The sequence below is a fragment of the Miscanthus floridulus genome, chromosome 8, assembly GCF_019320115.1.
Source record: "Miscanthus floridulus cultivar M001 chromosome 8, ASM1932011v1, whole genome shotgun sequence".
Taxonomy (NCBI): domain Eukaryota; kingdom Viridiplantae; phylum Streptophyta; class Magnoliopsida; order Poales; family Poaceae; genus Miscanthus; species Miscanthus floridulus.
In genome coordinates, this window is record NC_089587.1 from 179,737,231 (window position 1) to 179,881,409 (window position 144,179).

The following is a 144,179-nucleotide window of genomic DNA, read 5'->3' on the forward strand; positions in this document are numbered from 1 at the left end:
GAGTCCCTCGTCCATCAGGGTTTGAATAGGGGCTCAGTTGGAGAGCTTTTTCATGAGTTTGCGCTCTCAAAATAGGATGAGGGCTCAAGTAGGAGTTTGGTTGAAGTTGCCCTCATGCACCTATGAGGGAGGTGAGAGAAAGAAGACGAGGACAATTTGGTCCAGAAATTATGATAAACAGGTCGAAGGGGTAAGTAGTGGTATACTTCAAAGATATACAAAATTATAATGGCATACTTCCGATATCGTGAATAGTAATGATATATATCGATATTTGTAATGACATGTATCCAATTAACCCTAATATTTTAATCCACCATTCAAACGAAAATAAAAAGTGTATCATTACCTTGAACGAGGCCGAGAAGGGAGGGAGACGGCCGGGGAATGGAAGGGAAGGGAGGCGGCAATGGAGGGCCGGACGCCGACAACACTTGGGAGTGGCGGGAGGGCGTGGTGCAGCAGGCAGGCGGGTGGACGCGGCGGGCAGACAGAGCGAAGACGCGGCGGGCAGGCTTGTGGATGCGGCGGGCGCGGCAGGTAGGCGGGACTGGGCCGCGAGCCTTTTAGCCGGGTCTGCCGCGCCACCGATCAGGGCGTGTCACTGCCGCGCCAAGATCGGTGGCGCGACAGACCCTGCCACGTCATCGGTCAGCGAACCCGGTCTTCGCCACGTCATACTCCCACCGCGTCACCATGCATGACGCGGCACATGCGTTTCGTCGTGCCATGGCAATAGGCGTGACAAAAAATATCAGTTTTGAAATAAACAAACAAACAACGTTAGATTTAAAATTAGTTTAAAAAAGTGTTAAAAAAATTCTAGCTGGGTCGAGCAGTCTGCAGGTGCCGTCGGCGATGCTCCTGACGCAGGCGAGGTTGAGGGGCATGCTCATGACCCTGTGCCCGTCCATGCGCACCTGCTTCACGATGTGCCCGGATAGATCCATGATGTTGGCGACGCTGCCTGCCGGGACATGGCGGCCCTCGGCTTCGGAGGCGTTGGAGTAGAAGCCGGCGATGATAAGCGGCGGCTCCCGGCGGTCCCGGCCGCGGGCGGCGTGCGCGGCCGCGAACTGCGGGTCCGAGAGGACGGACCGCCAGAACCGGCACACGGTGCGCAGGCGGCACAGCGCCTTGGCCGGAAGGCGCAGCAGGATCTCGTACAAGGCATCCAGTGGCAGATCGCCGGCGTTGGACGCGGCGACAACGGCCACGTCGCAGCTCCCGTTCAGCCCCCCAGTGCACGGCTTCGGCGGCGACATGCTTGTCCCAGTGCTTACTCTCTGTGAACGGACAGGTATTTTGACTATTTTCTTGTCAAATTTCTTGCTGGTACCTAATTTAGCATTCTCTTTTGTCATAACAAATGCACACAAGTGGAGCCTAAAATATTGCTTATTTCCATTGTATCCGAAGACAATGGTGTTGACCCACAGTCATGTACCACGTGATGCGGATGAAAGTGAGAGGATTCAGTTCAATGATTGGTGGAAGATCAGAAATCCTGAGCATAGGGCAGGAGGACTAGTAGCACTGAACAACCCTCCTTTTGTGACATTACCTATATCAAGATCAATCGGTATATTTTTGTCTGAGTTCTTTCTGGATGATTGCACACAATTTTTTGCACTATAATTGGCTGTGTCGCACATTATTTTTAGGTGATTATGTGTTTAAGCAGAACAAAAGTTTGCTTCCTAAGGATCAAGTGGTGACTTGTGAACCTAGGATGAAAACTATAAGTGTAACTGAGTTTTATTGTGGAAGTCATTTGCTGTTTATGTATTGTGATATGATTGAATATGACCTTGTTGGCAGGTGGAGATAACTGAGGATACTGAATTTCTTGTTATAGCAAGTAATGGGATATGGTAAGTTCTCCCGTAAAAATAACAGAGATGTTTCCTTGTATTATTATACTTGCTCCCTTGTCCAAAATTCCATGCAGAATTCATCTTCTCCATATGACAGTTATTTTGTTTGCTCTTGTGTTTTGCTTTACCTGCAGGAAGTGGTTGACACATATAGATGGGCAACAGGCCGGCTCGGCCCGACACGGCATGGGCCCATGCCAGGCATGGCACGATGCCATCAGGGCCGGCACGGCACGCCGTGCCCTGCGGGCCGTGCCTCTCAGGCACGTGGGCCTGGCCTTCGGCCCAGGCACGGCACTATGGGCCACTTTTCGTGCCGGGCCGGCCCGATGAGCACGACCTTTTTAGCAGGACGGGCCGGCCTGAGGCCTACCAAATGCCAGCAGAGAGAGAGAGAGGGGGGGCGGGGAGGGGGCGCTCGCAGCTCACCCCAAGGTGCTCGGTGCCAAATCCGCGGCGACGAACAGCGAGCTCGAGGATGCCGCAGTCGCCGGAGATCTGCCTGTAGGGGGCGGAATGGAGCGTTGAGGAGGTGGAGGTCAACGCCGCCGTGGAGGAGGTCGGGCGCGCGGGGGGCGTGGAGTCGAGAGGGGCGCCGCCACCTTCCACGGCGAGGCAGGACCGCAGGAGGGGAGCCGCTGCCGTCGTGCTCGCCAAGGCTTGAGGGAGAAGGAGGCTCGAGGGAGGAGGGGAGCCTCCATCGTGATGCTCAGCCCGGGAGAGAGAGGGGGAATCGAGGGAGGAGGAGGCGGCGCGGTGCTCGCGACTGGGGGAGGCGTGGGGAACGAAAGGCGAGCGAGGCGCGCGTTGCGAGTGCAGCGCAGCCGCACGATGGGGAGGGAGGGGGTGTGCTGGGGAAGTTAGGGTTAGGAATAATATTGGGCTGGGAAGTGGGGATTCTTAACAGGCCAGGCACCGGGCTGCCACCGGGCTTCCCCTAAATTGCGGGTCGTGCCGTGTCAGCCCACGTGCCTGGGGTAAGGCACAGGCACGGCCTGCTCCCTCGGGCCGTGCCAGCCCGAGTCCGCTGGTCACTGGACCGGGCCGTGCTTGGGTCGGGCCAAAAAAAGCGGGCCTCGTGCCGGGCTGACGGGCTCGGGCTGCATGCCCATATATATTGACACATGAGCGCATCGCCCTGAAGATTCGCCCATATCTCTTAGAAGTGAGTTTCCTGCTTCTTGTTTTCAATTTGGGTTGTCGCCCATTTCATTGACATATGGCACGATTGTGTATAGGGGGAGACTGATTTGCGCTTTATCTGCAAGCAAGTTTGCATTGCTGCTGCTAAGGCCGTCTGTAGTGTGGGAGCGGTGCCCCAAAATAAATGGGCCCGTTGTACAGTAATAGGCACCGCTGCCCACTCAGCTGTAGTGTGGAAAATTTTTGGGAGCGATGCCGTCTGCTACGGTTGGGACCCAGTTCCAATAAAATACTCTCGTTGCCTTCTTCGTTCGCGCGATGGAAAATTCCCCTTTCTGACAGCGCTACAGTGAACAATTATTGTTTATGTTTTGGCACCGGGTGAATGAAGATTCACCGCTTCCAACTTTTCTGGCCCCAATCAAAACAAGCACCACTTGTTGCAGTGTTGGGAGTGATGCCCAAACACTCTCTCTCCTCTTTTGGGCATCACTCTCTGACCACACTGCAGAAGGCCTAATAGTTGTGTAATGAGGGACGACATGACCATTATTCTGGTTCAGTTTAAGAAGGATGCCAAGTCAACCGAGAACAAGGATCATCACAAGAACGATTTGGAGGCCGAGGATCCCAACCCCGACATGCAGGGAGCGCCAGATGACATGTGTTTTGTTTTTCAGCACTGGGAGCTACTAGACATGACAATATAGCAAAAAAAATTGGATGCTACCTTGTACTGAAAACCACAGGGATGATTCACTTGCATTCTAGTCCTGCCTCTGCTGCTCGCCGGGGCTTGTTTTTCCGCCGGCTCCCAATCTGCCTGAATCCATTGGTCCTTGTTGATTCATCACTGCTTGATCGAACAATAGAGTTACTATCTTCTATGACAATATTAGAGCCCTCTTTCAACGGCCTGCCTCTCTTGTTACCACCGGCTGCAGCGCTGTTCTTCAGCTTGGCATCATCAACTTCTTCTTGGTCGCCATCGACCTTTTCTACAAAATTTTCAACATCTGCTTGATCGATCTTATTGGCGAAGCGCTTTTGGGGCCTTCCCCTCCTCTTTTTTGCAGGCACAACTTCTTCACCACTGCTACCTTTGTCTTCATGGCTCCTGACAGTGGTTAGCTTCTTCCCTCTCCCTCTTCCTCTACCCATGGATTCAATTTCAGCAGTGCAAATATTGGTCAGTCCAATCACTGGAGCTGCAGGCTCTGTTGAAGGCTTGAAGCTGCTCCTTTTGTTTTATCTGATTGCTTGTTGGAAATGAAGTACTTCGTCAAGACAACTGGTCCTTTGAAAGTCTAGTAAAAAAAGATATACTAGAAATCTGCATAAACAGAATCAAGGGCATGCTCAGAAATCTGGGTAGTTAAGGACCAAAAATCGTAATGGAGATCGGAGTGTGTATGTAACAATGAACTTCTTTATCCTTCAAAAGAAAAGAAAAGAGAGAGAATGGACTACGAGGTCTATTGAGATCCATGTTAATCGAAAATCGATTCATTCAAATCAAAAGGCACACAGTATACCCAAATGAAAGCTATATAAAATAGAAAGAAATACGCATCTAATCAAATAAAGTAAAACGAAAAGGAGAGATTTTTTTTAAAAAAAATATATGAACGAAACTAAGAATAAGAAACAGAAACAAGGATGTCTATCGAGAATCGACGAATTCAAATCAAACAACATGCATATACCCAATTGGAAGTTACACAAATAGGAAGCAATACGCATCTAATAACTAGATAAAGTAAAAAGAAAGAGAGATTTTTAACTTATATATGAACGAAAATGAAACAGAAACAGGGCCCGATTCAACAGCCGATCCGCTCCATACATTAATGGATTGATGAAAAACAAGAATCTGACCTTCCATAAAGCTTGCGTCTACTCCAAGGAGCGTCATGCACCCCATTTCTCAAGTCCGTTGGCGAAAAGATGGAAACTTTGCCGGCGCTGGAGGAAAAGGAATGCAAAGGACCTAATGGATCGGTGGCAAACTTCGGCTCGCGATGCCGGAAGTACCGCAGATCGGGAAGTCGCGGCAAAGATTGAGATGTGGTGTGCAGGAAGGGAAGCAGGAGGGTTTCTATCAACGAACCGCTAGCGCCCTGGAGTTTGCAGGTTGTTCGGTTGGCTGGTTTATATTGTTGTTGGTTTATGAACAAGTACTGTTGGCTGATTTGTACGAGAGAAAAATATTGTTTTAATTAAAAATTTATAATTATTTACCATAAGCCATAGCCAAACGAAAAGACTGCTGGATGGTTGAGCTCCAGTAGCTGCTGGGGCAACCGCAGCAGCACACCGGCTGGGGTTAGGGAGGAGAGAGAGGTTTGGTTCTGCTCCAGGATTTTTTAAATATCTAGCTTGTTGAGGGGCCATTAGCTATTTGTTTATGCTTTTATTTACAGTCTACCAACCGTTGAAAAATGGGGGAGGGGGAGAGTGCTTCGACTGTTTGATTAATTAAAGAAATGGGTGAGCAAGATGGATCCTAGGGACGCGGTTAACTTTTACCATAATGGGATTTTTGTTCCATGTTGGTGGAAGTTATTTTTACCAATACTCCTACGAGGTTAGTTGCCTTAATACCTGACAACCTGACAACCTAGGCCACGGCTTTGTTCCAAGAGAAGATGCCAGCCACAGTTCTCTCCGATGCGCTGGTTCCAGCTCCAGGTGGAGGAGTGAACCATGCTCCTGTATGAGTGTATGACACCTGGTTTGGGTGAGCCATTTTTTTTTGTGTGTGTGGTAATTTTGCTACCAAGCAGTAATTTTGTTTAGGGCATTATTATTCTTTTCAACAGCTGAATAGTGCTAAGCTTTTGTCTTTCCAAAATTACCACTGGATGCTTTTCGGTGTTTATTGTTTCAACTATACCTGTAATATGAACTGTTACAATCACAGCATTGCTAGCTGTAACTGACTTTAACAGTATCAACAGGTTATAGGGATTAGACAAAGCAAAGCCGACTTCAGCAATTTGCGGCAAGTGGCCGTATTAAATTGGAGTGAATCCTGACACTATGATTATTTTTCTGCCCTTTACTTTGAATCTGAATTCATCTTCTATCTTTCTTTGTCTGAACAATTTCGTCTTCTACCTTTCACAGCTGCCAACTCCGCGGATTTTTACAGTAATGTAGGGTATCCAAATCAAGTGTCCCAACCGGGACGAGGTCTGTGCCTGTAGTCCCGTACGCCTGCAACTGCAATGGCACTGTCGTATTCCTGAATGAATATACTGTATCACACACTGTATATATCGACACGCTGTTTAAAGTGTCGCAGAAAATCTACTCTCTGCCCTTGATGTCAGGTCCTTTTACTGAGCTACGGAGTATGTTCCCGTTTCTCAAAGCTTGTTTGTAATCTGTTTTTGGGCGCGTTTAGTTCCCAAAATTTTTTGGGTTTGGTACAGTTGGCCTACTGTAGCACTTTCGTTTGTATTTGGTAATTAATATCTAATTATTGACTAATTAGGTTCGAAAGTTTCGTCTCGCGATTTCTCACCTAACTGTGCAATTAGTTTTGTTTTTCATCTATATTTAGTACTTCATGCATATGCCGCAAGATTCGATGTGACATTTGGCATTTTGGATCGAAAATTTTTAGAATCCAAACAGGGCCTTTGTTGTTTTGCCCATGCTTGTTTGGACTTTGGACAGCTGTAGGTTGACCCAACCAAATTTTTATGAACGTTTGTACATCCTGCAATAATTCACAGTACTTATACGAAATTCAACAGTGCTTTCTGCCCTGTTCTTCCAGAGAATTTTATTTCCAGATGCTTCCCAAAGAAAAGCCTCTCCAGTTGGACAAGTTCTACAGCTGGACGACTACCGCTGCATCAGGGATTCAGGATACATGGGATGAACGAGGAAAAGCCTGCGTGTCTCATCACTTTCTTTGTGTCTGCATGTGCGTTTCATCAGATGGATGCAGATTACGCTCAGCCTGGGCAACAGATTTTGCAAATAAAGTGAAACAGATTTGGACCACACCCTTGAAGGCACTGCACTGCATTTTTCATCAGCGTGCCATCTGCCGACAGACAGAGGGGGAAAATGATCTAGGCACGGACGTATTTACAGAAGGGCCAATTATGAAAGCCAGATTTCAGCAAACCAGATTCTGTTTGACAGCCTCTGCTCAATTTAAATTCAGTAGACACCCCTTTAGATTTGAATCGTGTAATAGACAGAGTCTGTGAATCACCTATTTTTTGAACGTGTGGTGGCCAAGCAGCTTTGGCTTGACATTTCTGAAGTAATAGGCAGGAGAGTAGGGACTGACTTTCTATCTTTAGGTCTAATGTGGATTAGCAATAAAAGATTTGCAGTAGACAATATGATTTGTGCTGCTGCCCTGTGGGGGCTTTGGAAATTAAGAAATGATACTCATTTTCAGGGTGTAGTCTGGAGGAGTGTACTCTCCCTCCTGCGCTCGATCTTAGCTATGATCACAAGCTGGACGTTGCTGTGCCCGATGGAGAAAAGACCAGAACTAAGTTTGATGCTGGAAAAACTCAGGAAGCTGGCTTTCAGCTGCCCAAGGTTGACTGGTTGAACCAGGTGAAGAACGACTGGGATAAACTTCTATACAAATCAGCTTTGGACTGGAAGGAGAAGAAGTTTCCAGAGGAGGTGGAGAAGATACTGGTGGATGCCTCAGATCAGAGTCTGGATGCTACTGCTGGGAATTGGATCAGTTTTCTGAACTTCGAAAAGGAGTGGAATATGTAATCCTCTCAGTGTTATCGGTTCTATCTTGTGGCGAAAGGGTGGAGTGAGTTGAGTTGGAGTTGATTGTAATAATCTGTTGGGTGAGGATCATCGAATGCTTAAACCTGTTAACTCTGGTCCTTGTGATAATGCAATGGCCGGGGTTTTTTGGCCCTGAAATTCTAAAAAAAATATTATTCAGGTGCTCATCATGCATTTTCCCGCACCTGAAGAAGGTATCCTTGAAAACCAACATTGTACCTGAGTCTATAGCTGTCCGCCAAAGACGATACAGAATAATATATTTTTGATTTATTTACAGGGTTATGTACATCTCAGTTATTCAGTCATCATTGGTCATGAAGGTCACTTCTCACCAGCTTGACAATAAAGGAACAAATCATGAAAAGACATTAGTACAATCTATAATAAAAAGATCTCAAGTAATTTAAGTTTCAGATTTCAGAGTGACAGATGCCATACCTGAAACACATAACATGCTTGGATCGGTAAGTATAGTGACTGCTTACAGGTAGAGCATAAGATGACGAGCTGCAGCCGCTCTTACCTGCATCGTAGATCTTAGCTCCCAGATTGATGGGCCGTGGAGGGGGCGGATGATGGGAGGTCACTTTCATTTTGTTGGGAGGATTGAACACAACTCAAGTATTCTTGGAACTATGGTCTGGAATGATGCCCGTGTTCTGTAGACGAGGATGTTTGTAGTTTTTGAACCCTGAGATGATCTGAGCATTGAACTTACTTGAATTGACCTGTTTTGGACCGTGGTATGGCGCATTCAACACCTTGAATTCACCACCTATCACGACGGCTGCAAATAAAGCTGGGGTTCTGTACTTCTGTGCTGTGTATCTCCACTCGTTTCTCTCTGCTCCTGAACACGCGCCGCCCACCGGCAACAGATACGTCGAGAACTGCGGTGGCACGCGTAGCGAATGTGTGTGTTTCCTCTTTCGTGCACTTTGATGACAAGGTGGCTGGTTCGGACCGCAACCTCGTCAACGCGTTGTACAAATCCCGCCTTTTGAAGGGAATTCAGCTGCAACTCCATATACAAATCTCATAACCATGTTGTACAGGCACTCTCTTTCAAACTTGAAAGAAATGAAATCGAATATACAGCTGTAACCTCACCCGATTTTTTTGATTTAGTGAGAAGGAACCAGACACATCAGATGCAAGGAGGTTACACACTGTCCCTTAATAAAAAATGAAAACAATCCTGAGACATCAAATTACAGAGCAACTCTGGCACTTGGCAAAATGGTGCTTCACTTATTTGACGACCCCAGCTATTTGCTGAGGAACACAATGACTTCTCCGTCTCTGCACCGATGTAAACCAGAATCCATCGTGATCAGATCAGAAGTTCGATGACTACAGGGAGTCAGGGAGAGTGAGATATAAGCGTTACACAAATAAGTAATGCTGTATTGGTGAAAGTCAAAGCAGGGCTTCAGTAAGTCAAAGCAGTCTTACTGATGCCCAAGAGTTTATAGAATGTGCTACATAATGTACAACTGAACTTCATTATCCTTAAGTTACTAGTTTGACAGTCCGGTGCCCTTTTGATCTACATAATGTGCTTTGATACACAACACGTACAGAGAGTTCAGTTGAATATGATGCAATCCATATCAGCACTGTACAACCACACACACTTTCAAACCTCCCAGAGTTCAAATTAACATACAGGTGTAATCCCTCTATTTCAAATTATAATTTGCTTTAGCTTTTCTAGGTACGTAGATTTTATTATATAGGTAAACAATGTATATCTAAATGCATAGCAAAATCTATATATTAAAAAAACAAAGAGTAACCTTCATCCCTTCACCGAATTTTGTGAAATTTAGTGAGAAGGCAGGCAAAACATATTAGTCGCAAGAAAGCTACACGCTGTACGTAGATTCTCAAAAGAAAAGTTACACGTTGTCTCTTTGCAAAAATTTGGAAGCTGGAGAAATTACAGAGCAGCTCTAGGACATGGATAGCGAAACTGCAGCCGATGCTTTACTTGTCTGACAATGTGCTGAGTGACTGAATCATTTCTCCGTCTCTGAAAGATGTAAACGGGAGATCACGTGATTAGATCACTAGCTACAAGAAGGATGGAGATAGGGTTTAAACAAGTGACACTGCAATAGTGAAGCAGTTTCAGCGTACTTACTGAGGCCCTCCTTTGATTTCCGCTGCTTCTTTCGTCTCTTGGAGCGGAACTTCTGTTTGCTTTCTGCTTCCTCTTCCTCTTTGCTGACAGCAGACCCTGTTATCTGTGCAAAGGATTCTTTGGCACCAGCAGTTACATCGCCGAAGAAATCCTTCACCTTGTCAACCACAGTTTTGAGCTCGTCTTTCTTTGGAAGCTGAGATAAGTAATCTTACTGTTAAGGACTAGCCAGGAATCCAGGATGTTCAACATGCAAATGCAAACATTTGCTACCACCTCCGTATAAAAGCATATGTCGTTTTAGTTTTGTCTATGGAATTGTGACAGAACTCGAGAAAAAAAATAAGGAAACATACTTCAATCACATTGCTTGTCGTCAGAGCAGACCTTAGGTTCCCTTTCTCCTGTTCATGTAAATAACAAGTAAATCAAATTGGCCAATACAAAACTTACTCAAACAACTAAGGCTTCTGCGATTAAGTTTTGAGAAACTACCACAACTTTGTAGCCATACCGAAACTCATTTTCGGTCTTCAGCACACGGTACTGCTCTTTCGCTGTGTCTATAATCTCATCCTCATCCTTTCCATACATACATTGGAATACACAGCAAAACAATTCAGATGTTAATTACTAGCACCAGTAAAACAATTCAGTTGTTAATTATTAGCACCAGTAAGATTTTCTGCAAGAACAAGTGTGTGGCCAACTGGCCATGTGGATGCCTACATATGGTCTATGCAAATACTAGTAAGATTGGATGGCCATTAAGAATGTGTGAACTATGAAGCAAAGAGCTCGCGCTTGATCGTTGATTACTTTGTAAATGACGGCAGCGAGGTTCCTGGCGAGCGTGTCCTTGTAGATGTACTTGCCGAGGAAGTTGTCCTTGGCGGCGAGCATGATCTTCGCCGTCGTCCCGCCCGTGATGATGTTGAGCGGGTACCAGAAGTAGACCTGCGCTAAACCAAAAAAAAAAAAATCACAAATCCTGGTCGTGCGCCATCGAGAATTTGCAGAATGGAACCAAATGGGTAGCAGCAATAATCCAATCCAATCGAGCGATGGAACAGCAGCTAGAGCTAGCCACGGACATTGGCGGTGCGGATGAAGATGACGAATCGCGGGTTGCCGTCGTCCTCGATTTTCGGCAGCTGCGGCATGCGCCGCTGCTGCTGCATCTGCCGTTCCGACCAGCTCCTCCCCCGGGCCTCCACTACCAGCGCGCGCCTCGCCGGCAGCAGCTGGCTCCGCGGCGCTGCGGCCCTGAGAGCGAGGCGTCCGCCTACGTCGACGGGTGATAGGGTGGCCCGGATACGCGCCGGCCGGCCTCAGCGACACGCCGCCCACCACCTCCATGGATGCGGGATCCCCTCTCCTCTGTTTGGCTGGCGCGGGCGTGTTCCTTCCAGTTGTAGGGGACGGGAGAAGATAAGCAGCTTGCAGCTTATCTGGTGGTCGGGACTCGGGAGCTGCTGAGTGATGTGTGGGTCCACGGAACAGAAGTGGGCCCTTAGTGTCAGTGTAAGCTCTGGTGTTTCTGCATCTCTCTGTTCTTGGACTGGGGAGGTTTCCGATCCTAGCGTACGTGGACAGGTTCTGAGCAGCTGACCTGCCTGGATTTCCTGTGTCCAAGAATGTACGCGTGCGAGCCTTCACGACCGGCTGCCCCGTAGCTCACGCATGACCTTTCACTGTACTCCCTTCGTAACACAAAGAACGCAATTATATAAGACCAGGCGTAACTACCAAGGATGGATGGAAATTACTATAATGCCTTTGTTCAATCCGATCACAATCCTCTCTTTCGTTCAGTCGCTTTCGGTCGCAAAAGAGAGTTGTGATCCTTAAACTTTAAGGGGTACTATAGTAATTTTCTATCCACCTTTATTTTTTTTTCTGACACCTATCGATCCATGGTAGTTGCAACTCGTTAGAATTGTGTTTTTGTGGGACCGAGAGAGTAGAAGTTTAAGAACCTTGCGCAAAGGAACCGGTAATCATGACTTCACACACCTCCGTCTTCTCTCAATTCGCTTAATTACGGATAAACCAAAAACTTGACTAGAAGCTTGGCAGAGAAGGTCGGACCTCAATGAGATCTAATGGACATGGAGATGCGTAGAATAGACGTAAAACGGGGTTACAGCCTTACGGGAAAGAAATAATACTTTTTAATTGTTTATTTATTTATAGGAGTATTATTTTGTGGTGTGGGTCTCAGCATATATAATTCTCTACGCTCTCCTAGGAGAAGCCAAACAAGAGAAACGGATAAGATTTCGTGTTCTCATCACTAATCCACGCCATCTTATCCATATGGAGGAGCACTTTCAAGAGATGAAAACAAAGAATACAAAATCGTGGTTTATTTATTTATTTTTGTTTATGTTGCGATGCACGAGTATAATCATCATTTTAGTGTAACATATGGTCATAATCCCATATTATAATAAAAGAAACAATACTTTGCACTCTAGCTAGGAGCTATTTTATCGCTTTTAGAAATGAACTAAGAGCCGATAAAATTACTACTCCATCCATTCCAGATTATAAGTAACTTTGATTTGTTTTGTTTCATTCATTTTGCTATATATCTAGACATATTATTATTTTATATATATATGTATAGTAAAATATATGTACTAAAAAAATAAAGCGACTTGTAATTTGGGACGGAGGTAATTTTTTTTTTTATTTCATCCTCTGGGATTGGACTCCTCCCAACAAGAGCAACGGTGCCAAACAGATCTAAATCGCTACGCACAGCAAAAGGCAACACTCTTTCCTGAATGTCGCAGGGGCCGGCCGGTGTGAATTGTGTGATGACTTCGACGTGCCGACTTGCCTGCCAGGTACAATCTGCGGCCCAGCACCTGTGGGAACCCGACGCTCCTATCGTTTGTCGCCGACGAGACCGCGGCCCAGAAGTCCCTGCGCGTGGGCTAGGCCGCTAGCGCTAACGGCATCGGCAAGCGCTGCGCCTGCAGGGGCATGGGATTCATGGCCTCGTTGGCCGATTGTGGAGGGACATTGGGGACAGGAGGCAGGGGTTGGAGGTTGTGTTTGGCTTAATTTTTTTTATAATTTAGCTTTTTTTTAAAGAAAATTTACTTTTGACCTTTTAAAAGACTTAAACTTATATTTGGACCCTAGAGATCGGCGCCAGGACTCATGTCGTCGAGGTAACAAGTCTCGGCACCACAGATCCTTAGCTCCAAAGTGTCTGGCCGTGCACAGTAGGATATCCTAGGTGGTGTTGATGTGGCCGGTACCTTGACGCCAGAATACATGCCGCCGAGCTCGGAGCCACAGATGTTGATGCTGACCTCAGCGCCACAGAATACATGGCACCCGCGCGACGGAATGGGTGCGGGAGACACGACCGCGAGGCGGAGTGCGGACTGCGGCGTGTGGCTGCTGCATGTGGCCGATGAATCAGAAGTATCCTGTAGCCTGTAGACAAAAGCGCAAGTCAAGTAGTAGTAAGTTTGGCACCTGTAGCCTATAGATAGACAGCATGTTCGATGGGTCGTATTTGGCTTATAAGCCATGACTTATCAGCCAACGAACAATATTTTTCTCTCACACCAAATCAGCCAACTGTACTTTCAGTCATGGCTTAAAGCCAAACCAGTCTAAACGAACAGGGCGAGATAGGCTAGTGAAAGCATTGACACACATTCATGTACTCCAATCAGGCCCGTTCGCTTGGATGAATCTGTGAGAGGAAAACATAGTTCCGGATAAAAAAAAGAAGCGGATCAAGCCGGGTCTAAGGACACGCGAACAGGGCCTCAATCACAGTACACTGTACACTGTACACCAATGTAGTTTGTATCTATTAGTATTAATGGTGTAGCTTTGTATAAGAGAAAGGAATTAAAAGTAACCATTGATTTTGGCATTAAAAATACTCATATTAATAGCTCCCTCATCATATAAAGCCAAAAGAAAAGCTTTCATGACATACAGAAGAATCAAATTGGCAGCTACCACAAGAAACAAGTGGTGCAATCAATAAGCTATACGACAACTTTACAAGTTTTGGGGACTATTAGTCTACTCTTACAGATTTAGCAGATCAGCATACAATTGATGTAACAAATTCAGACAAGTCAACTTATGCCTTGGTAAAACAGGACACAAGCCTAAAAGATGGCTCCATGTAACCATTTATACGAATCGGAGGCAGACCTTCCACAACTGCAATATGTGAACAGGATTACTTTGCCCAGAAACTACTTGATATTGTTAGCAGTGAACTAACAGCTAAGTAGCACACATATATCTATAAGGAATAACAGTGAAAATATCACCCAGTGTACAGACCACCATGTCTATATAACAAGTTATCAAATATAGAATAATAATCTCAACTTCTCAAGAAATAGTACAGACTACATACAGGCACACATTGATATTCTCCATGCTTATCTGTTGCCCCAGAAGCCACATTGAATGTGTGTTAATGCTTTCACATAGGGCGCTTTTAGTTGATAAAAAATTTTGGTTTTGGCTATTGTAGCACTTTCGTTTGTATTTGGTAATTAGTGTCTAATTATGGACTAATTAGATTTAAAAGTTTCATCTCGCGATTTCTCATCCACCTGCGCAATTAGTTTTGTTTTTCGTCTACATTTAGTACTCCATGCATGTGTCACAAGATTCAATGTAACACTTTAGGGCACTCCCAATGCAGAAACCACTATAGTTTCTATGGGCATTAATTGTACTGCCACCTAAGCATTTTGCTGATGTGGCAAGGTAGTTATTGAAGAGAGAGAACAAAAATCATAGAAACCGGGTCTAAGTTAGAAACCATGTCTACACGAGAACCAAGACACGAAGGGATGTGATTGGTAGCGAATGGAGAAAGAGTGTATATGATTGGATAAAAAATTGTTCTGTAGAAACTATCCATTAGAACCATGGTTTCTATACATAGTGTCTATGAAAATTAATAGGTATAGAAACTATACATAGTTTCTAGCATTGGGACTGCCCTTAGAGTAAAAATTTTTGGAATCTAAACATAGCCTAACTATCTACAGGCTACAGGTGCCAAACCTACTACTACTTGATTTGCGCTTTTGTCTACAGGCTACAGGATACTTCTGATTCATCGGCTGTAGAGTAAATAATTACAAAAAGATCTGCGGCGCATGCAGCAGCCACGCGTCCCGAGGGACGGGGGCGCATGCAGCAGCTGCTCGCCACAGTCCGCACTCCGCCTCGTGGCCGTGTCTCCGTGTACCCATCCCGTCGCGCGGGTGCGTGCCCAGGTTCGACGCCAAGATATGAGACGCCGCGGCGCCAAGATGTATGGCTTTGAGCTAGGCATCATGTATTCTGACATCGAGGTACCAGTCATATCAATGTCATCTAGGATGATGCTTGTTGTGTACGGTCAGGCACCCCGAAATCAAAATCTGTGGCGCCGAAACGTATTACCTCGACGCCATGAGTCCTGGCGTCGACCCCCATGATCCAAAGATGAGATTACGTCTTCTTGAAAGCCAAACGTAAATTTTCTTTAAAAAAGAGTCAAATTATAAAAAAAATTGGGGTTGTGGAGCATACCATCGGCTCCATATAACCACATGATGAGCCACGTTGCTTCAGGGCATCGTGTATTTCGAGCCTCTTCTATTTCTCGAGTAACAAGATATCTTTTTCAGCCCTTTTATTCTATTCATTCAATATTCAGGCCCATGCCGTGTATATGATCGGAGCATTCATCCGTGCCTTTCTGCGTGCCAGGTGAAACTCTGCTACGGGGCACTGCTACCCATCAGATGTGACTTGAACCACGATAAGATTTGCAAGACCTGAGATGAATACATGCGTGGTGGTGGGATTGGATCTGGATCAATTATGGTTTTGGCTGTCTTGTTTTGTCTCTGAAAATGTAAAGAGGAAGAGTCTTTTACTTGTATGCCATTAAAAAAGATGGTTTAATCGTCTATGTCCCTAAAAAGTTCGATCTATCGTCAGTGTCCAAGCTCGAAAAACTTTTCTTTCTCACACCATTGTGTCTATTTGCAGCACTAACGGTGTGAAATATGAGTGGCAAAGGACTTAATGCCCCTGGAACTTTTGTTTCTCATGTGACACTCAACTGAGGTCATTTTCCAAAGTGAAGAGCGGCTACCAGTACCAGGAGGGTACGGTGCTCACTACGGTGGTGGCGCAGGAGGGTACGGTGCTCACTACGGTGGTGGCGCCGCCGCCGTTCAGAAGCACGGCTACATGCAGGACGTGTACGATAGCGAGACTGAGAGCGAGAGCGACGAGAGCGACTGCGAGGAGGCCCATCGCTTGGTAACCAGGTATGCCAGACTATTAATATCATCTCATTTTGTGCATGGTCCTGTAGCATCGGTGAATTCTGATCCTGTAGCATCCATTCCTGTCAGGGCAAGGCACAGAATGGAAAAGCGCCATGGGAAGGGGTAAGCTAACTAACAATTACTAATTTTACATATTTTGCACTTCTCGTACTGTTTGCCGTGAGAATGCATAAATGATTTTATCTTTCTGTTTTGTCTGTTCCAGGTTAGAGCACGCTGTCGTAAAGAATGGGGGATATTTCAAACAAGGTTAACAGATGCTGAGAAAGCATATTACTTGGCGCATGGGATCACACCACCAAAATTTGTACAGGATCAATCTCCTTTCTACTCTTCTTAGTTTTTCACTTGTTTTTTTTTTCTCTGTACGAGAGTAGCTCTTATGTAAGTAGCCTAGCACGATTTCGGAGATACTCTCTTTTGTCGTATTGGCCAAATGCAGTATCGATACTGTCATTTCTTTTTCTTGTTTTAACATACAAATGATTGCGTTGGAACAGCTCTTGTGCATTCAGTTCCTTATTTTCATGCTCTAGCCAGATATCTGAATGACAGACCCCTGAATCATTGCTTAGCCAGATATGTTTGTCCCGCCAAGGCAAGCCATGTTGGATTGTTTAAATTGTGTTGTATGTAGTATTGTAGTCATCTCTGTGATCTAGTAGAGGTTTTATGTTTCTAGTAGAAAGTAGTAGAGTTGAGAATATTTTATTTTTGTGGCCATTGGTTTGTGCAAATTTACATTATCTAATATGATTAAATCTAGTGTGCTAGCTAATGCTGTATTATGCTTGCTTTGAGCAGTGTGCAGGACTGATCTATGCGGACAACTAAACATGGATAAACTGCACAAGTCTGAATATATATAGGATAATATAAGTTTAGTCTGAATACATATTAATATAGACAGCTAAACATGCTCACAACAAAAGTACAAAACAGCTATCAGTGTTTCATCATCATACATTATTATCCCAAGGTGGCATTAAGTACTACATCTTATTTTTAGATATTTGGATTGTTGCATCAGCAACCACAAGATCCACCAAGTAGCGGCATAGGCCTCTCTCTCTCTCTCTCTCTCTCTCTCTCTCTCTCTCTCTCTCTCTCTCTAGACACACACACACACACCACACGGCATACGAATATAGGAAGACGTAGGTATAGGTACGTGCATCTGGTACAACTGTATCAGAGCGTTACGCGCCGTAGCGAAGGAGGTGGCGATTCTTGAACGGGGAGCACGTAGCGTAGCCGCCGCGGCCGCCGGTGTACTGGACGGTGCTCTGGTAGGACTCATAGCGGCGCCCGCCGTCCTCGCGGGTCTCGTACGACTCGTAGCGGCGCACGCCCCCGAGGTTGCCAGCCCCGTGCTTCTCCTGCTTGTACGCCCCGTAGCTGTGCTGCACACCGCCGCGCGGCGGGAACGCCTCCTCGCAGTCGCTCTCGTCGCTCTTGCTCTCAGTCTCGCTATCGTACACGTCCTGCATGTAGCCGTGCTTCTGAACGGCGGCGGCGCCACCACCGTAGTGAGCGTCGTACCCTCCTACGCCAGTTCCGCCGTACGCCTCCTGGTACTGGTAGCCGCTCTTCACTTTGGAAAATGACCTCAGTTGAGTGGCAGACGAGAAACAAAAGTTCCAGGGGCATTCAAGTCCTTTGTCACCCACATTTCACACCGTTAGTGCTGCAAATAGACAGAATGGCGTGAGAGAAAAAAGTTTTTCGAGCTTGGACACTGACCATAGATCGAACTTTTTAGGGACATAGACGATTAGACCATCTTTTTTAATGACATAGACTCAAAGAGGAAACATCAACCGAGTATAAACACCCTTTCGCCACATAAATACAAGTTTGGTTGCGGTAGCTGAAAAGAGCAAATGAGAGTTTAGAGCTAGAAGTTTTAGTATTCCCTCTTTCTTGAAAAGAATATATTTCTCACTTCTCGCGAAGTTCAACAATTTTAACTATAATCATGTCTATACGAAAATGTACTACCATTTTTTATATAAAAAATATTATTAGATTAATTATAAAATGTATTTTTATAGTAAATCTATTTGGAGACATAAATGTTGATATATTTTTCCTTTAAAGTACATCAAACTAGAATTAAACCTAGAATTTCTTTTTTTAAGGGATGGATGGAACAATATTTATTTGTTTTCTTGGGAGCAGGAGAGTTTTGGTGAGAAAGAGAATACAAATTTAGAGTACAAACTACCACAAACACTTTCAGGGGTGGTATTTGAGTGGAAGCTATGCTTTTAGTAATGCATTGCCATCGTCAATCATTACTCGTCATATAATTTTCACCTAAAACCCCCGCACTAAATAAAAATAGGAATTTCCTCTTAAACTTCCCACTTATTTCCTCTTTATACGAATGAAAGAGATTATGATAAAATGAAAGCAGGGTTGGTGGATGGTAGCCGTCGGGGGGGGGGGGGGGGGGGGGGGGGGGGGGCAGGTCAACCGCCCTGTTTGTTTGGACTGATCAGGTTATAAGCTATGGCTAAAGACATTATTAATGAATTTGAAATAAAAATACTGTTCATTAGCCTATAAGCCGTAGCTTACTCGCCAAATACAACCCAGCCAACAGGAAAAGCGGACCGGGGACTGGAGCGGAGACGGACGGAGGCCGCCGGGGGGCCGACGCGAGTCGGCGGGTATAAAAGCGGCGGAGGGAAAGGGAAGGCAGTGGCGCAGCGCAGTTGGATCCCTCCCTCCATCCATCCATCCTTACAAATCCCTCCTCCCCTCTTCCCCCTCCCTTCGTCAATCGCAAAGTCAAATCTCACCTCGCCAGAGGCTGCCGCCTACTCCGCTCCGCGCTGCGCCTCTCCACAGCCTCAGTGGCTGCTGCGACCCTTCTGTTCTGCGTTCTTGGGTGATCGCCGGACAGGGAGCCTCGTCTCTGTCAGTTCTCCTTCATTCCCGTGCGTTTATGTTTCTGTGGATCTGCCCGTCGTAGAGTCTTCTCTCGATGCCTACTTGTTCGTGGGTTATGATTTTAGTTTACTTTTCATTATTCGGAGTACCTTTCTGGGAAAAGAACTGCGTGCAGTAGAAATCGTTTAGTTCATCTTCAGGGATCGTGTGATTGTTGGTTGTTGCGGCTGCTCTGTTCCTAGGAGTCGTTGGGGACGATACTTTTTTTTAATATAAATAAATAAAAATCAGCTACTTTAATCTTGTATTGTAGTCTGCGAGATCTCTTCATCCTCTCGTCTCCTTTTCTACCGTAACTTTCTGATGTATAAGAGATCATTAATGATACATGTTTGTTAATTTGTTCTTTTATAGCGACTTAATATATTCTTTGTACCTCTGATCGGCAGAAACATTTTCTCACACGTCGTAGTCATTAGTTACTCATGCAATCCTCTCATTGTTTTTCCTTCTCTTAGAATTCACTGCCAAAATATGGGTAACAAACAAATCCGTTAATGTTTATTAAAAATAAGTTGTACTCATAAAGTTGTGCATTTTGGCTTCAGATAGAACTTTTTGTAATGGCGTCAAAGTTTGTTTCCTTACTGTTCACAGGCTACTTGAGTGCCACATTGTATATTTTGTCTCGAATACAGGTGTCACATTGTAATGCTTTCAGTTTTCCTAACATAACAAAAACTTTACAAGCAAATTGCTTACTGCAAAAAAAGCAAGATATTTTATAATCTTGAAGGTTGAGATTTGAATACATGCGTAATTTGAACTCGCTTGCACTTAGCATATTTAAAGGTATATATGGAGAATTTTTCTTTCTGAGGGAGCACAAAGTGTCAGTTCCTACTTAGTATGATTCAATGTATCCATTTTTCAGCTATGCAGCATGAACTGTAGTTTTACTGTAGGATAATTACCATGCTCAACATAGTAACTTTAGGTTTCTATGATATATGTACAATCCTTTTTATTGATTTCACTTCCCCTAAATATGATGGAGGCCAGTCTGACTGATTCTTTTTTTATAGAGATAATTTTCCTACCTAGAATATAAACTTATAGTTGTGAGTTAGTCAATTCCTCCCCGTTGCAGTTGTTATGTTTGGTTATTCTTGTTTAGTTTGTGTTCTTTTGAGTGAATGGTCTAGTGTTTTGGTTAGCATGTGTTTAGTTTTCCTCAGTGCGGCAAGCTTGTTGAGTTGTCAACAACAAAGCTTTTGCTGTCCTTTTAAAAAAAAGGGAATATAAACTCATAGGGGCATATATTGATAATTAATAGCCCATCCAGTGTTAATTACTCTCTAGTATATTTGGGGACAACTTCTCTAGAATTTCATTTTTAACAAAAAATCTAGAATTCAGATTTTTTTTTTTGACTTTAAAAGTAGTATCTTCAGTATAAACTGACTATCAACTTATCAATCACAAGAGCTCCATGGTCTTTTTCAGCAATGTTGATTTAGGATCGCCTTGCCGTCATGACCAAACTGTACTCCTTTTATTATCCTTTTTTCTGTTCTGTTCTTTGTAACAAATTTTCCTGTTAGGGTGTCTTCTGCAGTGATTTTCTTCATTAGCATTGTATATACCAAATTTGTTGGATAGATTCTAAATTAGTTAGTTGATCATATAAAATGTGTGATTAATAGTACCTTCTCAGCTTTTGTAGGTTTTTATCTGAGGGGAGAAGAAAACTATACAATTCATCATGTCGGGAGGGTCGTCTGAATCTTCCCCATTATCTGGACGAAATAGCTTTAGTTCTCCCCTGTCAAGTTTCAAGGACCTTGAACTGTCTTCAGAGTCTGGTTGCTTGTCCATTATTGTATTAGGTGCTTCTGGAGACCTTGCTAAGAAGAAAACTTTCCCAGCACTCTTTCACCTTTTCCAGCAGGTAAGTTAATCATCACTAGCAGTATAATCGAAAATTTCAAGAGAATTACAAACTTCTAATGCAACAGTAGGAAACAAGTGCAAAGTTTGATCCATCTTTTTTTGGTTATATCAGTAGTACACAGTATAACTGAAAATATTAGAACATGAGAGTATAAATGTATTTGCATTTGTAAAGTGTAATATGTGCATATAAGCGTCTTAGGTTGGCGCATGTACAAACTTGTGAAACTTACTCGCTGCCTTGTTCATATCTACAGGGATTTCTGCAATCTGGAGAAGTCCATATATTTGGGTACGCAAGATCAAATCTTTCTGATGATGGATTAAGAGAACGCATCCGTGGGTAAGATCTATGTTCCTTGAATGATACAAGAATTCATGTACAGAATCGTTACCTCTATATAAATTGTTTGCCCTGTTTACTCCTATTTTGGTACAGTGGAAATATTCCATCATTCTTTCTCTATTTGAATATATAAATGCTCTATTGCTGCAGATACCTCAAGGGAGCTTCAGATGAACATCTTTCTCAATTTTTGCAGCTAGTAAGTTTCTAATATTTTGTATAGCTCCTGAATTCTGATAACTCTTGACTGCTGTAATCATGTTAAATTTTCTTACAGGTTAAATATGTTAGTGGCTCCTATGACAGTGGGGAAGGATTTGAGTTATTAAACAAGGCAATCTCTGAGTATGAAACATCAAAAAACAATGAATCAGGAAGCTATCGCAGATTATTTTATTTGGCATTGCCTCCATCAGTCTACCCATCAGTATGCAAAATGATAAGATCGTATTGCATGAATCCATGTAAGTTACTGAACTTTCCTGAAATTAATGAAGCTGTCCAGTAAAAAAATAGCTTTAAATGTAGGAAGTAGTTGGCTTTGTTGAGAAATAAAGAACCAATAGTTGATAAGATGCATTTTTATATTCTTATATAAGTTTTCTCCCTTGTTGGTGGTAGGTTTCATTTGTATCTATTCCAATTTGCTTGTGACTAAAAAGCTTAGTTGTGTTTTTTTGGAAATAAAGAACTAATCTTCTGTATCTTCTTCATAAGTCCAAGTTTTTCATCTCAAGTATTTCTCAACTTTTCAGCACAATAGTTCTCTACATTGCTCAGCGAGGCTGATGAAAAGTAAAGCAAATGCTAATATGCTATTCATGTAGATCTTTCCTTTGAAAGTTCATGTTGCCTGTAGTTTTTTTTTGGGGGCCTTTTCTGGAAACACTCAATGTTCTGGCATCAAAATTTCACACATAATTAAGAAAGATAACTATTTTCTGAAGTTCACATAATTTTGGAGTTTTTTCATACTAGCTTTTTCCCCCATTCTTTTATTGGCAGTTGTGCTAAAAATCTGTGATACGAATTATCCATTCATGTTGTACTTTCAGCTTCACACACCGGTTGGACAAGGGTTATTGTTGAAAAGCCCTTTGGAAAGGATTTGGACTCTGCAGAGGAACTGAGTGCTGAACTTGGCCAGCTGTTTGAAGAAGAACAACTCTATAGAATTGACCACTATTTGGGAAAAGAGCTTGTCCAAAACTTGGTAATATGTGTGACCCACAGTGAACGGTATATGCTTTGTATATGCAACTGTTTCTCATATTGTCATGTTTGCAGCTCGTGCTTCGTTTTGCAAACCGCTTATTTTTGCCTCTTTGGAATCGTGATAACATAGCTAACGTACAGGTAAGATCCTTACCTAGGTGGTTACAGCAATTTATTTCTTTATATATCATGGTTGGATGTTATAAGTTGATACCACATCTTTGTCAGTTTGTCTGAAGAATTGAATAAAATTGATGTCAGAAAGCTGGAATTTTCTGTGATTATTTTGTGCATAACCTGTGTGCTTGCATGTAATGAATCAATTCTGCAGATTGTATTTAAGGAGGACTTTGGAACCGATGGACGTGGAGGATATTTTGATCAATATGGGTACGTTGGAAGTGGCTACATTCTTGCATGGTTGTTCTTTGCATAAAAAATTGTTGTAAGCACATATGGTTAGGTTATAAAGCATCTGTTCTATACTTTTATTGTATAAATGGTGCGCCACTGCCCCTAATAGGTCCTCTGATCATGTGCCCTTTATAGTTTTTTTTTTTTTGGGGGGGGGGGGGGGGGGGGAGCACGAACTGCTTGGTTTATATTGTTTTTTTCCTTGGAAGACAATTTCTTTTTACTTATTTCCAATTGTTTTTCTGAATTTAAAATGTTGCTCCTATACTTGTGCGGTTTAGTTTTGACTTTTGAGAGGGCATGCAATCATTATCATTATTTTTTGTCACTTGGAGGGCCTCCATGTGTTGCTTTTTATCTTATTGCAAAATACTCGAATCTGACTCCACTTTTGTTGATACAGAATCATTCGTGATATCATTCAGAACCACTTGTTGCAGGTAAATATATCCTTATGAACTTCTTTTGTCTTTGGTTTATGAGTGATTTTTCAAACATTTACTTTTTTATTTCAATCTAGAGTAGCACTTGTTTAGTGTGGGGATTGGGGACAACCCAATATTTTGTATCATCACCAATAGTGCTAATCTTCTGAACAGACACAGCAGATACCTGTAATTACATTCATCATAGATATAGCAATGTTATATTCTGGAGAGAGCTCTGGTATGACTCACTCTAATTTGCAGGTCTTCTGTTTGGTGGCTATGGAAAAGCCTGTCTCTCTTAAACCTGAGCACATTAGAGATGAAAAAGTCAAGGTTCTTACTTCTTGCATCTTTTTATTCTATCAACTGACAGGAAACCAGCCTCTAAACTTTCTTGATGTGATACTAGATTATGAATCCTGTGTTATCTGTCATTTTTTGTTGCTTACGAGTTAACTTTTTATAACCAATGCTAGGTTCTGCAATCGGTGGAGCCTATAAAGCATGAAGAGGTAGTCATCGGACAATATGATGGCTACAAGGATGACCCTACTGTGCCAGATGACTCCAACACCCCTACTTATGCATCTGTTGTACTGAGGGTGCACAATGAAAGATGGGAGGGTAAATATTACTTGATGAGTTATTGTTCCCATTGTCAAGCTATGCAGTCTTCCTTAATCGAACCTCCATGTTGTTTTATAACCTGATAATTCCCACTTGCGTCATATGCCAGTGTCATACCTCTGAATGTTGCAATTTTTATTTTTGTACTTATATGCAAATGACTGTCATACAGGAGTTCCATTCATTCTCAAGGCTGGTAAAGCACTAAATTCTAGGAAAGCAGAGATACGTGTGCAATTCAAGGATGCTCCTGGTGACATTTTTAGATGTACGCACCCTATGTGTTTTCACATTTTAAATGTATTATCATTAAGTCTGTTCCTGCAAGTGCTTCTGACTGTTATTTACCAATGTCCTCCTGAGAACTTGATTTGTCTTGTTATTACTACCTTGAATGATTTTGTTTTAATCACCAAATTTCCATTTAAAATTGTCTGTTTGTACTGAACACGACTAATGCTTTGTGCTCTCTTTTATAGGCAAGAAACAGGGAAGGAATGAGTTTGTCATACGCCTGCAGCCATCAGAAGCCATGTATATGAAATTAACGGTACATACATTTACTTCTGTAAACTCTAGCTGTTGAACTTTCCACTTTGGTCAAAGGAAAAAGGCACAGCAGAATTGTCGGTCAAAAATGTCTAAAGAATGAACTTTTGTAGGTCAAAAAACCCGGACTGGAAATGGCAACTGAACAAAGCGAACTGGATCTATCCTATGGGTTGCGGTACAATGACGTAAAAATCCCAGAAGCATATGAGCGTCTCATCTTGGACACGTATGTGATGTTCCATCCTAGTGCTAAATTTGTTTCCAGCACATTCAGTTCCCTGAAACTTTCTGGATAAAATAATTCTTCTTCAGTCATGGTATACTTACCGATAGCTATGTTTTCACAGGATAAGAGGAGACCAGCAGCACTTTGTTCGCCGAGATGAACTGAGGGTTTGTGATTGACCATGCATACGTACTTCCTTTGCAATGGGCATCCTTGTGGATTACTTATTCTGACAGTGTGTTTGTTGGTCTCAGGCTGCATGGGAAATCTTCACTCCTTTGCTTCACGACGTCGATGGCGGCAAGCTGAAGTCCGTTCCATACAAGCCGGGAACCCGAGGACCACAGGAAGCCGACGAGTTGAGCAAGAGGATGGGGTATGTGCAGACCCATGGCTACATATGGGTTGCGCCAACCCTTTCTAAGGTTTAGTTGTTTTATTATCAGTTGCTGTGTAACCGCAAAATAACAGAACACGGGGAAGAGCCCTTGTAATACATGGGTCATGTAATAATAAGAGAAACTTCTCTTGTTGAGAGAGTGACCGTTCATGATATCGGAATAAAAAAGAACTAGTCCATCATGCGCCCGTCGACGAATCACCTGTTAAGGCGCTGGTAAAAAATATATGTTCAATCTTTACATGAAAATAATATTAGGGGAAGCCCTCGCGTGCGTCGGCGAATCACCTTGGTTAAGGTGTTGGTAAAAAAATATATGTTTAATTTTTGCATGAAAATAATATTAGGAGAAGGAGTTTAATGTAGATATGTCATGCACAGAAACCGAAAGATTTAAGTTCTTTTTATATGGTGCAGGACACATCTACTCTACATACTTTTCAGATCATGAAATTTTCTGTGCGTAGTAATCATAGACACGACATTTCTAGATCATACACATATTTGAATTTCGCACTGGGATGAAGTCTATTATGAATTTCTGAAATCTTGGAGAGTAACAATGCTCATACATTTAAGCAAATTTGAGTTCCGTTCCAAAGGAAAACAAATCATAGCAGTGCAAAACATAGAAAATAAAAACTCCATTACAACCCAAGGGAAATAATCTTTGCTCTCACTCTTGCTATGCTTGCTCAGATTCCTGTATCTTCTCTCAACCATTCCAAACATCTGTGTTTTAGAATCTATAGTTTTTCACTAGCCACTTTATCCTATTTTAGTTTTTTTTCCAATTCGTCTATTTTGCATTCCTTTGTTCCAGACAAGCCCTTGCTGTCAGCAAAGAATTGTTAGATAGTTGACATAGATGTACTTCGTAGTGGGCTTCTACTGGCGTTTTACGCGAAGCTTCTCAGGCGTCTCTTGTTTTTCCCAGCAGCATGTGCCTCACCTGCTCCTTCGATGGTCGTTGCACCTTCATTTCCCACTTCAGCAATGACAGGGTTAGTGGTACTGACAGTATAGTGTGACATTACCATACCACCCAAGAGCCCTGAGAATGGCAATTGTGGGGGTATGCCCCTCCCCCCGGTATCCTCATGACAAGACATGGGCCGCATCATCGGAGGTGGCCCGGCCTACAGGATCAAGACGTACACGGTGCTGCTCGGCGTGCACCGCAAGCTATTGTATAGTACCAAATAGGCTACTTTATTTGTAACCCTGTCCCTCCAGACTATATAAGGAGAGGCAGGGGTTCCCTAGCGGACAGATCCATCAGATCGGATCTACATACAGATCAATACAATACACCAAAGACACAGGACGTACGATATTACGTCGACCAGACGGCCTGAACCTATCTAAATCGCTGTCTCTGCGCCTTGTGTCACCATCCGATTCCTGATTACGCGTACCCCCACCGACAAATCTACCATCGCGGGATACCCCTCGGTGGACTGCCGAGCATATTCTGTTGATAGTTGGCGCGCCAGGTAGGGGTGTGTGCTTGATCCATGGTGAGCCAGATGGACCTCAAATCAACAGCACGTTCTCGTCATCAATCTCGTGGAGATCCATGCCGGTCCACGGCGACGATTCATCGCTTGATACACCAGCCACCACGACAGCAGATCCGATCTCGGAACCACCTCCGAGGTCGCCTTCACCAACAACTCACCGCCCGCTAGGAGCTCGCCGTCAACGCCGACCAGATAACGACGTACGCCGCCGATCAGACGCTCCGTCCAAAGCTAAGTCACGCTTTAATATTCTTCTAAATATTCTCCAATCTTCGTATATCGCTATAATGTTTCTCCGAACTGTTTTCTCCATGTTTGCTCTCCAAACGATTTTCTGAACCCCCGAACAGTCGCGTTGATGCTCGGACGCCTCCAGAGATAGCCCTATCTCCGGCTCCTCCCTACACGTGCTACGGGCTCCGCGCTCTGCGTTATGGGTGGTCGGCAGCGGCTCCTTGGTCACGCCTGTTCCTCCTACACGTGTATGGGCTCCGCGCTCGATGTTATAGACTATAGGCTAGCTAGGGCTAGAGACTCAGCTACACACTAACTGTTCGGGCGGTTTATATTAAACATAAATATATTTTCACGCCAACTGATCGCCGAACTGCATACGCTGTTTCATCACCATTGCTGATTTTTCTCTGGAGTTTATTTATTTGTGTGTCATGTACTACCAGTTCTACATGTTTGTATTGCAGGATCATCGTCAGGTGATCGAATCACCTGGTGCTTGGACTTCTCCACCAATCAACTGGTCAGACCGCTTGGTTCATGGACTCCATCGCCGATCAGTTGATCGGACTATTCGCCGATCGTTTCTACTCAATGCTCACTTCGTCGCCGACCAGTTGACCAGACTGTTCGCCGCTCGTGCTTCATCGCCAGCTACGTCGGTTACTCCTCAGCGCTCGGATTCTTCGTGCTCGAGGACTAAGTGGGCATACTTCACTGCACGGACGTCGTCAGCTACGTCGGTGCTCGAACCTCGCCGCCTACGTCGGGGACTCCTCGGTGCTTGGACATCGCCGCCTACGTCGGGGACTCCTCGGTGCTCGATCATTGCCAGCGACGCCGGGGACTCCTCGCTCCTCAGTGCTCTATCATCGCCAGCGACACTGGGGACTCCTCGCTCCTCGGTGCTCGGACATCGCCGCCTACGTCAGGGACTCCTTGCTCCTCGGTGCTCGGTCATCGCCAGCGACGCCGGGGACTCCTCGCTCCTCGGTGCTCGGACATTGTCGCCTACGCCAGGGACTCCTTGGTGCTCCTCGATCCTCACTCCTCGGTGCTCGGACATCGCCGCCTACGTCGGGGACTCCTCGGTGCCCAGTCATCGCCAGCAACGCCAGGGACTCCTCGCTTCTTGGTGCTCGGTCATCGCCAGCGACGCCGGGGACTCCTCGCTCCTCGGTGCTCGGACATCGCCGTCTATGTCGGGGACTCCTCGCTCCTCGGTCATCGCTAGCGACGTCGAGGACTCCTTGCTCCTCAGTGCTCGGTCATTGCCAGCGACGTCAGGGACTCCTCGCTCCTCGGTGCTCGGACATCACCGTCTATGTTAGGACTCCTCGCTCCTTGGTGCTCGGTCATCGCCAGCGACACCGGGGACTCCTCGCTCCTTAGTGCTCGGTCATCGCCAGCGACGCCGGGGACTCCTCGCTCCTCGGTGCTCGGACATCGCCGCTTACATCGGGGACTCCTCGCTCCTCGGTGCTCGGACATCGCCAGCGACGCTGGGAACTCCTCGCTCCTTGGTGCTCGGTCATTGCCAGCTTCATCGGGGACTTCTCGTTGCTCAGACATCGCCGCCTATGCCGGGGACTCCTCAGTGCTCAGTCATCGCCAGCGATGCTGGGAACTCCTCGCTCCTCGGTGCTCGGACATCACTAGTGACGCTGGGGACTCCTCCCTCCTCGGTGCTCGGACATCGCCAGTGACGCCGGGGACTCCTCGCTCCTCAGTGCTCGGTCATCACCAGCGACGCCGGGGACTCCTCGCTCCTCGATGCTCGGTCATCGCTAGTGACATCGGGACTCCTCACTCCTCGGTGCTCGGATATCGCCAGCGACGCTGGGGACTCCCCGCTCCTCGGTGCTCGGACATCACCAGCAACGCCGGGGACTCCTTGCTCCTTGGTGCTCGGTCATAGCCAGCGACGCCTAGGACTCCTCGCTCCTTGGTGCTCGGTCATCGCCGGGGACTCCTCGGTGCTCCCTTGGTGGTCGGATCTTGCTATGTCGCATTGGTGTGCTATCAAGCTGCTCCATGCTATTCGGATCAGGGTACTGATCTTGAGCAGCACATCCAGGGTCTTGATATGCGCATGTCAGACGACATCGGCAAGCTTTCAGACTTCATTGACCCTGCTACAAGATTCATTCTTCATCTTCCAGCAGGCTCAGGAACTAAGTGGGCACACTTCACCTTGCGGTGAATGTGCTTGTTCTCATCTCGAGGCTACGCCCAGGGACTGGTTGCCTGCTTGGCTGGTCTTCTACTTTCTGACCCTGGCATCACGTGACTACGTCACCTACTATCAGGCTCGGGGACTAGCTGTGGGGGTATGCCCCCTCGGTATCCTTATGACAAGACATGAGCCGCACCATCGGAGGTGGCCCAGCCCACAAGATCAAGACGTGCACGACGTTGCTCGGCGTGCACCGCAAGCTATTGTATAGTACCAAATAGGCTACTTTACTTGTAACCCTATCCCTCCAAACTATATAAGGAGAGGCAGGGGTCCCCTAGCGGACACGATCCATCAGATCGGATCTACATACAGATCAATATAATACACCAAAGACACAGGACGTAGGGTATTACGTCGATCAGACAGCCCGAACCTGTCTAAATCGCTGTCTCTGCGCCTTGTGTCACCATCCGGTTCCTGATTACGCGCACCCCCACCGACAAATCTACCATTGCGGGATACCTCTCGGTGGACTGCCGAGCATATTCTGTCGACAGCAATCAAATTAGGCAACTGCCATAAAAAACAACCAGTAAATATCAATTGCACCTGCATTTATGTTTTTTTCCAAAAAAAATATCTACATGGGGTTCATAGTAGATTTTTTTTAATTTTAACACTTTTTGAAAACTAATTTTAAATCTAACATGGTCGGTTTTTTTAAACTAACACTTTTGGCCGCCCCTATTGCCCTGGCACGGCCAAATGCCTATGCCGCGCCATGCATGGTGGCGTGGCAGAGTTCTAACATGGCGACGACCAAAATCGCGATCGTTGACATGGTAGGGCTCTACCACGCCACCAATCTTGGCATGGCAGTGCCGCGCCATGGAGCATGGCACGGCTAGGCCAAATAAATATTGTGAGCGAGCCCCCCCCCCCCACCTGCACGCACCCTTGCCCGCCCACTCGTCGCCGTGCATCGCCCGCCACCAGCCGCACGCGCCCCGCCGCCACGCAGCACCCGCCGCCAGCGGCCGTGCCCGCCCACGCCGTGCCCTCCCGCACCCGGCCATTCCCGCCGTGCAACGCCCGCGCCGGCCACGCCACGAATGCTGGCGCATCAAGGCCGCCCGCTCCTATGGTACCTCCCTCTCGATTTCATGTTATTTTGATTATTATTATTTTAGGATAATTAGTGATTTAGGATAATTAGTAATATAGGATAGTTAGGGTTTTATGATTGTTATTGCTTTATGATAGTTAGGTTAGTGAATTTGTTTGTGATTTACGTAGGTAGTTTTTATTTTTGAGGTTAGGATTTTGGGTTTAGTGATTGATTAGGTATTTATTATTTAGTTTATAGTTAGTTATTTAGTTAGGGATTTTGGGTATAGATACTAGTTTATAAATGTCGGTACTTCCTAGTGCGTGATGCGTTGATTTTGATGACTTCATGAAGTTTCATCAAATGCTTCCAAGTGAAGTGGTTTATGTTACTAGTGCGTGATATGTCTGTTAATTTTACTTTGAATATACACATGTGCTTTCATATTGCATAATAAGTAGTTCAAATTTTGCAATGCTACATAATGTTAATTTGAATACTCTAACGCTTTGTTTATCAATTTGTAATAGGATGGCCCATCCCACGCAGCATCCGTTGTACCCTATTATTGAGGTAGAGTACGATGACCAGCACCGAGCACATATCTTGAGTGACAATGACACAGAGGTGGCCCTGCCTACTTTGAGGCCCCACACGCACACCAGTGGGACGAGCATTATGCGCCGTACATACGGCGTGCCAGCTTCCTCGAGCTTGTCCGTGTTGTCAACCATGGTCTTCCGTCCTTTGACCCAGCACTACTTACTGCAGTTGTAGACAGGTGCGAGTGCATTCTTTGTACGTAAACTTTCTTGTAACAAATTTGAGGCAACTAACAGTCGTTCTATTCTTATAATAGGTGGAGGCCTGAGACCCACACATTCCACCTATCTTGTGGCGAGATGACCTTGACCATGCAGGACGTGAAGGCTATTTTTGGCCTTCGGTTGAGGGGACTTCCAGTGACAGGGATAGTTGACAACGATCACTAGAGGGAGCTGGTGGCTTAGTTTATTGGCTTTCTTCCACCGGACGACGAAACTTCCAAGAAAAATAAGTGAAAAATTGAAGCCTATTTAATACTTGCATTGCTTTCCTACATCCATTGGGTCTTATTTTCTTTGGTAAATTTCAGGAAAACTTCCGATGTTTCGTCATCCTAGATCACGGAGCGCTTTGATTACTTGGACCCACAGGCTGAGGAGGCTCAGATCGATAGGTTCGCTCGAGTGTGGCTCTAGCACTTTCTTGGTGCTTTCCTCTTCCCAGACGCCTCGGGCAACACCATCAGCTGGATCTTCCTTGACATACTACGCCAGCCGTGGGAGAACATAGCGGCGTACAGCTAGGGCAGCGCAGTCCTGGCATGGACGTATCGACAGCTATGTGTTGCCTGCCGTCGCACCTCAGGGTATGCGAACCTTGGAGGTTGCTCGTACCTACTCCAGGTTTGGTGTTGGGAACAATGGCCCATTGGGAGGCCCCTTAGTACTGGTTTACTGGTAAGTACTTTGGTTCATTATATTCTTCGATATGGTTACATATGATGAGTTTATTAATGGCTAATTCATTATTGTGTTCAATGCAGCAATGGAACGGGCAGGATACACTCCCTATTGCTCTGTTTATCTGGACGGAATCAGAGTTAGTTAGAGGGAATACGAGGCACAAGTATAGGGAGTACACAGATGGTCTCAACGTCCTAACACAGCACCAGGTTACGCTCTCTTTACTATCATACCTGTGTCTTGTTCAATCTACACTATATTACAGCCTAACTCAATTATGAAATGTTCAGGTGCATTGGTGTCCTTAGGATGCTCTCGAGCTCCAGTACTATCTCAGTCCTATCACTAGGGATGAGTCAGAGGAGTATCGCTACAACGTCCCTCTTATTTTCTTTCACGTGGTTGAGATTCACTTGCCCATCAGGGTCTGCAGATAGTTTGGAAGAATGACAGGCTACCCACCATCGCTTTACTCCACCAACCAAGGATTGCACAGGTGCATTATCGATTAATAACAAAGCTACAATTTAGAGGTGTGTGTGGTACAACTAACATCGTTTTGTTGCAGGTATGACCACAAGAAGAGGTACAAGACCAAGGATTGGTGCGTGACACACAATGCGCACATCCACTTGTGGGAGACCAGGGAACGGCAGCTAGTCCATGTGGGTCCACCACATGACCAGCACACCTTCGATGAGTACCTACGCTGGCTTCGTAGGTCTACAAGGACACATATCAAGCCCCCGTACACTAAGGAGGCGATTGACAAGGACTCAGAGAAAGATGTGATCGAAGATGTGCACAACGTTGCCACTAGAGAGGACACACACAGCTACAGAGAGCCCCGCTAAAAAGATACGTGGTAAGATACTTCAATGGTATAATTTATTATCCATTTGGTATTAAGTATGTATACTAAAACTGTTCAACCGCGTTTCTGTACCCAGGCGACACAATTGTTGAGGCTGTCCAATGAAACAGCGTTCTAGCTTCACGAGTCTAGAGGGCAGGGGCCAGGCATTCTCGAGGCTTTTGTGGAGGTAAACATAAACTAGTCCGTTCTGAAATTGCTTCTTTAGTATATATGCGTTTGGAAAATGCACTAACTTTAACGTCTATTTATGCAGAAGGTGAAGAAAAGCTGCAGGAAGCTAGCTCAAAAGTTGAACTGCATGGACACTCCTTATGAGGAATCGCCACTCCTAGCACGGTCGGGTGGCATGTCTTCGGCCTCTTTGAGGACACCAGCCTGCTCTTCTCAGCCGATGATAGGTGCCACTTCCGCGGTGCGCACACCACCACATCATAGCGCTGGGAAGGACCCTACAACCGAGGACGACGATGACGACGACGACGACCCCCCGGGCTTCCACAGACAACACGACTAGTGGGATGATTGGCCGCAGGATGAGATCAGCATGTCTCAGCTAGGTGGTGCCCCGCTTGGTACCCAAGGAGCCTCACAGGTACTAACAAAGGTAGTTTCTTTAAATATGTAGGCTACATGTGTCGGTGTATTGGACCGGCGGGCCTTGAACCAACTAGTAAAAACGTACTGCGTGCCCCTAATCCCGGATGGCAATGCAAAGAGACATAAGGTTTATACTGGTTCAGGCAACGGGTGCCCTACGTCCAGTCTGAGAGATCGATCTTGTATTCCTTACACCAAAATGCTCGTAGTAGGGGGTTACAAGCAGGGTGAGAGAGGGAGCTAGCCCCAGGTCTCTGCATGGAGCGGCATGGATTGCTTGAGATGTTGATCTCAGGCAGTGGAGAAGTGCACGTGTTATAGAATGTTGAGTGTGTGTTTGTCTACCTCGTGAACCTGTCCGCTTCCCTCGCCCCCCTTAGAAATGGCCCAAATCCCTCCCTTTTATAGTTGAAGGGGGGACAGGGGTGATACATGTGTTAGCTATGCGGCGTTGTGCGAATAGAGGCACCATGTTCGAGCCCTATAGCCTATTACTATGGCGGCATGGTTGATGGAGTGTCCTGCCCTTGAAGTGCTAGAGCAACGCGCCGGTCACATCCGAACCTGTGCGACGTGGGAGCTCAAGTTATTGCTGGACACAGGGCCTGGCGAGTGACATGCTGGATGCTGTTCGTTGACTGTGTGAGGAGCCGAGGCCCAACTGGTGCTGAGGCCGAGCCATCGTGGGGGGCTCGGGAGGCACGAATCCCAAGGTTGCTGAGACCCTGAAGTATATTACTGAGGCTCAGGGGGAGCAGTTGGTCCCGTGTGCTGATTCTGAGGCTATGGTGGCTCGGACTTGACTCCTCATGCTGCGTTGTTCCTAGGGCAGGGGTTAGGTGGCACAGTGTAGTGCGGGCGCTAATTGTGGGCACATCACTAGAGCACAGTGGCCAGTAACCCCTACCCCGTCCTGTCCTGGACGATATGGCATTGATGCGACTTCTCATCTCGTCGGTCGCTCCGCAGTGTTGAGCCATCGTCCAGCTGATATCGCAAGAGTGGTTGGCGCATTAATGGGACGTGATGCTCGGTCAGGGAGACTGGTCGAGGCAGAAGCAACGGGTTGTTGCCGAGTCAAACTCGAGGGATACGGAGAATCGACATCTTGTCTGAGGCTTCATGCGTAGGGCCTCGGGCGAGACAGAGAATTGGTTCCCCGTCCGAGGCCTCCCGTGCGAGGCCTCGAGTGAGGTGGAGATTTGGCAGGCCATCGAGACCTCCTGTGCGAGGCCTTGAGCGAGACGGAGAGCCGGTGGGCTCAGATAAGGCCGGGGTTAACCAACGATTTGCCTTTTGGCTTTGTTTTTTATGGGGTCTAAGTGATTCTTTCGGTATACGCTCAGGGTACCCCATTTTATGGTACCCGATAGTAGCCCCCGAGCCTCAGGGAGAGCGTGAGCGCTCTTCTTGAGGTTTTGACGAGACTTGACTTGCGGTAGCTCCTGATAGGATAGTGTTTCGTACTTCGAGGTCTTGGTGGGTGCGCACGAGCGCACCCGCCGGGTGTAGCCCCTGAGGCCCTGGGGGAGTGGATTTATTCCTCTAGGGTCTTTTCTCACATTGAGCGAGGGATTTTATCATATTTGCCGAGCCCACGAGTGCGAGTTCGGGTCACAGGGTCTTGGCACGGTCGTAGGAAGAGCCCCCGAGCCTCTACATGGAGCAAGAGGGCGATCGGGAGTTCCCCTGACTTTTTGTGCAACCCTCGCGCTTCCTTTTTGCTCAGAAGGAGGGGTGGAATATGCCAGGCTACCCTCGGTGGGCGCAAGCGGTGACACTTCTGGTGAGCTGTTATTGGGTAAGTCCGAGTGGAGGCCTATGCCTCATTCGATAGGGGTCGGCTAGCGGTCCAAAGACGCACTCCAAAAATACTAGAGGGCTTCTCTAGTGGGTGCCGGGGCCGTTCACTAGGCCCCGGTGGCTCGATGCCTCCCTACGATGGGATCCCATTCAGAGACCTCCCTACCGGTCTCGGACACGACTTAGGACATCTCGAGCAATCATTTGCTCGGGCCTTGGCCATGCGTGGGCTTGCCCATAGTCGTCCCTGACTCTGTTGCCCTAGGGCGACTGTCGATACCCTCGGGGGCCCAGCCTTCGAACCTGTGGACCGTAACGGGCTAGATGCCCTTTATCGTGTTTTTTCGAGTCTTCAAGTGCGAGCTTGGGTCGCTTGTCCTTGTCTTGGGTGCAGGAGGAGCCCCTAGGCCTTCGCACAGAGCGAGAGAGCAGTCAGGGGTCCCCCTGACTTTTTTGTTCAACCCTCGCACATCCTTTTCAGTCGGACGGAGGGGTTGTTTGCTGAGCCCCCTCGAGTGCGAGCCTAGGTCGCTGGGTCTCGGCAAAGTTGCAGGAAGAGCCCCCGAGCCTCTGCATGGAGCGAGAGGGCGATCAGGAGTTCTCCTGGCTTTTTGTACGCCCCTCGCGCATGAGGGTTTGTTTGTCGAGCCCCCCTCGGGTGTGAGCCTAGGTCACGGGGTCTTGGCATATCTGTAGGAAGAGCCTCCTAGCCTCTGCACGGAGCGAGAGGGCCGTCAGGAGTTCCCCTGGCTTTTTGTACATCCCTCGCGTGTCCTTTTTGCTCGGAAGGAGGGGTTGTTTTGCCGAGCCCCCTTGAGTGTGAGCCTAGGTCGCTGAGTCTCGGCAAGATTTGCAGGAAGAGCCCCTGAGCCTCTGCACGGAGCGAGAGGGCGATTTGAGGTTCCCCTGGCTTTTTATGCGACCCTCGCGCTTACTTTTCAATCGGAAGGAGGGGGGAATGTGCCAGGCTACCCTCGGTGGGCGCGAGCAGTGACACTTTCGGTGAGCTATTATCGGGTAAGTCCGAGTGGAGGCCCATGCCCCATTCAATAGGGGTCGGCTAGCGGTCCAGAGACGCACTCTAAAAGTACCAGAGGGCTTCTCTAGTGGGTGCCGGGGCCATTCGCTGGGCCCGGTGGCTCGATGCCTCCCTACGGTGGGATCCCATTTGGAGACCTCCCTACCAGTCTCGGACACGACTTAGGATGTCCTAAGTGTTTCGCTTGCTTGGGCCTCGGCCCCATACAGGCTCGCCCATAGTCGTCCATGACTCTGTTGTCTTGGGGCGGCTATCAAAACCCTCAGGGGCCCAGCCTTCGAACCCCTGGACCATAACAGGCTCGGTGCCTAGTTCCTTTGTCTGAAAGGAATAGGGTGGGGGGGATATCTCCCCCATTGGCTTGACAGCAATAGGTGCGCCTTTTGAGGTGATTTTCTCGGGGAGGCAGAACGGCGCCTGCCGCTGCAGCGGTAGGACGTGATGTTGTGTCAGCGGGTGGAACATAACTGTTCACGCGATTAATGAGGAAAAGGTGGGCATGCGGGTGGTAAAATCAGATCTGGATTAACTGTGCCAGATCTAAGGGAAACTTCCCCGATTTTGTCGCCCGTCCGTTTTGCCTTCTTCCTGCATAAATACGCAACGACCCTCGCCCCTCCCCTCTTTACCTTGCCTGCATTAGCCTTTGCCGCCCTTGAGCCGTCGCTAGAGCAGAGAGCACTAGGAAGAAGAAGGGAGATGGGTGAGGCAGAGAGAGATGGAGAGAGAGAGACTCACCGCCGTAGTCGAATTCTCCACCGCACTCATGGCCGGCAACGTTGTTGTCATTGAGGTGGACCCTTGGGGTCCATCCAACATATCCGCAGAGACGCTCTAGTCTCTTGTCGATGACGGTCTTCTCTATCCGGTTACCAACTCCAACAGGCCAGAGTGGATTGCTCCGTCGGGCGAGCCGGAGCCGAGGCCCTGTGTGGCTACGTCATGAGCTTTGTGTCTTTTCATGAGCGCGTCCTCGGCCTTCCGACAGACCGGTTCATGTGGGCGCTCCCACACTACTATGGTGTGGAGCTCCACAACTTCAACCCCAATTCCATCGTGCAGGCGGCCATCTTCGTCGCTGTCTGCGAGGGGTATCTGGGGATTGCTCCCCGTTGGGAGCTGTGGCTCCACCTCTTCCGGGCGGGGCATACCACCAAGCCGACGGGTACATCAGGCACAAGGAAGGTGGTGAGGGCTGGCAGCTGCACTCTCCAAGTGCGCCAGGACCATCAGCACCTTTACATCTCAGCCCAGCTCACGTCAACCAATCGCCGCTGGTACACCAGTTGGTTCTACCTTCACAACAACGACGGCGGACTCCCCCCCTACACCGGGTAGATCGTGGAGGGCTGTCTAGAGAAGTGGAAGTATGGCATCCTGAGGGAAGATCAGCCCAAGCTGCAGCCGCTCCTAGAGGGGCTGGAGAGGCTGCGGGGCCACGGCCTTACTACGGCTATGGTCATGGCCGCCTTCCACCGCCAGAGGGTGCTGCCGCTGATGGCTCAGCGGCAGCGCCTGTTCGAGATGAGGTCGGATGAGCCAATTGAGGGCATCCGGATGTCTGCCTCTGCCCTCTTCGATGAGGAAATTCTTTGCCAGGTGAGGGAGATGGTGGAGGCGAAGCTGAGGAGTGGTGGCCTGACCCCATTCGCGATGTGCCCATCGCGAGGGTTCCTCTCGCTGGTAAGTCACGCGCCGTTGTAGCCCCTGAGGCCTCCCTATCTCTCACCATTTCTTGTTCACTTATCCATGTTCGTCGTTCCTGCAGGGGATGAGGGACGTGCGAGACTCCCCGCCGCCCGTTCCTAAGGACGCGCGGCGGCGGGCGGCCAACCGAGTGCACGCCGAGGCATAGAAGAGGTGGAAGGACACTGAGGTGGTGAAGCGCACAAGGAAGATCCTTGTGCATGAGGAACTAGAGAAGCGTCGCCGGTAGCAGAGGCAGGACAGTCTCTCGGTGGAGGCGTCCCTGTCGCCTTCACTATCGGAGGACTCTTCGGACAGAGATGACGAGAGCGAGAGGGGGCGGGGTCCCCTGGACCATCTCCCCGACATCGGGGAGATGGCGCCCGGGGTGTCGGCAAGTGGCCTAGTGCTCCTAGGAGGAGGAGGAGGAGACGCCTCGGGGCCAGCGATCGCTTGCCCCGGGGCCATGGCCGACACGCCTGGCATGGCGTTGGCCAAGCTATTCAAAGAGGAGGTGGTCCCTCATACGCCGTCCGCCGATGCTGGAGACCCTAAGGCTTAACCTAGGCCCAAGAGGACATGTAATTAGATTAGGGATTATGTTACCCTACCATAACGCTGGTGGCCATCGAGGCCTTTTTAAAGTAATCGTGCATCTACGCTTCTTTAATCATTTTTATTGTGTTTTCGAGCCTCTGTCCTCTATCTCGTTTCTGAACAAGTCTCTTGCAAAAAACTTCCTCAGAGCACAAGCTGCCCCTTGGGCAAAAGGTGGTGAGGGAGTGCCATAGCCTAGAGGCGTAGGCCATCTCATGACTCAGCCGGCCTTTTGGCCTTGAGATAGTTTTTTCATAATCAACTTGTCAGAGCACGCTAGAGAGGTTGTCGTAGGAGTTTTTTTTTGAAAAATGACTAAAAATGGTGCATGGGACTTAGGGGGGGAGTCCCCCCTTCTAGCCCTCGAGGGAGGCTTGGTTCTGTAGAGGCAGAGCTGAGTCTCCCTTACGGTGTTATCATAATGCCAAGGCCCGTGATGGGCTCGACGGGTTTCTCGAAAAATTAGAACAACTAAAGAATGCTTCTTAATTTTATTCCGAGAAACAATATATACAATGCTTGGAAATTCTAAGGGTAAAAGCGACGTAGCTGTTCTATGTTCCAAGCGTTGGTGAGGATTTCGCCCTTCTCATTGGCTAGCTTGTAGGTCCCAGACTTCAGCACTTGGGCGACGATGTATGGTCCTTCCCACGGTGGGGTTAGCTTGTGGCGGCCCTTGTTGCTCTGCCTCAGCCTCAACACCAGGTCGCCTACCTTCATGTCTCGGCTTTGAATGTGCTAGGCCTGATAGCGCTATAGGGCTTGCTGGTACTTGGCCGAATGTAGTAGCACAACATCTCGGGCTTCCTCCAGTTGGTCGAGGGCGTCCTCACGGGTGGTGTGGTTGCTTTTCTCGTTGTAGGCCTGTAGCCTCGGGGAACCATATTCCAAGTTAGTGGGGAGGATAGCCTTGGCTCCATAGACCAGGAAGAAAGGTGTGAACCCCATGGCTTAGCTTAGAGTGTTCCTCAGGCTCCAGATGACCGATGGGAGTTTGGCGAGCCATTTCTTGCCAAACTTCTTCAACCGGTTGTAAATTCTTGGCTTGAGGCCTTGTAGGATCATGCCATTGGCATGTTCTACTTGGCCATTTGTCCTTGGGTGTCCTACGGCCGACTAGGCCACACGGATGTGGTGGTCGTTGCAGAATGTCAGGAATTTTTGGCCAGTGAACTGTGTCCCGTTGTTGGTGATGATGGTGTTTGGAACTCCAAACCTATGGATGATGTCCATGAAGAATAGCACTGCTTGCTCGGATTTGATTTGATTAATCGGGCGAGCCTCGATCCATTTGGAGAACTTATCGATTGCTACCAGCAGATGGGTGTAGCCCTTAGGGGCCTTCTACAGAGGCCCAACCATGTCGAGCCCCCACATGGCAAACGGCCATGTAATGGGGATGGTTTGGAGGGCCTAGGCCAGGAGGTGCATCTGCCACGCGTAGTACTGGCATCCCTGCAGGAGCGTACTAACTTGGTGGCATCAGCAACCGCCGTCGGCCAATAGAACCCATAGCGGATGGTGTTTCCGACGAGCGTCCGAGGCACCACATGGTGCCCGCAGGCCCCCGCGTGCAAGTCCCAAAGTAGGGCCTGGCCTGCCTCGGTGGTGATGCATCGTTGGAGAACGCCAGATGGACTTCGCCTATACAACTCGCCGTTATAGAGGACGTAAGTCTTGACTCGTTGCACAAGCCATCTGGCCTCGGTCTTGTCTGCAGGGAGCTCTCCTCGGATGAGGCAATCAAGGAACGAGACCCACCAGTCCATGCCCTAGTTGGCCTCGGGAGGCTCTACGTCTACTTCCATAACCTCAGGCTTGGCCGAAAGGGTCTCGGTAACAGAGGGGGCCTCGAGCCCTGCGGTGAGCTCGACCGGTGGGCCCTCTCCTACTGCCGAGATGTTGTCAATGGAAGGCTTATGGAGGTCTCTAGCAAAGACGTTTGGGGGGACCAAAGCCCGTGCCGACGCCATCTTTACCAGTTCATCTGTGGCCTCGTTGAATTTACGCGCAATGTGGTTGAGTTTGAGACCGTTGAACTTGTCTTCGAGGTGACGTACCAGCTTGTAGTATGCCTCCATCTTGGGGTCATGGTAGTTCAACTCCTTCATCACCTGATCAACGACAAGCTGCGAGTTGCCCCGCACATCGAGGAACCGTACTCTGAGTTCGACGGCGATCTGCAAGCCGTTGATGAGGGCTTTGTATTCGGCTGCGTTGTTGGAAGTGGTAAAGTGGAGCCGAATCATGTAGCGCATGTGTACTCCAAGGAGCGAGATGAAGAGCAGACCCATGCCTACCTTGGTCTTCATCAGGGACCCGTCGAAGTACATGGTCCAACATTTCACCTGGACTTGAGCAGGTGGTAGTTGGGTGTCGGTCCACTCTGCCACGAAATTAGCCAAGACCTGAGATTTGATTGCTTTCTGAGGCACAAAGGACAGAGCCTCCCCCATGAGTTCGACGGCCCACTTGGCTATCCTACCCGAGGCCTCCTGGTTATGGATTATCTCCTCGAGGGGGAAAGATGACACCACGGTTACCGGGTGGGATTCGAAGTAGTGATGCAGCTTGCGTCGAGCCAAGACTATGACGTAGATCAGTTTCTGGATGTGGGGGTAGCACGTTTTGGTCTTGGAGAGTACTTCGCTGATGAAGTAGACAGGTCATTGGGTGGGCAGAGCATGCCCCTCTTCCTACCTCTCGACTACTACAACCGCACTGACCACTTGGGTCATTACGGCGATGTAAAGTAAGAGAGCCTCGCCCTTGGCCAGTGGTACCAGGATGGGAGGATTGGTGAGAAATACCTTGAGTTTGGCGAGGGCTTCTTCGGCCTCGGGGGTCCACAAAAAGCATTCCGATTTCCTCAAGAGGCGGTACAGAGGTAAGCCTTTTTTGCCAAGGCACGAGATGAAGCGGCTCAGAGCCGCAAGGCATCCCATAACCTTCTGTACTCCCTTGAGGTCTTAGATTGGTGCCATGTTGGTCATGGCTGAGACCTTCTCCGGGTTGGCCTCGATGTCGCGTTCCGAGACTATGAATCCCAAGAGCATGCCTCGGGGAACCCCGAACACACACTTCTCGGGGTTGAGCTTGATGCCCTTTTCTCTAAGGCACTTGAAGGCTATCTCTAGGTCGTCGATGAGATCCTCAACCTTTCTAGACTTGACCACGATGTTGTCCACATAGGCCTCAATGGTTCACCCGATGTGCTCACTAAAGACCTGGGTCATGCACCGCTGGTATGTGGCCCCTACGTTTCTGAAGCCGAATGACATAGTTACATAGTAGTACATGCCGAACGGCGTGATAAAAGAAGTCGCGAGCTGGTCGGACTCTTTCATCTTGATTTGATGGTAACCAAAATATGCATCAAGGAAAGATAGGGTTTTGCATCCTGCAGTGGAGTCAATGATTTGGTCGATCTGAGGTAATGGGAAAGGGACTTTTGGGCAGGCTTTATTCAAACTGGTGTAGTCTACGCACATCCTCCACTTCCCATTTTTCTTTTTGACTAACATAGGGTTAGCTAACCACTCCGGATGGGACACTTCCTTGATGAATCTGACCACCAAAAGCTTCTGCACCTCCTCGCCGATGGCTCTGCGCTTTTCCTCATCGAATCGATGTAGGCACTGCTTCACCGGCCTGGAGCTAGCTCAGATGTCTAAGGCATGCTCGGCGACCTCCCTCGGTATGCCTGGCATGTCTGAGGGACTCCATGCGAACATATCAGCATTCACGTGGAGAAAGTCGACGAGCATGGCTTCCTATTTGATGTCGAGGGTGGCACTGATCCTCAGCGCTCGGTCATCGAGGCAAGTGGGGTTGACCAGGACGAGTTTGATGGCCTCCGCGGGCTTGAAAGTCCCGACGTGACGCTTGGAGTCAGGCACTTCGCTGCTGAGCTGGTCGAGGTTGACGATGAGGGTCTCGGCCTCCATGATAGCCTCGACGTACTTGATGCACTCGACGTCATAGTCATATGCATGCTCGTACGCCGACTCGATAGTGATGACGCCATTGGGGCCTAGCATCTTGAGCTTGAGGTACATGTAGTTGGGGACCACCATGAACTTGGTGTAGCACGGCCACCCCAGGATGGCATGGTAGGTTCCCTTGAACCCAACCACCTCAAAGGTGAGGACCTCCTTGTGGTAGTTGGAGGGAGTACCGAAGTAGACGGGCATGTCAATGCGCCTGAGGGGCCGTGTGTGTTTTCCTAGCATAATGCTATGGAAAGGTGCGGCGCCTCCCTGGAGCTACGACTGGTCGAGCTCTAGGAGCTCTAGGGTGTTGGCGTAGAGGATGTTGAGGCCGCTGCCTCTGTCCATCAATACCTTAGTGAGCCCGGTGTTGTCGATGATGGGGTCAACAACAAGTGGGTACTGCCCGGGTTTTGGGACATAATCGGGATGGTCATCCTAGTCAAAGGTGATTGCTTCTCGAGACCAGTTGAGGTACCAGGGAGCGTCCACCTTCACCAAGAAGACCTCCCGGCATTCCCTCTTCCGCTGGCATGCCGTGAGGCTCACTAAAGGCCCATCGAAGATCATGAAGGCGTTGTGTACTTTGGGGAATCTGTTGTCCTTGTTGTCGTCCTTGTCGCCGGTGCCCTTCCTCTTGGCATCATCGTTGGGGAGCCCAAGCTTAGCGTAGTAGCACCAGAGCATGGTGCACTCTTCGAGGGCATGCTTCACTGGACCCTAGTGGTAAGGGCAGGGTTTCTTGAGCATGTCATCGAAGAGCCTAGGGCCTCTAGGGCCTTGGGGATTTTTGCACTCTATGATCGCAACTAGGCTGGCTTTGAGGACCTCCTGCTTCCCCTAGCGACCCTTTTTCTTTTTCTTGTGGAGGTGGGGAGCCAAGGCCCCAGGGGCCTCATCCCTCTGCTTCCCCTTGGCATCGTTGTCGGGGAAGATGGCCCCGATGGCCTCTTCACCCGAGGCAAAGTTGGTGGTGATGTCGAGGAGTGTAGCCGCCGAGGTTGGTACGGTTCGGCCCAATTCTCGGACTAGGTCTTGGCAGGTGGTGTCGGAAAGGAAAGCTTGGATGATTTCCGAGTCGCCAACGCTTGGCAACTCAGTGCATTTCTTGGAGAAGCGCCGAATGAAGTCTAAGAGAGACTCGTCTAGGCCCTGGCGACAACTTTTGAGGTCCTAGGAGTTCCTAGGGCGCACATATGTGCCCTGAAAGTTCTCGACGAAGACCCTTACTAAGTCATGCCAGTCATGGATCTGTGAGGGAGGGAGGTGTTCAAGCCAGGCTCATGTCGAGTCTAACAGGAACAACGGGAGGTTGCGGATGATGAGCAGGTCATTGTCCGCGCCACCTAGTTGACAAGCCAGGTGGTAGTCGGCCAGCCAAAGTTCAGGATTGGTTTCGCTGCTGTACTTTGTGAGGTTGGCTGGTTGCCAAAACTGGGCCAGAAAATGAGCAACGCGGATGGCTCTGCTAAAAACTCGAGGGCCAGGTGGCTTAGGGGAAGGACTACGGTCTTCCCTGCTATCGTAGTGGCCACCTCGATGCGGATGATAGCCCTGGGCGGGCCTTTCATTGTCATGTCGCCGTCGCCTGCTGATCACTTCATGGTCACCCTATGCCTCACACTGGTTACCGAGGCGGTCATGTAGCAGGGGGACCCTGTTGATCGTTGATACGCTAGCTGGCTCGGGATGAGCCGAGGCATCCCTATCCTACCGAGGTAGTGCTATGGGAAGGTCCAAGGCGCCCCCACGTTGTTGGGAGGTGGAACTCTCAGCCTGTTGTACCATGGCAGTCTCAAGGAGGTCCCAGAGCTCACCACGGACCTATCGCCCCTCCATAGTAGAGGGTTCGGGCATCGTTCGGACTAGCATTGCTGCAGCCACGATGTTCTGGCTAGTGTGATTTAAGATCAGGGGTTGCTCACTCCCTTCATCGTCGTTGATGCAGTGGTGGACATCATGGGCCCACTGTTGGGCTCCTCTGCCATCACCGTGACCCTACTGCTCCTGCTCGAGAGTGTCTCAGAGCTATTGTAGAAGGAGTCGATCTTGCTCGACCTTGGCCTGAAGCGCATAGAGCTACTCCAGGTCCAGGCGTTGAAGTTGTCCGAGGGCAAAGTTCTCATTCTGTGCTGCTGGTGGGACAATGCGTGAGGGTGTGGCATCGCCCGCTCCCTGGCAAAGCAGGGAATGGTTGCCTGCCCCCTCGTCCTTATCGCCCATGCTTGGCATCCCGAGTCCGACGTGGAAGCACTCACGAGTGGGATCGTAAGTGCCTTCATCATCAGAGTCAGAGTAGCCAAAGCAATAGACGCTCATGACCAGGAAGCGGCGCATGGCTTCAGGGTCGCAAAGTCTAGAGAAGTCCGCTTTGGCCCACGCTTCGTCCTCCTATGAGGAGTTGGCGTGGGGTGAGTCGAAGTCATGGTACCAAAGTTGAGGGTGAAGTGTTGGTGGCGTCCTGAGGGCTCTGTGTGAGCAGAAGCGTAGGTGGAAGCATAGGTGGCGACGACATTTCTCAACCCGAAGGGATACGGGGATGGTGCCATCACTGAGCCTTGCTCCACCGAAGTCGACTCCTCAGGACGTGGCGGGGTAGAGCTTGATGCTAAGGCATCGTCGTGCGCCACCAGCATCTTTCCCCTATCCAGGCTTAGGCTAGATAGGTCCCCAACTAGGGACCTTGTGCCAACAGCTGGGCGTGAGATACCGGTGGAGAGCGGCGTGTCGCCCTGAGTTCGCATGGTGTCGGGGTGGCCCCACTCGTGTCGTGCCTAGCGAGCGTGACGAGAGCGGCCGCCCGAGCGTCGCCTATGCCTAGGCTACGGGTGTGTGACGTCGTCATCGGTCGGTGGGGCTTGGGGTGTGAGAAGTACCATATCGTACTCACATCCTAGAGACATGAACTCTAGGCTTCCGAACCAGATCACCGTGCTGAGACACAGTGGACGTATGGGATCTGCCATCTGGAACTTGTTAGGGAGATGAAGCTGACACACAGAGCCCCTACCTAGCACGCCAACTGTCGGTGTATTGGACCGGCGGGCCCTCAACCAACTAGTAAAAACGTACTGCGTGCCCCTAATCCCAGATGGCGATGCAAAGAGACACAAGGTTTATACTGGTTCGGGCAACGGGTGCCCTACGTCTAGTCTAAGAGATCGATCTTGTATTCCTTGCACCAAAATGCTCGTAGTAGGGGGTTACAAGTAGGGTGAGAGAGGGAGCTAGCCCTAGGTCTCTACGTGGAGCGGCGTGGATTGTTTGAGATGTTGATCTCAGGCATCAGAGAAGTGCGCGTGTTATAGAATGTTGAGTGTGTGTTCGTCTACCTCGTGAACCTGTTCGCTTCCCTCGTCCCCCTTAGAAACGGCCCAAATCCCTCCCTTTTATAGTTGAAGGGGGGACAGGGGTGATACATGTGTTAGCTATGTGGCGTCATGCGAACAGAGGTGGCATGTCCGAGCCCTATAGCCTATTACTATGGCGGCATGGTTGATGGAGTGTCCTGCCCTTGAAGTGCTGGAGCAACGCACCGGTCACATCCAAACCTGTGCGACGTGGGAGCTCCAGTGATTGCTGGATGTAGGGCCTGGCGAGTGATGTGCTAGATGCTGTTCATTGACTGCGTGCGGAGCCGAGGCCCAACTAGTGCCAAGGACAAGCCATCGTGGGGGGCTCGGTAGGCATGAATCCCAAGGTTGCTGAGACCCTAAAGTATATTGCCGAGGCTCGGGGGGAGCAGTTGGTCCCATGCGCTGATTCCGAGGCTATGGTGACCCAGACTTGACTCCCCACACCACATTGTTCTTGGGGTAGGGGTTAGGTGGCACAGTGTAGTGCAGGCGCTGATCATGGGCACAACACCAGAGCACAGTGGCTGATAACCCCTACCCCATCTTGTCCTAGACGGTATGGCGTTGATGCGACTTCCCGTCTCATCAGTCGCTTCACAGTGTCGAGCCATCATCTGGCTGATATTGTGGGAGTGGTTGGCGCATTAATGGGACGTGACACTCGATCGGGGAGACTGGTTGAGGCAGAAGCGACAGGTTGTTGCCAAGCCAGCCTCGAGCGATACGAAGAATCGACATCTCGTCTGAGGCTTCACGCGCGGGGCCTCGGGCGAGACAGAGAATTGGTTCCCCATCCGAGGCCTCCCGTGCGAGGCCTCGAGCGAGGCGGAGATTTGGCAGGCCATCGAGATCTCCCGTGCGAGGCCTCGAGCGAGGCGGAGAGCCGGTGGGCTCGGACAAGGCCAGGGGTTAACCAACGGTTTGCCTTTTGGCTTTGTTTTTTATGGGGTCTAAGTGATTCTTTTGGTATACGCTCAGGGTACCCTGTTTTATGGTACCCGACAACATGAACTAACGATCATAAAGAATTCTAAGTAATCGTCCATATCATATACTTGCAGGTACGAGCAGTACGCACTGGCAACGCGACCACACCGAGGTTGGCTACACTCCCAATGTGTTGTCAATAAATCCAAAGAGACATAGGCATCCGAGGGATCCTTACACTCCTGGGTCTTAGTTTGTTAGGTCAAACTATTATTGGCATCTGAAACTTGCAGGCTTAGTTGGTTATGTTATGTCGAACTTATGTCAAACCAATGAGAATGTTATGTGGCAGCTTGTCAACTTGCGCACGGACTTCATTTATTTGCTTCATATTCGTTTCAATGCGTCGCGGCATCACTGCATGCGAGATTAAGTAGCAACTAGTTCAGAAACCGGTAGTACCGGGGTATCTTGACGCCGGTGGCCGGCGTCTTGCACGAGGGGTCGAGGAAGCCGGGGTCCATGGTCATGTCGCCGCCGATCCGACAATATGGGGCCAAAAAGCCCAAGAAATAAGTCCCCTTAAAAAATATTTGTTTCAACCCGATCCAATTTTTCGTAATCGATTTGTTAACATGGTGGTTAACCGTATTATGAAAGATGGAAAAAATCATTGCCTTATCAAATTCTCTATTCGGTCGTGAAACTAATTCAACAAAAGACAGAAACAAATCCACCATTGATTTTACGTCATGCAATACTTAGAATAACTCCCACTATCGGCGCGACGCATTCCGATTAAACCGTCCAGGTACCGCCGAGCGGGCGGCGGGCGCGGCGGCTAGGCGGGCTTGCTGGTCGGGCAGGCGGGACTAGCTGTGGGGTTTTATTTGGCTCTGTCGCGCCATGGATCAAGGCGCGTCACTGCCGCGCCAAGGTCGATGGCGCGGCAGGCCCTGCCCTGTCAGCGGTCAGCGATTCTGGTCACCGCCACGTCAGCCCTCTACTATGCCACCATGCATGGCATGGCACAGGCATTTGGCCACGCCAGGGCAATAGGCGCGGCCAAAAGTGTTAGTTTAAAAAAACGATCGTGTTAGATTTAAAATTAGTTTCCAAAAAGTGTTAAAATTAAAAAAAAATCTCATAGTACAGGGTGGTCATTTTGGCCAGCTTGTAAGACAGAGAAGCCATTACCATCATGTAATGAAAACATCACGATCAATTGAAGAAAGAAACCAAGGCAATAGTTAAAGGAGGAAGCAGTAGACAACCTAGGGCTACTCCAAAAATGGTGCCAGTCATGAACAGATAAGGGATGGCAATAAATTCTAGTAATTCGGCCCTACTGATATCGCCAAATTCATAACAGAAGTTCTTATACTTCAAAAATGGCAAAAAAAAGAAAGAAAAAAAGGTTTGGCATGCTGCTAAAGCACATTCATTCTGTATTTTGTTATTTTAATGTACACTTGTATATTTTCGTATATTAAGGATTTTATTATGGATCTGGTACATTTAACTTCATGGAGGTCTAAATCTAAAAAACAATCCCATGACCTTTAGTTGTTAGGAGCATTCATGCATACATCCTATGAATATGCTGCTAGGACATGTACCTTTGCAGTCAATATAGGCCACACAGAAGGTTGACGAAGTCGGCCATGTAGGATTCAGTACATGTGGCCAATAGATGTAGACATAGAGAACATTGACATATAAGAAGGTTGTCATTGCATCTTTGACACCATGGCATGCGCCACCACCAACAACCTCCTCCCTGCCATGGCTAGGTCTTGTTGTTGCTACAAAGAACTACAGTGAGCTTACTCTATTTTAGATTATAGAATTATATATGCGTGCTAAAGAACATAACTATGATAACAATATCTGTGCAAAGCCAAGGGTGCTATACAGTTATTCCATGGTGATGCACATATCTGGGATATGGTAATATATTGATAAAAGATTGGGGTATTCATGGAACTCTGTCAGTGTCATGTTATTGACAACTAAAAACCAAAAAGTTAGTTAAATTAAATCTATGAAGCAAATAGCAAGTCATTATTATACATGTAATAAATGTGGATAGAAACTAAGCACAGTTGTCCCCTACCGGACATCTTCTGTATATGGCAATGACAATGTAGTTGATAAAAGAAAAGGCCTATGTATGAAACCCTCTCTCAACAAACATGTATTTAAGAATCAAAACCAAAACACAGAATAATACTACAATTTTCATTTTAGGAATGGACAGCTATCGCGGACTGCACATTTCCTATATATGCCAATTCTATAAATCTCACCTACAAAATGGGAGTGAAGGAAGGGCCCAAGGAGCCAGCCCTAGGCCAGTGGTAGAGGATTCTTCGAACGACTCATGTTCGGTACACTAAAACCTACTATGTCAGACCTCTCATTTCCACTGAACTAATTGTCACCACCGCTACCTATCACTGAACTAATGGGTTAACTATATATGAAAATATCAACTATCACTCTACTAATTTTCATTATATAGCACATAAATGGCATTTCCTCTCACTAAACTAATAAATCCATATTAAATCAATTTATCCCTCAAGATAAGGCTTAGGACCAGCCTTACCTTGTGATTAGAAGAGGGCGAAGGCAATCAGCAATGCGCTTCTTGAGCATGTGCACAAGCTTGATAATGGGCTAGGCATAAAACTAGCATGGGATATGCATTTCCTCACACTGGCTTGTGTATGTGGACTATTAGGCGAATAGTTTAAGCCTGACAAATAGGTTATGTAGAGATATAGGTGACCAAGTAATAATTAGAACGTGCTGCAATGTTATGGGTGTAATCAGTAAGCTAAGGTGGTAACAATTATTCCATAATTATGAACCATACTTTCAAAAGCAATCATGCAAGGTAAGAGTCCATGTAGGTTCTTGTTAATAGAACACATGTGAACCCAAAAAAACAGCAAGAGCTGCATAGGAAATTCACTAGGTTCGTATCCTGTGATATCCACGATTTTGTGTTGAACACCAACAGCGGGGAAACCCTTACAAATAATGTGATTCAAGGGAAGATAGTGATATGATAAACAAGGAATGAAGAATGGAAAAATAATAAAAGTTCCCTACGAAACTCACGCAAATGCCATAGGATGGGTTTAGACTATTTTTGCCAGTATCACTCACAACAGGCTAGCCAACCTATGTGGGAATTTTTTTTCTTTAATCAATCAGCAAAGTACTGAAGGGCAAAGCAAGAAAAAGGAAATACGGAAAATAGATGTTAAAATGCAGAAATAATAATAAATCAAAGGAACATACAGGAACAAGGCTTGCTGCAACCGGGAGATTGTCAGAACCACAAGCGCCTCACGAAAAGGACATGAACTGAACATGTGAATTAATGAAAAGCATGAACACCAACGCAAAGAGATGAATCAGGTCAAGCAGACCACACCACGGATAGCTAATAATTCAGTAGCAGACGATACATGGTTATGAAATCTAATACCTTCAATAGTTGGGATACCCATGTTCCATGTATGATTACGGAAATAGCTATAACTCTTTGTTTGTTAATAGCCAAGAAAACAGAGCCAGATAGTAAGGTTGCTAAGCAAGGATTTTTGTAACTATGATTGAGCAAACAAATATTAACTCTATTTGTTCCCCTTGTCTATAGCAAATAACAGAGGTATATGACGAATTTAACATTTAATAAATCCCAAATCTGTACTGCCTAGGCAGCAAAGGTCACAGCACCTGAAAAGCATTTTCACATATGTAGTTTACTTTATAAATAGCAAAAGAATATAAGTAGTTGCAAGGCTATTTTCTGTTTGTATGTATTCACACAAAATAGAATCTGACATTCGTGGAATATAAAGTGATGGCCATAGTGATGCCTATCTATTATGTCTGCATTTGTTTTTGATAAGTCGATGGGGGGAGGGGGGAGAGAATCCCCGACCTGGATTATATTAATGTGGTTGTCGGCATTATGTTAGAAGACTGTGAATTCATGTTTATAGAGAGAGGTGGCTAAAAAATGCATATATGTACCTAATTGGGAGGCTGCTTTTGTGTAGATCCTGGAGAATTAGGGATGTTGCTTTGCTTGTCATCCTAGTACTGCACCCTATACAGTTTGGAAAATGAAGCCTCTACCATTTTCTGCAACAAAGTAGCACCACCCTTGCTAAACCTACAAATGCATAGCTACAGAGACCTTTTCCAAGATTCATATATGGCTTCTTTTGGTTTCTGTGTGAAATAGGAGCAGAAATGTTTATGAACATTTAGGTAACTATCATATTAGTCTACAGTGATATGGAGCTCATAAAAGTTTAGGTATAGATAATTGTTGCTGTAAGGAAAATGGACCCAAGACCCATTTACTTTGGATTTTGGTGTTTGATGACCAACATAACCAAATTGGACTAATGAATTTGCAAGTGGTTGTTTTGTAGTTCAATAGGGTGCAAGACGTGACTTGGACGAAGGCGACGTGATGATCCGATGATTATCATCATAAGCAAGACCCTAGGAGCACAAGAGAAGACCCAAGATATCAAGCAAAGTCTAAGCACGAAGAGAGGAACCAAGCCATATGAAAGATCATGAAGAAATAAGCTCATAGAGGTGACCGGACGCTGGTGGAAAGTGACCGGACGCTCCGATCAAGAGGCTCAGCAATAGCAGGCATCAGCAGCAGTGTCCGGACGCTAGACCAGACGCTGGCGAAAAGTGACTGGATGCTCCGATCAAGAGGCTCGGCAACAGCAGGCGTCGGCAGCAGCGACTAAACACTAGACCGGACGCTGAGCAGTAAAGTGACCGAACGCTAGGTGCCAGAGTCCGATCAACATCAGTAAGGTTCTAGATAGTAGTTTTCATGACCGAAGCATCTGGTCAGTGCTGACCGGACGCTGGTCAGAGTTCGGTCAGTAGCAGAAAAGCAGGATTTCGTCCCTAACGACTACTTTCTCAGTGGGGCTTATAAATAAACCTCAACCGGCTATTTGAGAAGTGTGGAGCTGAGGAAACATATCAAGGGTGTTGATAGACCATTTTAGTGATCTCCACTTGCATATTGCTTAGTGATTCATTAGGTGATTAGCGTAGGTGCTTTGCGAAGTGTTTAGGTTGATTAGACCACCGCTTATGCGCTTGCTCTAGGTTTAGGCCTAGTGTTTAGTGAGGTTTGCATACCTCTTACCACTCGGTGCTTGTGTGCACCATTGTTGTACATCGGAGGGGCTTGCTTGCGAGATCACACCAACCGTGGTTGTGGTGTGGCCGCCACCGTGTACCGGAGGGAACAAGGCCCACGGCGTTTCGGCCAAAAGCTTGATAGTGAAGACGGCAGCTAGCGTCCGGGAGAGGCTTGCCAGAAGGCATGTTGGAGACCCACTTGTGCATGGAGAAGGCCCAAGGCTATCCACGGAGTAACCCAACTAGGAGCTTGGCCCGTGCGAGGGTGCTCCAACGAGGACTAGGGGGAAGCTTGCGCGCTTCTCGATACCTGCGTAAAAATACCAAAGTTGTCGATGGGAGTTTGCATATCTCTACCTTGCTCTTTAGCTTCCGCATTTACATTGATTGTATTACTCCTTTTGTGATAGAGATAGCAACACACTAGCAAAACCGTAGTTGCACATTTAGATAGTTTATCTTTTGCATAAGTTTTGCTAAGGTTAGAAAAGAGGCCATAGTTTAGAAGTAGATTTTTAAGTTGTCTAATTCACGCCCCTCTTAGGTGTCACGGTCCCCTATGAGTGGTATCAGAGCTGGTTGACTCAATTTGAACTTTTGGCTTAACCGCCGTTGAGCCGACGCTATTTAGAGTGGTTGGGATGGATACCTCTAGGCCTCCACACTTTGATGGCACTAACTTCCCCTATTATAAATCTAGAATGGCTTGCTACGTTGAGGCGGTTAATTTAGGAGTTTGGAGAGTCACTCGTGATAGGTTAAAACCCATTAAGAATCCTGATAAACCCACAAAAGAGTGAAGAAAATGAAATACATTTCAATGCTAGAGCTAAGAATTGCTTGTTTGAATCTTTTAGCATGGATGTGTTTAACCAAGTGTTCACTTTAAATACGACACATGAAATTTGGTTAAAACTCCAAGAGCTCCATGATAGCACGTCTAATGTTCGTGAGTAAAAACATTGTCTAGCTAAACAAAATTTTGATTCCTTTACAATGAATGATGATGAGCTTGTTCGTGATATGTATTCTTATTTGAATCTAATTGTCAATGAGCTTCATTCAATAGGATTAACAAAGCTAGATGATGCAGACATTGTGAGGAAGATCATCTCCATGCTACCACAAAAGAAATATGCAAGCATCATCACCATCCTTCACAACATGGAGGACTTAAGCACCATGACCTCGGGCATAGTCATTGGCAAGACAGTGGCATTTGAAATGTCACGTAAGATGGGTCAAGAAGAAGCCTCTTCATCAAGCAAAGGCAAAGCTCTCGCATGTAGCGAGAAAAAGAAGATGAACGGCAAGCAAGTTGAGACAAGCTCAAGCTCAAGCTCCTCAAGTGAAGATGAAGAAGAAGATGAGGACGATGATGATGATGAAGAAGATTCAAGTGAAGATGATCAATCTTCCTCCTCCACCTTCGACCTTGATGAAGAATCAATCAAACTAATCAACAAGGTGGAGAAGATGATCCAAAGGCTTAATGTCAAGGGTGTGCCCATCCAAATCCAAGATCTCATTTTTACCAATCAAAGAAATGAGTAAAGAAAAAGAGGATGCTATGGATGCGGCGAGTTGGGGCACTTTGTGGAAGTTTATCCAAACAAGCCCACACCCAAGACAAAGAAGAAGGCATGCACGAACCAAGCCCTCACGTCAATAAGGTCATGGAATGATTCTTCAAGTGAAGAAGAAAACCATCACAAGAGGCGAGGGCGCAAGCACTCATCATCAAGCTCTTCTCGTATGTGCCTTATGGCATGAGGTAATGAAAGCTCATTCTCTAGTGAGAGTGATAGTAATGATGAAATGCCTTCTTATGATGAAATTGTGCAACAAAATCTTAATTATGCTAAAGTTTGCACTAGTCAACAAAAGAAGCTCGAAAAATTAAAAGAAAAGCTAGATAGTTCACAATAAGCATACAAAACTTTGCTTGAACAATATGAGAACTTTGCTAATCTCAATGTTGAACTATCTACTAAAATTGAGCAACTTGAGGCTAGTGCAACAACAAATGCATGCACAATCAATAATGAGCAACTTGTAAAGAAAAATGAAAAATTAAAAGAAAAGTTAGCTAGCTCACAAGATGCTTATAAATGTTTGCTTGCTAAAATAGAAACCATGTGCAAACATTGTGATGAGCTAACTAATAAAGTTGCTAATCTTGAAGCCATTAGTACAACCCCCACCAAGGCATCTAAAAAGAAAAGTTCTATCTTTAACATGTCTAAAAAGGATGCCTCTAATTCTTGTAATGATTTATGTTTAGACTCATCTTTGTGCAACCAAGTTTATGTTGAGAAAGTTGTTGTAGATACATGCACACAAGCGGTTGCAAAGGAAAATGAGCAACTCAAGCAGGAAGTAGCTCGCCTCACCAAGGACTTGACTCAAGTAAAAGGCAAGGCAAAGCAAGCCCAACTTCATCAAGATAACACCATCATGGAAGTGAAGAAGCTTGATGAAGGACATACCAGTGGTGTGCTACGTGTGCCATAAGGAAGGTCACAAGTCCTATGAGTGCAAGGTGAAGAATGGGGGAGGAGCAAAGAAGGAAGAGAAGAAGCAAACAAGCAAGCTCTCCGACACCTACACCTAGCAAGGTGGACAAGAAGGCCTCCACACCATACTTGTTAAAGAAGAAGAAAAATGATAAGGTGGTGGTCATCAAGGTGAACAAGCAAGCCAACAATGGGGTCAAACGCTTTTGGGTGCCAAAGGAAATCATTTCCAACATGAAGAGCACCAAAAAGGTTTGGATCCCGAAAGGGAAGAAGTCCGATGGACTTTGGGGAATTTAGAGACTTGGCAAAGTATGGGTGCATTTCATGGGGTGCATCGTGATGGACAAGATCATTGCCAAGTGGGTTAGTGAATACTATGGACCCAAATTCCCCTTCCCATGTTAGATAACTAGATTCAATTTTCTTCAAGTGTTACTAGATTTAATTTTCTAACTAGTGGCATCTTTAAGCATCTAGTTACTCTTCATGCCTAGGTTTGCATTTGCATGCTTATATCTTTTGTCATGCATACACTAGGTATATCTTATGGTAGGCTTGCTCGATTTCATTCTTATTCCTTGGAGCAATTCTACATGGCTTAAAATTGTTTAGGAGCACTGACATATAGCTTGTCTTTCGATTGTTCATCTAATATGTGCCAAAGTCCTAAATTGTAGATAATTTCTCCTGAATATCGTCTTCGAAAATGACTCTCACACTCATGTGATGTCATCTTTCAAGTGGTATTTTTTATTCCAAAATCAATGTGCTATGTTTCCTACAAGTATTCCTATACTTGTGTGCACAAATTTAGGGGGAGGTTACTCTACTAAGCTGGATGGCTTTGAGACTAACATCTTTTCAAGCTTATCATGTGTACAATAGTCTCATTGCAAGGAAAATGGAAGTCCCTAGAGTTAAGCATCATACTTCAAATATCCACCACCAATTGCAAGTGGTAGAAATCAAATTGATTTCCACATGTAGTATTTCTAAACCGATATCATCATGTTGATTTCATTTTGATATTTATATGCTTTCTCCATGCATTATATAGATTAAATTCCCTTGAGCAAAAATTTACCAATTATGCCATATGCTTTGCCTTCTACCATATGTATGCATATATTTAGGGGGAGCTTAGTCTATATAATGTGAGAGTCCAAATTTTGTGACCTATTCCACTCTACATACAAAGGATCATAAATTTTGACCCTCCCTTGTGCTACTAATGTCTTCCTTTTCGATGCTTGATTCCAAAGGGGGAGAATTTAGAGGACCAAAAAATAAGCATTAATTTGTAGGACCAAAAGCTAGATCATAATAATCTACAAGTAGTAATGGTCTACAAGTGGTAATGGTCCGAGAAAGGGAGGATAGTGGATTATGGATTAGTCTATGTAATGGGGAGAATTTGTAGGAAGCAAGGCTTAAATTCATAATACCACATGGGGATTTTTGCAAGGGCAAGATAAGTTTTCAGGTGGTATCTTCTAGTCTTACTGTAGTATCTTTTAGCATCATATAACCTTGTCCCTTGCATTGCATCCTAGCAAGTAGAGAGTTTTTAAAATTCCAAATTTTTATTATTTGCTTGCTTTGGTCGTGTTGTCATCAATCACCAAAAAGGGGAGATTGTAAGGAAAATGGACCCTAGGCCCATTTACTTTGGATTTTGGTGTTTGATGACCAACACAACCAAATTGAACTAATGAATTTACAAGTGATTATTTTGTAGTTCAATAGGGTGCAAGACATGACTGGGATGAAGGCGATGTGATGATCCGATGATCAACACCATAAGCAAGACCCTAGGAGCATAAGAGAAGATCCAAGATATCAAGCAAAGTCTAAGCACGAAGATAGGAACCAAGCCGTATGTAAGATCACGAAGAAATGCGCTCATAGAGGTGACCGGACACTAGATCGGACGCTGGTGGAAAGTGACCGGACGCTCCGATCAAGAGGGTCGGCAACAATAGGTGTCAGCAGCAGCGACCGGACGCTGGCGGAAAGTGACCGGACGCTCCGATCAAGAGGCTCAGCAACAGCAGGCATCAGCAACAGCGACCGGACGCTAGACCGGACATTGAGCAGCAAAGTGACTGGATGCTGGGTGCCAGAGTCCAATCAACATCAGTAAGGTTCCAGAGAGCAGTTTTTGTGACCGGACGCGTCCGGTCAGTGCTGACCGGACGCTGGTCAGAGTCCGGTCAGTAGCAGAAAAAGTGGGATTTCGTCCCCAATGGCTACTTTCTCAGTGGGGCTTATAAATCGACCCCCCAATCAGCCATTTGAGAAGTGTGGAGCTGAGAAAACATATCATGGGTGTTGATACACCATTTTAGTGATCTCTACTTGTATAGTGCTTAGTGATTCATTAGGTGATTAGCGTAGGTGCTTTGCGAAGTGCTTAGGTTGATTAGACCACCACTTATGCGCTTGCTCTAGGTTTAGGCCTAGTGTTTAGTGAGATTTGCATACCTCTTACCACTCAGTGCTTGCGCGCACCATTATTGTACATCGGAGGGGCTTATAGTCTTGCGAGATCACACCAACCGCGGTTGTGGTGTGGCCGCCACCGTGTACCGGAGGGAACAAGGCCCACGACGTTTCGGCTGGAAGCTTGATAGTGAAGACGACGGGGAGCATCCGGGAGAGGCTTGCCGGAAGGTACATCGGAGACCCACTTGCACGTGGGGAAGGCCCGAGGCTATCCACGGAGTTATTCGACCGGGAGCTTGGCCCTTGCGAGGGGCTCCAACGAGGACTAGGGTGAAGCTTGCGCGCTTCTCGATACCTCGGTAAAAATACCGGAGTCATCGATGGGAGTTTGCATATCTCTACCTTGCTCTTTAGCTTCCGCATTTTCATTGATTGTATTACTCCTTTTGCGGTAGAGATAGCAACACACTAGTAAAACCGTAGTTGCACATTTAGATAGTTTATCTTTTGCATATGTTTTGCTAAGGTTAGAAAAGAGGCCATAATTTAGAAGTAGATTTTTAAGTTGCCTAATTCACCCCCCTCTTAGGCGTCACGGTCCCCTACAATTGCTACATAATTGTAGGCACTATGCTGAGGCATAAAATAGAGATTAGAAGAGAACCTGTCACTATGAAGGAATCTCAAGTAGGCATGTACTATAAAGATAATATAATGGGAGGCCGTACATTTTTGTTAACTGATATTGTAAAGATGATACATATGGGATGTATGCAGGCAAGGAAAACAGCACAATGAAAAAAGTAGAAGATAGTTTTGCAAATGGTCGTGCAAAACAACACCTTTTAAAATTTTTTTTGAAGCAATCCGATCTTTTGATGTTAAATAGTGACGACAATTACCATTATGTGGTGTCTATGGACAATAAAACTGATGGAGAGAGAATTTTTATATAGATTCATAATTTAAACCAACATGGCTGTGCATTCTCATTGGTGTCTCATTGTTGCCATTCTACTGAATCATTGAAAGGGTCCAACTAAAATAGACTTTACTAAACTGATATATTAAAATCAACATCCACATTGGCGCCAACAATAACACAAAAGAATGCAAAAAACACAAGAGGTACCATAGACCAAATCTAGAGGTATATTTCCATGTATATGGATACAATTTTATTATAACGTTGAGTTAGATTACCACCTTTTTTACTTGTAGTACCTCTGTCAAAGGAGGAGATATTATGGTTTCAAGGTTAAAGTGTAGTGCCACGATAGAAAAAGGATGCCACAAAAATTTTAGAAAATATAATACTATGATAGGGGAAGAAAGCATCATAAATGATGGCACCTTCCTTTCCCCAATATGTGCAAACAACTGGTACATGGTAGCAACATGTATAATAATTACCTTAGAAGATTGGCATGTATGTATAGATGATTGCAGGACCATCGATAGCAAAGGCAACTAGAGTTGTGCCTAATAGGAAGCATTGAACCACAAATCAGCCACTGTGATGGACTGGCAACAAAATATCTCATCAGTGAAATTAATTTTTTTTACTGAGACTATTCTATTCTTGCATTTTAATTTTACAAAATAGAAGAGACATGTTGTAAGCATCACCAAAGCATGGCAAGGTAACACATGGTAATATGATGAAATATGTTAGATCAATCTATAACATAAACAACTATACTGATACTTTTTAATCTTACACTTTAATTCTACTAATATGACGGCATCAGCAATGAGAGCCCAAAAGAGAAATCAGCAGCCAGTCATGATCAAGGCATGAGCAATGAGAGGCAAAAAGAGAAACCAGCAGGCAGTTAGCTTTCATCACCTAGAATGTAGCTTGCAAAAAGATCATCAGATATTCAGATATCACTTTCAAACTGGTTGTCCATAAACATCTTCTATGGTCTTCTCATACTACAACTAAAAAATTGGCAGGAAACATCTTTTATGATTTTAATTTAGGCCCTCTGAACCACCAAGCAACATAAAAATCAGAAGAGAAAATATGTCAATTTTAATTTCAGGTTGGAACATGACAACTAAGATGGTGTTGACAAAACAGAACCTATAAATGATTTTACAACCCTAAAAAGGAATTTCATATATCCATCTACCCCTCGGCACCCTAACTGCCACAAGATGCGTAATTGTTCAAAAGATGCTTCTATCAATTCCTAAGCATTACCTAAAATCATTAATCAAACAGAAAGGCTCAAAAAAATAGATACCGCATTATTATGTGTTATTATCCATGAGGTGATCATGCAGCCAACTGCTTGCTCAACAATTTTTAGATGGTTGATGTTGTTGTTCATCTACCTTTTTCTATCTGATGGATCATCCCCACCAAATAGGGTGAAAGTGTGAAATTAATTCTTACATCTTGAACTTGGCAACGATCAAACTAGACAAAGGAAGAAATCATCACAGGCAATAAACAGTACCTCTCTTTGGTGATTGGAAACTACACAAAGCAGAAGAGGTAGGAAGAAATGCAAGAAAACAGATTCAACCATTGAGCATTGCTTTAAATGTCATTGAACATGTACAAAGATAGTGTCAACTTTGGGCATGATGGTTGGTTCAGTTGTGAGCATTGCCTCGATCATCAAAAAGAAAGAAAGAAAGAGATGTAATGTGGAAAGGTAGACCATGATAATTGCATGAAACATCAAACATAATTTATGCTACAATCACCACAACACTAGCAATTTGTCTCAAAGCAAAACATAACAGGAATAGGAAACCATATTCATCACTGTACATGACCAAAATGGAAACAATAAATAAAAAACCATCGGTACATGGTCTCAATCTTTATCCTACACTAAGAAATCAAACAAATATCACATACATGGTCATGTGCTCAGGTCTATTGCATAATACCTGCCTGCTCTCAAAATCCAGTAGAACCCAGCAGGTCGTAGCCTACAAAACCAAAAAAATCACAGTTAGATTGGTAAGAGAAAAGGGGGAGAATAGTAGACCTAGGGGGAATTGGTCTTAGAACAATAGATGTAGGATAAAATCAAATAGAGTAAGCATAGAGAGGGGGGAGTAAACCAGCGAGCGAATGGATCGAGGGAAAGCAGAGCCGCTCCAACCGTCTAAAGGAGCTCGCGCGGAGGGGGCCCAGTGGCCGCGGCCGCCGGCGCTGCTCACCCATGCGGCGTGGCGCCGCACTGTGCCAATGCCACCCGCGTCGTGGGCCCAACTCGCACGAGGGGTGGGGGGGCTGCCCGCACAGGCGCCGTCGCCTCGCGCCGCTACCTCAGGAGGGAAGGAGAGAGAGATAAACGGAGGGGGAGGCAGGTGAGGGAGATATTTTCCCCTCCAACCAATCACACGTGGACACATGGTATGCTATAGTAAAGCACGGTGGGGTAAAGGTTATCCACAGATCGGGAAATCAACGCTGTAAATTTTTTTTCTATCGTGGACCATCTGGTTGGTGGCCAAACTAACCTGCTTTGATAAGAGTAGACTAGTCCATCATGCGCGCCCTCGCGCGCAGTCGGTAGTCAGTTGGAAATGCAATCACAGATCTAAACGTGTCTATATATTTTTTCAAGATCGGAGCATGGAATTAGGTAGTATAGAGAAGCTGAAATATTACCTTTTTTGTACATATAGGCACATATTTGACATTATACTACAAGCAGGATGGGTATATATATTACATAAAGTGATCAGATGGGTTTAGTAATGTTCTTAGGTCATGACATGGGATGGTACTTAACACATTGCATAACATAGAGTAGCACAGAGTGGCTTTGTACATTGAGCAGCCAGCATGATTAGTAGCAATCCATACATAACCAAGGATATTCTAGGACTTTACATTGCTTATCCTTATTAGTAGGAGATGCCAGCCATAGGTCAGAGTCCGACAATCTTACATAAGCTGGTTTTAATAGTGGATGGCAGCCACAGGTGTCATAGTGTTACGTAAGCTGGTTGTAGCCTGCACAAACAACCTAACCAGGAATCTGAGAAGTGCCCATGCTACATATGCAAAAGGTAGTCTTACATATTAGTGTCCTAAGCTATATATGCAGCCTGGTCATCAAAGTTTCTCACACAAATAGATTTTACTTGAAATGCCTATGGCATATATGTAGAAGCAGATGTATCCTAGGGCTGTGTAAGCCTGTAACACAGAGAAAGGAATTTCAGGTTTGACGTGATTGTGCTAAATAGGATGAGTCTACATAGAAAATGAAGAACAGTCTTTGCAAACACCTTTTTGATTCTCTATTGGCTGGAAGAGGCGGTACATCCAGTGCCTTAGCCATGTGTTTTGGTTTCTTCAACTCTGGATCTGCAATTTATACAAAGCGTAAAAACATAGGTTTCAAGATGGGCCATAGAAGAGGCTTTGATCTCATGTGCTTCTTGTAAAAGACCAGTGCCATAATACGACTGCTGAATGATTCGTACACAACTGATGGAAGGTGCCTTTTTGGACCGGAGTTCGAGGGATGCTGAGAATGATATTTTTGTGTCTTTATCCTCCTTGTCTGTCTGAATGGTGGCCGTGGATCTTCATTTTTTTGATGAGGAGGATCAGTGCATCACTTGTGTTCCTGCGGAATTGGCATGTTATAGATTTGGTAATTAACAGGATGAATCAGATATCTCTGGGCCAACTGTGAATATAAAAGTATCCTAGTACCAAGAACACTTTCTGTCTTTATGGGGGAAAAAACATGTCCGCAGATATGAAATAAGAGGGAACTAATAGTATCCTGGTACTAAGAACACTTTCGTCTTTATGAGGAAAAAACATGTCCGTAGATATGAAATGTGAGGAACTAATAACAACTCTAAATCTAGTACAAGCTAAAGAGGTGAAAAGTAGTTTTTTTGTGTTTAAATAGAGTTGTGTTCTTTGAAATTTCTGCTCAGGAGTAGGCTCATCAACGCCAGACCAGACCCATAAAAAAAATTCCTGCTTGTTTGTTTGTTTGCAGGGTTACCACCAGTGGCAGAGGGAGGGGGGCTAGAAGGGGCCAGGCACCCCCCCAACATTCTATTTGGTCTGCAACATAACCTCATGTTTAGCAACTAATGGTGGTAATTAGTACATGCAGTTTGCCTCTCCAAACTTCAGTGTAGCCTACGTGGGTGCATTGGACATACAACTAATGATGGTAATCCATAATTAGCACATGTAGTTTGGTCTGCAATATATCCATTAGTGTGCTGCTTTCCGTTAGCTCCCCTGTGCATATGCATGCCTTCCGACATGCACCTCCGCGCAGTCTCGCGCACTGTCAGCCGCTTTGTCGCTATGCAGTGGGATGTAGCACAAATGCTATGAATCACTAATGGTAATGGATATCCAGTTGCATGTATAATTCTATACCTTAGAATTTTTCTACATTAGATAAATGTACTTTCTAGATTGGATACATATCTCATTTTCCTTTGTTACTTAATTGCTGTCATATTTTTTTCACTCTTATGGTTTCTATTCAACGTGGCTACATTCTGATTTTCATCAGCTACTCCTTCTATTTCAGATTATAAGACGTTTTGGTATTCATAGTGTTCACTTTGTATGTAGACATAATTGTCTATCTAGGTGCATAGCAAAAGCTATGAATTTAGAAAAGCCAAAACGTCCTATAATTTGGAATAGAGGACAAATAATTAAAGATTGTTGGCTATGAGCCTCTAAAAATTCTTCGTAGACACCTGGCTCCCATGTTATTTGGATCCTAAATCTTCGCGGACACCATGGCACCCCTATGTTTGAATCCTGGCTCCGCCTCTGGTTACCACCCCATGAGAGCCTCATGCTTTGGACTCGCAGGTGCCTTCCATTTAGCACCTTTTTGGCCTCCTTAGGTGATGCCCTAAAGAAATAGTTTTTTTAAGAAGATAAAATCCATATAGTAGTATGTGGTTCAAAAAATTATAGAAGCATTTACTATAAATTTTGAATGACTTGTCATATGGTTTAAATTTACACAATACACTCCTCAGTTAATGTGGAATTACTATAACCAGTTGGGTGCTAATTTTGGTAGTAAAATATTAACACAAAAAAGGTTTCAACATGGAATGGATACTGAAGATGGCATTACTACTGAGCATCGACTGGTCTATAAATTGATCTGCATAATACACAGAAGCGGATACTCTTCATACCTTTTTTAATATTGGACAGATCAACAACACTTTCGTACAGGTATTTTGACATAGAGAAGTCGTCCGTATGGACCTAAAGGTTTACTTCAGAACTTCATCTGTCACACTTAGGTCAAGACCATAAACAAATACCTGCAAATAATGAAGTCTAGAAAATAAACATCGACCATGCAGTTTGGAAAAGAAAAAAGTATTTACAGATACCCTCAGTAGCATTGTTTGGATCTCTAACAGAATCAGTTCCCTAGGTATTCTGGTAGGTAGCTAGAATGGTTTGACATATGGCAATGCCTCACTTGAAATGAGAAAAAAAGATCATAAAAGAGTGATAATCATGAGCGCATATTCTAATCTAACATTACTCAAAGGTTACTAAAGAAGAGAACTAAAATTGATCAAAGCCAGATATAGATGTGTCTATGAACAGAAAGAAATAGAGAGGTTGTAACTGCATGGACATTCTGTCAGGTTCATAAACCCGGGGTCCCTCGGGGACCGGCTTCCACGCCAGGGCTCGGCCTAGGAAAACGGCCTTTCTTTCTTCTAGACCGGCCTGAGAGTCTAAACTCAACAGACCGGAGCACTCGCTTCAGGCCTAGGGCGCCTTCGGCCCATCTCTCCGATCGGAGCACTAGCTCAGGCTCAGGCCAACTCCGAACAGCCTCTCCGATCAGAGCGCTAGCGTCAGGCCCCGGCTACCTCCGCACGGCCTCCATTCGGAAAGCCTGACCCGTGGACCGCCTCCGACTCTAACCCCGTGTCTCTAACCGGGGTTCATAGAAAAACCCCGCCCATCGCTATTCTCCGACTGGCGCGCCAGAATCGACTGGAGCCATCCGACCGGGGACGCCCGCTCGGAAGGAACCAGAAGGCATACGAAGGAAGGCAAGGCAGGGCTCGCAAGTCAAACCACTATACCAGGGACCATACCCTGTTCAAAATAGTGCTCTGCAGCCACCCAGACACAAAGTACTGTAGGGGCTGCTAGAAACTCCCATATGGTAGCCCCCCGCGTGTCTCTGGACATCGATCGTGGTATGGGCTCTAGGATTTGCCATACCGGGTGAACATAGCACGGCTCCTCATATGCCACTAGGCATCAAGAAGTATTTTGCAGGTACCGGCGTCATCCTTCCTGAAGAAGATAGCTTGCCCCACATGCACATCTGACATCCTACAGCAACATCGACAGTATTGGGGGGCGTCAACCATTATCCAGTTTTCATCACTATAGGCAACAAGGCTTAGAAACATCGGTACTCTCTCTCCCTCACCTGTAAAGCCATCCCCTTCATCTATAAAAGGGGATGTGCTCCCTCCAACAAAGGGAGATTGACTTCTTCAAGCTCAGACTCACTAGATCGACATCAACACTCCCAACCGTAGGACCACCAAGTTCCGACCACGACTCTTCTGGTCGGAGCCAACCGAACCTCTTGTACACCCCCTTCTTCCTCCTTCTCGTTTGTACCCCCACTACAGACTTCGAGCGTTTAGGCTTAGGAATAAAGTCACCGACCGACCCCAACTGGACATAGGGCACGTTGCCCGAACCAGTATAAATCCTATGTCATTGAGCGCTAGGCCACCTCCAATCATAACGTACAACAAAATTACAAATATTTACTAGTTGGTCACTTTCTGCACCGACACATCCAGTACTGCATAATCAAGTGTACAGGTGTTAATATACATCAGCGGGAAATAACAAACGCTGTAAGATCTGATTTTCCAATCAATACATATCCAACGCAAACAGCATGAATCCAAAAATAGGCACCAACCTGCGACGTATGGAAAGACCTGGAAAAGCTTTACTCGCTGTGACGAAATCATAAAGTCTGCTGTAGAGCAAAGAAGAATTTAAGAAGTCAATAAATAGTACCATCAATAAGTAACAGGCGCTGTGAAATCTAATTTTCCAATTAGTGTACAACAAATGTAAAAATATGAATCTACAAATAGGCACTAACCTATGGCGTGTGGATAGGTTTGCAAAGCTAGGGTTGCTGTAATGGCACTCCAAAGTGTATTGCTGAGCAAAAAAGGATTTAAGAACTCAATAAATAGCAGCACTAGGAAGTAACATGAGCTGTAAAATGTGGCCTTCCAATCAATATGTTTCCAAGGACCACAGTACAAAATGTGAAGAAAGAAGAAATCGCTGACTAAGCACATATAGTAAAAATACATGGACAACAAGAAAGATACTCAAACGCATCGTTCTTATTTGGACACTGAGGTTAGGAAATCATAATGTTCAGATATATCAATGTATTCCAAATGTGCTGCAGGTAGAGCAGTCACAGGAAGCTTTTATGTTAGAGCAATTTGTAATATAAACACACACATTATGTTTAGCAATCTGCAATATTTGCTTGGCTAACTAAAATTTGCTCACAACATATTTTTTTTCTATGTGGACTGAACTTGCTAACAGACTAAATATTTAGAAGCAAAAGCGAAAAAAGTAAAGCGATCTGGGATAAAACAGCCAAAAAAAGCATTTTCACTGCTTGCAGCAGGCACTAGGGACAAAGCAGCAGTCTGGACATGGAGGGAGCACCGAAATCTGCAAATGGTGTAAAGTATGAAATATTATGTAGGAATGAATTCCCTATAGCAAATGCTTGTATCAGATAGTAGTATGTACTTGTGTCCCAAATGAGCATATCTAAGTCTACTCAAACATAGGACAGGTAGAACAGGTGGAAAACAACTTAAGAAAACCATCTAATATGGCATGTTAGCTAAAAAGACGAATCAGAAAAAACAATGCTAAAAAAAGAGAGGCACCCGGCCAAATTAAGGTGAAACTTCATGTGACCAAACAGTAGAACCACGAGGTTTAACCTAAAGAAGACACCATTGACACCGCTATGAACAAATTTGGAGCAGAACCCAATCAATTTGGAGTAGAACCAACATCATATTTTATGTAGAGCAGGGCCAATTTGGAGCACAACCTAATGATTAATGCATTTCAGCAGAACCAGGAGCAGTAGAAGGTAAGGACAATAGTGCCAACTAATTTAAATTAGCAGCTAACCAAACACCCAATATTAGCCTAGTGTTACTCCCAAAATGGGTTATACTGAGGGATGAAGACAAAGTGGTTCAATCCAGCCAACGTTACACGACACCATGGGTTTTAAGCTCAGCTCAACAGTTAACCAGATGAGCAGAAAGTTTAACTAATGTCCAATAATACGAAAGACTAATTAGCGAATGTAGAAATCAAAATAGACAGTGGATTGGGGTAAACAAGATCCGACACCATGTTTGTGAGCTCAACAGTTAACTGGATGAGCAGGAAGTTTAACTGAACAAAAAAAACTCCAATAGCAGGCAGAAGTAATTAGTGAATGTAGGTATCAGAATATACAATGGTGTGGTGTAAACAACATCATTGGATCAAGCAGGTAACATAAGAGAATTCCCAACTCCCATAACATATTGGGACACCTCCCTTTGATGGTCCCCAATTTTTTTTGCGTGTTCTGGACTAAATTAGGAAATCAATATAATGCTTCAAATTTAATCTCATGGAAAATCAATTTTCTTAGGGAACATGTTAATTAAGGCATCACAATTATAGGAAAGATCTCCAATATTAGGTACATCTAATCAGATAATATAGGTATCAAAATTCGAACCATAAAATGTATTGATCTAAATAGGATATCTGTTGTAGAACAATCCTGACAGAACTGAGTCCATATGAAAGTTAGTTGCCAGCAATTATTTAAACTAAGAAGGGATGCACAGTACTTATATTGATGATTGCTGAGTATCTTATTCTTGGGTACTCAATTTTACTCCACTACACCAAAAGTAGAAGAAAACTGATAAGAGTTTTAATCGATGTGAGAATAACATGACAGAACTTACTCCCTAAACAGATCGAGAAATTTGCTTTAGGATGAACTTGCCAAATATCAATGGCCTAGTATCTTATTCTTGGGTTATTACTCCGCTACATCAAAAAAGAGGAAAACTGGTAAGAGTTTTTTTAGGTGATGCGAGAAGATCAATATTTCTCCATGCAAAGCACACTAAATCATACAAAAAAAGCTGGCACAGGATATATGCATGTGTCAAATCAAAGCACACTGAATCATAGATCTAAAAAGACAAGAAGCCAACACGGCAAATATGCATGTGTCAAGAATAATTTAAAAACAAAATAATCAAATATGGTTGGTCAGTAAGACCTCACGAATTGAACTTGCCTAGGTTCCTGTCCTCCATATTTTGTACCCCCTCAGAGAGCAGGGGTTTACCTTGGGGCAACAACCATAGAATACAGGAAAGTAAAATTTTGACGGAGCGAAATGCTGTCAGCATTTATTTTATACCAATTTAATATTAGAAGAAATAAGATGTTGAAGCTAATTTAGTATGGACGGATAAATCAGGAATTGATGCGGCTACCTGGTTATGTAGTCGTCGATTAGGCCATGTCCAGGAAGAGGCACTCAGCATGGGCGGAGGGGCGATGGGGGCGGCGCTGGGAGGCGCCGGAGCAAGGGCGCAGCAAACCAGGGGCGCCGGCGGCCTGGCAGCATGCCGCACGGTGAGCCAGCCGCGGAGCGCGACCACCCGCGCCGGCACGCCGGCTGAGCCAGGGTTGGGGCTGGTTCCACGTCGAACCCCTAGGTCGACCTGGCGGCGGCACCGGGGGCCGTCCGCACAGGCCTACGTGTTGCTCTGGGGGCGGAGGGGCGGACGCGGAGCTCCGCGGTGGCGGCCTTGGCGGGCAACGGCAGAGGGCGGCGTGGTGGACGCGAGGGCAGAAAGCGGCGTGAGGATGCGGCCCTTGAGGCTTTGGTGGAGAGGACGAGGGAGTTTTTTCTTTTTTGTCCGAACCAGTTGAACTGTTATACTGTAAAAACGGTGGGATAAATTTGGACGGTGGAAAGACAATCGGACGCTGTAAAAAATTTTCACTAACGTGAACACCCTGAGCATCGGCCAAAGTCGGCTGGCTTGATAAGAGTAAATGTGATGTTCTGATCTCAATCTCTGTTTTTCACTTCTCTCCTTTCTCCTGAATGTATTGAATTTTCTTGCATGGTCGTGTTATGACAAAAGTTTCAGCTACTGTCCTCGCCGAAAATAAAAATCAGTTTTGATCTGCTTTGTCACTTGCATGGTTGTGTTCACTGTTCAGTCGTCTGTGTTAAGAGAAATACAGAACATGCTTATTCGTGAATCATCATCAGTTTTTGCAACAAAAGGCCCGAGGCTTTGTCCTGATTTTTTTTGCCGACAGCCCCAGCATCTGATAACTTATGACAAGCATGTTGTGCAAAGAGAGCAAAGAAGCGTTGCCAGGCTATTGCTAACAAAATACACTCATTCGGTTCTGGTACGTACAGTACAAAGGATTCAAGCATCATTCAGGTAGCACCTCAAAACATTTTTTTTTTGAAAGTAACCTCAAAACATATTTCACTGCATAGTGCAGAAATTAAGCGGTAGTTTGTGCACCCAGTCCACCCACTGATCATTCATGAACAAAAACTTACAGATCAAATAGCACTAATAAAGACTGTGTGTGTGACACAGCATATATATTGGTAATGAGAACTCTGGCATCTATCATTTCATCTCATTTCTCACTACCAGATTCCCAGCAGGCCAACACTATTTTCTCACTCAGTCTTGATCAGCTTCTTCACAATGTTCTGAAGAGCCGGCGCACTGGCACTGCATTTCTGATCAGCAAAGCATGACCTCCCTTCCTCAGAAGCCTTGCACAGCTGCGGATCCATGGGCACCTTACCAAGGAAAGGAACCCCCATTTCATGGCACATCTTCTCAGCGCCTCCCTTGCTGCTATCAAATACCTCACTGCAGGCCATGACCGACAGAAGCTCAGGGGCTTTCTCCTTGATGTAGTTCAGGGCCCACTCTGTCGCATCTGTCTCACCCGCCCCATCTGACTTGACTGAATCTGAGATCTGAAAGCGGCTGCCTCAGGCCACTCATGTTCTCCACAACACCTAGGACAGGGACACCAACCTTCTTGCAGAAGTTTATCTCCTTCCTCACGTCAATCAGAGAGACCTGCTGCGGAGTCGTGACGATTATTGCACCATCGATTCCTGTGGCTTGAAGGTATTGCACGATCGAGATGTGCTCATCAGATGTTCCTGGAGGAGCGTCCACAACAAGATAGTCAATCTCCCCCCAATCAACATCCTTTAAGAACTGCTTGATCAATCCATTCTTGCGGGGACCCCTCCATATGACAGCATCATCTGGATCAGGCAGCATGAAACCAATCGACATCACGCCAAGGTTGGACTCAACATACACAGGTGACCAGCCAAGGTTGCTTTGATGAATATCTTGTCCCTCAAGGCCTAACATTTTAGGGATGCTAGGGCCACATATATCTATGTCAAGAAGGCCAACCTGATGGTCCATTTCAGCTAGGGCAAACTGAGAGTTGGGCTGAGAATGTGCTCTTTCCAACACCTCCCTTTCCAGACAAAACTAATAATTTGTGCTTCACAGTAGCCAACCTCTCAACAATAGCAACCACATCTGCAAAATACAATCAGTCAATAATCAGTTCACTTTCACCTAACAGATATACAAGCAGCAAGTAAATAGTGTCCCTGTATATATAATTCATTCATCCACCTACGGCTAATGGTATATCACATTGAACTGCATGCAAAAAATCCTAGCTCAAGATAAATGGCCACCAGCTACAAAAGGCAATCACACATTTAACATGCTGCTTTGCACCAGTGAAATGTATCGAAAGTAAACTACAATGACTAAATCACATTTAGAATTGTTGACGATTGCATTGAGGCAAAGCATTTATTTATAGCATTGATGGCAGTCACACTGAAAACTTGATGGTGTAGTCTTTAACATCCACAACAACAACAAAGTCTTTAACATCCACAAAGTACATAATCACATTGAGTGTTTTTTCCTGCTCAATCTGAAATTCTTCAATCCTCAGATGGATTGTGTACAATGTTCGTAAAGCTGCTCATTATTGAAAATGGAGGCAATTCATTGAAGCAGCTTTAGCAAATAGCTCAACTTACTGACACTCGAGTAGCACAAATTGTAAAATCTGTCATATTCATACTCCATAGAAAACCTCTCAAAGATCATGGAGATCCCAAGGTAGCTAAGAAGTTCATATCAGAAGTAACAGAAAAAACGACTGATGATATTTTTCCAAAGAATATTCTTTTTTCTGTGCTGTGATCTGCCATTCCTTGCAGAGTAAGGAAAAGGCAGGTTTGAATCAACAGAGCTTACAACCTAGCATTAAAAAATTAATAAAAAAAAACCTCAAACACTTGATCCAAATAAGAAAACCATGGAACAAGACCCAAATAAGAAAACCCATGCACTATTTTAATCTCACCAAATTCAAGATTCAAAGTTAGAACCTTCAATAACATTAGTTGTAGTGTCCTCTTTATATCCTTTTGGATTAAATGGATGTGGCATCTGGATATCACAACAGGTCATAAATGAATTCTTTTACAGGAATGAACAGGTCATAATGAATTGTCTGTAAGGAATTGAACACATAGGTGAATTGTTGTACATGAACTGCATTTTCCTAAGTCTCCACCACTTCCCTCACTGTGTTTTTATGCTAACAGACAAAACTTTGAAGAAGTCACAAACTTAATTGCTTCAAGACTTAATTGATCAATTGGATTCGACTGGACGCTGGATAGGCACTTGTCCGGTGAAAATCTTTTATTAGGCAGCTGAAAACTTCAGAATCAGCTGCCTTCGTTTGTGGACCTTGACTGCTCAAAAGGCTATGATTAACAGTACAATTGACAATAAAGAGCATGCTAAAAAGTATAACCACTAGGAAGAGTTCACCAACTATGGTTACCACAATCACACATTATAACAATTTAACCACAAGGCTTTCCTTGTGATCTGTCAATCCCTATAGCGCACAGTCAACACAGGGAATCTACTATCCAGCAAACCCCTCAAATGAAATCTAGACACTCTTCTAATCTTTCTAGCCAACATTAAACATCCATCCATGTTTGAACCTTCTTTAGCAGCAGTTGTAGCAGGATGTGGCATCAGGATATCAGGTGCCCCCTGGATATTACTACATGTTTGGATCACAATGATTTGCTTTACAGGAACCACATCATCCCAAACCCCTACCCTTCTTCCCTCAGTCAGTCTCATTGTTTAAATACTACTCTGACAAAGTTAACTTACTTTGAACAATTCATAAATTGGATGCTTCAACATTCAATCATATAGCTGGATCGAGCAAGTTACATCTCTAGTGCAATTCCAGACTCTTTTATTGGTGCTAATATTTCTGATTCAAATCCCTTTGTTTTTGGACCTCGACTGCTCAAAACTGCAGGCTAGTTCCTACTAGCGCTTGCCCTTTACTTATAAGCACTTGCAGCTGTTGTAAATCGTTAAATCTAAAATGCTTTAGGGGGATACTGAAAATAGAACATACCAAATCCGCAACCACTTTGTAATAAAATGTATCTAACTAAGCTAATTCTCACCAAATAAAATGTAACAAAATCATATGACGGAGATAACAGTAATGCCAGCACCAGAGGAAATCGCAGAATTGACTGGAATTGTATTAATTACCGGGATCAGGGCCCTTGGGAGCGGTGGCGCAAATCTGCTGGTTGGGGCACCCAGCGCAGGCATCCGCCTTCCCCGCCTCCTCCGACTGCGTTCCAGGGCAATCTGCGCAACACCAAACCAAGCATACTCAGAAACACGAATACCCTAGAAGCAAGCCTGGGTAAAGCAACCCAGCGATCGAAACAACTGCACGGTGCCCTGAAACTTCGCATCTATATATATATCAGATGAAACAAGGAAGATTTCGCCCCTTTTGGTAAGAGGCGATCAAACTCCAGAAAAACATGGCTGCAGAAAGCCGGCCCTAAACGCAAACTAAGGGAAGAGGAATAACGAGGCCACCCGAGGGCACGGGGGGAATGATTCCTTACGCTCGTTCGCATCGTCGGGGACGTCGCCTTTGCCGACGCCGTTCTCCATCTCTCTCCCCTTCTTCTGCAGTTCCTGAGCTGGGGTTCGAGTCGTCTCGTGGTCTCGGTGTAGGGTGACCGGCCGACCGCTCCAGAGTGCAGAGAAGACCCACAACGGAGCGGCGTGCTGCTGCGTTAGGCTGTGTGAACGAGCCGAGGCAACCAGATTTTTGCCTTCCGGGCTTCTGGACGGGCGCGGCGTTGTCCGCATAGCGTGTACGATCTCAAGTTTGCCTCTGTGGCTCTGACCGTCGTTGCTCTGCTTCCGTCGTTCTCCTGCCCTGTTGCTATTTCAACAATTCATGACTGATTTTCATTTACCAAAACCTCATGTGTTTTTTTTTCTCCATCATGGAGGAATAAAACAACTTTGTCACTTTGAGGGTCCAAGTCCAACCTGAACATTATTGGCTATACGTGACATGTTTGAACATGTGTTTTTTCCCCCTCACTCTCTAGGCAAATTCTGTTCACTCGTCGAAATTGTTCGGTGGTCATGGTGAAGTTCATAGTAGGCCAAGGAGAATCATCGTTGCTGAAAACATTGAGGAGAATCAATGTTGCTGAAAGATTGAGCCATATTACCTCTGTTCGACACAAACACTTGTCCGTTAGTAGAACACGATAAGTATTATCCCGTCTAAATCAAATTTTTATCGTTGACAACTTGACATTGGTCGATTTGGACATAGTAATCCCAATAATCGTTGGATGAGCCACACACACACCCAAAGACGAAGACACAAGAATCATAATTTAACCACAAGTGGAGAGCCATGCACCATGACAATATCTCATTTCATATTTTAGCATAAATTAGTTACGGTTTACAAAATATAATTAATTGCATCTGTGTTGGCAACTGAAGGTTTTGGTCAGTATACGCACAGACGAAGCTAACTAGGTGGACATGTGGTCCATGGACCATCCTAAAATTTAGTTCAAGGTTAAATTATAGTAGATGAGCTCTCCAAAATCATAAAAATTACACATGAACCACTCTATAATTTGGTTTTACATTAAAATGGATGTAGATCTTAGCTACGCCATTGTACGTACGTGTACATATACCAGCAAAATAAAAATGGGAGGTGATAACTACCGAGAGTCATACGGAGCCAGCGAGCCGAGCCCGCTCGGCTTGTAATCCAGCGTCCAGGCACAAAATCAGGCACCCACAACGTCCACAGAATCTTTTGCCATCCGACGGCCGCCGAAAACCAGCTCGGCCGATGGTATCCTTTGCCTTTCTTCTTCTTGTCCAAGAAAAGAAGCGCAGGCCCGCCACCGCACAGCAGGAGGACTTCTCTCCCACTTCCGGCGGGCCCGAACCCAGCAACGGTCCAGGGTTTCGTTCCGACCCATGGGAAGCTTCTCGAAACCATCGGCCGCCCCCGGTCGCGTTCCTCCTCCAGGCCCCACTTGTCATCCACACGTCCATCACGTCTCCGCCCCCACCATTTTTACCAAAACCAGGTTCCGCGGCGCCGGGCGTGGGCCCAGCCAGCCGCAGCCACAGCGGCCTGGCCTAACCCTAGGGCCTAGGCCGCCCAGTGCCCTTTATATAATGGCCCCTCTGATCCATTGGCCGCATCACACTCGCGAACCCCATTCTCGATCCCGTTCGAAATCCATCCGTCCTCGTTTCCTCCGTCCCGCAGCCTCTCGTCCCCATGGGTAATGCCGTCGTTCCTGCAATCTGGTCGTGTTTTTGGATTTTGATCGTTGGTAGTGGTATTTTCGCTGACTTATTTTGTTGGTTTGGTTGGTTGCGTTTGTGCTCTTGTATATGCAGCCAAGATCAAGATCGGGATCAATGGTAAGTTTGCGGCCTCTGATCTGAGTTATGATGTATTTGAGTTACGCCGTCCGTGTGGGTTTTGATCGGTTTTCTCGTTGGTGCAGGGTTCGGCAGGATCGGAAGGCTGGTGGCCAGGGTGGCCCTGCAGAGCGACGATGTCGAGCTCGTCGCCGTGAACGACCCCTTCATCAGCACCGATTACATGGTATAGCCCCTGGTATCGCTAATCGCTTGATCTGGTACGAAGAGAGTGTAGTAGTGATTGGCTGAAAGTGCTTGTTCGATGGTAGTAGATTTGTAAGGTTTATACGATTTGGTATTTGGTTATGTAAGGTAAGGTTTATACGATTTGGTATTTGGTTATGTAAGATATGGGATCATGTGTTAGTAACGATTTGTCCATGTCTCGAACATCTGTATTCTATGGGATTATTAGTAAAGGGGATGCGTAGATCTGATGTAGATGTAATTTTTTTATGTGGACTGGTGTTACACTGTTACCCACTCTGTCATAAGTACATTGGTGTTACCCTTTTACCCACCCTGTCATAAGTACATTGACATGATTGTAATTGTTGATGGATTATAGGAACTCTTAAGTGCATAATTTAGGTTGTTGATCTGATGTGGATGTCATTTTTTTAATGTGGACTGGTGTTACCCACTCTGCCATAAACACATTGACATGATTGTAATTGTTGATCGATTATAGGAACCTTAAAGTGTATATTTAGGTTGTTGATCTAATGTAGATGTCATTATTTTTATTTGAACTGGTTACTCACTCTGTCAAGCAGATTAACATGATTGTAATTGCTGATGGATTATAGAAACTCTAAAGTGGTTATATATAGGTTGTTCATCTGTGGATGCACGTATCATGTGCTTTGGATTATTATGTAGGCTATCTGTTTTTTTCTATGGTTATCCCATGTTAAGTTTCATTCGAATCTTATGATCTGGATTACATTCTATTCCATTGTTGTTGATGTAATAGTGTTTGAACTATCCAAATATGTATTTTCTACATAATTTTAATTCTATGAATCTTCTTATTCTTGCATTTGTCAAGTTGATTAGTTAAGTTACACCAACTGGGTCTTCTGTTTTAGGATTTTGAGTTTGACTTTGCTCTTGCAGACCTACATGTTCAAGTATGACACTGTCCACGGACAGTGGAAGCACCATGAGCTCAAGGTTAAGGACTCCAAGACCCTTCTCTTTGGTGAGAAGGAGGTTGCTGTGTTTGGCAGCAGGTTTGTTACCATTCCTTTCCATATTAATTTGCTTCATACCCAATTAAACCATTGTGGGGACTAATGAGTAATGACCTGGTTTGTAGGAACCCTGAGGAGATCCCATGGGGTTCCGTTGGTGCTGAATATGTTGTGGAGTCTACTGGTGTTTTCACTGACAAGGAGAAGGCTGCAGCTCACTTGAAGGTACAATCTTCTACCTATTGTATTATTCCAGGGTATATACCTTATTAGTTCTAGTGATGGAAGCATCTGATGGTTTTCCTGTTGCTTTTACAGGGTGGTGCCAAGAAGGTCGTCATTTCTGCTCCTAGCAAGGATGCCCCCATGTTCGTTGTTGGTGTCAACGAGAAGGAGTACAAGTCTGACATTAACATTGTCTCCAATGCTAGCTGCACAACCAACTGCCTTGCTCCTCTTGCTAAGGTGCTTATGTTGCTTTACTGCTGAGATCAATTGCTGTTAGGGATCCTATATTATTTAAAATTGGTTATTTATTTTTGCTTCAGGTCATCAATGACAAGTTTGGTATCGTTGAGGGTCTGATGACCACTGTTCATGCCATCACCGGTAAGCTTTGCAAAATTGGTTAAATGGAAAACCTGTTTAGCAATCTGTTTGTGGTCTTTAATGTGGCAAATGTGGATCCTTGCAGCTACCCAGAAGACTGTTGATGGTCCCTCATCTAAGGACTGGAGGGGTGGAAGGGCTGCTAGTTTCAACATCATTCCCAGCAGCACTGGAGCTGCTAAGGTTAGAAACTGACCTTCCTTTTCCTTGTGCACTTTTTACAACATGTAATCATGAAATGCCTTCATGCTTTGCATGAAAAAAAATAGTGTGAAATAGTGTATAGTCTCAACTCTTCTGAGAAGAGAAACAAGTCCATCTACATTTTGTCCAAATCACTTTGTCTTTTAGTTTGTAACAACTACTTGATGTCCTGCAGGCTGTTGCCCAAGTGCTTTCTCTCTCTTGTGTGTGTGTGTGTGTGTCTTTTAGTTTGTAACAACTACTTGATGTCCTGCAGGCTGTTGGCAAAGTGCTTTCTCTCTTGTGTGTGTGTGTGTCTTTTAGTTTGTAACAACTACTTGATGTCCTGCAGGCTGTTGGCAAAGTGCTTCCTGTCCTTAATGGAAAGTTGACTGGAATGTCTTTCCGTGTCCCAACCGTCGATGTTTCTGTTGTTGATCTGACTGTTAGGCTTGAGAAGTCTGCTACCTATGATGAGATCAAGGCTGCAGTCAAGTGAGTTAGCTTTCCGGCATTGTGGAGTAGGTTTTTTCATTAATGTGCAATAATGTTGTGTCCAATGCAACTTTCAAATGAATGTTGAATTGCTTTAGATTGTCATACTCGCTAATCTTACAAACATCTTCACAGGGCTGAGGCAGAGGGTAGCCTCAAGGGCATTCTGGGTTATGTTGAGGAGGACCTTGTTTCGACCGATTTCCAGGGTGACAGCAGGTGTGCTATATTTTCTAATCCTCACTCCCACAATTTTATCTAATCTTCACCATTTTCCGATCAGTAGTTAATTGCTGGGGACCTCAGGTTACTGACAATGTTTTGTCTCTCAATCACAGGTCTAGCATCTTTGATGCTAAGGCTGGCATTGCCTTGAACGGCAACTTCGTGAAACTTGTGTCCTGGTACGACAACGAGTGGGGATACAGGTTAGTTGCCTCTACCGATTATCTGACTTTGACTAGGGCTTCTGCACACTTCAATTTCTAAATCCTGACTTATTTTCCGTCCCCTTTTCAGCACCCGCGTGGTCGACCTGATCCGCCACATGAACAGCACCAACTAGATGAACGAACTGAGACGGTCTGGTAATACAAGGCAGTTGGTGTTTCTTCCCCGGAGAAAGTGCTTCCGGGAATAAAAATTTTCTATCTATCGTATTGTCTGAAACTATATTGGGTGTATTGTATCGTAGTGGTTGGTTGAGCATTGAATGACTCATATTTTGTCAGGTCTATCTACCGTCGTTAAACTTCTAATCAATTTATATTTCAGTTTTGCATTTTGCACTCCTTTATCTGTGTCTTTGCTGTGCCATTTGACTTAATGTTCCACGTCCTTTCTTCCTTCACTTGCCACTTTGGTTGCCGGCCTCTTCATAGTTCCACGTCCTTTCTTCCTTCACTTTGGTTGCCGGCAAATAGTGTGAAATAGTGTATAGTCTCAACTCTTCTGAGAAGAGAAACAAGTCCATCTACATTTTGTCCAAATCACTTTGTCTTTTAGTTTGTAACAACTACTTGATGTCCTGCAGGCTGTTGCCCAAGTGCTTTCTCTCTCTTGTGTGTGTGTGTGTGTGTCTTTTAGTTTGTAACAACTACTTGATGTCCTGCAGGCTGTTGGCAAAGTGCTTTCTCTCTTGTGTGTGTGTGTGTCTTTTAGTTTGTAACAACTACTTGATGTCCTGCAGGCTGTTGGCAAAGTGCTTCCTGTCCTTAATGGAAAGTTGACTGGAATGTCTTTCCGTGTCCCAACCGTCGATGTTTCTGTTGTTGATCTGACTGTTAGGCTTGAGAAGTCTGCTACCTATGATGAGATCAAGGCTGCAGTCAAGTGAGTTAGCTTTCCGGCATTGTGGAGTAGGTTTTTTCATTAATGTGCAATAATGTTGTGTCCAATGCAACTTTCAAATGAATGTTGAATTGCTTTAGATTGTCATACTCGCTAATCTTACAAACATCTTCACAGGGCTGAGGCAGAGGGTAGCCTCAAGGGCATTCTGGGTTATGTTGAGGAGGACCTTGTTTCGACCGATTTCCAGGGTGACAGCAGGTGTGCTATATTTTCTAATCCTCACTCCCACAATTTTATCTAATCTTCACCATTTTCCGATCAGTAGTTAATTGCTGGGGACCTCAGGTTACTGACAATGTTTTGTCTCTCAATCACAGGTCTAGCATCTTTGATGCTAAGGCTGGCATTGCCTTGAACGGCAACTTCGTGAAACTTGTGTCCTGGTACGACAACGAGTGGGGATACAGGTTAGTTGCCTCTACCGATTATCTGACTTTGACTAGGGCTTCTGCACACTTCAATTTCTAAATCCTGACTTATTTTCCGTCCCCTTTTCAGCACCCGCGTGGTCGACCTGATCCGCCACATGAACAGCACCAACTAGATGAACGAACTGAGACGGTCTGGTAATACAAGGCAGTTGGTGTTTCTTCCCCGGAGAAAGTGCTTCCGGGAATAAAAATTTTCTATCTATCGTATTGTCTGAAACTATATTGGGTGTATTGTATCGTAGTGGTTGGTTGAGCATTGAATGACTCATATTTTGTCAGGTCTATCTACCGTCGTTAAACTTCTAATCAATTTATATTTCAGTTTTGCATTTTGCACTCCTTTATCTGTGTCTTTGCTGTGCCATTTGACTTAATGTTCCACGTCCTTTCTTCCTTCACTTGCCACTTTGGTTGCCGGCCTCTTCATAGTTCCACGTCCTTTCTTCCTTCACTTTGGTTGCCGGCCTCTTCATAGTTCCACGTCCTTTCTTCCTTCACTTTGGTTGCCGGCATGCACCTGCCGTGGTGGAGATTGCCATAGATGTAAAGTCCGTTCCTCGTACTTGAATGCTAAAGTTTATTAACCCTTCGGCACGGGCAAAATTTTGTTCAAGAAGCAGATATGAAGATCCTTGTTGCAGTGTAGGCGACAGGTGAGTTGATCGTCACACGAAAGGTGAAATAGTAGAAGATAGTTGGCCATGGAGCAGTAGATATTGAGATGGGTTGCTGTTTTCATATCTGTGCATGATTGGAGGCAACCGCTGTGCTCGCCATGTATATTGGCAGTACAAGATCAGCAGTATGCAGTAGGAGGGCCTCGATTTCCATGGCAAGCAAGAGTTGTGAGGCAGTATAGAAAAGAAGAATAGATACGTATATGCAAGTAGTACGGTGGGTGGAGGTAGTAGAATAAAAGAGAATAGAAGTATCTCCTGGAGCAGTGACAGAAATAGTGGGAGCGCAATCAAATAGTGGGAGCCCCCATTTGCTTCGTTGAAAAAATACTGCTGCAGCGGTGTGAGAAAAAAATACTGTTCCAACTAAAAAATAAGTTAAAGGACGGATTATAAGATAAGCGAACAGGTAATAGGGGCTGGACGACAACAGTTCTAAAAACAAATCCGCAGTCCGCCTTTTTTTAGATTGTTACCTTTTTTAGATTATTAATTATTAATAATGACTGTGATCAGAGAGCAGTAGCAAAAATACAGGAGTGCCATGTCACTTGCTGAGAGCCAGCAACAGCATGCCAGTGATGTGGCCCGGTCTAGTATCAGCTGGTGTGGGGGCATGGAAATTTTGTGGCAGCAGTGCGGAGGCAATTAATTTGATGGTGAGCTCAGCTGGTGTGGGGGCATGCGCACAGTTCTTGGGAAATTTTGTGGCAGCAGTGCGGAGGCAATTAATTTGATGGTGAGCAATGACAGCTTGTACTTACCGTTTAGTGAGTGAGGTGAACGGGTTCAGGTTCACACCGGCAGGATAAATTTTCAGAGATGATGGGCCGCAGCATATCGTAATTTGAAGCTAGCAGTAGCATGCCAGCGATGCAGCCTGTGAGAATTTGGGGAGCACAGCTTGTTCGGGAGGTCGTATCGTATCGTGGATTATTTACTGTTGGCTGGTTTGATGTGAGAGAAAAACACTGTTTCCGGCTGGAAATTTACGATCGTTTACGAGCAAGCGAACAGGCTACAGTCATGACAATTCATCTGGTTGGAGGTACAGATGGACGTTAACAGCTATACAGCGCTTGCCGATTATAAAGCCATGGTGCTAGCAGATTATTTTAGCTGTACAAATCATTAACACCCTGGTTTCCATGGGCTGCGACAGAGCTAACAAACGTGTTCAGAGTTTGGAGGCAAATTACAACTACTGGTGCATGTCAGTAATGTGGCCCAAGCATTTATATACTATACTGGTTTAGATTAGTCAGTGACTCAGTGTATATGCAGTACATTCACTCAAGTAGCCCCTAGTGGAATTTTGGTACCATTGGCATACATGAATTCCTCCAAACAGATAGCGCAACAACCGGCCAGTTGTGGAGCTGGCAACCCTGCACATAGAAGAGCATTACTTAATACACAGCCTTAACCTCTCTCATTATAAGCCAGTAGATTTACCATTTCAAGAAAATTACCTTGGTTCTTTGAATTGGCAGATTCATCATGTTCAGCAAAGGGGCAATTTTGGAATGCTAACCATCAGACAACATCAACTGACGTTCTAAGCCGCAGTCTGTTTGCACTAATCTCTTCACTTGTTTGCTTCTCTATCACTGGTTCAATATGGCATAACCGATTCTTCAAATTGTCATAACATTTAACAGAATATTGATGAGCTCAAACCACTCTCCCATGTGAGTTTTGAGGGCGCAATTATTCCCACTTTAACCTGCTTCCGGTTCTTAAAACCTTTCACTATAAAACACATTAGATCCTGCTCTCCCTACTGGGTTTCTTTGAAAATAGAAAACAAGGGGAAAGCAAAAGGCTACATCTTGTGTTGATCAGTATTCTAACTAAGGAAAAGATTTGAACCACTGTGACTAAAACCTATGTGGGTGGCTCTCTCGACCAGGAGGAGGGTGGTACATCCTTAAGAAATTGGTATGAACCATGTTTCATGTATTCTTTAATAGCATATCTTGTTTATCTGGAGGATAACTTTGAATTTGACAATATAAGCCTAGATCTCGTTCTATATCTAGATCTGCACAATTTACTCGCTGGCGCTGAGACGTTGGTTGCTCTAGAGCTTCCTTTTCTTCTGTATCCTCTTCTCGTTGTGCAGCAAGCCAACTAGCTACTTTATCTTCCTCAGAGTCATTTTGTCCTTGATCTGTTGCTTTCATGGTTATCCCTCAAAATAAAAGAATGCGATTAGGAACTGCGACCATATGTGTAGACTATATTCCAACTTGACCAAATGAAATTAAAAAAGACTATAATTGATACGTCCATACCTTATCTAGATCTTGCGAGTGTTGTGATGGAGCCTACTAGCTTGCTGGTTGCCCTTGTGCTGCGTACTTCCTGCTGGCTGACCGCCGCATGCAAAACCGCACAAGTCTTCGATGTCGCAGCCGTCGTCGACCGATCACATGAGTTCACAAGTCACACGGCGATTGAGCGGTTGAGCCACGCCACGCGGGGCAAGGTCACCTGAAAAATTGTGGTAGAAATTAGGGGGCCTTGTCCCCCTTGCCTCCATTCTTGCCTCAGCCCTTAGACATGGTCACATATCCACTATATCATCTCAGTTTGGATTCCTACTTGAACTTGCTCAAACTTGGGCCAAAAAGGAAACCATGCATGTGATGGCAGTTGGTTGAAATCAGCTTTGCTGACTTTTGCAAATCTTTCAATGTTTGAATAGCTACATCTATCAAACAATTAACTCAAGGGGTGATAACAAATTCTCTAACAACTTCTACAAATCTTTGTTGAGGTTGTTCTACAAGGGGACCCTCCAGGTTCTTAAAATCCAAAGTCAATGACACAAATTATCATGAGCATTGGAATCATCGTAGCTAGAATCATTGTTATTCTTTCCATACATACTTGATCTAGACCTTGCGAGTGGGACAAGGGCAGCCGGGCAGGGGAACAAGGGGGCTTAAGCCCCCATACCCCTATGCTACATTTTAGCAAAAAAAAACACCCCCCATTTTTATATGAGTTTTACTTTGGCGGTCCTTTATATATTGGCCCCTAACCAAGTTAACAAGTTTTGCTTTTAGTTTCACAAATTTTTCTAAAAAGGAGCTTTAAGATATTATGTTTGTGGCTACTGGAACGCTTACCACAAAAATGGATGTGTGCGAGTATGGTGTTATTCTTATGGAGATCATTGCAAGGAGAAATGTTATTGATTAATTCTTACCTGGAGATGACAGATGTATCGTATCCCCACACCTTGATAGATCCATGGTGCCGCCGCCGGCGCGGATGGGGGCTCGAGCCCCCCCTCACCACACACAACCCCCCACACCTTGATAGATCCTTCACTGTCAATATATTATGTTGCCCGCCTACCCGTTGTTGTGGGGTTGGAAGAGAGAATACATAGTACAAATACATAGTACAATAGGTATTGGTTAGAAGAGAGAATTTCTTATTTGCCATTAGATAATGAGTTTGTGTCCTATTTCCCATGAAAAAGTTTTGTAGTATTTGCCATCTTGCTAATATGAAAAGAGGGGTAAAAACACAAATATCAAAATAAAACAGGGGTAAAAACATATGGGCAAAGTTGTCTTTTTATCCAAAAGTTAACATCGTTAGAGGCACTTCATAGACTAGGAGTCTCCCTTCGTTTTGAAATCACAGGGGTAAAATCACAAAGTTAAAAAAAACAAGGGCAAAATCATCATTTCGCTTCAAAACAGGGGTAGAAACGCTTAAGCCCTATTTATTTTTTAGTGTAACGACCCGGTGTGCATTTAGTCCATAAGCATGCATGATGAGCATTGCATCATCAAAACTCATTTTACAAAATCTATGTGTTATGTATTGCTAAAGCCAACAAGTCTGCACACTGGCAGACAATACAACTAAGTTGTATGACGGTCCAACAATTGCTTTGGTAGTTTGATAACTAATTCAATGATCAGTCAAAGTCGTGCTCTGCCAGATGGTCTGACATGGACACTAGACAGTTTACCAGAACATGTCAACAAAAGAGCTATGCAGCCTCTGAGTTGTCCAAACCACACCACTTTTTATAACATCTTCGGTGTTACACCCTAAACAAACTACTAAATCATGTCATGAGTATTATGTTTATGTAATAATGCATGTAATAGAATGTGTTGATAAATTTTTTGTAGCCTAAAATAACCAATAAAAATGTTAAATAGAAATTTATTCAATAACTCATGTTATGTCAAGTAGGGTGAAAAACTAATTTTTATTGAGCAAAAGTATTATAGAACATGTGTGTGACACCTAAATAAGGTTTGAAGTACAAACTTTGTAGATGACAATGCAACTCTTGCTGTAGAAAAATAATGTGACTAGCTAGTATTTCTAATGGTTTGGAAATGGAACTTGAAGTCAAATTCAGCTCAAGACTTGAAAGAAATTTTAAGATTAAAAACAGTGTGACAATGCCATATTGGTGAATTAATTCTAGAAACTGTAGCTAAAGGTCAATGTTGTGTTTTTGCTCCTTATGGTAGACTGATGTCCCCTTGTTAGCATGGTCGAGGTAGTTTAGCTTCAACTGTGTTAGGTTAGTTTTTAGACATGCTTTAAAATTCATGCACGTCGTATGCCTGGCTCGTGCGCACGGTCACCTCGCGCGTCTAGCCGCGTTCCACGCGCCGCGGTGCCGAGCCCGGTCAGCCTGTCTGGCCGTGGGTTGGCCGTGGCTGGCCCTAGCGGGCCGCTGTCATCGCCCTGCAACTGCTGGTCGTCGCGCTGCCGCCCCACCTTGCTGCCGCGCTGCTGCGCGCACCGCTGCGCCATGCCGAAGGGCTGCCACTGCGCTACGCCGATGCTGCCGCTACACGATCGCATGACGAGGCGTCGCCGCGATGCTGTTGCCGGGTGCCCTCGCTGTCGCCGCGTGCGCGCGCCATTTTGACCACTGATCCGTGCACGGGGTCGGGCCTAGGTCGGGGCTGTTGTTGCCATGGCTATATGGCAGTCTCCCTGCCCTGCGATTCACCTACCGCTAGTCCGTGTCGCCACTCGCCGCGTCTGGATCAACCGACCCCAGCTTCAGGGTGACGGTGTGTGGGGTTGAGATGCGGACTAGAGGGGGGTGAATAGTCCTTTCTAAAATTAATCGCGTCGCTAACCGAAATAAGTGCGGAATTAGAACTATCGGTCTAGCCAAGACTACACCCCTCTATCTATGTTCTCTAGCACCTTCCAAAGATTCTAACTAAGCAACAAAGGTGCCGGGCTAGCTAGAGCTCACCTAACCAATTCTAGGAGCAAGGTCACACAAACATATGCCATTAGTACTTTAAGCAACAAGGGAGCTCCTACACATGCTAGTAAGCAAAAGCACAAAGTCAACTAAGCTTACTAGCAATACTCAATAACAAGGCAACCAATGCCAAATTAGAGAGCGCAAATACTTAGCTACATAAACTAAACAAAGTGACTAACAAGGTTACACAAACCTAATTAGACACGCAAGGGAGCTATTTCTATGCTACACAAGCAAGAAGGTAACTAGTAAGCTACACAAGCTAACTAGTTACAAGAGCAACTACACAAGCATAATGTATATGAAAGTAATTACAAGCTTGTGTAACGAGGATGCAAACCAACAGGAAGAACAAGGTTAACACGATGATTTTTCTCCCGAGGTTCACGTGCTTGTCAACACACTATGTCCCCGTTGTGTCGACCGCTTATTTAGTGGTTCGACGGCTAATTGGCATCACCCGCCAAGCCCGCACGTCGGGCACCACAAGAACCTACCCCGAAAGTGAGGGTAGCTCAATGACACGCTCAACTAGAGTTGCTCTTCGCGGCTCCCGTAGGGCGAGCACAATGCCCCTCACAAAGCTCTTCTCTGGAGCACCGCACAAGCTTCTTGCGGGCTTCAACGGAGACCACCACCAAGTCGTCTAGGAGGTGGCAACCTCCAAGAGTAACAAGCACCATCGGCTTATAACTCGATCACCTAGTGCCACTCGATGCAACCTCTTGATGCAATCGCACTAGAATCGTTCTCTCACACAATCGAATGATCACTATCAAGTGTATGTGAGATGGAGGGCTCCCAAGCACTACTACACAAGCCACCAAGGCTCTAGTGTGCTTAGCTACCGGCCCAAGGCCGACCATGGCTTCTATTTATAACCCCACGAACAAATAGAGCCGTTACTCCTTCACTGGGCAAGAGTCGGGACGACCGAACACTCTGGTCTGATCGACCGGACACTGGCCCTCAGTGTCCGATCGTACGATGCACGCCACATGTCCCCTTCTTCAAACGCTGATTGCTCGATCTCAACGGTCATCTGTCGATCGGACGTAGCAGCTTGAACTGACCAGACGCAGTAACTCCAGCGTCCGGTTATTTCCAGTAAGGTACTAGACATGACCGGACGTGTCCGGTCGGTCGCGATCGGACGTAGCACCAGCGTCCGGTCACTTTCAGCTTCTCTGCTCTGCCTACGTCATCACACGTCACACTGACCGGACGCACACAGCTAGCGTCCAGTCACTTCCAGCGCCAGCGTCCGGTCGATGACCGACGCCAGCACGCTGTCTGTCACCATTGATCGGACGTAGGATCCCAGCGTCCGGTCACTGTGTGACCAGCATTCGATGCACTCTATGAGACTCTATCTTTTCTATCTAGTGCGCCGGTGGCACCGTCGGACTGTCCACACTCTACGGGCGGACATTCCGCTGGTGGATTGCGAACCCTTCTCGCCTCCGTTCCATTGCCAAGTTGATCCACATCAACTCCAACTTTATCTCCTTTATAAATGTGCCAACACCACCAAGTGTACACCACCATGTGTATGTGTGTTAGCATTTTCACAATCATTTTTCAAAGGATTAGCCACTCAACTTACCACGCCACTCAATCCTAGCGATGATGCAAAGTTAGATCACTCGAGTGGAACTAGATGACCGATATGCAAATAAGTTTGCCCTCTTGATAGTACGGTCATCTATCCTAAACCTGGTCACAAACTTCTCTACACACCTATGACCGGTGAAATGAAATACCCTAGGTTATACCTTTGCCTTGTGCATTCCATTCCATCTCCTCCAATGTTGATGCAACACATACACCAACATGATCAACAATGATATGATCCACTTCATATCATCACGTGATCATATTGGTTCATCGATCTTGACATCACTTGCTTTTCACCGTTGCCTTCGTCCATCGGCGCCAAGTCTTGCTCAAGCTTCATCGCCACGCGGTCCATCGCTCCAAAGCCTCTGACTTACCCTTCATGCTTGCAACTGGTCCATCAAGCCAAGTCTTGTCTTGATCTTCTCCACCTTGATCACATGACTCAGTGTTATGTCTCATGTGCAATGAGCTCCTTCATCATCACATGTGTGGGCTTTGCAACATCTCCAAGCCATTTTCACCTTCATGGCATATGTTGCTCACACACATGTACATGTAGACTAATTACCTGTGTGTCTTACATAAACACAATTTGTCCATTTAGGTTGTCACTCAATTACCAAAACCACACGAGGACCTTTCACGGTGACGCCTCCCTACTTTGCCCTGTCCTGCTAGCCGACGCCGGTGAGCCGCTCGGGCCCGGCTACTGCATTCAAGTGCTCTACGCACTGGAACCCCTTTTGGCTCCATCTAAGCACTACCCAACGCACCTCGTACCCTCACTTGTGTGGCTATGTCCTCACGTTGTCGTACCCTATCGGGTCGTGGCCGAATCACCTCTGATGGGGCTGCGTCGCGTGATGTAGTAGTGGCGATGCATCGCCCTCTCCCCTTTATAATCACCAACTCAAAGCTTCCCAGCCCAATTCCTCGCATCAGTGAGAAGTAGAGAAGTTAGCTTGACGCCCCACTCTTGTCGGGTCCAGTGGTGGTCTGGCCGCAACCAATTTTAGATTTTGCTCACCGTCGAGCTGAGAACTCGTCGGCGACGTGGTGACGCATGGGTGTCCATCTTGGAGCACTACCACCCCGAGTGGCTCGCACGTGGCTAGACCATCGCAACGCTCCCCTGCTTCAACTGTCAGTATGGTAGGATCATGTAGATTGCTATGCTATAGGATCCGGTAGAAGTCGAGTGATTACCTGTCACTCGTAAGAGATAGGAAAGATATTATTGTTGTTATTATTATATTACTATCACATGGAATATATATATATATCAGGATGATAATTGGAGATCGAGCGGAATGGTACTTTGGATCTGTACTTGGTTAGGCATTCGAGCGAGGCTCGGATTGCACTTATTCCACCTGTGTCGATTAAGGACCGTCCATTGCTGTGAATGGTAGTCAGGTCATAGACTTATTATCCTGAGCACATACTTGCTTATGGGAGCGGGAAGGCTTGTTATGCTCTTGTCGTGGGTTCCGGCTCTTTTTGAACCGACTGATTGGGGGAGGGAAAGGTGGAGGTCTAAGCACCATATTGAGATCGGGTCCCAAGTGTGGGGGCTTAGAGTCCAAGTTTGGATGAGGACCTAGACTTGTGACATGAGTGGAACGGGTTGGTCTTATTTGTTCCTGGGGGTACAAATGGGGCGCGTGTTTTGGGGTACCCATCTAGGATACATTGATTCGTGAATCGCCGTTTTCCGTGAGATGGTATGACTTGGCTATGGTCTAGCACCGTAGTAAGAACTGAAAGATTAAAGATGGTGAAATGGTTCTGATTACTTAACCCTTGCTTGAAAGTAGAACAGGTACTTACATAGAATGGTTAGTTAATGAACTAATGATGACTGCTAATAAAATTTAATATAAGGACACACGTTTAATAATGCTTCCATAGATGTAATAACCCACAAGCCAAATAAGCCTTGCATATCCTTAGAGTCTTTTATGTTCCTCCTGTCAGGTAAGTCTTGCTGAGTATAATTGAGTACTCAGGGTTTTATTCCCTCTGTTGCAGGTGATCAGAGGATACTTAGAGCCGACTCTTATGTGTGGAAACCTCCTGGTAGGCTTAGAGAGGATTCCTTCATGCTACTACCATAGTGTTTATTTATAACCCTCACTAAAGGTTTTTATAAGAAAAGATGTAACATCTGCTAGCATCTCTTGTATATAAATGTCCACTACGTTAATGCTCCACCATGTCATTAAATTAATTTTTGCTTCCTCTGTAACTCTGATAACATTGTTATATTCCGTTGTGATAATCAATCGAGGTAATATTCTGTTACTGTAATAAAGTGATGTAAGAAATGGTTTAAGAATGTTGTAAGCTTTATTCTCTCATTTATGATCCTGATGGAAAAATATGGATTTTTGAGTTCTCCCTTAGGGTGTGCTCGATGGAACTGCGTAGTTTAGTGTCCTATCTTGAGTACTTAGTGTCTAATGGAAGACAAGTACTCCGGGGAGGCATTAGATTAGACGGTTCTACCACACTCTTGGCCCTACATGTCAGCGTGAGAATCACCAGGACCTTCTACCCACTCTCACTCTTGCCATACACTCTTGTCCCCTTCCCTCCCTCTCTCACCAAGAACACAAGAATCTCTCTAACCAAGAACACAAGAAATTAAGAAGAACTAAAGTGGAAGAGGAGAGGACGGAGGAGAAGAAAGAGAAAGGCCAAGAAGGACCTCAAGATATTGCAGCCCCATTCCCAAAGACCTTCTCCATAGCTAGGGTGGATCTAGGAGAACTCTCACCCTCTAGCTTGGTGGGAAAGAAGAAAAGGGCAAGGAGGAGCAAGAAGAGGAATGACCATTCCCAATCCCTTGCCCTATAGGTACGTCTCTATCGTCAGTTGTAGCGTGCAAGCCGGTGTTGCACCCCTCCACTCGAGATAGCCGAGCCCACACTGTTTGCGCCTATAGACACATCCCCTTTGATAGAGGCAACTGAGCACGCATCGCTTGTGCCTACAGTTACTCCACCTCACTCACGCAGAAGGTCGAGGCTCGTATCCCCTATCCCCCATTCATGCTAGCGCCCCCAGTGGCATTGTGTCATGACCCAGCACTGTGCCCGAACCACCACTCCCACGTCGATGTTGGCCAGTACTACGAGCGCCGGGGTACGGTTCCGCCTCCCGCCACCCTCATGTTACGCACTCGCCATGCTGCCCCTACAGTTTGGGTTCCACAACACAAGCGCGAAGAGGATGAAGATGAAGAGAGAGCATCGGATGAAAGGGGATCGTCGCAACCAAGGATGCAACCGCGTGGAACTATAGGAGAAAGAAAGAAATTAGTATGTGTGTAATTAGTGACACTAATGGGTAATTTTCTCACAACTCCATGCTGCCCCTACTCCATGAGTTGGCCCAAAACAACCGACCTTTTTTCGGCCTGAGCCTAGCCCAGTATGCAAAATGAGGAGATATATATAAAAAAAAGATGCTGGTCTTTAACTCTAACTTTTTCTGAGATGAACTTTTTTTTGAAACTTCTCTGAGATGAAGTTTTGTTTGGAAACTTTTCTGAGATGAAGTTTTTTTTTTGGAAACTTTTCTGAGATGAAGTTTTTTTTATCGGTTTTCTGAGATGAAGTTGGTATAGACGGAATATTTGGCTTGCGAAGTGCGAAGTTAGAAGTGGAGTAGGAGAAAGTGACCCTAACGGCTGTGGGGCGGAGTGAATGTGGGCCGGTCTCCTCGCGTCAAGAACGGAAAGGAACCTATTGGGCCTCTATCAGCTATGGGCCGCAATCGCATATTTCCCTTCGACGCTGCAGCGGTCCAGCCGCTCATCACCTCCCAAACGCGGCGCACTCCTATCCCTCCGCCGCCGCTACGGCAGCTCAGCACTGCTGACCCTGAGGTCTCTCTAGAACCAACTGCCGCCGGGAGCAACAAGCCGCGGACATCGTCTCCCGATGCCTCTGCGCGGTCTCCGGCGCCGGGGCCATTGCTGCGAGGCCGGGAGGACCCTGCTACGCCTCTCCCTCCGCAGATCGTCGTCGTCATCATCGTCCGCAGCACCTCCGAACCAAAGTTCCAACAGCGCCGCACTCACGGCGGAGGAAGAGGCGGCGGCCGCAGAAATCAAGAGCTCGCTCCTCAGGGCACGCAAGGGGAGCGTCGAGGACCTGGTCCGGGCCCTCGCGGCGGAGTGCTCTGAGTTCCGTCTGACGAGCGGCGTAGCGGACAGCCTGCTGCGCAGGTGCGGGGACGACTGGAAATCCGCGCTGGGTTTCTTCCTGTGGGCGCAGTCGCGGGGCGGAGGCTACTCCCACACGCCGTACGCCTGCAACCGGATGGTCGACCTGCTCGGGAAGATGAGGCAGATCGACCGGATGTGGGATCTGCTGTCTGAAATGCATTGCAGGGGGCTCGTCACTGTGGACACTATCGCCAAGAGCATCAGGAGGCTTGCCGCTGCGAGGAGGTGGAGGGATGCCATTCTGTTGTTTGATCAGTTGGAGGACTTGGGACTGGAGAGGAACACGGAGACCATGAATGTGCTGCTCGATGCGCTCTGCAAGGAGAAGAAAGTCGAATTGGCACGTGAGGTATTTGTCATGCTCAGCCCACATATCGCACCAGATGCTTACACTTTCAACATCTTCGTCCATGGGTGGTGCAGTGTGCGTAGAATTGATGAAGCAATGTGGACGATGGAGGAGATGAAAAACAGGGGGTTCCCTCCTATTGTCATCACATACACTGCTGTTCTTGAGGCTTACTGTAAGCAGCGCAACTTCAGGAGGGTCTGTGAAGTCCTTGATTCCATGAGTTCTCAGGGCTGCCATCCAAATGTGATCACTTACACAATGATCATGACCTCACTGACAAAATGTGAAAGGTTTGAAGAAGCTCTGAGTGTTTCGGATAGAATGAAGTCCTCTGGTTGTAAGCCTGATACCTTGTTCTACAATGCCCTGATCAACCTTCTTGGTAGAGCAGGTCGAGATGAAGTTGGTATAGACGGAATATTTGGCTTGCGAAGTGCAAAGTTAGAAGTGGAGTAGGAGAAAGTGACCCTAACGGCTGTGGGGCGGAGTGAATGTGGGCCGGTCTCCTCGCGTCAAGAACGGAAAGGAACCTATTGGGCCTCTATCAGCTATGGGCCGCAATCGCATATTTCCCTTCGACGCTGCAGCGGTCCAGCCGCTCATCACCTCCCAAACGCGGCGCACTCCTATCCCTCCGCCGCCGCTACGGCAGCTCAGCACTGCTGACCCTGAGGTCTCTCTAGAACCAACTGCCGCCGGGAGCAACAAGCCGCGGACATCGTCTCCCGATGCCTCTGCGCGGTCTCCGGCGCCGGGGCCATTGCTACGAGGCCGGGAGGACCCTGCTACGCCTCTCCCTCCGCAGATCATCGTCGTCATCATCGTCCGCCGCACCTCCGAACCAAAGTTCCAACAGCGCCGCACTCACGGCGGAGGAAGAGGCGGCGGCGGAAGAAATCAAGAGCTCGCTCCTCAGGGCACGCAAGGGGAGCGTCGAGGACCTGGTCCGGGCCCTCGCGGCGGAGTGCTCTGAGTTCCGTCTGACGAGCGGCGTAGCGGACAGCCTGCTGCGCAGGTGCGGGGACGACTGGAAATCCGCGCTGGGTTTCTTCCTGTGGGCGCAGTCGCGGGGCGGAGGCTACTCCCACACGCCGTACGCCTGCAACCGGATGGTCGACCTGCTCGGGAAGATGAGGCAGATCGACCGGATGTGGGATCTGCTGTCTGAAATGCATTGCAGGGGGCTCGTCACTGTGGACACTATCGCAAGAGCATCAGGAGGCTTGCCGTCTGCGAGGAGGTGGAGGGATGCCATTCTGTTGTTTGATCAGTTGGAGGACTTGGGACTGGAGAGGAACACGGAGCCATGAATGTGCTGCTCGATGCGCTCTGCAAGGAGAAGAAAGTCGAATTGGCACGTGAGGTATTTGTCATGCTCAGCCCACATATCGCACCAGATGCTTACACTTTCAACATCTTCGTCCATGGGTGGTGCAGTGTGCGTAGAATTGATGAAGCAATGTGGACGATGGAGGAGATGAAAACAGGGGGTTCCCTCTATTGTCATCACATACACTGCTGTTCTTGAGGCTTACTGTAAGCAGCGCAACTTCAGGAGGGTCTGTGAAGTCCTTGATTCCATGAGTTCTCAGGGCTGCCATCCAAATGTGATCATTACACAATGATCATGACCTCACTGACAAAATGTGAAAGGTTTGAAGAAGCTCTGAGTGTTTCGGATAGAATGAAGTCCTCTGGTTGTAAGCCTGATACCTTGTTCTACAATGCCATGATCAACCTTCTTGGTAGAGCAGGTCATTTGTTTGAAGCTAACCAAGTATTTCGTGTGGAGATGCCAAGGAATGGTGTGCCCCGCAATGTGGCCACTTATAACACCATGATATCAATTCTTTGCCAATATGGGCGAGATGATGATGCTCTCGATGTATTGAAAGAAATGGAAGCACAATCCTGCAAACCTGATCTTCAGACATATCAACCACTTCTTAGACTATTGTTTGGTAAGAGGGCAAGCTGGTGCCATTCACCGTTTGTTGAGTGAGCTTCGTGATAGGAACGGTCTAGGGCTAGATCTTGATACATATACCCTTCTGATCCATGGTCTTTGCAGGGTCGGTGAAACTGATTGGGCTTATCAACTCTATGATGAGATGGTAGGTAGTGAAATTGTACCTAGACCTAAAACATGCGAGTTACTTTTGAGTGAGACTCGGAGACAAACATGGAAGCGTACGTGGAAAGAATTCGGAATGATGTAATTTCCTTTGGCCTTTCTCCGTAACTTTGAGAGCATTAGCTTCTCCCATGTGATTCATTTGCTAGTCATTACTGATTAGCTAATACTATGCACAATCTCTAACTTAGCATTATAACTAGAATTCAAGAGGCATCTTCACACAAAAAGATGGAGCGTCTACTGTTTTTACTTTTATATCATCTTTTTTTATTCATGGTATTATAGCAAGATTGAGATCCTCATTTGACTGCAGATGATGATCCTTGTACATTAACTAAGAGCCATCAGCCCATGCTATTGCATTTCCTTACTTTTTTGCGAAAACATACTATTACATTTCATGTATTTTGTCAATTATTGAGCTTGGTGTTCTAACGGTGGCACCATTCAGTATGTTGTTCGTATTATATTTATGCATTAGGTGATATCAATAGTGTACATGCCTATATAATAACTCTAACTGCACTGGTGCATAAGTAGAATTTTCCGCATTGTACATGTTGATTCACTTATTGTGTGTTTGAGAAACATCAAAACATATCTTCTGTTTAAAGTGTCAATTCAAATAGAAGCTCACTGAACTCAGGTACTTGTAGACTTACAAACGTGTATCATATCTACTTTATATAACATTCTTACTGTGGAAAATATGAGGAACATCCTTACATTTGACTACAATTTATCTGTTATTCAATATGGTTTAAAGTGACATGCTTTCATTTGACTACAGTTTATCTTTTTCAATATGGTTTATCACTTCTTTCAGTGCATCATTATTTCACCTTACTTTGCTCCCCAAACCAATGAGTGTTTCATGGTATAAACCTTCTGTCGTTGCCACTTATGTTAGGGGTAAATAATCACAATCATGGTCAATTGAGTATCTGTTTTATCATTCCACAGCTCTTGGTTGCCTTCTGCATTTAGCATGTAATTAATACTCTCTTACGATTTATTTTTTGAGGGATTCTCTTAAGATTTATCAAGAATGAACTTGGGAAAGTTAATATACCATCCTGTTTAGGGTAGCTATGTCCGTGTAAAATATCGTTGCTCATTATGGACAACTAGGAAGCTAGTCTTCGCCGCGCCCACTGTTGATCAGGGTTGATAGTTTGCCAATAATAATAAAGGTGGTCCCTTTTTAAAAGAATTATACAATCGTATCCACTGTTCCCAGTTGTAATAACTTGAGAAATAGCAGTCACACGCATAACTTGAATAATTTCTCCCAAAGCACTCCACAGTCCGCAGTTCGGCAAGGTTGCTGCAAAGCACTCTCCCACCAGTGTCAGTAGCCAGCGATTTCTTCAAGCAGCACTGTGTGTTCAGAACCCAGGTTCCAATGAATGATGGCCATTTAGACAGGACAGGAGCATTTCAAATGTTGTAGCTATACAAACTGATCACCATAAATCAACGGACTTGTATTCTTTTCCTACTGGTCTCTTGTGTTTGTTTCCATTTGGTCTGCACACATGCACACCGACTTTCAAGAAATGAGAATCCAATACAATGATATTAGTTTTGAGAAAACAGGTGTACATCAGGGTAAAAGATGAACCATGAAGCATGCAAGCACAAAAATTTGGCAGCAAAAAAAGGAAATTGGTACCTGATCTTATGCCTGGTGTGTTTGATCTAGTCAGAGTTTGATGAGAGTGCTAAGATTCAACTATTAGGCCCCGTTTGGCCGGGCTCCTGCGGGCTCCGGCGATTTTTTTTTAATTTTAACACTTTTTCGAACTTAATTTTAAATCTAACACTCTCGGTTTTTTTAAAACTAACACTTTTAGCCGCGCCTATTGCCCTGGCGCGGTCAAATGCCTGTGCCGCGCCATGCATGGTGGCGCGGCAGAGGGCTGACGTGGCGGCGACCAGAAGCGCTGGCCGCTGACGTGGCAGGGCTATGCCGCGCCACCGATCTTGGCGCGGCAGTGCCGCGCCCTGATCCATGACGCGGCAGAGCCAGGTATAACCTCCGCGCGGCCAGTCCTGCTGCCCGAGCAGCAAAGCGGCCTAGGCGTCGCTCCCGCTCCCGCCTGTCGCCAAGCACGCCGGCCGCCGCGCCACGAACGGCGGCAGACCGGCCCTCCATTGCCACCTCCCTCCCTTCCCTTCCATTCCCCGGCCGCCTCCTCCTCCCTCTTCCTAGTTCAAGGTAATGACGTACATTTTATTTTCGTTTTTGAATGGTGGATAAGATATTACGAAGATATTAGTATGATTTTGTCAATGTTAAGGTTAATTATTTAGTTAGAAGTATGTTTGCCATATATATTTTGTTGCTACAATTGTTGTTTATAATATTTTAGTTGCATTGCAAATGATTACATTTTACATTAATTTGTGTTGTTTTATTGGTGTTTAATTTGAACCGTTTTATTAGATGAAAGACATGTTTCGGGAGCAGTTATGGCGAAAACGGGGTCGTCCTAGAGAAATGTACCCTGACGAGTCTAGCAAAGATGCCCCAGTCCCTCCTGAACTCCCTATCCCTAATTGTGACTGTGGTCGTCCGGCCGACGTGTTTCAATCGAGACATCCGGACACAGCGGCTCGTTGCTTCTACACGTGCAGTTGTTTTAATGTAAGTAATTGTTTCCATATATTTTTCTTCTTCATTTGTATTACTAGGTTACTAATATTTTGTTGAGTTTTTGTTGTGTAGGCCCATGAGAGGTGCTTTTTCTTTCAGTGGATCGACGGTGCAGACAAGTTTGACCCCAGGTATCTCCTTTTCGACGATTGGTGGAGAGGGCGACATCCACGAGAGCACTTCGAGCAGTGGGTTCCACCTCCCCCTAACCCCCCTCCAATGACGGTTAAGGAGAAGCACTTAGCCGCAGTTAGACGACTCGAGGAACCTCCTCTGTGCCATTGCGGAGACCGAGCCGTGATAAACCCTGACAATACGTTGGAGTTTGTGTGTCCAAACAAGCATGAAGTAAGTGCAAAGTGTATGTGTTGAAATGTTGAGCTATATGTGTCATGTACTAATGTCACGTTATTTAGGTGTATTCAATGGCGAAGTGTCGTTTCAAGGAGTGGTTGTATGGTCCTAAGAACAAATGGCCCGAAGAACCTCCAAAAGCAAAACAAAAGAAGAAAGAAAGGTTAATTTACAAAGCACCACTAGTCAAGTGCGAATGTGGTGTTAATTCTAACTATGGCCTAGTCCCTTCGGAGCTTGGAATAGACTATTGTTGCGGCCATATGGTTGAGTACGAAGAGGTTCGTTATTTTTGTGGTAAACATGAAATCATATTTTGTTTCTTTTGCTAAGACATATATGATATAATATTTCTTTTGAACAGAGCACTAAGAAATGCAGGTGGGAATGTTACGATGGTCAAGCTAAGTTCTTGGATGAACTGAAGAAGAGGCAACTAATTGCAAGGAAGATGGGATATGGACCTGACTACGTCAACCTATTCGTTAAACATCACAAAAAAAGATGTGTGAGTTTGCTAGACAACGTGGTATTTGTAACCCGATCGATGTTGGGCTTAACAAATGGGGGTTGGAGAGAAGGATGACATTAGAGGAGGAGGAGAGCAAGGGAGGAGACAAGAGTACAGATGCAGGTCTTGAACGAGCATGTTGTTGCATTATGTGCCAGTGAGTGCTTGAACGCCTATTTTCGTTGCCTGATTGTAAATGTAATATAATCACGTTGCTAACTGATTGCATTTTATACATGAAGGGATTGGATACAGCGAGGAACATGCTGCAGAGGTGGCTCATGCAAGGTACGAGGAAAAGAAGTTAGATGAGCACAGAAAGCGAGCTGGTCGCACCATTGAATCACTAATTGTGTTGTCTGATGAGGGAGACGAGGATGAGGACGATACTGCCAGACTTAGTGAGCTAATTGCTGTGTAGTAGAGGTAGGCTTGCAGGTGGAGGAGGATGAGGACGACACTGGCAGACTGAGCGAGCTCATCGCTCTAGCAGAGGCGGGCTTGCAGGCGAAGGAGGATGAGGACGACACTGGCAAACTGAGCGAGCTCATCGCTCTAGCAGAGGTGGGCTTACAGGCGGAGGAGGATGACAATGCGTTGTTCACTCAGGCCGCAGCGGCCGCAGATGAAGCGGAGGCTGCTTACTACAGGCGATAGGCAGGTCAGAGCAACGCAGGTGAGCCTAGCCACGGCAACAGGGTTGTGGTTGAGGATTGGTACTCGGACGATGAGTTGCTTACTCAGTATGTTTCTGATTGAGGGTTTTTGATTGCGCCGTCTGTTAGTTCCATGCTTTATTAATGATCAATGTAGCCATGTAGTAGAAATTCTATTGTGTTGCCTTATATTCCATTTGAACTACTGATGTATTGTACCCATGTATCATGTACTCAGATTACCCATGATCGATCTTAAGTGATCACATCTGTTTGTATCATGCGTTCAAAATTTCTAAAATGAACGTAATCATTTGTCGCGCCATAGCGCACGACGTGTCTGTGCTGTACAAAACTATAGAACTACAAGCGAAGGTGGGCTTATAGGCGGAGGTGTTGTACAAAACTACTAGTGCTATATAAAACGAACATGAAGCAAATAAATGGACGATAAGTTGCCATACAACATTTTCATTGGTTTATGAGTCTACAAGTTTTCGACGATAATATTCGTTCGACATAAGTTTGACGTAATGAACTAAGTCCCATGACATAATGAACCTCGTCGTCCAGTACAAGAAGGGGGTCATCGTACTCCACATCAAGAAGGGGATCAGCTGGTGCGGAGTGGGAGGGGCCATCCTGTTATAAAATGATAAACAAAGGGTTGGAGTATTCAAATTAACAATTTTTAGATTAACATTATGTAGCATTGCAAAATTTGAACTACTTATTATGCAATACGAACACAATATGAAATCACCTGCTATCTTCTATGCCGGCTAGCCTTATGGCCAGATTGTTTGCAAACGGAGCAAAGATTCCTGCCACGGGTCTCATTGAAGTCTCCCTCGCCGTACATGTCTTTGTCGTACCCTCTCATAGCGTCCATGTCCCCCTTCAGTCGCTTCTTCTTCCTCCTACCCTTTTCTACCTTCATTAGATCCGGATGCGGCACGTAGTCATAACCGTTATAAGGTGGCCACTGTGTTGGGTCAAGGTATGGATCGAAGCTCATCTCCCAAATACTAACGGTGTTCGAACGGAGATACAAGGGTGACATATCTGGCAAATCCTCATAGTTGTACCCTGTCGACAAAATATGGTCGGTCAGTCCATCTAGGGGTATGCCCATGATGGTAGATTGTCGGTAGATGGTGCGTGTAATCAGGAACCAGATGGTTACAGAAGGCACAAAACACAAGATTTATACAGGTTCGACCGCCGTGTAGGCGTAATACCTATGTCCTGTGTCTCATTATTCTGTATTGATTGAGTGATCCATTGTAGATCGATTGTCCTCCTTGAGAGGGGACCCCTGCCTCTCCTTATATAGTCTGGAGGAGGAGGGTTACAAGTAAAGTATCTATTTGGTACTATTACAATATCTAGTACAACTTGTAATCTTGCTGTTGCACGCCTTCGATCTTACGAGCCGGTCCACCTCAGATGGTGCGGCCCCATGTACCATCTTGTGGTACCCGGGGGTATATCCCCCACAGCTAGTCCCCGAGCAGCCATGTATTCTGATGCGACACGCCATTTTAAACCTTCTCCGAACAGTGAGGCTTGAGTTCTGAACATCTCCGACCACCGTGTCGCCAGGAGAAGTAGGTTGTCCGAAGAATGTATGGTGCTCTTAAGAAGAAAGAAAAAGATTTCTGTCCTGGGAAGTGTGCCCACTTGGGTTTCTATGAAGAAACGTAAGTGTGTCTTGAAGCGTAGCATCTTTGATCATCAGAGGCGTAGGGGTCAAAAACAAACACATTCACCGCAAGGTGAAGTGTGCCCACTTAGGTCCCCGAGCCTGGTAGTAGGTGACGTAGGCACGTGGTGCCAGGGTCTAAAAAGAATTCCTAGTTAAGTTGAGAATCCAATCGTCGTACAAGCGATACGAGATGCACCGGCAGGTGCATCGTACCGATGTAGTCCCAAGCTTACTGGAAGGCAAGGTATGAGCCTTGTAGCAAGGTCTAAGTGAGAAAAAATATCCCAACTGTATGCGAGTTGCCAGTCACATGTAGTCGAGATGCAAAGTCCCCGAGCCATAGGTCAGAGAGTGGTCGAGGCAGTCCCCGAGCATAGGTCGAGGAGCGAGCGACGAAGTCTCCGAGCCTGTGGTCGGAGAGTGATCGAGGCAAGTCCCTTGAGCGTAGGTCGAGGAGGCGAGCGACTGAAGTCCCGAGCCATGTTGTCAGAAAGTGATCGAGGAAGTCCCCGAGCGTAGGTCGAGAAGCGAGCGACGAAGTCCCCGAACATAGCTCGAAATTCCTACAATATAAATATGTAGAATGGTAGTATATGATGTACAAAATAATAAATTATGGAGAAAAAATCAGCGGTGAAAAAATAGCGTATGACGCTCAGCAGTCATTTGCAAATGAGCATGATGTGATAAAGCAGTTGGTGCTTTGTAAACATCAGTGTTAATGTGAAGTTTGTGTTTATACTTAATATAAACTACCCGACCAGTTAGTGTGTAGCCGAGTCTCCAGCCCTAGCTAGCCCATAGTCCATAACATCGAGCGCGGAGCCCGTGCACGTGTAGGAGAAACAGGCGTCGCTAAGGAGCTGCTGCCGACCACCCATAACGCGGAGGGCAGACGCTCGTGCATGTGTAGGGAGGAGCCAGAGACAAGGCCGTCTCTGGAGGCATCGAGCATCAACATGACTGGTCGAGGATTTGCATTAAGTATAGTTGTATGTTAGATTGTATACATGGACAAACGTTATTTGAAGAATAACCATGACGAGGACGTTGTGGAGAAACGTCGTAATGAAAATTATATTAAATATAAATATTAGAAGTGTACTTATCTTTGGATAGAATCTGGTCGTATGGCGATAAAGTTGTCCGATCTCGTACTTTTCGACCTGTTTGTGACGGTGGTCGCGGTTGTCATAGCGCCATTCTTCGTGGCGATCATCATTGCGACGTGGTCTGGTGGTCGAGGTGGTCAGAGCTCGGGCGGGAGCCTGGTGGTCGAGGTGGTCGAAGCTCGGTGGAGCCGCTCGGGACGTGGTCGACGTGGTCTGGTGGTCGAGGTGGTCGGAGCTCAGTGGAGCTGCTCGGGACGTGGTCGACATGGTCTGGGTGGTCGGAGCTCGTGGAGCCGTTCGGGACGGTGTCGACGTGGTCTGGGTGGTCGGCCTCGGTCAACTCACTTGAAGGCTCGTCGAGACTTGCCAGACAGCTCGGATGGTTTTGCTTGATGGATCGGCGTGGTTGGATGGCCGCTTCCTTCATGTAGATTATATACGTATATACAAGCTACATATGTTGTTGGCTTTTGCATGGCTTCCCTAGATCATGCACGTCTTCTATTGATCGAGTCTTCACTCTTGAGGCTATCGGACACCAGGGCATCATGCATGTAGGCATGCTAGTGTGGCTTGATTGGATCTTGTCGTGTGACGACCGCAAGTGCAGTCGGAGTCCTGACAAAATAATCATACGCACGATGTAGATATCTAGACACGTATATCGTAGAATATTAATTTAAAGATTAAATAATTGACTTAGCTTATGTGAAGTCAAGGCATCGCCTGATCAGCAGCTGATGGAGAATCTCTCCATGGATGCATGCGTATATGCACCAGCCAATCAAATATCTTGGACCAAATATCTTTGATGAATTAAATCTGACTTGCATATGTGTGCGTGTGTATGCGTGCATGCAGCAGCTAGCCATCTGATGGATCATGAACGTGGTTCGTGGTCAGTGCTTGCTTGACAGCGACGCCGATGCTTGTATGTCTTGATCGTCGGACTTTGATCTAGTTCGATGCTAGACCAAAACTCATGGAAGTGTGTCAGAGATGAACACAGAGTGTAGTCGACTTGTTCCTAGTCGATGACACATTCAGTCGAAGCAAGCTGCCGCGAGGTCCGTCGTGTCACCAGCGGACGATGCTGATGAGAAAAATCGCCATCTGATTCGCCGAAGATCAGCACGCACAACCCTAAAAGGGGGACCCCTACCTGGCGCGCCACTGTCGGCGAAATATGGTCGCAGTCCATCGTAAGGGTATGCCCCTGAATGTAGATTGTCGGTAGACGGTGCGTGTAATCAGGAACCAGATGGTTACAGAGGCACAAGACACAAGATTATACAGGTTTGGCCGCCGTGTGGCGTAATACCTACGTCCTGTGTCTCATTATTTGTATTGATTGAGGTGCATTGTAGATCTATTGTCCTCCCTGAGAGGGGACCCCTGCCTCTCCTTATATAGTCGGGAGGAGGAGGGTTACAAGTAAAGTATCCTATTTGGATACTATTACAATATCTAGTACAACTTGTAATCTTGACTGTGCACGCCTCGATCTTACGGGCCGGGTCCACCTTGGATGGTGCGGCCCATGTACCATCTTGTGGTACCTGGGGTATATCCCCCACATACCCATGAACCCTGCAGGCTATGATGTGACATATGAGAGCAAGGGGCATGCATGATCTAAGGGACGTTGCAACTGCACTCTACCTTTTCAAGATCAACTCGGTAGTTTCATCCACCATAACGTTCGCCGCCCAGGCTTGTGCCACCCTTGCCCCGTACACTAAAGATATGGCGCGGTTGTCCATATGGCTTGGCGGTGTGTTGCTTGCCAATTCCTCGGCCTCCTTCAAATGTTCAGCTCCAGCCTTTCCAAAATGCCCCCTGCCTCAGCTATATTCCTCTGCGCAAGCTCCCACCTCTTCACAAAATATTCGTTGCACTTATGAAAGGAGAACTCAACAATTCCAGACACAGGCAATGATCAAACTCTGGTGAATACACTCCGAGGAGTTAGTGGTCATGATGCCATACCTGAAACCCCCCTCGTCATATGCTAACGCCCACTGAGCCTTCTGTTCCATCTGCGCCTCTAACCAGGCCTTTCCTGCTGCATTTACCATCTTGTCTAGTTCTCTCTTTGTCTCCTTGAACTGGTGCTCTGTATGTACACAACATAGAGCCTTTACTCTTGTCACATACCTCCTACTTCCGCTGACGCCGCCAGAAATTAGCGGCAAAGTGTCTCATGCACCATCTATGTACTAGAGGCGGGAACCCATCTATATGCTCAGCTATAGCATTAAGAAGTCCCGCGTGACGGTCGGAGATCAAACATATAGTGTGAGTTGGGGCCAAGCACTTGCACACGTAGAAGCCACATGAACCATGACCATGATTCATTGTTCTCTCCCTCTGCCAAAGCAAATGTCACAGGTACTATCTATCTGGTCCTCAGGATCAACAGCAGCAGCCATCATCAAGGTGCCCCTATACTTTCCTGTCAGGAAAGTGCCATCAACAAGTACGACTGGCCGACAAAACTAGAATGCATGTTCCGTTTGTGCAAACGACCAGAACACACGATAGAGGACATGCCTCAATGGGTCCCAAAAAAACATCCCTCTGATGTCCACAAACCATTTTAAGCCAGGGTTTGTAATAATGCATTGCACATAAGATGTAGGGCACCTTGTTGTACGCTTTCTCCTAAGTACCCCCATCGAATCGCCAGAGCAATTTGCTTAGCACGCCAAGCCTTTCCGTATGTCACATCGTACCTAACGAATCCAGATATGGACTGTTGTAAAGAAGACACCGACATGTCATTATTGTCATCAACGAGCCCCAATATACGACGGGCAAGGTAACGTGCAGTGAGCTGCTGATGATTTTCCTTCCCCCTATTATCTAGGCAAGTGTGGGGTTCAACAACTTTAGTTATCCTCCACTTGTCATCACTCTGTCTCCTTCGTGCATTTCACCTCCACAGACAACCGTTTTTTGCATATCAAGTGGTACCTCAACTTCTAGTCCAAATGAGTGACGGTGTGTGGTCTATGGTGGTACACAGCATAGTCTTGAAGGAAGAGTTTCATCTTTGACATTGTGTTGAATATCATCCCCTTCCTAAGGGTTTCTATCTCATGGTTATACAATGAATCCCTACACATCTAGAGACCGGTATCACAAAACTGCCATATCCGTTCATGCTGACATCCCTATAGTTCGAAACGCCCCTGAAAGGTACGTTCTTGGACCTTAGTTGCCTCAAGCCCAGTCGCCTGTGTAAGGTGGTGGTGGAACATACTGCTGCGCTTCTCTAATTCTGGCCCATGAATCATAGGGGATATCATTTGTAGCCAAATCTGTGACTAGTCTACCCTGAGCATGGACACCTTGCAAAACCTCAATTGGTACTAGTAATGGCATAGTATGTACTAGTACTGGCATGGCATCAACCATTGTTGCCATAGCATCTGTACCTCCTTGGTCATCATCAGAATCGTCTGAATCACTGCTAACTACATCACCGATCCTGTCCTCCTCCTCCTGCTCCTCCTCTTCCCGTTTGAACTCATTCACATCGAAGTCGTTGCTTATACAGCCTACTGCGGTTGAATGAAACTGCTCCTGCATCAACTAACCATCCAAATCCATGTTATCCTGAGTTGCTTCCCCTTCAACCCCTAATTCTTTTTCATTGCCTCCAAAACCATCAATGGACGGGCCGTCCTGAACACCATGCATCCTGTACCCATTCTCCACCACCACCTCAGCCATGGGCACATTGGAACCTTGGAGAACCCTAGTGTAGCGGGACTAGTGCGCAGGGTCGCGCAAGGGCATGAGGACATAGTGTGCCCTAGTCTTCCCAGTATCAAACCTCCCCTTTAGTGTGAAATCACCGCCAAACTTTATATTCAAACGGACACAAATGTCGTTGAAGCTAGGAGGTTCATCAAACCATTCCAATTCTTCTTCCATATCCCTCAAACATACCATCCTCTCTCCTAACACTTCCTCCATATAAAACTCTAACACAACAATCCATCTGCAGAAGCATTTCAAGAAACTTCATTAAGTCTTCGAAATCATCGACGTAATGTCTATACTAACATTAATATATTTTTCTAACTATAACTATACTAACTAATCAAATATTAACATCTATACAAGGCATACTATAACTGTACTAACTAAACTACCTAACTTTACTACCTATACTAACTTATTATATTACATATACTACGAACTAAACTAACTTTACTAACTACACTAACTATACTTTAATAATTTTACCAACTTTATTAATTGTGCTAACGATATTAGTGGAGTACCTCGTTGCAGCGTGCAAGACCGGGCCGAGAGGCGCGGGCACAGGGCAAGCCGTCGTGCGTGACCGGAGGTTCTGGCCAGAGGGGGGAGGCACACCGGCGTGCGGGCGCGGCGACCGGCACCCGACGGCCGGCGGCCTGGCTGCCTGGCTACCTGGTTGGTGCGGGTGGGCGGACGCGGCTGGCTTGCTGGCGCGGGTGGGCTGGCTGGCATGGGCGGACGCGGCCACGGCAGACGGCATGTACGGTGGCGGGCAGGCGCGGCGGCCAGCCTTGCTGCGCTACTCGGAGAACGGCGACTGCTCGGGCACACGGGCCGCGATGGAGGTTATACCCAGCTCTACCGCGCCATGGATCAAGGCGCGGCACTGCCGCGCCAAGATCGGTGGCGCGGCAGAGCCCTGCCATGTCAGCGGTCAGCGCTTCTGGTCGCCGCCATGTCAGCCCTCTGCCACGCCACCATGCATGGCGCGGCACAGACATTTGGCCGTGCCAGGGCAATAGGCGCGGCCAAAAGTGTTAGTTTAAAAAAACCAAGAGTGTTAGATTTAAAATTAAGTTTGAAAAAGTGTTAAAATTAAAAAAATTCACTCTGGCTCCTGCATTGTAGCCGTGGTGTCGGCCGCCCAGGAGCCGACAGGTGCCTATAGGAGCCGGAGCCGCGGAGCCAGGAAAAATGAGCTTCTCCGTCTCCGGTTGGCTGTCAGTGAGAGAGGAAAGGATGAGAGAGAGAGAAACGACTTCGGTGAACAGTAGCCGGGTATCGACTGCCCTGGAGCCGACAGGCGGGAGCCAGAGCCACCGGAGCCTGACCAAATGGGGGCAGGTGGCCTACTCCAGCCTCTAGATTCCTTACAACCATGGACATCGATCATTCCTCAGAGAATGTATGGTTCCCTAGAAACAAAAATTAGTAGATTGAAACTTACACTACATTTTGCTATAGATGGGCAACTATTGTTTATGCTGAAGCAAGAACAGTTTCTGTTTGAAAAGGTAAATTTCACCCAGGACCAAGGCTTCTCTACTTCTAACTACCTGGAAACACAATTCTGCAAGAAATAATACCAAGAGGATAGATTCAGCATAGGTGCCTATGCAGTGAAAACAAAATTGGGGTGTTATATTAAGAGAAAAAAATGCTTGGTACTGGATCCCTTCCATCACCCTCCAATATAATGCCCAAAGGTTGTACTTGTGTTCCTAGCTTTGGCAGATGGTATCCTAATAGTATGAAGTTTCACTTAATAACTGAATATAAGGTAAAGGCATTTTGGGCAAACAAAAAAGCTAGGCTCAAAAAATTTAGGCCAACAGAAAAAAGTGAGCTATTTATAACATGGCAACCATTTCGGAGCATTAAGAATTGCTCCGATCTATTAGGCATAGCAAAAAACAGAAATGTTATAGGCCTAAACAATACATTTAACTACCATTATTTTTGCACTCCTGAAATCACATATGTTGGCTTCATGAGAAACATGATGAATAAACCTATCAAAACTAGTCAAATATATAACATATTGAGGTACACGATGAACCTTGTCCAAACTATTGTTGACCTAAATCTCAAGCATTCAAATAACACATCGAAATATGTGAGATTTTGGCCTTTACAGGTGGTATAGCTTACATCCATGAAAAATCAAAGATCATAATACAAAAATAGTGTAAGCAAAATGGACCCTAGGCCCATTTTACTTTGGATTTTGGTGTTTGATGACCAACACAACCAAATTGGACTAGTGAATTTACAAGTGATGTTTGTAGTTTAATAGGGTGCAAGACGTGACTTGGACGAAGGCAACATGATGATCCGATGATCAACACCATAAGCAAGACCCTACGAGCACAAGAGAAGACCCAAGATATCAAGTAAAGTCCAAGCATGAAGATAGGAACCAAGCCGTACATAAGATCACGAAGAAACGAGCTCACACAGTGACCCGACGCTGGCGGAAAAGTGACCGGACGCTCCGATCAAGAGGCTCGGCCACAGCAGGCGTCAGCAGCAGCGATCGGACGCTAGACCGGACACTGAGCAGCAAAGTGACCCTGACGCTAGGTGCCAGAGTTCGGTCAACATTAGTAAGGTTCCATAGAGCAGTTTTCGTTACCGGACGCGTTCGGTCAGTGCTGACCGGACACTGGTCAGACTCTGGTCAGTAGCAGAAAGCGAGATTCATCCCCAACGGCTACTTTCTCAGTGGGGCTTATAAATAGACCCCCTAACTGGTCATTTGAGTATAGTGGAGCTGAGGAAACATATCAAGGGAGTTGATACACCATTTAGTGATCTCCACTTGCATAGTGTTTAGTGATTCATTAGGTGATTAGCGTAGGTGCTTTTGCAAAGTGCTTAGGTTGATTAGACCACCGCTTATGCGCTTGCTCTAGGTTTAGCCTAGTGTTTAGTGAGGTTTGCATACCTCTTACCACTCGGTGCTTGCGTGCACCATTGTTGTACATCAGAGGGGCTTGTAGTCTTGCGAGATCACACCAACCGCTGTTGTGGTGTGGCCGCCACCGTGTACCAGAGGGAACAAGGCCTGCGGTGTTTCAGCCGGAAGCTTGATAGTGAAGACGGCGGGGAGCATCCGGGAGAGGCTTGCCGGAAGGCACGTCGAAGACCCACTTGCGCATGGGGAAGGCCCGAGGCTATCCAGGAGTTACCCGACCGGGAGCTTGGCCCTTGTGAGGGATTCCTGCGAGGGGCTCCAACGAGGACTAGGGGGAAGCTTGCGTGCTTCTCGATACCTCGGTAAAAATACCGGAGTCGTCGACAGGAGTTTGCATATCTCTATCTTGCTTTTTAGCTTCCACATTTACATTGATTGTATTACTTTTTTGCGGTTGAGATAGCAACACACTAGCAAAACCGTAGTTCCACATTTAGATAGTTTATTTTTTGCATAGGTTTTGCTAAGGTTAGAAGAAGAGACCATAGTTTAGAGTTAGAATTTTTAGTTGCCTAATTCACCCCCCCCTCTTAGGCGTCACGGTCCCCTTCAAGTGGTAACAGAGCCGGTTGGCTCAATTTGAACCTTTGGCTTAACTACCGTTGAGCCGACGCTATTTAGAGTGGTTGGGATGGATACCTCTAGGCCTCCACACTTTGACGGCACTAACTTCTCCTATTATAAAGCTAGAATGGCTTGCTACCTTGAGGCGGTTGATGATTTGGGTGTTTGGAGAGTCACTCGTGGTGAAAACTATTAAGAACCCCGATAAACCCGTGAAGAGTGAAGAAAAGAAAATTCATTTCAATGCTAGAGCTAAAAATTACTTGTTTTGAATCATTTAGTATGGACGTGTTTAACCAAGTGTTCACTTTAAATACGACACATGAAATTTGGTTAAACTCCAAGAGCTCCATGACGGCACATCTAATGTCCATGAGCAAAAACATTGTCTAGCTAAACAAAATTATGATTCCATTACAATGAATGATGATGAGCTTGTCCATGATATGTATTCTCGTTTGAATCTAATTATCAATGAGCTCCATTCAATAGGACTAACAAAGCTAGATGATGCGGACATCGTGAGGAAGATCATCTCCGTGCTACCACAAAAGAAATATGCAAGCATCATCACCATCCTTCACAACATGGAGGACTTGAGCACCATGACCCCGGCCATAGTCATTGGCAAGATAGTGGCATTTTAAATGTCACGCAAGATGGGTCAAGAAGAAGCCTCTTCATCAAGCAAAGGCAAAGCTCTCACATGTAGTGCCACAAGGAAGGCCACAAGTCCTATGAGTGCAAGGTGAAGAATGGGGGAGGAGCAAAGAAGAAAGAGAAAAAGCAAACAAGAAAGCTCTCCAACACCTACACCAACAAGGTGGACAAAAGGCCTCCACACCTTATCTCTTGAAGAAGAAGAAAAATGACAAGGTGGTGGCCATCAAGGTGAACAAGTATGCCAACAATGGGGTCAAACGCTTTTGGGTGCCAAAGGAGATCATTTCCAATATGAAGAGCACTAAGAAGGTTTGGATCCTGAAAGGGAAGTGAGAAGTCCAATAGAATTCAGGGAATTTGGAGACTTGGTAGAAGTATGGGTGCATTTCATGGGTGCCTCATGATGGACAAGATCATTGCCAAGTGGGTTAGTGAATACTATGGACCCAAATTCCCCTTCCCATGTTAGGTAACTAGATATTATTACTTTAAATTGGTACCTTTAAACATCTAGTTACTTTTCATGCCTATGTTTGCATTTGCATGCTTATATCCTTTGTCATGCATACACTAGGTATATCTTATGGTAGGCTTACTCGGTTTCATTCTTAACCCTTGGAGCAAACCTACATGGTTTAAAATTGTTTAGAAGCACAACACATAGCTTGTCTTTTGATTGTTCATCTAATATGTGCCAAATTCCAAATTGTAGATAATTTCTCCCGAATATCATCTTCGAAAATGACTCTCACACTCATGTGATGTCATCTTTCATGTGGTATTTTTTATTCCAAAATCAATGTGCATGTTTCCTACAAATATTCCATACTTGTTTGCACAAATTTAGGGGGAGGTTACTCTACAAGTTGGATGCTTTGAGACTAACATCTTTTCAAGCTTATCATGTGTGTAGTAGTCTCATTGCAAGGAAAATGGAGTCCCCAGAGTTTAAGCATCATACTTCAAATATCCACCACCAATTGCAAGTGGTAGAAATCAAATTGATTTCCACATATGGTATTTCTAAACTGATATGATCATGTTGATTTCATTTTGATATTTATATGCTTTCTCCATGCATTATATAGATTAAATTCCCTTGAGCAATAATTTGCCAATTATGCATATGCTTTGCCTTCTACCATATGTATGCATATATTTAGGGGGAGCTTAGTCTATATAATGTGAGCGTCAAATTTTGTGACCTATTCCACTCTACATACAAAGGATCACAGAGTTTGACCCTCCCTTGTGCTACTAATGTCTTCTTTTTCGGTGCTTGATTCGAAAGGGGGACTGAAGGACCTAGGGATGCCACCTAGAGGGGGTGAATAGGCATTTCTAAAAATTAACACCTTTAAATGCGGAAACAATTAGTAAAGGGAGTTTCCAAAATAGAAACTCCAAATAAAGAGTAGTACCACCCCTCACAAGTTAGTCACAGAGTATACAAGGTATAAAGAATATATTTAGAAGCTACAACCCTGCAATACAAAGTTAGAACAAAGAATGAATATATTCACCACAGGCAGGAAATACCGAACATGTCCGGTAGGTATACCGGACGTTTCCGGTATGCACGTGTTCTGCAGAACAGCCTGGCACAGTGATTAATACCGGACGTATCCGGTAGCTATATTGGACATGTCCGGTATACACGGTTTCAGTGGAACAGCTCCAAAGTTGCTCCTTTCGATTTCTAACTTCAAATCAAATTGCAGATACCTACTAGATATGACAATATACACAGATAACCTGCATAAAAGCTAGAGCAACACAAATATCAAATGAAATGCGAATTGAGACACGATATTTGTTTTACCGAAGTTTGGACTCGTTCGAGTCCTACTCTCTGTTGAGGAGGATGCGGGCAACCCTGCAAAGGTCAGCCCTAGAGGGTACCACAAAGGTCACTCTAGCTGGAGTTTTTTCAACTCCTTTTCTCCTTCCACTAGTTGATTCTGAGGCGGCAGAATCGACCGTTACAAACTTTTCGAGGCACACCACAATCTCTCGGGTGCTCTCCGGCGACGCCTAGCCATCTAGGACCGAAGAGTCCAAGAGTAACAAATGCAAATCACGAGATTGACAATATGCACAAGTGCTCAAGTGGTGGCTTGCTCTCTTTTTCAAATTCTCTCTTAACCCACAAATGGATTTTGTGATTTGGATCACACACTCACTAAGAGAGGGTTTTAGGAGAGTTGGCAAGGCTCAAAAATGTGTATGTGTATCAGTAGAATCAGCAGCCTCCAAAGGTGGAGGTTTGGGGGTATTTATAGCCCCCTTGGAAAAACTAGCCATTTTATAGCTGTTGCCATGCATACCGGACACGTCCGATATGACTTACACTGCGCCAATGGTAACTGAGTTATAGTAACATTGTGAGGCATTGGAACTCCCGATGAATGCTAGAACTTCTGACCATCAGAACTCCCAACTTACGTTGGAACTCCCGACCCTCAACACATTTGAAAACTAGGGTAACCGAGTTAAGTATGTGAGGTGTCAGAACTCCCGACTCATGCCGGAATTTCCGACTATCGAAACTCCCTACCCTCAAGGCATTTGAAAACTAGTCGTTGGCTTCTGGCCGTCCATACCGGACACGTTCGGTATGACCACCACAGTGAATTCTCCAAGTCAGTTAAGCACGAGACGTCGGAACTCCCAACCATTGCTAGAACTCTCGACCGTCGGAACTTCCGACTCACGTCGAAACTCCCGATGAACCAACCCGAGATCAACAATATTGTCATTGCTGGGCAAATACCAATACTTGCCAGACCAGCAAAAATCAGTTAGCTCTTTTGTCTCTCAAACACTCTAAAAACTCACATGGGTTGGCTTGAGCACTTATGAACATTATCTATCAACATGATGCATCCCTCTTAATAGTACGACATTCCTATTAACTCAAATTTAAAAGTATAACGAATTTAAACATTTTGAGTTGATCTCTTTCAACCGAAGCCGTGTATTCCACTTTTCATCAAGTGAGGGTGCCAACATGTTGATATTGATCTTTTCACTTGAGCATAGCCATCTTGAGCATGTGACTTGATTTCATTTATCAAATTTGAATAATCCTAAATGTATCATGTCACTTCCATCAAACACTCCAATAGTGATTTGATCCTCCACATAGACATGACCATCATAGCTTGATTAGTACCTCAACTAAATGCAAGTACTTTCTTCTTCACCATAGCTAGGTTCTTCGGCCGCCAAGCCATCGCTTGCCCTTCACCCTTGCTTAGTACCTCGAAGCCTTTCCTTGCTATCTTCACCATCTCAAGCCATCTTGTGTTAAATCATCCATTCATTTGTATTGTTATATTTTTCATTTCAATTTAGCAAGCTTCAAATATGAGACCATTCCATAAGCAATCCCTCATGCCTCATTAATTAATTCTTACGAGCTTGCTTTCACATAGTACATGAAAATCCCACAATAAATAAGCCTTTGTATGAATTCCATTTGCATTGTTGTCTTGTGCTTGAACTAGATTATTATACAACAACACATCATTTTGGCTTTCATTAAGTACCTGTGAGATAACCTATTACCTGTCCACACTTAGCAAATGGGTTAGACCTTTAATCATGTTGTCATTCAATCATCCAAAACCCACTAAAGGGCAAGATGCACTTTCAATCTCTCCCTTTTTGGTGATTGATGACAAATTAATTAAAGCTTACAAAAGAATATAAACATTTAAACTTTTGGGTTCAATGATTTATGAGAGGCTCTCCCTTAATATGTGCTTATGATTAGAATCCATAAAATGACCTCAAATGTCAATTGCACATACTAAACATATTGGAGACTCCCCCTAAATCATTGCATCTGTGGGGTGCATGTGTGTGTGATAAGTAAAACCGTGATGCATATGACAAGATATATCACACAAGAATAAATATAAACACATCACATCAAATATTTTTATTCTAGCATGCATAGTCCTTATGAAAATAAATATAACACATGTATGTCACACATAGCACTCATTACACATTTTCTCAAGTCCACAAGCCACTAATAATATAAATAAGGATCATGTCTCAAGAGATACATAGATAAAGCATAAGTGAGTCTTATCTCTCACATGATACAATCTAGCTCAAAAGATTACATTAATGAAGCTCAAGAAAACTACAGCCTATAGTACATATCTTCAGGTATAAAGATAAGCAAATGAAACTATCCTGAAGATTTAATCAGTCTCTCTCCCCCTTTGTCATCTATCACCACAAAGGTCCAACAATGACATACTAAGGATAAAGGGGCTGCAAGCTATCTCTGATAGCTATGATCACTCATCATCATCTCTACCAGCATCCTCATCATTTGAGCGTGTAGCACCGGCTGGATGAGAACCACCCGCACTAGACGGGTCATAGAAACTACCCATGAGGGACACTCCACCAGTCTGAAGCATACTAGTTTGCAGCACTGGGACGTGGCTGAGAGTGAGTAGGCACCCGAGTCTATAGTGATAAAGTGTCAGGGTGCTCTAGAGCCTGCTGTTGTCACTAAAGGAACTCAGCAAACTCTGCGTCGTACCTGCCCTGCTGCTGCTCCCTCAGTCTTAGGCTCACTAGCTGCCTCATCAGATAGTGGAGACCTAGGAGGATTAAGCTCAAGTCTAGAAGCAATATGCTTCAAAGTCCAAGTATCATTCCTCCTAGCCTCCCTCTCCTTCTACTGACAGGTGAAAGGTCCTTGTGTGGTTTTGGTAATTGGGTGACAACCTAGGTGGACTAATTGTGTTTATGTGAGATACACATGTGATTAGTCCACATGTACATATGTGTGAGCAACATATGCCATGAAGGTGAAAATGGCTTGGAGATGTTGCAAAGCTCACACATGTGATGATGAAGGAGCTCATTGCACATGAGACATGACATTGAGTCATGTGATCAAGGTGGAGAAGATCAACACAACACTTGGCTTGATGGACCGGTTGCAAGCGTGAAGGGCAAGTCGGAGGCTTTGAAGCGATGGACCACATGGCGGTGAAGCTTGAGCAAGACTTGGCACCGATGGACGAAGGCAATGGTGAAAAGCAAGTGATGTCAAGATCGATGAACCAATATGATCACGTGATGATATGAAGTGGATCATATCATTGTTGATCATGTTGGTTCATGTGTTGCATCAACATTGGAGGAGATAGAATGGAATGCGCAAGGCAAAGGTATAACCTAGGGCATTTCATTTCACCGGTCATAGGTGTGTAGAGAAGTTTGTGACCGGGTTTAGGATAGATGGCCGTACTATCAAGAGGGGCAAACTTGTTTGCATATCGGTCATCTAGTGCCACTTGAGTGATCTAACTTTGCATCATCGCTAGGATTGAGTGATGTGGCAAGTTGAGTGGCTAATCCTTTGAAAAATGATTGTGAAAATGCTAACACACATACACATGATGGTATACCACTTTGTGGTGTTGGGCACATTTACAAAGGAGATGAAGTTGGAGTTGATGTATATCAACTCGACGATCAAACAGAGGCGAGAAGGATTTGAAACTCCACTGGTGGAGTGTCCACCCGTAGAGTGCGGATAGTCCAATGGTGGCACCGGTGCCCTATACAGAAAAGATAGGGTCCCATAGTGCGGACCGGACTCTAGTCACGTAGTGACCGGACATTGGGTTGCAGCATCCGGTCAGTAGTGGTAGGGCAGCATGCAGCGTCGGTCAATCGACCGACACACTGGCTGTGTGCGTCTGGTCAGGGCTGACGTATGGTGATGCAGGCAGAGCAAAAGCTAGAGAGTGACCAGACGCTGGTGCTGCGTTCAATTGCGATCGACCGGACAGGCCCGGTCGTGAAATGTCGTTTCTGGTACCTTACTGGAAACGACCGGATGCTGGGGTTGCCTGCGTTCGATCAGTTCAAGCTGCTGCGTCTGGTCATTAGATGATCGTTGAGATCAGATGAACAGCATTTGAAGGAGGGGACATGTGGCGTGCATCGCATGACCGGACGCTGAGGTCCAGCGTCCGGTCGATCAGACCAGAGCGTCCAGTCATCCCGACTTTTGCCCAGTGAAGGGGTAACGGCTCTATTTGTTCGTGGGGTTATAAATAGAAGCCATGGTCAGCCTTGGGCCGGTAGCTGAGCACACTAGAGCCTTGGTGGCTTGTGTAGTAGTGCTTGGGAGCCCTCCATCTCACATATACTTGATAGTGATCATTCGATTATGTGAGAGAGCGATTCTAGTGCGATTGCATCATGAGGTTGCATCGAGTGGCACTAGGTGATCGAGTTGCAAGCCGGTGATGCTTGTTACTCTTGGCGGTTGCCAACTCCTAGATGGCTTGGTGGTGGTCTCCGTCGAAGCCCGCAAGAAGCTTGTGCGGTGCTTCGAAGAAGAGCTTTGTGAGGGGCATTGTGCTCACCCCACGAGAGCCACAAAGAACAACTCTAATTGAGCGTGTCATTGAGCTACCCTCACTTTCGGGGGTAGGTTCTTACAGTGCCCAATGTGCGAACTTGGCGGGTGGATGCCAATTAGCCACCGAACCACTAAGTGAGCGTTCGACACAACGGGGACGTAGCGTGTTGGCAAGCACGTGAACCTCGGGAGAAAAATTATCGTGTCAACCTTGTTCTTTCCCATTGGTTTGCATCCTTGTTACACAAGCTTGTAATTACTTTCATATACATTGTGCTTGTGTAGTTGCTCTTGTAACTAGTTAGCTTGTGTAGCTTACTAGTTACCTTCTTGCTTGTGTAGCATAGAAGTAGCTCCCTTATGTGGCTAATTAGGTTTGTGTAACCTTGTTAGTCACTTTGCTTAGTTTGTGTAGCTAAGTATTTGCGCTCTCTAATTTGGCATTGGTTGCCTTGTTATTGAGCATTGCTAGTGAGCTTAGTTGGCTTTGTGCTTTTGCTTACTAGCATGTGTAGGAGCTCTCTTGTTGCTTGAAGTACTAGTGGCATAGGTTTGTGTGACCTTGCTTCTAGAATTGGTTAGGTGAGCTCTAGCTAGCCCGATACTTTTGTTGCTTAATTAGTATCTTTGGAAGGTGCTAGAGAATATAAATAAAGGGGGTGTAGTCTTGGCTAGACTGATAGTTTAATTCCGCACTTGTTTTGGTTAGCCAACGCGATTAATTTTAGAAAGGACTATTCACCTCCCTCTAGTCTGCCATCTCGACCCTACAAGTGGTATCAGAGCTAGGTCTCTCATTTGTGGTCTTCACCGACCCAAGAGCATGGCGGCTTATGGGCTAGATGTTGATTGTCCACACATTTTTGATGGCACACACTTTACACGATGGAAAAATTGGATGATATGCAATTTTAAGTTTATTTGCCCTCAAATGTGGTGGATGGTAGATGTAGGCTTTTCTCATGTGTTGGATGAAGATAATCTAACTCAAGCACAAGAGAAATGCCTAGATCTCGACATCCAAGCTACTAACATCATATATAGATCTTTGCATGATTGTATATTTGGAGCGATCATTGACATGAAGACTGTAACAATCCAAAAATCCACACACCAAAAATCACAACTACAAAATTTTGTTGTTACCCCCATGCAATGTTGAGTGACATCTGTAGGAGCCAACCCTAGGTGTTGCATTAGTTGTAACCCAACTAAACAATTTCATGAGCATGGCATGTCATTTGTTAATTATGTTTATTTAAATACTAACAAATAAAATGTAGCATACATTGTTAATTCAAATGGTGATTTGGATTTCCATTTGCTTTATGTAATGCTTAACAACTCCTTTAAAGAAATAAACCATAAAATAATTATTAATCAAACCAAAGAATAAATGCTTAAAGAGAAAACTATTTCTATTTTTGTATAACAAAACTACACCTATTTTTGTTATACAAAATAGCTAAATAAAGTTCCTAATATATATAAAAGAGTGTTGTGGGCCTCATATCGAAAAACTCCACTGAATAAGGTACACCAGATTTGAATTCAAATTCTAAATCAAATTTGAATTCAAAACAAAGAAGAAGAAAAATAAAACAGAAAAAGAAGAGAAAAGAAGAAGGCCTCGTAGCCGGCTCGGCCTGCTCGGCCCACAAGCCAGCCCTACTTCGCGCGCATGCCGGCCCAACTCACGCGACCGAGCAACCAGCCCAGCAAGCCAGCCTAGCACGTGCTCACGCCCGCGCGCCTGTCTGCCCCACCAGCTACCGCTGCCATCCATACCCCACGCGTTAGCCACTCCCGGCACAGTGTCATCTTCCGATGAGGACATCGCCACGCTGGACCACACCGACGCCATGGTCTTCCCCAAGTTGCAATTCGTTCCCAACTCAGCTCCACGTCACCCTCGGATTCAGCAGACACGTCGTCACTGTTTTAGTCATAACTTCCTCATACGACGTCGAAACGGGCCGTTCTTGGATGCGTTGGAAAGGGGACGACGACGCCGTCGTTTTGGATCTGGTCCCAGCTCCAGAAGGTCCATGGATCATTCTGTGTGACCACGACAAGGTGCTGCGTCACCTATTTGGCCAACTTGGCCATGTATCGTGTCGGGCCTTAAGCCCAAGTTGTGGGCGCCCAACCCCTGGCCGTCCCCAACCCTAGGTCGAGTCTTAGACTATAAACACAGCCGCCGCCGCTGCTACACAATTGGGTTTTGTTTAGAGTTTAGTTTTCCATCGAGAAACTAAATCGTTCATTGTAACTGTGGTGACAAATCCTTTTACAGTGATCTAGGGCCCCCGTTCTTGATCTCCTCCACTGTGTCGATTAGTCCTTTGGAACCGAGTTCTTGAACCCTCTATTGATATTCGCGTCATTCATATTTGCAATTTCAGATTGCGTGTTTTACCTTCTTGCTTGTGCTCTTCGATTCGCTTGCAGGAAAAGCCTTCTTGGCGAGGTCAATCAAGTTGTGCTTGGTTGATAACCAACGGAGCGGTGGTGTAACGGTTGCAGGGTTTGAATCGTGTCTGATTTGAAGCCGGTTCGCCAACGTCGAGATCTCCACAAATCGAACTTACCGGCTACCTCTCGGAAGATCGGGCCTGTACTCATCACTCCCCACGCCGACACCTCCTCCGACGACCAAGACCCGACCAAAATGACAGGCGCGGGCCCAGGGTCACGTGAATCACCTGGCCCTGTTCCCTTGGCGCTGCGCCCACGCAACCCTTGCGCCAACCACCCGCACCCACGATACCGTCTGATGCCATCGGTGCATCACCAGCCGTCCACCCCGTCCGCCATGGGTGAAGCTAGGACCTCGGGGCTATAAAGCGACGCCTAGAGCGCCCTAGGGATTCCTCAGCCCACCGCCATCGCTCGGTGGCCCAACTACCGCCACTGCACCGAGAGAAGAGGGCCGAGAAGGAAATTCAGAAGAGGGGAGGCGAGCAGAGAAGCTCGGAGATGTTGATCACCAGAGCCCAGGCGCCGCCCTGAGCACCTACCTCGACGATGCGCCTCACCACCGCACCACCATCGAATGCCGCCAGCACCACTTGGTGAGTTCCTATGCTGAGACCTCCTCTTAGCCCATGGGCGCCATAGCAGAGCATGCGCTCACGGTGCCGCCGTCATGGTGCGGCCACCACATGTGCACCCGGCTGCCTCGCTGGACCAGGACACAGCCATAGAGCACCGCCGTGACGCCTAGAGGATAGCCGCATAGACCAAGTCATCGTTAGCCGGCCACAGCGCCTTGGCCACGAGCACTGAACCTTGGCCGGAGCTCTACCGTGCACCACCACCGCGTGTGGACTCCGCCATGCCCTATGGTCATCGTCGACGCTATATCCTACTTCCCGCTAACCGTTTGGAAGAAAAATGGGGCACCAGGACCCCCGAAATAGCCCCTAGATGCCCCGCTGGCGAACACCGCCACGCCGAGCCATCGACCACCATGGCCAACCGCCTTGGGAAGCCCTGGCCACCACCTTGACCCCACCACCATATTCACCAAGGCCTAGCGATGCTTTTCCCCCACCTCAATTGGACGCCAACGCCGCTGTGGGAGCTCGCCGATGAGCACACCACCGGCGGGAGCATGTCGGGGAAGGAAGCAGAGGATTCCCCTCACCGGCCACACACACCTGCACCCAGTGCACATGGACCAGGCCAGAGGGAAGAAGGATAGACTTGGTCCACCGAAGACCCAGCCTACGATCCATGGACCGTGAACGCCAGTCCACCATGAGCCACACGGTGTGGGCCGATCTGTGGACAAAGCCCAGTGGAGGCCCTTGGCTATGACGTGGCAACGCCACAGCATGCCCCGTGGTGGGCCAAAGCCCAGCCCGTATCCAGGCCCAACTGGCCCAGTTTAGACCCGGTCTGTGTTGACTGTTGACCGGTCAACGTTGACCGATTGACCGGACCCACATGTCAGCGACACAGAGACTCTAGACCCACATGTCAGTAAGTGATGTCATGCTGACATCATGACAACGTCACATGGGTCCCACCTGTCAGTAACAACACAGCCGAGGTGACGTCATGATGACGTCACGGTGACATCAGCTGCTGACGTCAGCAGCTCTGGCCCCACATGTCAGTGACTATGACCCGTAGACCGTTGACTCACCCATTGACTTGACGTTGACTTTGACCGAATCCACATGTCAGCGACCCAAGAGCCCTGACCCCACTTATCGGAACTGATGACGTTGATGACGTCATGCTGACATCAGAAGGACCCCCCACTTGTTAGCTCAGAGCTGAGATGATGATGTCATGCTGACGTCACATTAGCGTCAGCATGCCACATGGACCAGTCACAGTGTGACATGTGTCAGCCCAGGATTAATTCAGCCTTTTCCATTTTCAGAGATGATTTAAACTTTGGAAATTCATAACTAATTCATACGACCTCAGAAAAATATGAACTAGGACCAAAATTCATCTAAAATCGAACTTTACGCAATGAACCCATGTTTGAGTGCATTTGGCTCTTTTGAATTTTCATTGCTTCTTTATGTTATTCTATAGACGTTGCTAATGCACTATAATTCGATCATATGTAGACTCAGAGGAAAACCAGATGAATGAGGATCGTGAGTACTGTGAGGAGTACGGAGACGACTACACTGAAGGTGCCACATCCCACCCAATCTCGTAGCACCTATTACGCATGGCCAATATAGAACTGCTATTGCTTTACTTTACTGTTATAATCATACAATGATAGGACTTGCATGGTAGTATGCTTACTTGATGGCCTTTACCTTGATGCAACCTTACCCCTGCATACCCTGCTATTAGGCTAGACACACGCTTACTGCTATATTTCATTGCTTATACTTCTACTATGCTTATACTACATTAAATGCGTGGTGGAAACTTGTGTTATCTAGACTATGGGGAGAGTGCTACGTGTGTGACTTGGGTGTGTGGAGGGTGAGGGTTGTGTCGACCAAGTTGGAGTATACGACGAGCCTAGGGCAAGTCTTGCCGTGGGGTGCTACCTGGGCACCCCTGGAATGGATACCTGTGGTGGGTAAATGGTATATGAGGTGGCCCTAGGTGTGAACCTGTGATGGGAGGAGCCCGAGGTGGAGGTGCTATGGTGGCATGGTAAAAGGAAACCCTGATGAAGACATTCTAGCTTGGTCATCCCTAAGGACTTACTAGTACTCAGATTCATCGGGAAGCCTTACGTACCACTCACCCTATATGGTGTGGGACGGCCAGACTACTTGGTAGGATATTGCCACTACTGCTAGGTTGATAGTGGACAGTGTAAGGAGGTACGGGGCGTGGAGGATTCCCCCACACCCTTCCGAGACTTCATAGAGACCTTGTGGACCCAGCTCATGACTCACAGTTTCAGCCACCCCAGACTAAACTTGGGGTGTACTAGGGCTAAATGGTAGAGTGGCATTATCCTAGGCTAGCAAGCGGCCAGAATCAGCCCAGTTGACGACGGTCAGCGAAGAAGGCAGATCTTGTGGTTATGTAAAACCTCTACAGAGTGTATGGTTGATCGATCAATACATGAGCCGACTTGTCAGCTATGGACCTTTCCTGGGTTTCGCTTAAACTAGATAGTGAGATGAGTCCTTCTCTCTTCCCCCGTGAGAGAGTGTTGGTCGTAGCCAGGGGCTACGGGCCTTGAGACAGTGCCGAGAGGGAGTTGGCCTATCAACTGAGCGATGGTATGGTGATGGTGTGGAGATGGTGGTATATCGATCTCATGATCGAAACCTGGCTCTGGACAGGAATGGGGTGGAATGTGTGTGGGAATGGTGTTAAAACTTGACCAACTATTATTATATGCTTAAACATAGGAAACCCTAGCCTTATAGGTTCCTTTTGATCATATCCAACTTGCATCCAATTTCCACAAAGCAATGCTCATAGAGTGGGAGTGGCCATTACAAATCGTACTGATAAATTTTGGCACACAGGTTCTGATGAGGAGTATAGCTCTGAGGAGTTTGACGGTTGAGGGGTTCGTTCCTACGCTCGAGTTTGGCGATCTTATCTTCAAGCTATTCTGAATGAATGCTACTTTTGATTCCGCTAATGCGGTGATGTAATAATTTATGTAATTCCGCACTATTTGTACTCTGAAATTACGTTGTATGGATGTGATATTCGACTGGAATTTGGGTAATATGATCTACAACGGTCTTATTACACTTCGACTCTGAAACAACCCCGATTTCCACGAATGGGAAATCCACAGAGTCAAAGTGTAATAAGACCGTGGTAGATCATATTACCCAAATTCCAGTCGATGATCACATCCATACATCGATAATATCAGAGTACAAATAGTGCGGAATTACATAAATTATTACATCGCCGCATTGGCGGAATCAAAAGTAGCATTCATTCAGAACAGCTTGAAGATAAGATCGCCAAACTCGAGCGTAGGAACGAATCCCTCAACCGTCAAACTCCTCGGAGCTATACTCCTCAGCAGAACCTGTATGCCAAAATTTATCAGTACGATTTGTACTGGCCACTCCCAACCCTATGAGCATTGCTTTGTGGTAATTGGATGCAAGTCGGATATATTCAAAAGGAACCTATAAGGCTGGGGTTTCCTATGTATTAGCATATCAAGTATATAATAGTATAGTCAGGTTTTAACAGCGTTACCACACCCATTCCACCCCATTCCCATTCCAAAGCCAGGTTTCGACCCTGGGACCGATATACCACCATCTCCACACCTTCACCATACCACACCCATACCATCGCTCAGTCGACAGGCCAACTCCCTCTCGGCACTGTCTCAAGGCCCGTAGCCCCTGGCTATGACCGAACACTCACTCCCTGGGGGAAGAAGAGAAGGACTCATCTCATATCTAGTTTAAGCGAAACCCAGGAAAGGTCCATAGCCGACAAGTCGGCACATGTATCGATCGATCAACCATACTCTGCAGAGGTTTTACATAACCACAAGATCCACCTTCCTCGCTGACTGTCGTCAACTGGGTTGATTCCGGCCGCTTGCTAGCCTAGGATAATGCCACTCTACCATTCAGCCCTGGTTCACCCCAAGTCCGGTCTGGGGTGGCTAAAACTGTGAGTCATGAGCCGGGTCCACAAGGTCTCCATCAAGTCTCGGAAGGGTGTGGGGGAGATCCTCCGTACCCCGTACCTCCTTACACTGTCCGCTAACAACCTAGCAGTAGTGGCAATATCCTACCAAGTAGTCCGGCCGTCCCGCACCATATAGGGCGAGTGGTACGTAAGGCTTCCCGGTGAATCTGAGTACTAGTAAGTCCTTAGGGATGACCAAGCCAGAATGTCTCCATCAGGGTTTCCATTTACCGTGCCACCACAGCACCTCCACCCTGGGCTCCACCCACCATAGGTTCACACCCAAGGCCACCTCGTATACCATTTACCCACTACAGGTATCCATTTACCCACCACAGGTATCCATTCCAGGGGTGCCCAGGTAGCACCCTACGGCAAGACTTGCCCTAGGCTCGTCGTATACTCCAACTTGGTCGACACAACCCTCACCCTCCACTCACCCAAGTCACACACGCAGCACTCTCCCCGTAGTCCAGTTAACACCGGTTTCCACCACGCATCAAAGTATTATAAGCGTAGTAGAAGTAATAAGCAATAAAACATAGTGGCGAGCGTGTGTCTAGCCTAACAGCAGGGTGAGCAAGGGTAAGGTTGCGTCAAGGTAAAGGCCATCAAGAAGGTATACTACCATGCAAGTCCTATCATAGTATGATTATGACAGTAAAGTAAAGCAATAGCAGTTCTACATTAGCCATGCGTAATAGGTGCTACGAGATTGGGTGGGATGTGGCACCTTCAGTGTAGTCGTCTCCGTACTCCTCTCGGTACTCACGATCCTCGTCCGTCCTGGTTTTCCTCTGAGTCTGCAAACGATCGCATTATAGTCGCGTTAGCGACGTCTATAGAATAGCACAAAGAAGCAATGAAAATTCAAAAGAGCCAAATGCACTCAAACATGGGTTCATTGCGTAGAGCTTGATTTTAGATGAATTTTGGTCCTAGGTTTCGTATTTTTCCGAGGTCGTATGAATTAGTTATGAATTTCCGAAGTTTAAATCTATTTCCGAAAAATGGAAAAAGGCTAAATTAATCCTAGGGCTGACACGTGTCACACTGTGACTGGTCCACGGTGGTCTCGGCAAGCGAGACGGAGTCTCGGTGGTCTCGTCATGTGGTCTCGGCGAGCGAGACGGGGTCTTAGTGGCCTCGGCATGTGGTCTCGGCGAGCGAGACGGAGTCTCAGTGGCCTCGGCATGTGGTCTCGGCGAGCGAGGCGGAGTCACACTGGTCTCGGCATGTGGTCTCTGCATGTGGCCTCTACATGTGGCCTCTGCATGTGGTCTCTGCATGTGGCCTCTGCATGTGGTCTCTGCATGTGGCCTCTACATGTGGTCTCTGCACGTGGCCTCTGCATGTGGCCTCTGCAGGTGGCCTCTGCATGTGGCCTCTGCATGTGGTCTCTGCATGTGGCCTCTGCATGTGGCCTCTGCATGTGGTCTCTACATGTGGCCTCTGCATGTGGTCTCTGCACGTGGCCTCTGCATGTGGCCTCTGCATGTGGCCTCTGCACGTGGCCTCTGCACGTGGCCTCTGCATGTGGCCTCTACACGTGGTCTCGATGAGCGAGACGGAGTCATGGTGGTCTCGGCATATGGTCTCGGCGAGCGAGACGGAGTCATGGTGGTCTCGGCATATGGTCTCTGCATGTGGTCTCGGCAAGTCTCAGTGGTCTCGTGCTCATGGCCAAGGGGGCTGCAGCTGACTATCATCGACTTGGTCTACGTGGCTATCTTCCGGTCATCACGGTGATGCTCTACGGCTACGTTCTAGTCTAGCGAGGTGGTCGGGTGAGCTGGTGGTGGCTGCAGCCATGGCGGCGGCGTCGTGAGCGCGGTGTGAGTGTGCTTGGCTACAGCGTCCATGGGGCTAGGAGGGGTCTACGGTGTGGTCGTGGATGCTGTGCTTGTGTATCCAGAGGCTGGAGATGGCCTTGGCCTACGCGCTCACGGTGTGGAGCGCCATGGCCGGAATAGCAGAGTCCGGCGGCGAGCAGGGGAAAATCGGGCGCTCACCGTAGGTGTCGTGGGAGATAGGATGGTGGTGCAGTGGAGAGTCGTGGCCGTGTAGACAGAAGCAGTGCAGTGCCGACCCGCAACGGTGATGAAGATGTCGGCGTCGTCTCCTGCTCTGGTGGCTTCGAAGGTGCTCCGACGGAGACTCCTTCTTCCTCCTCCCTCTCCCTTCCTTCTTTCTCTCCTTTCTCTAGCTCGGTGAAGTGGTTGGCCACCAAGTGGCGGCGGGGTGATGGGGCGAACGCTAGGGCAACCGAGGGCCGTGGCTTTTATAGCCGGAGCTCTAAGCTCCCATGGCGGATGACGGAACGGCTGGTGATGTGCCGAGCACATCGGACGGCTCTCAGTGCGCGGGGGCGGTTGCGTGGGCGCGGCGCTAAGGTGGGGAACAGGGTCATGCGATGTGCATGAACCTGGGCCCGCGTCTGCTGCTTTGGTCGGGGCTCGGTCGAGAGATGAGGCTGGCGTGGGGAAGAAGATGATCCTGTAGCTGGGCGGCTGACAGAGGGGGCCCATCCGTCAGCTTGTCCTGATGCGGCGGCGTGCGGTGCGTGACGGCTGACGGGAGGGTCCGGCTCATCAGCTGGCGTGCACGTACGGGCGGTGATGCTGGACTGGCTGGCTGGGCCGATCGAGGCAGGCTGGGCTGAGCTGCTGCCTCCCTCTTCTTACCTTTAGTATTATGTTACACTTCTCTCCTGTATATAAATCAAAGTGGCCTACTTCTCCTCTGATAAAATGTTCCATGGTGATAAACATTGGTCAAAGTATTTATTGGGATATTAATTCCATATTAGTTCATTTATTTATAAACACATATTTGTTAGCTTTTATTTAATCAACACATAAATCAAATAAAATCCAAATCACCATGTTGAATATAATGCAACTTGATGTATGCTATGTGGTAAAATAAATTCTAGGTGATGAGGTGAGATACTCGTGCCAGTCATATAGGTTTAGTTAGTGCAAGGTTATGAGTTTTCCTAAATGCCACATCATCACTCAAGGGTTTTGAAGAAAGAAAAAAATTTGTAGTTGGAATTTTTGGTGTGTGGATTTTTGGGTTGTTACAGTCCTACCCCCTTAACAGAATCTCGTCCTCGAGATTAAAGCGTAACGTACTCTTTAAAGAGGTAAGGATATCGTAGCCGGAGGTCAGACTCTTTCTCCCATGTTGCTTCTCTCACAGTGTGGTTACTCCATTGGATCTTGCACATAGGAATAGTCTTGCTTCGGGTTTCTTTGGTATCTCTGCCCAAAATTCTGATAGGGTGTTCTCTATACTCAAGTGTATCTTGAATGTCAAGTGTATCAATTGGGATCACTTCATCGGGCACTCTCAAACATTTGCGTAGCTGGGACACATGAAATACGGGATGTACACCCGTCAATTCCTCAGGTAACTCAAGTTTGTAGGCGAGCTTTCCAATTCTCTTGCATATCTTGTATGGGCCAACAAATCTAGGGGCAAGCTTGCCTTTCACATGGAATCTGACCGTCCCACGTAGCGGAGATACTTTGAGATAGACGAAGTCTCCCACATTAAACTCAAGTCTTCTTCTCCTTTTGTCAGCATAGCTCTTGTATCGACTTTGAGCAATCCTCAAATTCTCTCTTACTTGGGCAACTCCTTCTTCGGCATCTTGAATCTTAGCGGAGTCGAAGAATGACCTTTCTCCCGGTTGGGACCACATCAAAGGTGTCTTACACGGTCTGCCATATAGAGCTTCAAAAGGTGACATCTTGATGCTGGCTTGGTAGCTGTTGTTGTAAGAGAACTCTGCATAGGGTAAGCATTTCTCCCAATCAGAGCCATAATTCAGTACACTAGCGCGAAGCATGTCTTCTAAGATCTGATTTACTCGTTCAGTCTGTCCATCTGTCTGTGGATGATAAGCGGTACTGAAGTCAAGTTTGGTTCCAATGGACTTGTGTAGGGCTTCCCAAAATCGAGACACAAACTGAGGACCACGATCAGATACAATACTAGAGGGAGCTCCATGCAGTCTGAGAATATGTTCAATGTATAGATCTGCTAGTTTTTTCGGCATTGGTCTTGGTCTTAACTGGTACAAAGTGAGCAACTTTGGTCAAGCGATCAACAATCACCCAGATGGAATCATTGCCTTTCTGTGAACGGGGCAATCCAACTATGAAATCCATGGATATGCTCTCCCATTTCCACTCGGGAACGTCAAGAGGCTTTAGCAACCCTGCAGGCCTTTGATGTTCAGCTTTGACCCTATTACAAGTGTCACATCGTGCCACATGTCCTGCAATGTCCGTCTTCATGCCTTTCCACCAAAAGTGTTTCTTCAAGTCTTGATACATCTTTGAATTTCCAGGGTGAATACAGTACTTAGAATCATGGGCTTCTGACAGAATTTCCTCTCGTAGAGCTGGATTAGAAGGTACACAGATTCTGTCCTTGAACCAAATGGTTCCTTGTTCATCTTCATGGTGGTTGGTCTTGTAGCCTAGTTTCATCAGACCATGGAGATATTCGATCTCTTCACAATTTTTCTGAGCTTGACGGATGCGATCTGTGAGATCATACTGTACGCGGAGCTCATTCAACAAGCCGTGCGGTAGTATCTCAAGTTGGAAATCATCAATCTCTTCCTTGAGCTCAGGTGGTACGGATTTAGTGATCAAAGTGTGACAGTAGCTCTTGCGACTGAGAGCATCTGCGACTACATTAGCTTTCCCCGGATGATAGTGAATTTCCAGGTCATAGTCCTTGATCAACTCCAGCCAACGGCGTTGCCTCATGTTCAAATCTTCTTGAGTGAAAAAGTACTTCAAGCTCTTGTGATCGGTGTAGATGTCACACTTGTTGCCTATCAAGTAGTGCCTCCAAGATCTTCAAGGCATGCACAACTGCTGCTAACTCAAGATCATGAGTAGGGATAACGGTTCTCGTGTTCTTTCAACTGTCGAGACGCATAAGCTATCACATCTTCCATCTTGCATCAATACACAGCCAAGTCCTTGACGGGATGCATCACAATAGACCACGAAATCTTTGCTGATATCAGGCAATGCTAACACAGGAGTTGTGGTAAGCTTCTGTTTCAATTCCTGGAAGCCTTGTTCACACTCGGGCGTCCATTCAAACTCCTTGGTCTTCTTCAGAAGGTTGGTCATTGGACGGGCTATCTTGGAGAAGTTTTCGATGAATCGGCGGTAATATCCAGCCAATCCCAAGAAACTTCTGACTTCTGTCACATTACGGGGTTGTTCCCATTCTTTCACAGCCTCAATCTTAGCTGGGTCAACTGCGACACCTTCAGCTGATAGTACATGGCCTAAGAAGGCAACTTCCTGTAGCCAAAACTCACATTTGCTGAACTTTGCGTAGAGCTGATGTTGTGCTAGTTTCTCAAGTACAGTTCTTAGATGATGTTCATGTTCTTCAATGGTGGTAGAGTAGACAAGGATGTCATCAATGAATACCACCACGAACTTATCCAGTTCATCCATGAAAACTTTATTCATCATGTTCATGAAGTATGCGGGAGCATTCGTGAGTCCAAAGGACACCACGGTGAACTCATACTGACCATACCTAGTCACAAAAGCTGTCTTCGGTATGTCACTCTCTCGAATCTTCATCTGATGATATCCAGATCTGAGATCAATCTTGGAGAAATACTTGGCACCTCGAAGCTGATCAAGCAGATCATCAATCCTTGGTAGGGGATACTTGTTCTTGATGGTGACTGCGTTCAAGTTCCGGTAGTCAATGCACATTCTCATTGAGCCATCTTTCTTCCTAACAAACAGAACAGGGGATCCCCAGGGTGAAGCACTGGGTCTGATATATCCCTTCGAGATGAGCTCATTAAGTTGATTCTTGAGCTCGGCCAGTTCATCAACTGACATGCGATAGGGTCTCTTGGCAATGGGTCCCGTTCCCGGTAACAGATCAATGATGAACTCTACATCACGGTCTGGTGGCATACCCGGTAATTCTTCAGGGAATACATCGGGATAGTCTCTGACTACTGGCACATCATGAACTGTCTCCTCCTCTTTTTGAGATTCTGAACTTGCTTTCAGGGCACATAGGATAGAGGTGGATTTTCCAGACTGGGGTTCACATCTAACAACTTGGCCTGATGGATGGGTCACTTGGACGTATCTAGGTGAACATGATATGATACCTCGGTGAATAGTTAACCAATCCATGCCTAAGATGACATCTAGGTTAGTGGAAGGTAATAGGGTTAGGTCGGCTTCAAAGGTAAGACCCTCTATGGTAAGACTCACTCCCTTACATATGTGGGTGCACTTTAGATCTCCTAAGGGTGAGCTGGTGATGATAGGCTTTTCACGTGGGGTTACAGGCAGGTCATGCTCTCGTGCAAACTTGGATGATATGTATGAACAAGTTGCTCCAGAATCAAATAGAACTGATGCAGTATTGCCATTAACTAAAAACATACCATACACCACGTCAGGGGCAGCTTGTGCTTCCTCGGCATCCAGATGGTTGAGACGTCCACGAGTAGCAGATCCCTTGAACTGAGACTTCTGTGCAGCTGAGTTCTGAGGGCACTCAGCGGCTTTGTGACCTGGTTGTCCACATGCAAAGCAGGTGAAAGGCATACCGCCTGTAGGGGTTGGCGCGGGTGCCTTCCAGTTTCCAGTGCCTGATGCGGAGCGGTTCTGTGCTGGGCGTTCATTCGCTGTGCGGGGACGGTTGAAACGATCCTGAGTGTTGCGGTCCTGAGCATGACGGTCCCTAGTGTAATGATCCTGAGCAGGGCGGGAGTATTTGGTGGTGTAGCCTCCACTTCCCTTACTCGATCCAGGGTTGTCATCCCTGTTGTGGCGTGAGCGTTCCCTGGATGGTGCATCTCTGCGGAACCTCTTGCGATCACGGCCACGGAAGGACTCCTCAGGCTTACGCTTTCTCTCCCTGTACTCTTCTCCAGCTTCAGCACGGTCTTTCTCAATCTGGATGCAGCGATCCACCAGAGCACGCAATGTGTTGCTCTCAATACCGCCAAACTTCAGCTTGATGTGCGGGTTAAGTCCCTTGCGGTAATAGTACAGCTTCTCCTTCTCAGAGTTCACAACATAAGAAGGTGCATAGCGCAGAAGGTTGGTGAAACGGGTAGTGTACTCAGTCACCCTGTCCTTTCCCATCTTGATGTTGCGGAACTCCTCAGGCTTTGGCCTCCATGATACCCTTGGGAATGTGATACTCAGTGAATGCTTCAGCGAACTCATCCCACGAGATGTGGGCAGGGTCCTCATGGGAGTCACTGAAACTGTCCCACCAGGCGCGTGCTGCACCCGTGAGCTGGTGTGTGGCAGCTCCAACACACTCATCATCGGTGAAAGTAGTGAGGTCAAGCTTCTTCTCCATTTCCTTGAGCCAGTCATCGGCTACCAGTGGGTCAGGATCGGTGCCATCATAGGAAGGTGGCCTTAGCTTCAGGAATCCTTCTAGCTTCCTTTGGAAGTCATTCTGCTGTCCTCCCTGGCGACGGTTTGCTCCTTCAACAAGAGCTGCAAGAAGCTGGGTCTGTTGTGCCATCACTTCTGCCAGGTTCGGTGGTGGTGGTGGAGGAATGTTCTCCTCAGGCGGTGGGGTATTCTCCAGGTGGAAGGGTATCCCTCCACGTCCACGGCCTCGGCCCCGACCACGGTTGTTGCCACCACGTCCCCCATTGGGTTCAACTGGTTCAGGGGTGGGCGCACGTCCTCGCTGCCTTAAGCGAATAGAACGGCGATTCGAGCATCTGCAACACGGATCATAGAGAGTTTAGTGCTTGTGCCATATGTGCTTATATTTCGATATGATTACATGATTTCAACGATTTAAAGAAAAATATTTATGCTATCCAACACTCATTACAAAAGAAGCAATAAGATTCATAAAGATGCAATAAGATCCGAAACATTCATTACATGGTTTTTATTACATAGCATCATCTCCAGTAGCTACACTTGAAGACGTGCGAGAATCGTTCTACGCATAGTGTCTCATAATACATCTCATAAGGGGTACAACTCATGGAAGCTACTGACATGACTCATGACCACGCAGGGTCATCTACTCTAACTCGTACACCGCAGCTGGGATACGACTGTTCTCGATCTCGATCTCCTCGTCAGACTTGTGAAGTCGGGATACGTACTTCAAGGGCCTCGGCAAGCTCCTCAGTAGGCTTAGGCTCCTAGGTAGGGTAGGGCAGGCGTCTAGGTTGAGGCGAGTCAGGGGCTAGCTCAAACTCCTCCTATCCTAGGCCTTCGTCTTGCTGCGAATCTCCTTGGGTAGCTGATCCCACATACCCTTCATCTCCCTGAGGCGCTTCCTGTCAGACTTCTGCCAAGCCTGCCAAGTCCTCTCACACTTGTCCTGTAGGTACTCGGTCTGCCTGAGTGCCTCGATCAGGTGACCCTGGTTGTGAACGGCCTTCTTCCTGGACTCCTCTAGCTCCTGAGTCAGGGTCTTGTTCCGAGATTGGATCTTCAGCATGTCAATCCCCTTGGATCTCTCTCTGTCCCCTCTACGGTTGAACTCGGCCTTCTTGTCGTCCAACTCTCTCTGCAACTCCAAGACCTTGCTGTCGAGGTAGCAGTTCCTGTTGCCTAGGTCGGCGGCTTTGTCCTGTAGGTCAGCGACCTCGGCTCTGTGGACTTCATCATGATGGTTGAGCTCGTCCTGTAGCTTGGCCACTATCTCAAGTAGACTAGCCCGCTCCTGTGCTCCCTGCGAGTCTCGCTCCTGGTGCTCCCACAGAAGGGCCTGGTACTGTCGTCTCTTCTGCTCAAGCTGGGTCACGTACCTGTCCTGCTCCAGTAGGTGAATAGCTGAGACTCGAAGGCATCTGTCCTCCTCTGCAAGGATAACTCTGCCTGCTGCAAAACTCTGCTCACTAGGGGTAAGGCTGAGGTCGAGGGCCTGGGGAAGTAGACGAAACTCTGTCGTCATCAGGTGCTCGTAGTGGTCCCTCATCACTCTGCGAAGTGCCTTGTGTGAGATAGCCTGTAGTCCCTCCTCGACTGTGTCCTCTATAGTCAACTCGGTGAAAGCTAGGACAGAAGGTAAGGTAGTGCTAGCTGGAAACTCCACTGAGGTGACAATCGGTCCTTCGATTCCTCCTTCCTTAGCTGGCTTCCCGGTGCAGGTGACCTTGACAAGCTCGTCGGGAACACCTAACAGTGACGAGAACTCGGCAGAGGGTCTGTGCAAAACCCCCGAGCTCACGTAGGTCAAAGGTAAGCTTGGCGTGGTCCAGAGGTAGCGGTCCTAGAGGCGGCCAGTCGACGTTCGTTGCCATCTGCATGTTTCAAGGGGACATGTGTTAGCAGGTCAATAATAGATAAGCCTTGCATAAAAGTAAATGCAGGGTCGGTATATAACCGAAAGAGGGGCTGTTCACGTCCTATTCTATCGTCCATTTCTAAGGGTTTCGTCCTAAGGTCAAGTATGGCTCTGATACCAACTGAAACAACCCCGATTTCCACGATGGGAAATCCACAGAGTCAAAGTGTAATAAGACCGTGGTAGATCATATTACCCAAATTCCAGTCGATGATCACATCCATACATCGATAATATCAGAGTACAAATAGTGCGGAATTACATAAATTATTACATCGCCGCATTGGCGGAATCAAAAGTAGCATTCATTCAGAACAGCTTGAAGATAAGATCGCCAAACTCGAGCGTAGGAACGAATCCCTCAACCGTCAAACTCCTCGGAGCTATACTCCTCAGCAGAACCTGTATGCCAAAATTTATCAGTACGATTTGTACTGGCCACTCCCAACCCTATGAGCATTGCTTTGTGGTAATTGGATGCAAGTCGGATATATTCAAAAGGAACCTATAAGGCTGGGGTTTCCTATGTATTAGCATATCAAGTATATAATAGTATAGTCAGGTTTTAACACCGTTACCACACCCATTCCACCCCATTCCCATTCCAAAGCCAGGTTTCGACCCTGGGACCGATATACCACCATCTCCACACCTTCACCATACCACACCCATACCATCGCTCAGTCGACAGGCCAACTCCCTCTCGGCACTGTCTCAAGGCCCGTAGCCCCTGGCTACGACCGAACACTCACTCCCTGGGGGAAGAAGAGAAGGACTCATCTCATATCTAGTTTAAGCGAAACCCAGGAAAGGTCCATAGCCGACAAGTCGGCACATGTATCGATCGATCAACCATACACTCTGCAGAGGTTTTACATAACCACAAGATCCGCCTTCCTCGCTGACCGTCGTCAACTGGGCTGATTCCGGCCGCTTGCTAGCCTAGGATAATGCCACTCTACCATTCAGCCCTGGTTCACCCCAAGTCCGGTCTGGGGTGGCTGAAACTGTGAGTCATGAGCCGGGTCCACAAGGTCTCCATGAAGTCTCGGAAGGGTGTGGGGGAGATCCTCCGTACCCCTGTACCTCCTTACACTGTCCGCTAACAACCTAGCAGTAGTGGCAATATCCTACCAAGTAGTCCGGCCGTCCCGCACCATATAGGGCGAGTGGTACGTAAGGCTTCCCGGTGAATCTGAGTACTAGTAAGTCCTTAGGGATGACCAAGCCAGAATGTCTCCATCAGGGTTTCCATTTACCGTGCCACCACAGCACCTCCACCCTGGGCTCCACCCACCATAGGTTCACACCCAAGGCCACCTCGTATACCATTTACCCACTACAGGTATCCATTTACCCACCACAGGTATCCATTCCAGGGGTGCCCAGGTAGCACCCTACGGCAAGACTTGCCCTAGGCTCGTCGTATACTCCAACTTGGTCGACACAACCCTCACCCTCCACTCACCCAAGTCACACACGCAGCACTCTCCCCGTAGTCCAGGTTAACACCGGTTTCCACCACGCATCAAAGTATTATAAGCGTAGTAGAAGTAATAAGCAATAAAACATAGTGGCGAGCGTGTGTCTAGCCTAACAGCAGGGTGAGCAAGGGTAAGGTTGCGTCAAGGTAAAGGCCATCAAGAAGGTATACTACCATGCAAGTCCTATCATAGTATGATTATGACAGTAAAGTAAAGCAATAGCAGTTCTACATTAGCCATGCGTAATAGGTGCTACGAGATTGGGTGGGATGTGGCACCTTCAGTGTAGTCGTCTCCGTACTCCTCTCGATACTCACGATCCTCGTCCGTCCGGTTTTCCTCTGAGTCTGCAAACGATCGCATTATAGTCGCGTTAGCGACGTCTATAGAATAGCACAAAGAAGCAATGAAAATTCAAAAGAGCCAAATGCACTCAAACATGGGTTCATTGCGTAGAGCTTGATTTTAGATGAATTTTGGTCCTAGTTTCGTATTTTTCCGAGGTCGTATGAATTAGTTATGAATTTCCGAAGTTTAAATCTATTTCCGAAAATGGAAAAAGGCTAAATTAATCCTGGGCTGACACGTGTCACACTGTGACTGGTCCACGGTGGTCTCGGCAAGCGAGACGGAGTCTCGGTGGTCTCGTCATGTGGTCTCGGTGAGCGAGACGGGGTCTCAGTGGCCTCGGCATGTGGTCTCGGCGAGCGAGACGGAGTCTCAGTGGCCTCGGCATGTGGTCTCGGCGAGCGAGGCGGAGTCACACTGGTCTCGGCATGTGGTCTCTGCATGTGGCCTCTACATGTGGCCTCTGCATGTGGTCTCTGCATGTGGCCTCTGCATGTGGTCTCTGCATGTGGCCTCTGCATGTGGTCTCTGCACGTGGCCTCTGCATGTGGCCTCTGCAGGTGGCCTCTGCATGTGGCCTCTGCATGTGGTCTCTGCATGTGGCCTCTGCATATGGCCTCTGCATGTGGTCTCTGCATGTGGCCTCTGCATGTGGTCTCTGCACGTGGCCTCTACATGTGGCCTCTGCACGTGGCCTCTGCATGTGGCCTCTGCACGTGGCCTCTGCATGTGGCTTGTGCATGTGGTCTCGGTGAGCGAGACGGAGTCATGGTGGTCTCGGCATATGGTCTCGGCGAGCGAGATGGAGTCATGGTGGTCTCGGCATATGGTCTCTGCATGTGGTCTCGGCAAGTCTCAGTGGTCTCGTGCTCGTGGCCAAGGGGGCTGCAGCTGACTATCATCGACTTGGTCTACGTGGATATCTTCCGGTCATCACGGTGATGCTCTACGGCTATGTTCTAGTCTAGCGAGGTGGTCGGGTGAGCCGGTGGTGGCTGTGCCATGGCGGCGGCGTCGTGAGCGCGGTGTGAGTGTGCTCGGCTACTAGCGTCCATGGGGCTAGGAGGGGTCTACAGGTGTGGTCAGTGGATGCTGTGCTTGTGTATCCAGAGGCTGGAGATGGCCTTGGCCTACGCGCTCACGGTGTGGAGCGCCATGGCCGGAATAGCAGAGTCCGGCGGCGAGCAGGGGAAAATCGGGCGCTCACCGTAGGTGTCGTGGGAGATAGGATGGTGGTGCAGTGGAGAGTCGTGGCCGTGTAGACAGAAGCAGTGCAGTGCCAACCCGCAACGGTGATGAAGATGTCGGCGTCGTCTCCTGCTCTGGTGGCTTCGAAGGTGCTCCGACGGAGACTCCTTCTTCCTCCTCCCTCTCCCTTCCTTCTTTCTCTCCTTTCTCTAGGCTCGGTGAAGTGGTTGGCCACCAAGTAGGCGGCGGGGTGATGGGGCGAACGCTAGGGCAACCGAGGGCCGTGGCTTTTATAGCCGGAAGCTCTAAGCTCCCATGGCGGATGACGGAACGGCTGGTGATGTGCCGAGCACATCGGACGGCTCTCGTGCGCGGGGGCGGTTGCGTGGGCGCGGCGCTAAGGTGGGGAACAGGGTCATGCGATGTGCAGTGAACCTGGGCCCGCGTCTACTGCTTTGGTCGGGGCTCGGTCGAGAGATGAGGCTGGCGTGGGGAAGAAGATGATCCTGTAGCTGGGCGGCTGACAGAGGGGGCCCATCCGTCAGCTTGTCCTGATGCGGCGGCGTGCGGTGCGTGACGGCTGACTGGGAGGGTCCGGCTCGTCAGTGGCGTGCACGTACGGGCGGTGATGCTGGGCTGGCTGGCTGGGCCGGTCGAGGCAGGCTGGGCGGTCGAGGCAGGCTGGGCTGAGCTGCTGCCTCCCTCTTCTTACCTTTAGTATTATGTTACACTTCTCTCCTGTATATAAATCAAAGTGGCCTACTTCTCCTCTGATAAAATGTTCCATGGTGATAAACATTGGTCAAAGTATTTATTGGGATATTAATTCCATATTAGTTCATTTATTTATAAACACATATTTGTTAGCTTTTATTTAATCAACACATAAATCAAATAAAATCCAAATCACCATGTTGAATATAATGCAACTTGATGTATGCTATGTGGTAAAATAAATTCTAGGTGATGAGGTGAGATACTCGTGCCAGTCATATAGGTTTAGTTAGTGCAAGGTTATGAGTTTTCCTAAATGCCACATCATCACTCAAGGGTTTTGAAGAAAGAAAAAAATTTTGTAGTTGGAATTTTTGGTGTGTGGATTTTTGGGTTGTTACAGACTCTATGGATTTCCCTTCGCGGAAATCAGGTCATTTCAGTTGGTATCAGAGCCATACTTGACCATAGGATGAAACCCTCAGAAATGGACGATAGAATAGGACATGAACAGCCCTTCTTTCGGTTATATACCGACCCTGCATTTACTTTTATGCAAGGCTTATCTATTATTGACCTGCTAACACCTGTTCCTTAAAACATGCAGATGGCAACGAATGTCGACTGGCTACCTCTAGGACCGCTACCTCTGGACCACGCCAAGCTTACCTTCGACCTACGTGAGCTCAGGGGTTTTGCACAGACTCTCTGCTGAGTTCTCATCATGTTAGGAGTCCCTGACGAGCTTGTCAAGGTCACCTCCACCGGGAAGTCAGCTCAGGAAGGAGGAATCGAAGGACCAGTTGTCACCTCAGTCGAGTTCCCAGCTAGCACTACCTTACCTTCTGTCCTAGCTTTCACCGAGTTGACTATAGAGGACACAGTCGAGGAGGGATTACGAGCTGTCTCACATAAGGCACTTCATAGAGTGATGAGGGACCACTACGAGCACCTAAAGATGGTAGAGTTCTTTCTACTTCCCCAGGCCCTCGACCTTAGCCTTACCCCTAGTGAGCAGAGTTTCACAGCCGGCAGAGTTATCTTTGCCAAGGAGGACAGATGCCTTCGCATCTTGGCTATTCACCTACTAGAGCAGGATAGGTATGTGACCCAGCTAGAGCAGAGGAGACGTCAGGACCAGGCCCTTCTGTGGGAGTACCAGGAGTGAGACTCATAGGGAGCACAGGAGCGAGCTAGTCTAATTGAGACAGTTGCCAAGCTACAGGACGAGCTCAACCGTCATAAAGAAGTCCACAGAACTGAGGTTGTAGACTTACAGGACAAAGCTATCGACCTAGGCAATAGGAACTGCTACCTCGATAGCAAGGTCTTGGAGTTGCAGAGAGAGTTGGACGACAAGAAGGCCGAGTTCAACTATAGAGGAGACAGAGAGAGGTCCAAGGGGATTGATATGCTAAAAATCCAATCTCAGAACAAGACCATGACTCAGGATCTAGAGGAGTTTAGGAAGAAGGCCGTTCGCAACTAGGGTCACCTGATCGAGGCACTCCGGCAGAACGAGTACCTACAAGACAAGCATGAGAGGATGTGGCAGGCTTGACAGAAGTCTGATAAGAAGCGCCTTAGGGAGATGAAGGGTATGTGGGATCAGCTACCCAAGGAGATTCGCAGCAAGACGAAGCCTAGGATAGAGGAGTTTGAGTTAGCCCCAACTCGCCTCAACCTAGACGCCTGCCCTACCCTACCTGGAGCCAAGCCTACTGAGGAGCTCACCGAGGCCTTGAAGTACGTGTCCCGACTTCACAAGTCTAACGAGGAGATCGAGATCGAGAATAGTCATATCCCAGCTATGGTGTACGAGTTAGAGTAGATGACCCTGCGAGGTCATGAGTTATGTCAGTGGCTTCCATAAGTTGTACCCCATGATGTACCCCTTATGAGATGTAATATGAGACACTATGCGTAGTACGATTCTCGTGAGTCTTCAAGTGTAGCTACTGGAGATGATGCTATGTAATAAAACCCATGTAATGAATGTTTTGGATCTTATTGCACTTTATGGACCTTATTGCTTCTTTGTAATGAGTGTTGGATAGAATAAATGTTTTTATTTAAATCATCAAAATCCTGTAATCATACTAAATTATAGGCACTTATGGCACAAACACTAAAATTCCTATGATCTGTGTTGCAGATGCCGAACTGCCGATCTAATCGTCTAATGAACCGTGGACGTGCGCCCACCTCTGAACCAGTCGAACCAAATGGGGGGCGTGGTGGCAACAACCGTGGCCGTGGCCATGGCTGGGGACGTGGAGGGATACCCTTCAACCTGGAGAATACCCTGCCGGCTGAGGAGAACATTCTGCCACCACCACCACCGAACCTGGCAGAGGTGATGGCACAACAGACCTAGCTTCTTGCAGCTCTTGTTAACGGAGGAAACCGTCACCAGGGAGGTCAGCAGAATGACTTCCAAAGGAAGCTGGAAGGATTTCAGAAGCTAAGGCCACCTACCTATGATGGCACTGACCCTGACCCGCTTGTGGCCGATGACTGGCTCAAGGAGATGGAGAAGAAGCTTGACCTCACTACTTTCACTGGCGATGAGTGTGTTGGAGCTGCCACACACCAGCTCACAGGTGCAGCACGTGCCTGGTGGGATAGTTTCAGTGATTCCCATGAGGACCCTGCCAACATCTCATGGGATGAGTTCATCGAAGCATTCACTGAGTATCACATTCCCAAGGGTATCATGGAGGCCAAAGCTGAGGAGTTCTGCAACATCAAGATGGGAAAGGACAGGGTGACTAAGTACACTACTCGTTTCACCAATCTTCTACGCTATGCACCTCCCTATGTTGTGAACTCTGAGAAGGAGAAGCTGTACTATTACCGCAAGGGACTTAACCCGCACATCAAGCTGAAGTTTGGCGGTATTGAGAGTAGCATGCTGCGTGCTCTAGTGGATCGCTGCATCCAGATTGAGAAGGACCGTGCTAAAGCTGGAGAGGAGTATAGGGAGAGAAAGCGTAAGCCTGAGGAGTCCTTCTGTGGCCGTGATCGCAAGAGGTTCCATAGAGATGTGCCACCTAGGGAACTCTCTCACCACAACAGGGATGACAACCCTAGATCGAGTAGGGGTAGTGGAGGCTACACCACCAAATACTCCCGCCCTGCTCAGGATCGTTACACCCAGGACCATTATGCTCAGGACCACAACACTCAGGACCGTTTCAACCGTTCCCGCTCTGTGAATGAATGCCTAGCACAGAATCGCCCCGCACCAAGCACTGGAAACTAGAAGGCACCCGCACCAACCCCTACAGGCAGTACGCCTTTCACCTACTTCACTTGTGGCCAACCAGGTCACAAAGCCGCTGAGTGCCCATAGAACTTAGCTGCTTAGAAGTCTCAGTTCAAAGGATCTGCTACCCGTGGACGTCTCAACCATCTGGACGCCGAGGAAGCACAGGCTGCAACTGACGTGGTGTACGGTATGTTTTTAGTTAACGGTAATACTGCATCAGTTCTATTTGACTCTAGAGCAACTTGTTCTTATATATCATCCAAATTTGCACGAGAGCATGACCTGCCTGTAACCCCACGTGGAAAGCCTATCATCACCAGTTCACCTTTAGGAGACCTAAAGTGCACCCACATCTGTAAGGGAGTGAGTCTTACCATTGAGGGTCTTATCTTTAAAGCCGACCTAACCCTGTTACCTTCCACAAACCTAGATGTCATCTTAGGTATGGATTGGCTAACCATTCATCGAGGTATCATATCATGTTCACCTAGATACGTCCAAGTGACCCACCCATTGGGCCAAGTTATTAGATGTGAACCTCAGTCCAGAAAGTCCACTTCTATCCTATGTGCCCTTAAAGCCAATTTAGAATCACAAAAAGAGGAGAAGACAGTTCATGATGTGCCTGTGGTCAGAGACTATCCCGATGTATTCCCTAAAGAATTACCGAGTATGCCACTAGACCGTGATGTGGAGTTCATCATTGATCTCTTGCTGGGAACAGGACCCATTACCAAGAGACCCTATCGCATGTCAGTTGATGAACTAGTCGAGCTCAAGGAACAGCTTGATGAGCTCATATCAAAGGGGTATATCAGACCCAGTGCTTCACCCTGGGGATCCCCTGTCCTGTTTGTTAAGAAGGAGGATGGTTCGATGAGAATGTGCATTGATTACCGGAACTTGAACGCAGTCACCATCAAGAACAAGTACCCTCTACCAAGAATTGACGATCTACTTGACCAGCTCAGAGGTGCCAAGTATTTTTCTAAGATCGATCTTAGATCTAGCTATCATCGGATGAAGATTTGAGAGAGTGACATCCCGAAGACAGCTTTGTGACTAGGTATGGGCAGTTTGAGTTCACCGTGGTGTCCTTTGGACTCACGAATGCTCCCGCATACTTCATGAACATGATGAATAAGGTTTTCATGAATGAACTAGATAAGTTCATGGTAGTATTCATTGATGACATCCTTGTCTATTCACCCACCGCTGAAGAACACGAACATCGTCTGAGAATGGTGCTTGAGAAACTAGCCCAACATCAGCTCTATGCAAAGTTTAGCAAATGCAAGTTTTGGCTAGAGAAAGTTGCCTTCCTAGGACATGTACTATCAGCCAAAGGTGTCACAGTTGACCCAGCCAAGATTGAAGCTATGAAAGAGTGGGATCAACCCCGTAATGTGATAGAAATCAGAAGTTTCTTGGGATCGGCCGGATATTATCGCCGATTCATCGAAAACTTCTCCAAGATAGCCTGTCCAATGACCAACCTTCTGAAGAAGACTAAGGAGTTTGAATGGATGCCTGCGTGCGAACAAAGCTTCCAGGAATTGAAACAGAAGCTTACCACAACTCCTATGCTAGCATTGCCTGATATTAGCAAAGATTTCGTGGTCTATTATGATGCATCCCGTCAAGGACTTGGTTGTGTACTGATGCAAGATGGAAGAGTGATAGCATATGCGTCTCGATAGTTGAAAGAACATGAGAACCGTTACCCAACCCATGATCTTGAGTTAGCAGCAGTTGTGCATGCCTTGAAGATCTGGAGACACTACTTGATAGGCAACAAGTGTGATATCTATACGGATCATAAGAGCTTGAAGTACTTTTTCACTTAGGAAGATCTAAATATGAGGCAACACCGATGGCTAGAGTTGATCAAGGACTATGACCTAGAAATTCACTATCATCCAGGAAAAGCTAATGTAGTCATAGATGCTCTCAGTCGCAAGAGTTACTGTCACACTTTGATCACTGAATCCATACCACCTGAGCTCAAGGAAGAGATTGATGATTTCCAACTTGAGATACTACCGCATGACTTGTTGAATGAGCTCCGCATATAGTATGATCTCACAGATCGCATCCGTCAAGCTCAGAAAAGTTGTGAAGAGATCGAATATCTCCATGGTCTGATGAAACTAGGCTACAAGACCAACCACCAAGAAGATGAACAAGGAACCATCTGGTTCAAGGACAGAATCTGTGTCCCTTCCGATCTAGCACTATGAGAGGAAATTCTGTCTGAAGCCCATGATTCTAAGTACTGTATTCACCCTGGAAGTTCAAAGATGTATCAAGACTTGAAGAAACACTTTTGGTGGAAAGGCATGAAGACAGACATTGTGGGACATGTGGCACGATGTGACACATGTAATAGAGTCAAGGCTGAACATCAAAGGTCTGTAGGATTGCTAAAGCCTCTTGACATTCCCGAGTGGAAGTGGGAGAGCATATCCATAGATTTCATAGTTGGATTGCCCCGTTCGTAGAAAGGCAATGATTCCATCGGGGTGATTGTTAATCATTTGACCAAGATTGCTCACTTTGTACCAGTTAAGACCAAGACCGATGCTGAAAAATTAGCAGATCTATGTGTTGAGCATATTCTTAGACTGCATGGAGCTCCCTCTAGTATTGTATCTGATCGTGGTCCTCAGTTTGTGTCCTGATTCTAGGAAGCTCTACACAAGTCCATTGGAACCAAACTTGATTTTAGTACCGCTTATCACCCACAGACAGATGGACAGACAGAATGAGTAAATGAGATCTTAGAAGACATGCTTCACGCTAGTGTACTGAATTATGGCTCTGATTGGGAGAAATGCCTACCCTATGCAGAGTTCTCTTACAACAACAGCTACCAAGCCAGTATCAAGATGTCGCCATTTGAAGCTCTGTATGGCAGACCTTGTAAGACACCTTTGATGTGGTCTCAACCAGGGGAAAGATCGTTCTTTGATTCCGCTAAGATCCAAGATGCAGAAGGAGTTGCTCAAGTGAAGGAGAATTTGAGGATTGCTCAAAGTCGATACAAGAGCTATGCTAACAAAAGAAGTAGAGAACTTGAGTTCAATGTGGGAGACTTCGTCTATCTCAAGGTATCCCCACTACGTGGAACTGTCAGATTCCATGTGAAAGGAAAGCTAGCCCCTAGATTTGTTGGGCCATACAAGATCCACAAAAGGATTGGAAAGCTCGCCTACAAACTTGAGCTACCTGATGAATTGGTGGGTGTACATCCCGTATTCCATGTCTCACAGCTACGCAAGTGTTTGAGAGTGCCCGATGAAGTATTTCCAACTGATACACTTGACATTCAAGATACTCTTGAGTATAAAGAACATCCTATCTGAATTCTGTGTAGAGATACCAAAGAGACCCGAAGCAAAACTATTCCTATGTGCAAGATCCAATGGAGCAATCACACTGAGAGAGAAGCAACATGGGAGAAAGAGTCTGACCTCCGGCTACGATACCCTTACCCTCTTTGAAGAGTACGTTACGCTTTAATCTCGGGGACAAGATTCTGTTAAGGGGCTAGGACTGTAACAACCCAAAAATCCACACACCAAAAATCAAAATTTTTGCTGTTACCCCATGCAATGTTGAGTGACATCTGTAGGAGCCAACCCTAGGTGTTTGCATTAGTTGTAACCCAACTAAACAATTTCATGAGCATGGCATGTCATTTGTTAATTATGTTTATTTAAATACTGACAAATAAAATGTAGCATACATTGTTAATTCAAATGGTGATTTGGATTTCCATTTGCTTTATGTAATTCTTAACAACTCCTTTAAAGAAATAAACCATAAAGTAATTATTAATCAAACCAAAGAATAATGCTTAAAGAGAAAAACTATTTCTATTTTTGTATAACAAAACTACACCTATTTTTGTTATACAAAATAGCTAAATAAAGTTCCTAATATATATAAAAGAGTGTTGTGGGCCTCATATCGAAAAACTCCAATGAATAAGGTACACCAGATTTGAATTCAAATTCTAAATCAAATATGAATTCAAAACAAAGAAGAAGAAAAATAAAACAGAAAAAGAAGAGAAAAGAAGAAGGCCTCGCAGCCAGCTCGGCCTGCTTGGCCTGCAAGCTAGCCCTGCTTCACGTGCAGGCTAGCCCAACTCGCGCGACCGAGCAACCGGCCTAGCAAGCCAGCCCAGCACGCGCTCATGCCCACGCACCTGTCTGCCCCACCAGCTGCCACTGCCATTCGGACCCCACACGTCAGCCACTCTCGGCACAGTGTCATCTTCCTCCCCACGCTGACACCTCCTCCGACCGAGCCCGACCAAAACGATAGGCATGGGCCCAGGGTCAACGCGAATCACCTGGCCCTATTCCCTTGGCGCCATGCCCATGCAACCCTTGCGCCAACTGCCCACGCCCGCGATACCATCCGATGCATCGGCGCATCGCCAGCCGTCCACCCCATCCGCCATGGGTGATGAAGCTCGGACCTCGGGGCTATAAAGCGATGCCCAGAGCACCCTAGGGATTCCTCAGCCCATCGCCCGCCGCTCGGTGGCCCAACTACTCGCACCGCACCGAGAGAAGAGGGCCGAGAAGGAAATTCGGAAGAGGGGAGGCGAGCAGAGAGCTCGGAGACATCGATCACCGGAGCCCAGGCGCGCCCTGAGCGCCTACCCCAACGACGCGCCTCGCCACCACACCACAATCGAACGCTGCCAGCACCACTCGGTGAGTTCCTATGTTGAGACCTCCTCCTAGCCCCATGGACGCCATAGCAGAGCACATGCTCGTTGCGCTCACGGTGCCGCCATCATGGCGTGGCCACCGCATGTGCACCCGGCCGCCCGCTGGACCAGGACACAAGCCGTAGAGCACCGCCGTGACGCCTAGAGGATAGCCACGTAAGACCAAGTCATCGTTAGCCAGCCACAACGCCTTGGCCATGAGCACCGGACCTCGGCTGGAGCTCCGCCGTGCACCACCACCACATGCGGACTCCACCATGCCCTATGGTTGTCGTTGACGCTATATCCTGCATCTGGCTAACCGTTTGGAGAAAACAGGGCACTTAGGACCCCCCGGAACAGCCCCTAGATGCCCCGCCAGCGAACACCGCCATGCCGAGCCACCGACCACCGTAGGAAGCCCTGGCCACCACCTTGACCCTGCCACCATATTCGCCGAGGCCTAGCGATGCTTTTCCCCACCTCAATTGGACGCCAGTGCCACTTTGGGAGCTCGCCGTTGAGCACACCACCGGCGGGAGCACGTCGGGGAAGGAAGCAGAGGATTCCCCTCACCGGTCGCACACACCTACACCCGGTGCACATGGACCAGGCCAGAGGGAAGAAGGATAGACTCGGTCCACTGAAGACCCAGCCTACGGTCCATGGACCATGAACGCCAGTCCACCATGAGCCACGCGGTGTGGGCCGATCTGTGGACAAAGCCCAGTGGAGGCCCTTGGCTACGACATGGCAACGCCACAGCATGCCACGTGGTAGGCCAAAGCCCAACCCATATCCAGGCCCAACCGGCCCAGTTTAGACCCGGTCTGTGTTGACTGTTGACCGGTCAACATTGACCGATTGACCGGACCCACATGTCAGCGACACAGAGACTCTAGACCCACATGTCAGTAAGTGACGTCATGACAACATCATGCGGGTCCCACCTGTCAGTAACAACACAGCCGAGGTGACGTCATGATGACATCACGGTGACGTCAGCTACTCTGGCCCCACATGTCAGTGACTATGACCCGTTGCCCATTGACTTGACGTTGACTTTGACCGGACCCACTTGTCAGCGACCCAAGAGCCCTGACCCCACCTGTCGGAACTGATGACGTTGATGATGTCATGCTGACGTTAGAAGGACCCCACTTGTCAGCCCGGAGCCGAGATGATGACGTCATGCTGACGTCACGCTAGCGTCAGCATGCCACGTGGACCAGTCATAGTGTGACTAAAGAAAAAGGAACGGGAAATTCCCGTACCGACCGGCACCGAATACCGGAATTCCCGACCGGATATCATTTTATCGGGAAAAACAGATTCAGGAAGAAATCTGGGAAAATACGGCGAATCCGGGATCGAAATCAGTTAGAGTGTTTTCCTGACCGAATTAGCGGATCCCGTATTTATATAGGAAAACTCCCGCGGGAATTTCCTATTTTTAAGGCCTCCCCCACGCCGCCGCCTCCCGCACCGTGCCCCCTGCCCTTGCTCGGTTGCTCCCACTCCCACTCCCACCTCGCCGCGCTGTGCCACGCGATGCAGGCCCACATCATCGTCTTCCCCGTCAAGGGCCGCGCCTAGTGCTTCGCCCTCCCGTGCGCCTCCGCCGCAGCATCCGCTACCGATGGCGCCCTTCCGCCACCGCTGACTCAGAGGGATCTCTAGCGCGGCATCTCCTTCGGGGGCCACACAGCGCCGGAGAAGGCCGAGGCCATCGTTGACTTTGTCACTGACAAGGTGCCTGCCTCCCACCCCACAGCCATGCTCGCGTGGGTACCCATGGCGTCGCCCGCATTTGGGGTTTCTGATGGATTGGTTTGGATTTGCAGATGAACAGGGCATGGATCGGGTTCGAGAGCGCGCCGGAGGGGTCGATGAAGAGCCAGATCCATAGGTGAGTTCAAGGCTCGGCTAGGATTGATTTGGAGATGGCGAAATGATGCCGGGTCATTGGGCTTATGCGCTGACTGTTTTCTGTTTGTTGCAGCTTCGGGCTGA

At 46.7% G+C, this 144,179-nt stretch overlaps 5 protein-coding genes, 1 long non-coding RNA gene and 4 pseudogenes across 7 annotated transcripts; 8 read left to right on the plus strand and 2 right to left on the minus strand.

Annotated features, from left to right (window-relative positions):
- Positions 1–1,270: 1,270 nt before the first annotated feature.
- Positions 1,271–3,858, plus strand: LOC136470246 (probable protein phosphatase 2C 21; the record flags this gene model as incomplete). Its single annotated transcript, XM_066468154.1, has 8 exons — positions 1,271–1,300; positions 1,420–1,582; positions 1,665–1,747; positions 1,828–1,874; positions 2,012–2,025; positions 3,002–3,042; positions 3,116–3,164; positions 3,537–3,858. Coding segments are annotated over 8 exons (621 nt in total), but the record flags the coding sequence as incomplete, so codon positions are not given.
- A 5,800-nt stretch (positions 3,859–9,658) lies between these two features.
- LOC136474157 (protein HHL1, chloroplastic-like) lies at positions 9,659–11,325 on the minus strand (annotated as a pseudogene).
- A 7,680-nt stretch (positions 11,326–19,005) lies between these two features.
- Positions 19,006–25,528, plus strand: LOC136477632 (glucose-6-phosphate 1-dehydrogenase, cytoplasmic isoform-like). Of its 2 annotated transcripts, none has more exons than XM_066475844.1 (16): positions 19,006–19,229; positions 20,920–21,153; positions 21,413–21,498; positions 21,652–21,700; positions 21,779–21,965; positions 22,557–22,714; positions 22,789–22,857; positions 23,048–23,106; positions 23,534–23,570; positions 23,820–23,891; positions 24,035–24,182; positions 24,358–24,453; positions 24,665–24,735; positions 24,848–24,963; positions 25,085–25,130; positions 25,218–25,528. In XM_066475844.1, exons 2-16 carry the CDS (start codon positions 20,968–20,970, stop codon positions 25,392–25,394), a joined length of 1,557 nt encoding a protein of 518 aa, XP_066331941.1. In that variant the 5' UTR covers positions 19,006–19,229; positions 20,920–20,967; the 3' UTR covers positions 25,395–25,528. The 2 variants fall into 2 exon arrangements, with proteins under 2 accessions (XP_066331941.1, XP_066331943.1); XM_066475846.1 differs by having other exon boundaries at positions 20,929–21,153.
- Positions 25,529–68,499: 42,971 nt separating this feature from the next.
- Positions 68,500–72,210, minus strand: LOC136474158 (cytosolic Fe-S cluster assembly factor NBP35-like; annotated as a pseudogene).
- Positions 72,211–73,737: 1,527 nt separating this feature from the next.
- Positions 73,738–77,281, plus strand: LOC136477633 (glyceraldehyde-3-phosphate dehydrogenase 3, cytosolic). Its single transcript, XM_066475847.1, has 12 exons — positions 73,738–73,862; positions 73,981–74,004; positions 74,091–74,191; positions 75,127–75,242; positions 75,329–75,428; positions 75,522–75,668; positions 75,752–75,812; positions 75,898–75,995; positions 76,348–76,490; positions 76,626–76,709; positions 76,829–76,918; positions 77,010–77,281. The coding sequence occupies exons 1-12, from the start codon at positions 73,859–73,861 to the stop codon at positions 77,053–77,055; spliced, it is 1,014 nt and encodes a 337-aa protein (XP_066331944.1). The 5' UTR covers positions 73,738–73,858; the 3' UTR covers positions 77,056–77,281.
- Positions 77,282–77,660: 379 nt separating this feature from the next.
- On the plus strand, positions 77,661–78,613 carry LOC136474159 (glyceraldehyde-3-phosphate dehydrogenase 3, cytosolic-like). The gene is made up of 4 exons (XM_066471754.1): positions 77,661–77,822; positions 77,958–78,041; positions 78,161–78,250; positions 78,342–78,613. The coding sequence occupies exons 1-4, from the start codon at positions 77,725–77,727 to the stop codon at positions 78,385–78,387; spliced, it is 318 nt and encodes a 105-aa protein (XP_066327851.1). The 5' UTR covers positions 77,661–77,724; the 3' UTR covers positions 78,388–78,613.
- Positions 78,614–89,695: 11,082 nt separating this feature from the next.
- On the plus strand, positions 89,696–90,638 carry LOC136474160 (pentatricopeptide repeat-containing protein At3g04130, mitochondrial-like). The gene is made up of 2 exons (XM_066471755.1): positions 89,696–90,429; positions 90,504–90,638. The coding sequence occupies exons 1-2, from the start codon at positions 89,794–89,796 to the stop codon at positions 90,510–90,512; spliced, it is 645 nt and encodes a 214-aa protein (XP_066327852.1). The 5' UTR covers positions 89,696–89,793; the 3' UTR covers positions 90,513–90,638.
- Positions 90,639–91,110: 472 nt separating this feature from the next.
- LOC136474161 (pentatricopeptide repeat-containing protein At3g04130, mitochondrial-like) lies at positions 91,111–92,674 on the plus strand (annotated as a pseudogene).
- A 2,449-nt stretch (positions 92,675–95,123) lies between these two features.
- LOC136474163 (uncharacterized) lies at positions 95,124–95,837 on the plus strand. Its single transcript, XR_010762853.1, has 3 exons — positions 95,124–95,219; positions 95,301–95,576; positions 95,645–95,837. It is a non-coding gene; the product is annotated as an uncharacterized lncRNA (long non-coding RNA).
- A 47,880-nt stretch (positions 95,838–143,717) lies between these two features.
- LOC136470247 (uncharacterized) overlaps positions 143,718–144,179 on the plus strand; it is a 569-nt pseudogene continuing 107 nt past the window's right edge.

Excerpts from the sequence above, each read along its gene's own strand:
- LOC136474159 (XM_066471754.1), top strand. The coding sequence starts at position 77,725 with ATGTCTTTCCGTGTCCCAACCGTCGATGTTTCTGTTGTTGATCTGACT. Across the intron at positions 77,823-77,957 it reads GAGATCAAGGCTGCAGTCAA|GGCTGAGGCAGAGGGTAGCC; the intron begins GTGAGTTAGCTT and ends ACATCTTCACAG. Across the intron at positions 78,251-78,341 it reads GACAACGAGTGGGGATACAG|CACCCGCGTGGTCGACCTGA; the intron begins GTTAGTTGCCTC and ends TCCCCTTTTCAG.
- LOC136477632 (XM_066475844.1), top strand. The coding sequence starts at position 20,968 with ATGTCGGGAGGGTCGTCTGAATCTTCCCCATTATCTGGACGAAATAGC. Across the intron at positions 23,892-24,034 it reads TTAGAGATGAAAAAGTCAAG|GTTCTGCAATCGGTGGAGCC; the intron begins GTTCTTACTTCT and ends AACCAATGCTAG. Across the intron at positions 25,131-25,217 it reads TTCGCCGAGATGAACTGAGG|GCTGCATGGGAAATCTTCAC; the intron begins GTTTGTGATTGA and ends TGTTGGTCTCAG.
- LOC136474160 (XM_066471755.1), top strand. The coding sequence starts at position 89,794 with ATGCCTCTGCGCGGTCTCCGGCGCCGGGGCCATTGCTGCGAGGCCGGG.
- LOC136477633 (XM_066475847.1), top strand. Across the intron at positions 75,669-75,751 it reads GCCTTGCTCCTCTTGCTAAG|GTCATCAATGACAAGTTTGG; the intron begins GTGCTTATGTTG and ends TTTTTGCTTCAG. Across the intron at positions 76,919-77,009 it reads GACAACGAGTGGGGATACAG|CACCCGCGTGGTCGACCTGA; the intron begins GTTAGTTGCCTC and ends TCCCCTTTTCAG.